The sequence below is a fragment of the Pseudorasbora parva genome, chromosome 2 (genome assembly GCF_024679245.1).
Source record: "Pseudorasbora parva isolate DD20220531a chromosome 2, ASM2467924v1, whole genome shotgun sequence".
Taxonomy (NCBI): domain Eukaryota; kingdom Metazoa; phylum Chordata; class Actinopteri; order Cypriniformes; family Gobionidae; genus Pseudorasbora; species Pseudorasbora parva.
The window spans coordinates 11,705,013-11,827,512 of NC_090173.1; the positions used below are offsets into that span (position 1 = coordinate 11,705,013).

The following is a 122,500-nucleotide window of genomic DNA, read 5'->3' on the forward strand; positions in this document are numbered from 1 at the left end:
CGAGTTCACGTCAATAACTTTGCGGATAAAGTCATTATTTAGATTTTTTTTGCGCACAACAACTATTTTTTCGTCGCATTGTAACATTATTGTACAGCCGCTGTAGTGAGATGGACTTTGTATCGATGTGTTTAGTGCCTTTGTGGGTCTTGTAAGGAGGCCTTTCTGAAGCCTTTCTCAGCTTTCAACTAAAATATCTTCATTTGTGTTCTGAAGATGAACGAAGGTCTTACGGGTGTCCAACGACACAAGACTGATTAATTAATTAAATTATTTTACTTTTTGGGTGAACTAACCCTTTAAAAAGCACAACACAAAAATGGAAAAACAGGGAATTTAAAAAAAACATTGTTTTATTAATCTGAAAAGCATAATTAATAAAATATTATTTACAAAATGAATTAAATAAACATACGCAACAAATGCTATAGAAAAAAAAGCATGTCTGTTTTAACTTTTGATTCAAAATAGAATTTTGTGACAATTTGCCCCGGTCTCCTCTGTTATGATTTTTATTCTATAGGACACAATGGGACGTCTGGTGCTTTTAGTGAGTTTGAAGCTTATATGATTACCTTATCGTTATATTAGCCCATATATTTCCATGTACAGTATGTTCAATGGCATATTTGCCTTGGGCATTGTTTGTTGTGCCTAAAATAAAAATCAATCAAACTCAACCATAGCATTACATCATAAATATGAAGTAGCCTACGTCCATTATGAGATATGTGTATAAGTTATAGCTATAGGTTATACTGTCAATCAGAAGCTAAAGCAGTTTTGATTGTGCGCACGGCGCTTGCGCACTGTCACTTACTTCTCATCATATATTCACCTTGTTATAAAGTCTGTATATTTTGACGTTCATGGTCTCGGTGAAGAACTCCCATCCGCCGTCCAGCTGCGGCTCGTCCAGTTCGGTCCACGCCAGCTGGAACTCCTCATCACTGAACAGCAAAGCCATGATGTTCCGGTTTCTTTCCACCGCGCGAGTCAGAAGTCATGTGAACGCGATCGCTGACGTCAGAGCGCTGCTGATCACGCGCCACGTGCTCATGCATCTCGGTTTTACCATAGACAGTAGGGTTTTACAGTCTATGATCTCGGTACACGGGCAGGTTAGAGCTCACAGTGAGTCAATGTATTGAGTCGTTTTTGTGAGAAAATGATATATATTTTGTGTGTGTGTGTGTCTGTATATGAAGTACACTGATTATCTCTTCCTCGCAGCATCTGTTGTGGGTGGGATATATTAGGCAGCAAGTGAACATTTTGTCCTCAAAGTTGATGTGTTAGAAGCAGGAAAAAGGGCAAGCGTAAGGATTTGAGCAAGTTTGATAAGGGCCAAATTGTGATGGCCAGACGACTGGGTCAGAGCATCTCCAAAACTGCAGCTCTTGTGGGCTGTTCCCGGTCTGCAGTGGTCAGTATCTATCAAAAGTGCTCCAAGGAAGGAACAGTGGAGAACCGATCAAACAGACAAGCTACTGAAAGGTGTCAGAATACACAGAGCATCTCAGTTTGTTGTGTATGGGGCGGCATAGACCAGTCAGGGTGCCCATGCTGACCCCTGACCCCGCCGAAAGCACCAACAGCGGCACGTGAGCATCAGAACTGGACCACGGAGCAACGGAAGAAGGTGGCCTGGTCTGAGGAATCACGTTTTCTTTTACATCATGTGGATGTGTGTGTGTGTGTGTGTCTTACCTGGGGAACACATGGCCCCAGGATGCACTATGGGAAGAAGGCGAGCCGGCGGAGGCAGTGTGATGCTTTGGTCAATGTTCAGCTGGGAAACCTTGGGTCCTCCATCCATGTGGATGTTACTTTGACACACACACAGACACACACACACACACACACACACACACACACACACCTATGTATGTATATATATATATATTGTTTTTTTAAATATCCAGCCAGCTGTCCATTATCTCAAAATAAACCCTGGCTGGTCAGGTGGACAGGAGACAGTTGTCTGAGAGAGTAATAGTGTCTGAGCCTCAGCTGGAAACCCAATGCTGTAACTTTTGTTACCAGATGATACTCTAAACCTACAGCCTGTTACAAGACCGGCTCAAATATTTATAATCCACCCGATTCATAATAGGCCAATTGTGAGCCATAATAGCTGTGAAAGTGTAATAAAAAAAGGTTTAGATCTAATCTGATTAGAAGAAACTTCTAATCAAACATAAAAAAAAACGTTGTCAACACAAGAATACTATTAAAATAAAAAAAAAGCTGTTACAGCTAAAGAACCATTGAAGAAGAATCTTTATGTTTAAGAGTGTTTGTATGAAATCTGTTAATCAAAGAATAGTTTGATGAGAATTGTATAGCATTTCTTTCAATCACTTTATGTTGCACAACTGGAGCCGGATGACCAAACTCTCAGTGCTCTTAAGTGGCTGTCAGTCAGAGAGATCCGAGCGACGTCCGTCAACACGTGCTGCGTTTGAGGAAAGATTTCCTCCGGGAAGGAAGACTGTAGACAACACCCTGTATCACATTACAAGAAAAAAGACGCAGAAAAACACACTGGATGCTTGAGGCACAGATGCATGAGTTTAAAAGCAGAGCTCATTCAAATCACAAATGCATTCAAATTCGCATTCACTCAAAGGTATGTCCACAAATTAGGGCTGTTTCGAAAGCCATTTTTTGAGCTTCGAAGCTTAGGTGGCAATCAATATCGAATATTCAAAGCTTCGGTGGGTGGGGCTAAATATATAATAATAGTGTCGGTTTGCATTTGTATCATCCTTCATGACTTCACGTTTCACTCTTCGGCATCGTAAATGTGTTGCGGCAGACCCAGTGGAGTGCAGTGTTGCATTTGGTGCAATATGATCAGGTGGCACACATTCTTTAAATATTAATAAACATTTAATAATCTTTTAAATAGAACAGTTTCCGGTACGCATTACACGGGCAGGTTTATGCTCCGAAAACGGACAGTGCACAAGTGATACAAAACACAAGTCTGTTGAGAGCAAGAACTTTAATAAGGTATTAATAACGAACCTTTCTTTAAAACAAATGAATCCCAAAACAGAAATTAAATTAGTAACACACAGTGATTTCAACGAACTGTAATAAATAAAGAACACTGTAGCATGCTTATAAACAGTTGAATAAGAATAAATTAATTGTTTTTAAAATGACACAATGTAATATCTATTACAATTAGTTTTATTCTATATAAGGGATTTATTTTTTCTTATTCAGACTTTTTGTTAATTTAAATCTTTAAAATGCGTGATGCTTTTATTGAAAGCATGTTGCGGTGTTTTTTTAAATTTATCATTATTATTATTTCAAGCATGAGTGATAATGAGTCCGCGACGGAAGTCGAGCGTTGAAGAAAAATAAAAAAAAGAATATTCGAATCTCAAAACTGAAAATCGAATGCCACCTCACCGAACGAATATTTGATTATTCTAGTACAGCCCTACCACAAATACACACTCACAGAGGTTGTGTGTTTGACTGGCAACTGAAATACCTGTTTACATGTGCAGGTAAATGCTATTCATTTTCATTTTTTTAAATAAAAAATGTATACCTTAAATGCACTGAAAGTTGCATGGCTAAAAGTGTCCTAAAAGTGAGACATATAAATGTAAATGCTATTAGCATTCATATCTAAACCATAAAAATGTTGGTTATAAGGCCACTTATTGTAAAATGCGTGTTGTAAGATGCTGCAATAACTATAACCAGAACTAGACACACACAGTGGTGTTAAAGGTACTTTTAAAAGTAATGCATTACAATATTGAGTTACTCCCTAAAAAAAGTTACTTGTTACTTTTTGTAACTTGTGTTACGTTACTTCTGTGTTACTTTTTCTCATCTGGGCTGGGCTTTTTGCTTGTTTTTTTATAATAAAAATATGTATCTCAGAAGAAAGTTCGGTGATAAAAATAAATAAATAAATAAACAAATGTGATATTTCCCAAGTCATTTTAGCTTAGTATATTTAAATTGGACCATTGAAGGTCAGAAACAAAGACATTGGTTAATTAATGTCATAATTAAATGCATAACGTATATTTGTGCAATTTAAATGTGCACTATGTAGAATTTTTGGAGTAAAATATCCAAAAACCACTAGGCCAGTGTTATATATTTTGTTCAGTTGAGTACCTACAATATCCCAAATGTTTCCAACTATTTGTAAATTGTGAGAAAATTGCTATTTTAACCGAGGACCGGGACGTGTCAGCATAGCGTTTGAGGGAGTCGCCTGTCAATCACGTCATATCTGCGTTACCCTCGGTTTCGGGTTTTATTCTGCAGGAGCGCTTTACTCTCAGCAGTGTGAACATGTCACAGCAGTGCCGAGCGAACGCGCCGAGGAACGCCATAACATCATTTTAAACACACTTAAATGTATCTAATATGATAAACAGAGCTGCTTTACCTTATAATCATAACCAGAAGAGCGGATCAGTGCAGGCGCCCGACGACTGTGTCCCGTCCCGTCATAATAAAAGTCCCGGTGCTCGCGAGCCGTGTGTTTGTGTATCGCTAAAGCGGCCGTGCTCAGCTCCACAACACTCGCTCGTGCCAAGGGGGTAATCTAGCACTCGGAAAGCGTTCCACCCCTAGGGGCTGCCATTGCTAACCAAGCCATCACCTGCTGTTAGCATCCCATTGACTCCCATTCATTTTTGAGTCACTTTGACAGTGAATAACTTTACATCTGAGGCGTTTAAAGACTCCATTTGTCCATTGTTTATTTCTAAAGAAACACGACAATGCATAAAAGGCTCCGTTACCTTGTATCTTACACTATCGCCCCGCAGAAGCTGTTTTTGTAAAAATAGGCTAACGATTGCGTCATAACCAACGCGACTCTGTCGCACAGTAGAGAAATTACCGTATAGACAGGAGGAGACGCTCAGAAGCAATCTTTTACTGTCTATGAGACAGTCGGGGGGACGTGGAGACATAAAGTCTGATAAAGTCAAGGGAGAAGAATGGGGAGAAGCCCATAGTGAGCCAAAAGCAACGGGAGAAAATATTTAAACAACGTGATTCAGTTTTCACTTTCCACATCTACTAGAAGACCTACAGCTGTCCGACAGGAGGCTCACGTCACATCTACGTCCTCAAGCTCAGTCTGAGCCTGCGCAGTTCGCTCAGCCATCAGGAAGTGAGTGCTCCTATACTGACATCACTTAACGCCGTAGAAGGCAATGGGATAGCTCCGTCCATTTCTTTTACTGTCTATGGCTCGTGCTCAGCTTCACACCACAGAAATTTCATTTTTGGGTGAACTAACCCTTTAACAGGGCTTGACATTAAGCATGTTTATGTGCTAAATCGTTCATTCACTTGTCCGAGTAAAAAATGTGCTACGCCACGGATCAAACAGAAAATGCGCGGTGCGTTAATCGCACGTTAATAACGTTAATTAGTGCCGTAAAAATGAATTTGCGTTAACGAATTTGGACCGCCCTTGTTGAACTCGTAAAAGAATATAGACAGTGTTCATGATGTCACCCGTAGGTTTCTGAAGAGCATTTTTGAAGCCTAAATTGGGCGGAGCCAGCCATGTTGGCAGCACATCACTCCTGGATAACTGAAAATGGGCAAAGAGGCGGGACGTGGTTTGAGCTCAGGTGATTGGTTGCTGAAACCACGCCCATTAGCTCGACCACCTGTCACTCAAATTGGCCACACCCTTAATTTTGCATAACTTTAAGGCTTTATATAATTTAAACAGATTAGTTATAATAAAATTCACCCACCCTACAGTTGTCATGAAGGGCAAAAATAGCGGTGTAGAGTAGACCAAAACCACTTTTTGTACCAGACTTTCAGCTGTAAAATTGGCCATTTTAAGTCTCTTCCGTTTTGGCTTCAGGAGAGACTGCGGGAGGTTGCCGATAGTTGAAATTTGCCAATGGTTATAAGGTAATGGTAATCGTTATAAGGGGCAAAACATTTCCGGAACACGTCGAAGTGGTTGGCCAATCACAGCACACTCAGCCAGCCGACGAATCAGAGCGCACTGCGCTTTTCAGGAGGAGGGGCTTCATAGAGGCACGAACTAAACGGCGCGTTACTGACAGACTGGGAATAGATGAGCTGCAACAATGGAGAATATGTAAAAAAAAATATGTGTTGCATGAAAATTGTTTCCAAAATCAAAACTTTGTAAAAAGGCATAATTTGTTTGCCCTTTAATGTTGCCATGTTTTACTATGCCATGATCATTACCTTTGTTTGATATTTACACATTTTTAAAGCTTTAACCAGAACTTATTACACAGCCAAAGTGATATAGTTCCTCTCAATGACCGTGACCATCACTGCAAACCCTCAGCACATATCATTCAGTCAGATGACATGCTGTACAAAGTTTACAGCTTACGCCCCTCCCCGTGTGTTCAGACTGAAGCAGCGTTAGTTCACATGGAGGAGGAGGAACTCAGACGCACATCTAGTGAATGAGACCTGCACACACACACACACACACACAGTCAGTCTCACACACGCTTCAGGAGGAAGAGATCTTCAGAAGCAGCCTGTGTTTGGAGTATTACGGGACTTTAACGCCTTCGCTTTACTGAACAGGATCTTCGGAGGGCAGGATGGAAAACACGTGTGAGGTGAATGACTTGACCCGGTCTGTCTCAGATTACCTTCATGCATGCACCAAAAACATTATTTCACATTCATGATTCAAGTGTGTAACAGTAAAATATAATCTGTGGGAGTGTTGCATGTGACATTAGTACATGTTTCTGCTGCCTTCATGCATGCATTTTCTGATGAATAGCTAGTAAAAATACGGTCTGTTTCTCAAAAACACAACAAAAATAGTTTGAATGGAATTGAAATATAAAGATGATCTGTTATTGTAAGTGGCCAAAACAAAAGTTTTATCATATAAATAATACCATTTTAATTCACTATGAATATAATGCAACACATATTCTGTATATGCCATATTTAGAGCACAAATTCACTTATTTAAACCCCCTCAAAAACATACAATATTTTATGACCATATCTATTTTTATTACAACTTCTAAACAAGATTTCAGAACGAGATCTCTCACAGATCTGTATGAAAATAATATTACCTTGGTTTTGTACGGGCTATAAAATTATATGCAAATGCAGTTTTCAGTTTTTAGGGTCTGCCACTTTAATGTATTGTGTTTTTGCTATATTATTTGATTGTACTCACTTTTTAGCTTGTTTTAAACTAGGTACATAATGGCTGTTTCTGGGTATGTGTTATGTTTGACACATTTCAGGGCTTTGGGTTCTGCGTTGTTAAACCTTAAATAAACCATAAAGAAACAACATTACCATCCTCGATAACAGACACTTTTCTGACAAAAAAAGCGCATGCTTAGTTTAAGGTAAAGCTAAAGACTAAGAGCGCAACAATATCCGTCAGTTTATAGTGATTGTAAAGATACTGCAAACGGAGAACTGTTGAGGTGAATCGGAACAGCACATGAGGGTTAAAATCCAGGCTAAACGTTGCAGCTGTAATGTGTAACGTTCAGAGAGAAGTGTCACGGGCGTTTGGCAGTTCTGCTGACCCTCCTAAGAAAAAGCCCCTTGAGGAATGACTGTTAATTTATACGGCGCTCGTGTTTCATGGGCCGGTTTGTAATGTCATATGGTGAGCTCTCCAGGGAATGTGGCAGCTCTCTTTGCGTCATTCAGACGGCGGTCAGCCTGGGTCTGCGGTCAGAAAGTGGATCTGGAGGGCTCTTCCCGCTTGAAAACCAAAACAACTCTTAACAGACCTGCCCTGCGCTCGTATGTGTGTTTACTCGCTCTGCCATCACTATTGCGGCTTTGTTTAGATCATTAAGTATTGCACTTAAGTGCGTAACTCGTTCTGATCATATAAACAAACACACCATTAGCAACCAAACAACAAAAACACCCTACAACACCACAGCGATGGCAAAGCAATGCAAACCACCCAGAACACTTTAGAAACCACACATAGAGGTGTAACGGTACATATATTCATTGCATACAGTGAGACGAAGACTACAGTCACCCTGCCTCCCAATTCACATACTATCCCCAATTCACATACTATCCCCAATTCACATACTATCCCCAATTCACATACTATCCCCAATTCACATACTATCCCCAATTCACATACTATCCCCAATTCAAATACTATCCCCAATTCACATACTATCCCCAATTCAAATACTATCCCCAATTCACATACTATCCCCAATTCACATACTATCCCCAATTCACATACTATCCCCAATTCAAATACTATCCCCAATTCACATACTATCCCCAATTCAAATACTATCCCCAATTCACATACTATCCCCAATTCACATACTATCCCCAATTCACATACTATCCCCAATTCAAATACTATCCCCAATTCACATACTATCCCCAATTCACATACTATCCCCAATTCACATACTATCCCCAATTCAAATACTATCCCCAATTCACATACTATCCCCAATTCACATACTATCCCCAATTCACATACTATCCCCAATTCACATACTATCCCCAATTCAAATACTATCCCCAATTCACATACTATCCATACTAAATCTAACTCGAATTAGTATGGCCCAAATCTAGTGATAGGGAGCCGACTCCAAAAGATTAGATCGACTCTGAATAGCCCCAGAGTTGGGGTCGACTCCAGTACAGGAATCGACTCTCGGTGTCGACTCTGTTGCTGTGTCCGAAATGGCTCGTTTACTGATTGTTTACTGAATTTGTCATCTAAAGTGCATGGCAGATGAATTAAATGAAGCGAGCCGCGAGGTAATACACTGACATAATACACCGCGTCAGAGAGCTGGTCGCAGAAACTTTGTCACACACGTTTATTTGAGTGCTTACTTTAGAAATAGAAAACAATCACAGCGACTTTAGTTTGTAATTATAGGCTTCCTCCATGCTAGCTTTATTTTAATTGATGGTATATATTATTACAATGAATATAGATTCGGTTTCCCATGCTTAACGTCATTAAACTAACCATAAATCATACAAATTCTGACATCAAGAAGAAACGCATAATTATTTTATGTATAGCATCTTTAACTCACCTTTTAAGGCAATGATCATGTGCGTTTAGCGCCATCACTCGACAATCACATCTTTTTTTGTGACTTTTCCTATGTAAAATTATGTTTTGGCAATAGATACAGAAACATTGATAGCCACTAAAGTCATCGCTAAATTGGACAAATTTGGAAGGCCACGCTAAAAGTGTGCGGTTTTAAGATGAGGATTTTAGGACCTTGTGTCAGGTGGAAATAATTTAAATATGTAAAAACAGCCTTTTTTCTGATTTATAACCCTGTTTTGATGTAAAGTTAATGGAGTCGAGGAGTCGGATGGTCTAATATCCGGATGGTCTAATATTTCCGGATCGACACTCACTCTAACGGCTGATATTGCCCACAACCCATTGCGAGTTGGACGAGGATTTGATTAGAACTACAAACGCGGATAAAAAGCGTTAAAAAACTACAAACAAGACGGATGTGCGAGTCCAACGGTTAAGTAGAGAGGTTTAGATAAAGGTTTGAATGATCAATTATCAGTATTTATCCTAGGGCTGGGCGATAAAACGATAACGATAATTATCACGATATAATTTTCCTCGATAAAACGATAACAACAGTTCGATAAATTCTCGATATAAGGCTTTCGCGCTACGCGTAATGCTGCGCATGCGCATTACAGACCGGGCTTCTGGGTGCTGCACGCGCTGTTGTTTACATTCAGTGACTGACAGGCTTGGAGGATCGGAGTGAAGTGGAGCAATAAAAATGAGAGATAGTGAAGAAAACTCAGAGCCCACGACCAGCTCGGAGGACACAGATATCATTGACAAGTTAGTTCGCTCAACTTCAGTGGTTTGGAGATATTTTGGCAATGTAACGTTACGTGGACTGCATGCTTATCATAGGTTCACGTTCACCACACGGAATTTAATTATTAAATTATCGTGCTTCTTCTAAGTTCTTCCATATAACATTAAGCCCAACACAGAGGTAAATCTACATTAACTACATTCACACACAGGCTTATTACCTTGTTAGTTGCGGTGGGTGACTTACAACAAGCTAACGCTACCAAACTATAATCACTAAAACATCGGACTTGTACATGATCGCTATCATAATTGTTTGTCTTTGGTGATGTATTAATGACTCAGCATTGCATGTATCAAAAGAGAAATAATTTCATCCGATGTATAAAATGAATAAAATAGACTAGACAGCCCTTACTGGAGATCCGAAATACTGAACTTTGCTCTCTCCCTCCTCTCGCGACCAGCCCACTGTCGGCGCGCGCGTGTGCCTGTTTGTGTGTGTGTGTGTGTGTGTGTGTGTGTCGGTGAGAGAGAGAGAGAGAGAGAGAGAGAGAGAGAGAGAGAGAGAGAGATGCACAGTGGACCTTTTTTTTTTTTGCCCGTTTGTGTTTTTAGTGTTTTACTTACACAATAAGGAATGATATTATACAGTGTAGAGTAAAAAAAAATGCTGACCACAATTAAGATTTTAATAAATAAATTTACCTCAGTTTGAATAAATTGTTCACCTGTTTGGGAAGTGTTTGTCATGTTTTGACAATAAAGGATAGTTTAAAACCACAGTTAACTATCTGTTTTCTACATATTTCACTCAGGAGCGAAAATATGCCTTTAAATTTTGAAGAAATAAAGATTTGACATTTATCGTGATATTTATAGATATCAACTGATATGGAAAATTATATCGTGATATTTTTTTTGGGCCATATCGCCCAGCCCTAATTTATCCTGACGAAAATATATTTATTCAGAGTTGTCCACATTATATTTCACCTGCTGCAGCATTGAGGACTTTTGTAAGTTTGGCCGTTAACTTTTAAAAGCATCATTATATTTAAACTGCAAACACATGAGGAGAGTCTCTGCATTAAAGACCCACACATGGCAGATCAACGAGCGGCTACATTTCTCTCCCATACGGTAGAAGATTAAAAGCAATGTGGACTCAAAGCCGACACGCACCTTGAAACAGAGCATTCAAGCCAGAGGGCTAATATCAGGATAGAACAAATGCCTTTTATTTCTAAATTACATTTTTTGATGTAAAAACCATACTAACAATATAAGGACACCCCAGGAAACATTATAAAATAATAAAACAATCAATGCCATGGGAGCTTTAAAACCCATTTTCTCATGACTGTTTATGTAAACAATGTAAATGAACTTGCCTTGCTTTGCTTTTCCCACAGGTGTGGAAACGGTGAGGAGACGGAGTAAATTGAGTGTAGCGACGGCTCAGACTGCGGCTGATGCCTCAAAACACGCTGACCCTTGACCCTGCGATGCCCACCGAGCTCCTGAAAGACGGCATGACTATCCCTGGAGCTCCGGAGAGAATCCTGGCAGAGAAAACCAACAACAACGAGCCGGCGGCGGCCGTCACCATTCCTCTGGTCAACGAGGTGCAGCTAACGGCGGCCACGGGCGGAGCCGAGCTGTCCTGCTACCGTTGCACCGTCCCGTTCGGCGTGGTGGTTCTGATCGCCGGGATCGTGGTGACCGCCGTCGCTTACAGCTTCAACTCTCACGGCTCCACTATATCCTATTTCGGGCTGGTGCTGCTCTCGGCCGGGCTGGTGCTGCTCGCGCTCAGCGCCGTCTGCTGGAAGGTGCGGATGGAGAGAAAGAAAGAAAGAAGAAGAGAGAGTCAGACAGCCCTGATGGCCCATCAGAGGAGCATCTTCGCCTGATTCAAACGCAAACACAGACTCCAGAACCACTCCAGACAAAGCATCTCACATTTTGGGATTGGGAACAACGTCCAGATGTTTTGCCCCAGTTCAGACCAACTCTCGGAGAAAAGCGAATGACGGGATTTTCACAAATGAGTCTCAGAATGAGCGTTCAGAGAATTTAAATCGAGACAGACTTGCAGCTGCATGCGTCCAGATGTCGAGACACAGCTGCACTGTGGGAAAAAAACAGATTTTTGTCTTGTTTTCCATTCCTTAGATCAAGGTGGATTTACTTGAGAAGCAAAATGACTTGATATATTAAAGGGTTAGTTCACCCAAAAATGTAAATTCTGTCATTAATTCCTCCCCCTCATGTGGTTGGACACCCGTCAGACCTCCGTTCATCTTCAGACACAGATGAAGATATTAGTGTTGAAATCCGACGGCTCAGAAAGGCCTTCATTGACACCAATGTCATTTCCTCTCTCAAGACCCATAAAGGCACTAAAGACGGCCCATCTCACTACAGCGGCTCTACAATCATTGATGAAGACACGAGGATAGTTTTGTTAACTAACCCTTTAAAAGATACAATTCTGTCATCATCCTTTGCTGGAGACAAAGGAAGCTATTTAGAAGAATATGGGTAATCAAACAGATCTTTCCCATCTATTGACTACCGTAGTATTTTGTTTTCTACTCTGGAAGTCAATGGGGGGCAAGATCTGCTTGGTTACAAACATTCTTCCAAACAGGGCCATAACCATCATAGACATTGAGGGGGACAAGTCAACCAACATAATTAGAAATTATTCTAATTATATAATATAATTATATATTATATATCTAATTAGCTTGATATATATCTAATTTGATTATACTCCAGGGTTTCTACTGATACAAACCAATATGCTAATCGCTGAAGTAACCCTTTAATGAAAAGAAAAAAAAGAGAGAGAGAAAGCGGTTTAGAAACCGGAACCTTTGACACAGTTTACGAAAGTTCTACCACCAGAACACTGAGGATTTCAAACATCAACAGCCGATCTATTTATTTATTCACTAATGCGAAGAATCTCGGGACTAATAATATATGAGACACAAATTAATGCAAATATTGTTTACAAATAGTCCCAAAAGGATTATTTCCCAACTAGAATTAGACCTAGAATTGTGTTCACTGTTCTGTTTCTTTATGCCTTATAAAAATGAAAAAAAAAAAAAAAATTCCCCCAAATGTTCAAGCGATGGTTATGGCCTTGCTCCAAATATGACAGAATTTTCATTTTTGGGTGAACTATGTTGCTTAAGTCTTGCTTTTTGAAAAATGTATCAAAATGTGAGTGAGTGTAGGCTTAAAACAAGAAAAAAAAGTCAGTGGGTCAGGTTTACTAACAGCTTGCACTAACCCTCTTTTAACCCTCAGAACTTTCCACTCCCATCTGCACTTTTTATGGGATTGCGCTCTCACGCCAATTTGCCCTGTTTAGTAATTCAGGCCCTTTAATATCTTAAAGAGGGCCTATTATGTTTTTAACTTACATTAGTGTGTAATGTTACCGTTTGCTAATGAAAAAGGTCTGCAAATTTAAAAGGCACAAAGTCACTCCAAAGAGAGTTATTCTCTATATCAATGCGCTCGGTTTCTGAACTCCCTGAAACGGCTTAATTGTAGTCTTGAGTAACGAACACGTCACATTATAATTTAAATAATTCATATACATGCAAAGTAAAGGAGCGGGCCTGGTTGAGTTAGTTTGCATTGTGTTGAAACCATACACTATAAAAAAAAATATGACGTGGCAGGACGTGGGCGGAGCTTAGGTGACACAATGACTAACAGACAGCAGACATACTGCAATCCACCTGTCAATCAAAGTGGCCACACCCTTAATTATGCAGAACTTTAAGGCTTTATATAATTTAAACAAATGAGTTAGAAAAACATTCACTCCCCTCACAGTTGTCATGAAGGGCAAAATTAGCCGTATAGACCAAAACCACAATTTGTCCCAGACTGTAAACATGTTTTTTTCTGCTGTAAAGTTGGGCATTTTAACATGAGGCTCAATGAGATTCTGCTCCTTCTGGAGTCTGTCTCTAGTGGCCAGTCGATGAACTACAGTTTAAATTACTTTCGTATTGGCTTCAACAGAAATTGGGGGAGGATGCGGCTTGGTTTAGACCTCCGGTTACGGAAAGGGGCTGGACATTTCCCAAACGTGCTCGAAGTCGTTGACCAATCACAACACACTGGTCCAGCCGACCAATCAGAGCACAATGTGCTTTTCAGAAGGAGGGGCTTCATAAAGACAGGAAATAAAGCGTAGCTAGTTGCGTTTCCATTACGCTTTTAATTGAACAAATTGAAACTGAGTTTTGCAAAAACTCCCATATTGAAAAACAAACAAAAACAATGCACGTTTACATGAGGTCTTTTTTCAGGCAATTCGAAATATATTATTTCTCAAAACTGCAATGCAGGTCACCTGGCGTAGACTGTGCTGTATGTTTGGACAGAAAACGAGACAGTCCTTCATTAAACTCATAAAAGACAAAATGATTATGGGAATACTGGATTCTGCACAACAAAGAAATGCCACAATTTATCAAGACTTTGAAGCAGATATGAGGGAGAAACACCCAGAAACGTGGCCGCTCCCAAGTATAAGGGGCTTTTATTGCCATTAATGCTTGGATAACACGCCTACGTCTCTTAAGATTAAAATAATGGCTAGTGCGGAGGCTGAGATTATTTGTAAACCTACCAATATTTAGTGCCATGATTTTTCGAGCAAATTATCGCATTGCGTTTTAGTTGCATAACATCGGTTAATGGAAAATGTAATTTTACAATGGCTTTTAATCGACATTTAGAAAATATCGCTTAAGTTTTTCACAAATCTGCAATGGAAACCAGGGAAGAAAGGAGATCAATGTCAAACAATGAGGAAAATCAAGCATAACCTGTTTTAGCAGAGCCCAAAAGGGGGGATAATAGGCCATTTTGCTTTTCAAGTAAACATATTTTGATTTAAGAACTGTTTAGATATTTGTACTGGAAAACAAAACAAAAATACAAATTAAAAAATATATATTTTTTGCAGTGTGGGACACGGGTCACACTCGTTTTAACGACCTCACAGCTTCCGATGGACCGCAGCGCTAGCCAACCCTTAAAGTGGTTCACAAGCGCTTTCTTTCTTTTTGTTTTCTCCTCTGTCTCTTTTGCCTGTCAGGCACGACTGTTCGGTTATCTGGGACGCGAGCCAAGGCGAAAGCATCAAAATTAAGACCAGTAACCGCTGTGCAAACCCAGAGACGGGAAGTGCCGTATTAATCCACGGCTGCTTTTTGTCCGGTCGGATTAATGGAAAGACGCACTTTGAGACAAAAAGGAAAGGGAGGAAAACGAGGAAATGAAGCTTCATTGAGAGCTTCTTTCTGACACCCAGCTACTTTATATGGGTACGGTACTTATTTCACTAGTATTATGATATATATATATATACACACAACAATGGGCTGGAAAACCAGATGCTATTATTTTCTTTTATTGAATTTATTTTGTTTATATTCTTATACTTCAGACTATGAGGACAGACAAATGACATGCTCTGACTTGAGCTGTATGTGAAGTAACTTAAAAAGACATAACCGCATTTAAGATGACAGTATTATGTGAATTTTTTGTGTGTATTTGAGCACTTTTGATCATTTTAATGAAATGCAAATTGTGATTTATTGATTTCAGGTGCTTATGTTTGGTGGGAGAATGAAAAGAATGTGTCTTAATAACAATTCAGTTTCAGATTATTTTATGATTGTCCACTGTGTCTTTGGAAATGTTATATCTCTAAGCTGTTAACAGAACTATTTTTAATAAACTTCTGTGAAAACAGAATATTTTATCTTGAGCTATCATTTTAAAAAAATCACCTAAATATACAATTCTGCCATCTAATACAGTTCATTCATTTCCAAACTGTAAACCTCATAGCATCTGTTGCAATAAAGTTGAATGTGTCATGGTTGTATGTTTAACAGACCATGACACTATCCATTTTAAAAGCTGAATTATAAAACAAACGGTTATGACTTTAAACTCTGGCTGAGTCGTCTCATGTCTGCGGCTCTTTTAGAGCAGACTGGCTTTAATTATTTCCCCAGTCACTCATGCTGTTTGTTTGAAGTCTCAGTTAAAGTGCGCTTTGGGTCAGGTCTTTCTCGTGTGACTAAAACTTTCAATAATGAATGGAAGGAAATGTTTCTTTCTTTTACAATGTGTTCTGTGGAGCTCCATGACTGCACTGCGTATTGTGTGCTTGTGGATGACGTGTGGATGATCCAGACGTCACTACACATGTAGGCAGATTGATTTATTTTTAATGACCCAAGATTGAGTTAGATTGTCTGGTTCAAATCACTTTTGAAACAATAAATCAACACTCTTGACAACTACCCTGAACATCCCAGCAACTGCTTAGCAACACATTCTTAAAACCACTCAAATCACTTTAGAAACAGTACAGCAACACCCTAGCAACAGACCTTAACCCCATAGCAACCCCATAACAACACTCTTACAACCACTCAAATCACTTTAAAAACAGTGAACATAGCAATGCCATGGCAACTACCCTGAACACCCTAGCAACCCCATAATAACACTCTCACAACCACTCAAATCACTTAAGAAACAATAAACCAACGCCCTGGCAACTACGCTGAAACCCCTAGTAACCCCATAACAACACTCTTACAACCACTCAAATCACTTTAGAAACAGTGAACATAGCAATGCCCTGGCAACTACCCTGAAACCTCTAGCAATCCCATAGCAACACTTAAAAACACTCAAATTGCTTTAGAAACAATAAAGCAAAACCCTGGCAACTACCCTGAAACCCCTAGCAACCCCATAACAACACTCTTACAACCACTCAAATCACTTTAGAAACAAGGAACATAGCAACACCCTGGCAACTACCCTGAAACCCATAGCAACCCCATAACAACACTCTTACAACCACTCAAATCACTTTAGAAACAGTGAGCATAGCAACACCATGGCAACTACCCTGAAACCCCTAGTAACCACATAACAACACTCTTACAACCACTCAAATCACTTTAGAAACAAGGAACATAGCAACACCCTGGCTACTACCCTGAAACCCATAGCAACCCCATAACAACACTCTTACAACCACTCAAATCACTTTAGAAACAGTGAGCATAGCAACACCATGGCAACTACCCTGAAACCTCTAGCAGCCACATAGAAAAACTCAAACCACTCAAATCACTTTAGAAACAGTGAATATAGCAATGCCCTGGCAACTACCCTAAACACCCTAGCAACCCCATAAAAACACTCTCACAACCACTCAAATCACTTAAGAAACAGTGAACATAGCAACGCCCTAGCAACTACCCTGAAACCCCTAGTAACCACATAACAACACTCTTACAACCACTCAAATCACTTAAGAAACAGTGAACATAGCAACGCCCTAGCAACTACCCTGAAACCCCTAGTAACCACATAACAACACTCTTACAACCACTCAAATCACTTTAGAAACAAGGAACATAGCAACACCCTGGCAACTACCCTGAAACCCATAGCAACCCCATAACAACACTCTTACAACCACTCAAATCACTTTAGAAACAGTGAGCATAGCAACACCATGGCAACTACCCTGAAACCTCTAGCAGCCACATAGAAAAACTCAAACCACTCAATACACTTTAGAAACAGTGAATATAGCAATGCCCTGGCAACTACCCTAAACACCCTAGCAACCTGTCACGGTTCATGGATTCCCTGTCTCACTCTTGGGTGCGTGTTGAATGTAGGTGAGGGCGGAGCCTGGGATTGGCTCATCACGCACCTGTGGCTGATCACCTGCACCAGCTGCAACTCATCACCTTCACCCTATTTAGTCTCTCTGTTTCTCTCTTGTCTTTGTCAGAGCGTTGTTGGATGTTTCCCCTTGTGTCTCCGTGTTGGTTGTCGTTTCCCCCTTCCGTGAAACGCTGGATCCCTTCCCGGATTACCTCTACCGATCTCCCGAGTCACAGCTGCTCACAGCCTGCCCGTGTCGCCAACAGAGCCTCTCTCACTGCTCTGTCTTACCCGGACTTCTTCAGTGTTCTGAGTTTTGACTTCGGTGACACTATCTGTCAGATTAAACTGAGTTACTTGCAATTGAATCCTGCCTCTGTGAATCCGTTACAGAACGCTCTGACCCACTATGGATTCAGCGAGTATCAACGCCCTACTGACCAGCAGCAACGAGAGACTGGACCAGCAGGAGGCGAACTTAACTGCCACAGGACAGGCAGTACACACCTTGGTGGCACGGGTGGCCAAGCTGACCCAACAGATGCAACAACTCGTCGGTCCCACTGTGCCCGACCCACCGCCGATCCCCCACACACCATCCGCATCGCGGCAACCGGAACCACGTCTGCCTACCCCTGAGAGTTATGCCGGTGAGAGCAATTATTGCAGAGCCTTCCTTACCAAGTGTTCCTTGTTTTTCGCTCTTCAACCGCAGACTTTCAACACGGAAAGATCTAAGGTGGCATTCGTCCTCACCCTGCTCTCCGGACGAGCCGCACTTTGGGGAACGGCGGTGTGGGAAAATCAACATCCTTGCAGCTCCTCGTTCCAGACGCTGGCGGCGGAGATGAGAAGGGTGTTTGACCGAGCGGTAACCGGAAGAGAAGCGGCACGTCAACTCGCAGAGCTCCGCCAAGGTAACCGCTCGGTCTCGGATTATTCCATCGAGTTCCGCACCCTGGCCGCCGAGTGCAAGTGGAACGAGGAGGCACAGTGGGACATGTTCCTGCATGGGCTGGCTGACCGCATCCAGAAAGAGATTTTCATGATCGACCTTCCGGAGAAGATTGACGGACTGATCGAACTTGCGTTGAGGGTGGACGCTCGTCTGAGTCGGCTGAGATCCAGGATGGAGTTTCAGCACAAGAGTGTCGAATGCCCTCAGGCCAACGCTGCGGATGCGGTCAGCTACACCTTCGACCCGGAGCCCATGCAGGTGGGTCAAGCTCGGCTCTCCCGGGAGGAGAGAGCGAGACGGAGATCCCGTGGTCTTTGCCTCTACTGCAGCGGGACCGGACACCTGCTAGACTCCTGCCCGGTAAGAGGACCACGCCCGGCGATAAGGAGAAGGCTACTATCGGGCGGGATCTCCGTGGAAAAGACCTCATCCTCCACTCTCCTTCCGGTGAGATTGCTGTGGGCAGCCCAGGAATTTTCCAGCCCAGCACTCCTCGACTCGGGAGCGGAGGGTAACTTTCTTGACTCTGCCCTTGCACACAAACTCAAAATACCCACCATTGCACTTAAGAACACCATCTCTGTCAACGCACTCAACGGACAAGTTCTCCCTGACATTTCATTCACCACTGAACCACTTACACTGATCACATCTGGCAACCACACTGAACTCATTTCATTTTTTATCCTGGACTCCCCTTTGGCTCCCATTGTCCTCGGTCACCCTTGGCTGGAGTTACATAACCCAAGGGTTGACTGGGGACAAAACTCTGTGTCTGCCTGGAGTGATAAGTGTTATGAGTCTTGTTTGGTGTCTGCTTGTTCGTCTGTGTCTCGTTCTGTTTTTCAGAGTGAGACGGTGAATCTGTCTAACGTGCCTCCGGAGTACCTCGACCTGAAGGAAGTGTTCAGTAAGTCCCGAGCTGCTTCTCTTCCTCCGCATCGTCCCTATGACTGTGCTATAGATTTACTCCCAGGTAAGTCTCCGCCTAAGGGCAAACTATACTCTCTTTCTATTCCAGAGAGGGAGGCCATGGAGAAATATATTTCTGATTCTCTAGCCTCCAAATTCATCCGCCCTTCCTCTTCTCCAGCGGGGGCGGGGTTCTTCTTCGTGGGGAAGAAGGATGGTTCTCTGCGACCTTGCATTGATTACCGAGGGCTGAATAACATCACGGTAAAGAATACCTATCCTTTGCCGTTGATGTCTTCAGCTTTCGAGAGGTTACAGGGAGCATCCGTCTTCACGAAGTTGGACTTACGTAACGCTTATCATTTGGTTCGCATCAGGGAGGGGGATGAATGGAAAACCGCATTTAACACCCCCAGGGGGCATTTTGAATATTTGGTCATGCCTTTCGGCCTTTCCAACTCCCCAGCGGTTTTCCAGGCACTCGTCAATGATGTGTTGAGAGACATGGTCGACCAATTCATATATGTCTACCTGGATGACATTTTGATTTTTTCTTCGTCTCTCCAGGAACATGTTCGACACGTCAGACGAGTGCTTCAGAGGTTGCTAGAGAATGGGCTTTTTGTCAAGGCGGAGAAATGCGCTTTTCATGCACAGTCTGTTCCTTTTTTAGGGTACATCGTGTCATCGGAGGGAATGCGCATGGATCCCGACAAGGTTAAGGCTGTGATGGATTGGCCAAGTCCAGATTCCCGTAAGGCCCTACAGAGGTTTCTGGGGTTCGCCAATTTCTATCGGCGTTTTATTCGCAATTTCAGCCAACTAGCCGCACCTCTGACTGCCTTGACCTCTCCCCGAACGACGTTCAGGTGGTCCGATACAGCCGAGGCTGTATTCGCCAAACTCAAAGGCCGCTTTGTTTCGGCTCCCATCTTAGTCGCCCCTGATTCCACACGTCAGTTCGTGGTAGAGGTCGACGCGTCAGAGGTGGGGGTAGGAGCGGTTCTTTCACAGCGCTCTCCCTCAGATGACAAGATGCACCCGTGCGCGTTTTTCTCCCATCGTCTTTCTCCTGCCGAACGCAATTATGACATTGGTAACAGAGAGTTGTTGGCCGTCAAGTTAGCGTTGGAGGAGTGGCGTCATTGGCTTGAAGGGTCGGGGGTACCTTTTATTGTATGGACTGATCATAAGAACCTTGAATATATTAGATCTGCTAAAAGACTCAACTCCAGGCAGGCTCGGTGGGCACTTTTTTTTCGGACGTTTTGACTTTGTTCTCTCGTACCGCCCCGGGTCTAAAAACATCAAACCCGACTCTTTATCTCGTATTTTTGATGCTTCCGAACGCCCGGTTACTCCCGAGTGTATTTTGCCAGAGAAGATAGTTATCTCTACACTCACATGGGAGATCGAATCGAAGGTCAAAGTGGCCTTAGAAGGGGTAACGCCCCCGCCCGGCGGCCCACCGAGTTGTTTGTTCGTTCCGGAGGGGTTAAGATCCGAGGTCCTAAAATGGGGTCACTGCTCCAACATTGCTTGTCATCCAGGGGTAAACCGCACTTGCAGTTTAATAAAGCAACGATTTTGGTGGCCACTTATGGCTCGCGACATTCGCAGTTTTGTTTTGGCTTGCTCGGTCTGTGCGGTTGGTAAGACATCTAACCAACCTCCCCATGGGTTACTTCAGCCGTGGTCTGTTCCTTCGAGACCCTGGTCCCACATCGCTCTAGATTTTGTTACCGCCCTCCCGCCCTCCCAGGGCAAGACGGTCGTTTTGACCGTCGTGGACCGATTCTCGAAGGCAGCACATTTCATTCCCTTGCCCAAATTACCCTCAGCCAAGGAGACAGCGGTATCTGTAGTAGACCACGTCTTTCGGTTACATGGCCTCCCGATGGACGTGGTCTCCGACAGAGGTTCCCAATTTGTGTCCAAATTTTGGCAGGAGTTTTGTAAATTACTAGGAGCCACAGTTAGTCTGTCTTCGGGTTATCACCCCCAAAGCAACGGTCAGACCGAGAGAGCCAATCAGGATCTGGAAAGAGTGTTGCGATGTTTGGTATCCAAGAATCCTTCATCCTGGAGCCAGCAACTCTCTATGGTTGAGTACGCTCATAACTCGTTGCCAGTGTCATCTACGGGCCTTTCACCATTTGAGTGTAGTGTAGGTTACCAGCCACCCATTTTTCCTAGTCTGGATTCCGAGGTCGCGGTCCCCTCTGTTCACGCCTTTATCCAGAGGTGTCATCGCACATGGACCAGAGCCCGTGAGACTCTGCTCCAGGTGGGAGCGCGCACCAAGGCTAAAGCCGATCGCCACCGGTCTAAGCCTCCCGTTTACGTCGTCGGTCAAAAAGTGTGGCTTTCTACCAAGAACATTCCTCTCCGCTCCGTATCTAATAAACTTGCTCCCAAATTTATCGGCCCGTTCACTGTCACCAAGATCATTAGTCCGGTGACAGTCCGCCTCAAACTCCCTCCGGCGTACAGGAGGATTCATCCCGCCTTCCATGTATCCAAAATCAAACCTGTTTTTCACTCCCACCTTAATCCGCCAGTCCCGGTTCCCCCACCGCCGCGACTCGCAGATGGGGAACCAACTTATTCGGTTAATCGCATTCTGGATTCTAGACGGAGGGGACGCGGTTTCCAGTACTTGGTGGACTGGGAAGGTTACGGTCCGGAGGAGAGAAGTTGGGTTCCTGCTAGGGACATTCTGGATCACTCCCTTATTGATGATTACAATCAACAGGTAAGGTCGGCTGGGAGCGTCAGGGGACGCTCCTAGGGGGAGGGGTACTGTCACGGTTCATGGATTCCCTGTCTCACTCTTGGGTGCGTGTTGAATGTAGGTGAGGGCGGAGCCTGGGATTGGCTCATCACGCACCTGTGGCTGATCACCTGCACCAGCTGCAACTCATCACCTTCACCCTATTTAGTCTCTCTGTTTCTCTCTTGTCTTTGTCAGAGCGTTGTTGGATGTTTCCCCTTGTGTCTCCGTGTTGGTTGTCGTTTCCCCCTTCCGTGAAACGCTGGATCCCTTCCCGGATTACCTCTACCGATCTCCCGAGTCACAGCTGCTCACAGCCTGCCCGTGTCGCCAACAGAGCCTCTCTCACTGCTCTGTCTTACCCGGACTTCTTCAGTGTTCTGAGTTTTGACTTCGGTGACACTATCTGTCAGATTAAACTGAGTTACTTGCAATTGAATCCTGCCTCTGTGAATCCGTTACACAACCCCATAACAACACTCTCACAACCACTCAAATCACTTTAGAAACAGTGAACATAGCAACGCCCTGGCAACTACCCTGAAACCCCTAGTAACCACATAACAACACTCTTACAACCACTCAAATCACTTTAGAAACAAGGAACATAGCAACACCCTGGCAACTACCCTGAAATCTCTAGCAACCCCATAACAACACTCTTACAACCACTCAAATCACTTTAGAAACAGTGAACATAGCAACGCCCTGGCAACTACCCTGAAACCTCTAGCAGCCACATAGAAAAACTCAAACCACTCAAATCGCTTTAGAAACAGTGAACATAGCAACACCCTGGCAACTACCCTGAACACCCTAGCAACCCCATATTAACACTCACAACCACTCAAATCACTTTAGAAACAATAAAGCAATACCCTGGCAACTACCCTGAACACCCTAACAACCACATAGCAATACCCTAGCAACGGCACACAATGATTTAGCAGATTTAGCAAAATGCAAAATTAAAAACAAATACAGGTCCTTCTAAAAAAATTAGCATATTGTGATAAAGTTCATTATTTTCCATAATGTAATGATAGAAATTAAACTTTCATATATTTTAGATTCATTGCACACCAACTGAAATATTTCAGGTCTTTTATTGTTTTAATACTGATGATTTTGGCATACAGCTCATGAAAACCCTCAAAAAATTCTAAAAAAATCTAAAAATCTAAAAAAAATTGCATATATCATCCGACCAATAAAAGAAAAGTGTTTTTAATACAAAAAAAGTCAACCTTCAAATAATTATGTTCAGTTATCCACTCAATACTTGGTGGGGAATCCTTTTGCAGAAATGACTGCTTCAGTGCGGCGTGGCATGGAGGCGATCAGCCTGTGGCACTGCTGAGGTGTTATGGAGGCCCAGGATGCTTCGATAGCGGCCTTAAGCTCATCCAGAGTGTTGGGTCTTGCGTCTCTCAACTTTCTCTTCACAATATCCCACAGATTCTCTCTGGGGTTCAGGTCAGGAGAGTTGGCAGGCCAATTGAGCACAGTAATACCATGGTCAGTAAACCAGTTACCAGTGGTTTTGGCACTGTGAGCAGGTGCCAGGTCGTGCTGAAAAACCAAATCTTCATCTCCATAAAGCTTTTCAGCAGATGGACGCATGAAGTGCTCCAAAATCTCCTGATAGCGAGCTGCATTGACCCTGCCCTTGATAAAACACAGTGGACCAACACCAGCAGCTGACATGGCACCCCAGACCATCACTGACTGTGGGTACTTGACACTGGACTTCAGGCATTTTGGCATTTCCTTCTCCTCAGTCTCCAGACTCTGGCACCTTGATTTCTGAATGACATGCAAAATTTGCTTTCATCCGAAAAAAGTACTTTGGACCACTGAGCAACAGTCCAGTGCTGCTTCTCTGTAGTCCAAAAGTGTCTTGACCTGGGGAATGCGGCACCTGTAGCCCATTTCCTGCACACGCCTGTGCACGGTGGCTCTGGATGTTTCTACTCCAGACTCAGTCCACTGCTTCCGCAGGTCCCCCAAGGTCTGGAATCGGTCCTTCTCCACAATCTTCCTCAGGGTCCGGTCACCTCTTCTGGTTTGTGCAGCCACACTTTTTCCTTCCCACAGACTTCCCACTGAGGTGTCTTGATACAGTACTCTGGGAACAGCCTATTCGTTCAGAAATGTCTTTCTGTGTCTTACCCTCTCGCTTGAGGGTGTCAGTGATGGCCTTCTGGACAGCAGTCGGGTCAGCAGTCTTACCCATGATTGCGGTTTTGAGTAATGAACCAGGCTGGGAGTTTTTAAAAGCCTCAGGAATCTTTTGCAGGTGTTTAGAGTTAATTAGTTGATTCAGATGATTAGGTTAATAGCTCGTTTAGAGAACCTTTTCATTATATGCTAATTTTTTGAGATAGGAATTTGGGGTTTTCATGCGCTGTATGCCAAAATCATCAGTATTAAAACAATAAAAGACCTGAAATATTTCAGTTGGAGTGCAATGAATCAAAAATATATGAAAGTTTAATTTTTATCATTACATTATGGAAAATAATGACCTTTATCACAATATGCTAATTTGTTGAGAAGGACCTGTACTTGCACTTGTAGTTCACTAAATATAAAACACAGATTTTGTATTTCTGTTTTTAACTGAAAACAGCAATGTTCTATTTGTTTAAAAGCACAAAACAACAATCCATTAAAGAAGTACAGCTGTAGTCCCCTGGCTCGACCAGCGCTGTATTAATCCTCTATAGGTGATGGCCTTGAACTGCTCGCTTCGACATGGCGGTTTATATAAATAGCAAGACTTAGAGATGTATTTTTAGGCAGCATTTGCGTTGCTATGCGTTTCCCTGACACCAGACACTACAACTCAATGGTTTGCTTGCGTCAGAGCAGCATCCACGGCACACTTCGTCAGATTCGATAGCCAGCGTCCCTCGCGACCGGGTGAACACACAGCGCAGAGACGGACAGAAGAGATGAGCTGACACCTGACACATACAGTAGATCAGATGTTTGACGCCGAGGACGAGGTCCTCTTCTCTTCACGACTTTACTGCAGTGCAGGAAGCCATGGAAAATCCTTTTGATAAATAAAAATAGACACAAAGGACCAGCGTTATTATTATATTATTGATTCAAATTTTGAAGTAGCTTTTATTTGAAAAAATTAAGTTTTTATTCTAACTTAGGTTTTAGTAATTAGTAGTTAAAGCTTTTGTTATCTGTATTAGTTTTTTAAATTTAAATTTAACTATACATGTTTTATTTTTTGTGCATTTAGTATTTTGCATTTAGTACTCAACTACTACTTTTAGTCATTTAAGTTTTCTATCTAACACTCAAAAAATAATTCACTACCCTCAATTTAATTAAAGAAATTTTACACAATTTAATTTAGGTTATTTAATAATTTTCCAGTTTATTTGGGTCAACACGATTTAGTTGGTTTGGGTCAAATTCGTATGTTTAACTAAACATTATTACATTTGTAAATACCTAGCCCTACTCACAACTACTTACCCACCACCCAGAACACCCTAGCAACCACTTGACCAGCCAGAACACCCTACCAACGACTTAACAACACAGAACAACTGCTAAACAACCACCCAGAACACCATAGCAACCACTTAACCACCATGTACACCCTAGCAACTGCTTAACAACCACCTAACCACGCAAAACACTTAAGCCACCACAGCAACCACTTAACAATCAGCCAGAAAACCCGTAGCCTCCACTTAACCACCCGAACACCCTAGCAACCATTTAACCACCCAAGCAAACACTTAATCACGCAGAACACCCTATCAACCACTTAACCACACTAGCAACCACTTGGCAACAACCCAGAAAACCCTAGCAACTACTTAACCACAGCAACCGCTTAACCACCCTAAACACCCTAGCAACCACTTAACCACTCAGAAAAGACTAGCAACCACTTAACAACTAGCAAGAACATTCTAACAACTGCTTAACAACCACCCAGAACACCATAGCAACCACTTAACCACCCCAAACATCCTAGCAACCACTTAACCAACCCAAACCCCCTAGCAACCACTTAACCACCCCAAACATCCTAGCAACCACTTAACCAACCCAAACCCCCTAGCAACCACTTAACCACCCCAAACATCCTAGCAACCACTTAACTACCCCAAACTTCCTGGCAAACACTTAACCAACCCAAACACCCTAGCAACCACTTAAACAACCCAAACATCCTAGCAACCACTTAACCAACCCAAACACCCTAGCAACCACTTAACCAACCCAAACACTCTAGCAACCACTTAACCACCCCAAACAACCTAGCAACCACTTAACCACCCCAAACACCCTAGCAATCACTTAACCAACCCAAACACCCTAGCAACTACTTAACCACCCCAAACATCCTAGCAATCACTTAACCAACCCAAACACCCTAGCAACCACTTAACCAACCCAAACACCCTAGCAACTACTTAACCACCCCAAACATCCTAGCAATCACTTAACCAACCCAAACACCCTAGCAAAACTTAACCAACCCAAACCCCCTAGCAACCACTTAACCACCCCAAACATCCTAGCAACCACTTAACCACCCAAACATCCTAGCGACATCTTAACCAACCCAAACACCCTAGCAACCACTTAACCACCCCAAACATCCTAGCAACCACTTAGCAACCAGCCAGAACACTCTAGCAACTGCTTAACCACCATGCACACCCTAGCAACTGCTTAACAACCACCTAACCACCCAAAACACCCTAGCAACTACTAAACCACCAACCAGAACATTATAGCAACCACTTAATTACCCGAACACACTAGCAACTGCTTGACAACCCCCTAGAACAATATATCAACAACTTAACAAAAAGCCATAAATCTCTAGCAACTGCTTAACAACCACCCAGAACACCCTAGCAACCACTGAACAACAAAAAAAAAAAAATGCTCAAAACTGGCGACCGTGTCCGACTGAACTATTCAAGCTGATTATTTGTGCATTAAAGAATATTATTTTTGTGAAGATTTATTTAAGTGTCATTCAGCACATTGTGTAGCCAAACCCTCAAGGCATTTAATAAACAAGAGGCTGAGAGAAACATGTGGTTCAACTCTAGCATCTCTCTATCTTTGTGTTTCATTTGATTAAACAGACTCTCATAACTCAGAGGAGCACCAGGGGGTTCCTGAACACAAGCCAAGATCTCAGTCTGTTGAAATCTCACCGCTGTGGCCCCGGGGACAGGGAAACAGCTGAGGTCTCACAGTGAGGGGTGGCTCAGCTCTCTCTGCACAACATCACTTCCTCCACACTGTAAAACAATTATTAAAAAAAAAAGTTACCTGGTTGCCTAAAAATTTTGAGTTCATTGAAATAAAAATTTTGAGTTACTACAATCAACATTTTTGGAGATTTGACAACCTTTATTAAAATATTATTAAAAGATTTTGTAAGCATATTGGGAATTTTTTTTTGTTGTGATGACGCAGCCAAATTGTGCTATTTTCATGATTTTTCCAATTTTTTATGTGGTTCAGATACAATAATATTTTGAGTTTCTATTTATTAAACAAATTTCCTTCATTGTATCAACTCAAATTTTTAATTTCAATAAACTAAACATATTAAGGCAACCAGGCTACTTACTTTTTTAAGTTAAAACAAGATTTATTTTTTGCAGCGCTGTTTCTTCACCTTACTGTTAGAAACCAGAAGATCGAACATGCTCAGCAAAACGATAAACAGCAGCAATTTACTAGGGAACAAAATAACCCAGGACAACATTAACAAAGGGTTAAATGGCCATTACTGTGCCAACAATTATCATTTAATTAACTTTAGGAGCAACGTCTGAGACATAACCGGTATAATTCTTAAAGGGTTACTTCCACGATTAGCATTTAGCTTTGTATCAGAACCCGGGACTATATCCGAATGACATATCATCATTTTGCATCATCGGAGGATTTTTTGGCAAGAGGCTAAAGACTACAGCCAGTAGAGGAGCTATTTCTGCATGTTATTAAAGGACAACTCCGGTGAGAAATGAACCTAGGGGTAATTAACAGATGGTTACAGAGTAGATCGTTCTCTGGGATGCGTTTTCATGAAAATCGAATGTAAAGAGTTTTGTCTCTAAAAACAGATTAGCTTATAATGCTTGTCTATGGGGCACAGAGTAGTGAAATTAAATCGCTAGTTAATACCACTAACAAGGCTCAAAATAGCCTCACACTAACACGGCAGCATAATGAGGGTCTCTACATGCAAACCGAAGCATTGAGAACTTTGTAAGTGTACAAACGGTTTAATAAGAAGATACTTTATAAACACAGCGCATTACGCATTCACGGACAGGCGCCATCTTGGAAAACAGTCTCGACGAGTCGAGTGAAGAGAGCTCTGCTAAGTGATGAACTGTGACTTGGAATCTCATATGGTCCGTTGTTTCCGGAAGAAAACACTGAACGCAACAGAGAAAATAAATAAATAAAAATAAAAATGTCCATGTTATTACATTTCACAAACTTAATTCCTATCGACCAGCTCTTTTAGAAAAGTGCTCGTGGATCGATTCGTTGAGACTGTTTTCCAAGATGGTGCCTGTCCGTGAACGCGTAATGCACTATGTTTATAAAGTAGCTTCTTATTAAACTTTTTGTACACTTACAAAGTTCTCAATGCTGCGGTTTGCATGTAGGGACCCTCAATATGCTTTCGGGTTAGTGTGAGGCTATTTTGAGCCTTGTTAGTGGTGTTAACTAGCGATTTAATTTTACCACCCTGTGTCTACCCTGTGCCCAATAGACAAGCGTTATAAGATAATCTGTTTTTTAAGATAAAACTCTTTACATTCGATTTTCATGAAAACGCATCCCAGAGAACGATCAACTCGGTAACCATCTGTTAATTACCTCTAGGTTCATTTCTCACCGGAGTTGTCCTTTAACCGGTCCATGTGGTGTGGGATCGCACTCACAGCTCAGCTCAGCTCGTAGCACAGGCATTCATGTAAACAGTGCGGCGCAAAGTGAGTGTTTCAACTTCTCAAATGAATTCCTTTGAAAGTTAAGCTTCCAAAGGCATGAAGTAAAAACACGCTGTGAACAACGGCCGCGCCCGCGCTTACCTCAGCTCTCCTGATGAATGTAATCTGACTCCTGCTGCGCTTGTGCCGTGACTCTGGCTCGGCTCACTCACATTATATTGACCAGACACGTTCAGTTTTTAATTGTAGTGTCTGTTCTCTAACTCAACTGATTTTATGAAAATGAACGCGGTGGGAAAGTGAACCAGTAGAGGTGGCTTTGGGAGTGGCCTCGTAGGGCAGCGAAGCAAGTGCATTCTGGGAGTTGTTGTTTTTCTTCGATATGGGCCCAAAAAAAAAAAGTATTTTCTCAGTCTAGAAGGCACCAAATTCAAAAATAATTTCACATTTCTACGCAACGGTGGCGCCATCCGTTAACAGGGGATCGGACATTTAGTAGTCTCAAGGGAGCGACTTACCCCTTTTACCTGTGCGAAGATGTGAAGTGGACGTCTAACTGATCCACGGACGGGGGGGGGGTCATCTATTAGCCCTTGGTCGCCCCCTATCTGCGTCCATACGGGCGCTATCCGGGGGAATCAAAGGAGCGGTCAGCAGGAGCTGGGTAAGAACGGAAAGGTCAGATGGTGAAGTAAATAACAGAGAAAAGTGATCCGCTTCTGCCCTACAGTCCCTTCGGGTAATTATTCGCCCTTTGGACAATTAAACGCATGGGTTTTTTTCCACGAACCCACTATATGTACTTCCTCAAATGACCCAGTTTAAATATAGACCCATCTTCCCAGCGCTGAAGTACCCCTTTAAGTAGATGAATGTGTGGTCACCTTTTATGACCACAATTACCACAACAGTGCAAATAACCCCTTATTTTCCTCCTCTGAGCACCATCAGCTTTTATTTGTCTCTGCTTTGGGCTCTTTTCTGACCTTTGACATCCTCTAAAACAAGAACAGAGTGAACTAGAGGAAATTGTTTCTGTGTTAATGCAGTGGGAAAGACCTTTAGAAAGAGTGTTTCTATCCGTGAATGAAATGAACCTCCTGCAGCGGCTCCCAGGAGCTGGGAATTCTTTTGCTTCGCCCATAAAAGTTGGCGAAACTATTATATGTCATCCTGCAGTATTGTGTTTCTAAAAGAGCAAAGCATCGCTCCTGCTGTTCTGAGCTTCAATTTAACACACGGCAACCAAGAAAAACAGCCTAAAGAATTGAGACTGAAACGGGAGGTGTTTTAGAAAGCTATAGATCTGCTTAAGTGTCTCGGAGAGAGACAGCACGGCCAATTAACGCTCTGCAAACTCTGTCATGGCTGCGGGGATGGAAGATCTCAGCGTGGGATCACTGCACTTCCCGTGCCAGACGGTTCCTGGCAGTGACATGACTTTGAACCGGCATGCATTCAGGATGAAGAACACAAGAACACATCTGATCTCAGTCAAACCTAAAGTTACTGTCATCCATTTCACTTTATTCACGTTGACAGGGTGACTCCCTAGGTCTCTTCCTTTCTTTGATTGTGAATAAAAGCCAAAGAACAGGAAGGAAGGAATAAGAGAATGTGAGGTTTTCATTATAGCCTTCAAAATAAACTCAAGGCCTTTGACTTTGCACCGTTCTGAACTCTATGAAACGAAATTACGGTGTTGCAACAGCGATCTTCATTTCAAAAGAAAGAGCTGGCAGACCTTCTTGTCTCTGGTTAAAAGTTGAGAAATCGACTAGAAACGCAAGGGGAAAGAGATGGGACCAAAAGATCTCAATTGTATTGCCATCAGGCTACATGCATACTGCTTCTCAGATGCTTCTCCTGGGAAAATGTCCCCAAACTCAGATGCATCCTGTCCAAACAGATCTCAAACTGCTCAGATTTCCCAAGAAACCAAAAGAAAAAGATTTCAATATGAAGTTGATCTGCTCTATGCATACATTTTATACACTATCGCTACTCTTACTGCAACAACACTGAAACTTAAATTAAATGTATCTGGGAAGAACATAGAAAGGAGGTGTGTTTGCGCTAAACTTTAGATTTGCATGATCAAAAGCTATTGCAATAAAGAGACATTGGCGCAACCCTTCAGTGAATTTCATAATGCCATATTCCACAGGGAATACACAGTGATTTGTCAACTTGCACAGAATTAAAAGCACAGTTCAGCATTGCAATGTTTTGCTCAAATGTTCCTCTATGTCAGTAATTCTTAAAGTGGTCCGCCATGGACCCCTAGTGGTCCGCGAAAAGATGACCTAAACTAGGCAAGTGTTTATAAAATCGTCACTTATTTAAGGAGATTTTTAATGTACTTGCGAAACAGTTCTTGCCATTCTGTTTTAATAACGTAAAAATGGATCTAAAATCCACAGATCTATTAGTTTTGTAATGTACTAGTTTTTGTTTCATGTGTAAAATCCCAGTAATTTCTGTGATATTGGACATTAAACATAATTAATAGGGGAACATCCTTTTCAGCATTTTATTGTTACCATAGACTTCCTATACCCAGCACCTCAGTTTTAATCTAATGGCTCTTTGGAATGGCATTAAGTGGGACCTAGGCTGTTACAGTATGTTTAATTGCAGTTTTTTTTCTTCCACATGTGCAGTTTGTTGTTCATATTAAGCTGCAACTCATTTCACATTTACTTTTTCAAATTAAATAAAAATGTATATAATAATTTCTGATCATATCATTGCATTTGTGTTTGAAGAATTAGTATTTGACTTGAAACAGTTGCATATTAAACTTAAATTTAGCTTATCCTTCCTATTTTGTTGGTTTTTGGGGGCGTGTTAGAGTGGGATTCTGTAGGTGGTCCTCAGAAAAAAATTGGAAGATATAGTGGTCCTTGGGCTGAAAAAGTTTGAGAAACACTGCTCTATGTAAACTAGGCTCATCTTTATAGATGTGTTTAGTTTATAAAGACCATCGCTATTTGCCTGGTCAAACATACACTACCATTCCAAGTTTAGGATTGGTAAGATATTTTTGAAAAATAAATCTCTTATGGTCATCGAGGCTGCATTCATTTGATCAGAAAAGTACAGGAAAAGTACAGTTGTGAAACATCACAATTTTACAAAATTCTACTACCCCAGTCTTCAGTGTTACATGATCCTTCAAAAAACATTATCATTAACTTATTAACTCTTTCCCCACCAGCATATATTTTTGTTTTATGAATATCTGAGCATGCAATATATAAACATTTTATTTTAGCTTCATGCATTCTTTTTTAATCAACATTTGAATATGGGTACATTTCATTTAAAAAAAAAAAAACATTTTGCGCGAGAAATGCACGCCCATAACCACTCCGCTCCTTGCTCCACTTTATTCCTATAGGTGACATCAAGCGACTTCAACGCTTCAGCGGGAAATGACGGGAAGCTTCACAACATCGCTTCAGTCGCGTCGCAATAGTGGATCTCCACGGTCACTGCTGTCACAGGACTTCACCAAATCATACCAAAGAAGTGTGTTTTTGACGGAGCGGTCCCAGCGATAAAGGTTCGGTCCTGCTTTGGAAGCAGGCGGTGAGTAAAACTGCTTCAAATGTCTGTGCTGTTGGCTACCGTCGCGTAAGTAAACATCAGTAAACGACACGATCGCGTGCTTCGTCATTGAAATGCGCTAACCATTACTCCATTGCTGTTCTCTGTATAACGTTACACTAGTCTGACGTGCAAAACCGTTTTGCTTGCTACTGCTAAGGTTTAGTCGCATACAATAGTCCATAAACCGAATCATGTCCTTTTAAACTGCGAGTAAACACACACAAATGACAGGCCACTAAATACAGTACATACCACAGAGACGGACGTCCTGCTGCTGCTGTTTCTCCTGTTCAATTTATTTCAGCCTCCGAATCTGATTCTGGATCATATCTGTATTAGCTGAGATCGATAGCCATGGGTCTCTCCACGCTTGAGGACGTCACCGCTTTGTGCGCACTCGTCATTCTTTAGCTCCGCCCACACGATACGCCTCCAGGCGCTCGTTTTTTTTCCCCGGAAAGACTCGGTACAGCCCATATTTCTTTTATAAATATAATAAAACTAAAGACTATATGAAGGATGCAATACTACTCTATAGGTACTCAAGATTGACATGAGATTGATTGAAACTGAGTGTTTCACCCCCCTGTTTCACTGAATTGATGGCTGGCTGAAAAATAAATTGCAGGCTTAGGTCAGACTTCAACCCCCCCTGACCCACTCAGCCATCCCAGGGAGGGTGCACTGTCCCAGGCACAAAGCAGTGGAGCAATTCATTCTCAGAAAAAGTGTCAAGTGCGGGCTTGGACCAAACTTTTCTGACCTACCCTGGGAGGGAGCCTCAGTCCAAGGCAAAGCACAGAGGACAACTGCGGCGGGAGGGAAGGCTGTCCTTGCGTAATTTATGTGAACGCAGAACGATCTGGGTCAGGCAGACCAAGGGAACGGTTTGCTATGGGTGGGGGCATGCGTCTCCTCGGGCTTGATCAATGGGTGCATTTACTCTTTATTGTAACTTTTGATCAATTTAATGCATCCGTGCTGAATAAAAGTATTAATTTCTTTGAAAAAAAAACCCTTACTGACTTGAAAGTTTAGAACTACTGAGCTTTCAATTAGGTCAATTATTTCACTCAACATAACTCAAATATCATTCTAAAACACAAATGGCACACATTCATACCTCAAACATGAATTTTGCTGTTTGAAATGTAAGTTGCTAATTAAGAAGCACGACTAAGTTACTTTTACCAATTGGACAACCATTGTAGTCTAAAAGCAACTTTCAGTATTACACATTTTCCTGATCTGCATAATTCTTTTAGTGAATTTAAAGGTGCACTATGTACCTTTGCCGTCCACTAGAGGGCGCCTATTCAAAGCAAAGGCGTAGTTTGATGACGGCAGGTTTGAGCGCAGCATCTTGGGGTATGTGGTCTTCACCTCACAGCCGGTGGGAAAGAATCGGGATAGGACTCAAGTAGAAATCATGTTGATGGGTGAGATTATTGACGTTACTGTAGTGAAGCAGAGCAGGAGTGAGTGTTGAGGAGCTGAGCACAGCCGCTGGAGCGATTGATAATGAGATGGACAACACGCGCCTCCAGAGCAGCAGAGGGACTTTTATTATGACACAGTCGCCGGCGCCATTTCTGCTTTTCCAGTAATGAGTATAAGGTAACGCAGCTCTGTTCATCAATATTAGACACATCTGAGTGTGTTGAAGATGATGTTATGACGTGACTCTGTGCGTTCGCTCAGCGGCTGCTGTGAATCTTGTTCACACTGTAGAGAACAAAGCGCTTCTGACGAATAAAACCGGAAACCCAGAGTAACGCAGATATGACGCCATTGACAGGCGACCCCCTCAGACGTCCCGGTTCATTGGTTAAAAAAAGAATTGTCACAATTTTACAAATAGTTGGAAATATTTGGGATATTTTAAGAACTTAACTAAAACAAAATATATAACACTGGCCTGGTGTTTTTTTGGATATTTTACTGCAAAAATCCTACATAGTGCACCTAAAAGTGCCTAAACATCACATAAAGCGTGCACAATTCATTCAGTAAATTCATTCCCTGTGTGTGTGTTTGTGTGTATATGGAGACGGACAAGCATTATAGAGTCATTCTGTGCTGGGCTGGGAGGTGGTAAAGCTTTTATGAAACAATGGCTTTTTGTTTTTGAATGATTTCCATCAATTCTGCCCCGGCACTGAGCAGCACAATTCCCGCGAGGCAAAACAACCGTCTGATCGGAGCAGCGCGTGAGTGATGATAAACCACAGACGCTTGTCCTCCGTGACGCAAAACTCTGACTTGTGCTGATCAATCGTTGTGTACTCTTTACCCCACTTGCTCTGTTGCTGCAATACTCCCGCCCTGTTCCTCACACACACACACACACACACACACACACAAACACACTTCCTAATTAAACCCAGGAGTGCAGTGCTCAGGCCGGTCAGCCTTTGTTCAACTTTCCCTCATCAAGAGCTCCTGCAGATATTATGCAGAGCTGCGTCGATCGGCCTCAGACAGACGTATCCCACAATGCCACGAAGAAGGAAAGACGTCAAGCCTCCTGCACGGGAAACCACAGAGCAATGTTTGATAGGAATCTGTATTATACTCATGAGTAATTCATTCACTTGTGGCTGTTTGAGTGAAAGTGAACACAATATAGCTACACTACCGTTCAAAGGTTTGAAATACGAACCCGATTCCAAAAAAGTTGGGACACTGTACATGTGAATAAAAACAGAATGCAATGATGTGGAAGTTTCAAATTTCATTATTTTATTCAGAATACAACATAGATGACATTTCAAATGTCTAAACTGAGAACATTTATAATTTTAAGGGAAAAATAAGTTGATTTAAACAACCCGTTCTCACTCCCAAGGCGTCAAAATCCGAAGCATAGTCAAGTGCCTTCCGCGTCACAATTAAGACGCTAAAGGTGCCCCTGGGCGTCATTTTGCGACGCGCTGGGTGCTCCATTCATTACAATGATAAACCTTTGGCGTCATAAACAGACGCATTTAATTATTTGCGTTTATAAAAGCAGACATGATTTTATTAATATTTAAAGGCTACTTTTATATTTTGGAGCAACTAACACAACTCCTACCCTAAACCTACCCACATCTAAACAATATAAAACACATAACAGGCAAATAAATGTACAGTCACAGGTATTTATTGCAAAAACTGACCAAAGCAGTATTAAAGTATTAACTCATGTTGCATTCCAAGTCTTCTGAAGTCATACGATGTCTTCATGTGAAGAACAGAGTTGATCTTGATGTTTTAATCGCTGAAATGATGATCCCGCTGCCCCGTGAACGAACTCATTCATATCTCATTCAAATAATTCAAAAGACTCCTGAGCATGACGCAATCGGTCACAAGACACACGAGAGCCAATGACATTTTACAATCAATGCTGACGTAATGACGCAATTGGTCACAAGACATACGAGAGCCAATGCAATTTCACTATGAAATCTCACGTAACGGGCGGCAATATTTGAAATTTGATCAAGAGCGTGTCATGATGAGATGCTGATCGCTTTTGGGGATTTTCTTCATTCAAATCAATCGTTTGGCCTCGGAAAACTTGGATTATTTAACTTTTTTGAATAACTCGTGGATGCAGTCGTATGTTATATCCTGTGTTTTATATCATGTTCACACAAATGCGTAGTGTAATAAGTTCGTGAATGTGAGGAAGGAAGAGGACACGGGGGTCGGCTGGACGGTTGATGCTACTTTTATTTAGTATCTCAATACTCAAAACACACTCAGTAGTGTGGTTTCTCTCAAACTCAATATACATCGATCACTTCCGGGTCGGCACTTCCGGCTTCCGGTTTCTCAGTCTCTGGGGTTCGGGCATCAACCGTCCGACTCTCTCTCTTTCTGGTCTCTGGTTCCACTGGCGTTTTATCCCCTCTCCACGCCCATTACTGGAACAAGATACAGGTGTTATTAATCTGCGTCCAACCCACTCACTTACCGCTCGTCCCGCGGCTCTTTCTCCCTTGCCACAGGTAGGTTTAGGGATGGGATGGGGTTGGGTTACATGTTAAGCATGTCTAAATAGCGTAAATAAAATAAATGTAAATAAAATGATGCTTGCTGATTAAATTGAAAAACACACTCCAACATGTCATAATGGCAAAATTATAAGCTAATACAATTTCACCATGACGATAACATTACTAATACCCAGTTCGTCTGTGTATGACGCCAAAGGTTTCTCACTGAAATGAATGGAACACCCAGCGCGTCGAAACATGACGCCTTGGGGCACCTTTAGCGTCTTTATTGCGACACAGAAGGCACTTGACCATGCTTCGGTTTTTGACGCCTTGGGAGTGAGAATAAGTTGATTTAAAATTTCATGGCATCAAGACATCTCAAAAAAGTTGGGACAAGGTCATGTTTACCACTGCGTGTCATTCCCTCTTCTTTTTATAAAAGACTGCAAACGTCTGGGGACTGAGGAGACAAGTTGCTCAAGTTTAGGAATAGGAATGTTGTCCCATTCTTGTCTAATTCAGGCATCTAGTTGCTCAACTGTCTTAGGTCTTCTTTGTCGCATCTTCCTCTTTATGATGCGCCAAATGTTTTCTATGGGTGAAAGATCTGGACTGCAGGCTGGCCATTTCAGTGCCCGGATCCTTCTTCTACGCAGCCATTATGTTGTAACTGATGCAGTATGTGGTCTGACATTGTAATGTTGGAAAATGTCTGACCACAGAAAAGTTTTCCACTTTGCCACAGTCCATTTTAAATGAGCCTTGGCCCAGAGAAAACGCCTGTGCTTCTGGATCATGTTAAGATATGGCTTCTTTTTTGACTTATAGAGTTTTAGCCGGCAATGGCGAATGGCACGGTGGATTGTGTTCACAGACAATGTTTTCTGGAAGTATTCCTGAGCCCATGTTGTGATTTCCATTACAGTAGCATTCCTGTATGTGATGCAGTGCCGTCTAAGGGCCTGAAGATCACGGGCATCCAGTGTGGTTTACTGGCCTTCCCCTTAGGCACAGAGATTGTTCCAGATTCTCTGAATCTTTGGATGATATTATGCACTGTAGATGATGATAACTGCAAACTCTTTTTGAAGTTAATTTTAATGAAGTTAAGTCAATTTTTCTCTGAGAAACTATCAGAGAGCTATCAAACTGATCCTCTGCCCATCTTGACTTGTGAGAGACACCGCCACTCTGAGAGGCTCTTTTTATACCCAATCATGTTGCCAATTGACCTAACAAGTTGCAAATTGGTCCTCCAGCTGGTATTTAGCTAATATTTGGCATGACATTTCAAAATGTCTCACTTTCAACATTTGATACGTTATCTATATTCTATTGTGAATAAAATATACGTCTATGAGATTTGTAAATGATTGCATTCTTTTTGATTCACAGTTTGTACAGTGTCCCAACTTTTTTGGCTCGTTTGTACATGAATACTTTTGCTCAGCAAGACTGCATTAAATCTATCAAAAGTGACAGTAGATATTTATAATGTAACAAAATATTTCCATTTCAAATAGATGCTGTCCTTTATTTTATCAAGGAATCCTGGAATAAAATGTATCAGTTTCCACAAAAAACATGAATCAGCACAACTGTTTTTAAATAATTAGAAATGTTTCTTGAGCATAATATCAGAATGATTTTCTGAAGGACCATGTCATTTTTCATGGCTATTTCCACCTTTACTATTAAACAGATGGTTTTACAGTACAAATAATTGTTCTATACAGTATGTAAATGAACTGAGTTCTGTTACTGCCTCAGTATTCATTTGAAAACTTGCGCTTATTTACACAAACAAAAATATCAAATATTAGCATTTTAGAAGAAAGCTTTGTGAAAACAGTTTGATGAAATCTCAAAGGAAGTGGCCCAGTGTCACTGTCAATTGGGTTGTGTTTGTTTCTTGACGTGTGAGATCGGTTGACCTTTAAACAACCTCTTTAGACAATGATCTCAGAGCTGGGATTCAGGAAAACACTATGACATCAGCATTGGTATCAACGAGCCTCAGGGCACACACACACACACACGCACAATCACATACACCTAATCCGCTCATATAAATTTTAATGGGAAAACAAAGAACAATCCAAGTTTGTCATAGTTAAAGCACTTGCGCTGCTGCAATGTGAATATGTGGAGTTCACATAAGCACTTTCTACCACAAGGGCCAATGTCTAAAGAACACGTAGTTCTAGGCAAGCAATATTATAGCCCTCGAGGGAAAACATTTAAGTCAACAGCAATTGTTGCAAAATGTTGATTATCACAAAAGAAAAAAAAAACAAGAATCTCAGCTCACGTTTTAACTAAGAAAAATCAAATGTAATATATTTTTGTTCAATAATCTTTTTTGTTTTGAAGGAATTTAATGGTAATATTTAATATTTATGTAATAATTATGACCCATTTTTTCCCCCATTGAAAATGATAGAACATTTTGTGAGTTCATATACCAAGTACCATAAAAGTCACACAGTTTTGTACCATTACGATAAAGCTACGATTTATAATGTAAAACTTTTCGGTCTAAAGTGACCGAAGAACCCCCAGAGGGTTTTAGAGTCGGCATGAAATGCATCTCATTTTCTAAATGCATGTTATTGATCTTGTTGTGAATGATTTCTTCATGCTAGTCATCTAAATTTTGATGTGAAAATGGGACAAGGACGATTTAATGTTAGTTATTTATCCCAGTTATTTATTTCATGTCTCAGAATGTGTATTTCTTCTTTGTAATTTCCCCACTGTGACACCATACTATATTACTGAAGTCGGAACCACCTCTGCTCTGCCCGATCACGCCAAAATTGCCAAAATACCAATTATTCGGAAAACTGTGCTAAGCCGAGTCTGAAGTTTATAGAAGGGGAGGGGGAGGCAAATATGTAGCCGGAGCCACAGAAAAAAAAACTCACCCAAATCACCATTGAGTATTTCGCTTTCAGTGGTTAGGGTGTTTGAAATTGTAGAGACGTAAACTACATGAGGTTAGTTTTAACTGATGGATGGATTTTTGCTTCAATGGATATGCTACGTGAGAGAAATGATATTGATATTATCTTGCTGTATGTGTCATTTTCTTTAAATTTTGTGTCTAAAAAAATTACCAAAAAAGGTCAAACCAGTCAAGCAAAAAAAAAAAAAAAAAAAAAGCCTGGTTAAAAGCTTGAAATAAGGTCTGTGGTGAACACAATTTTCACATTTTATTCTACAACATAAGTAATACTTCAGGGTATTCTCACAAAAATGCGTATAAATAGTACGAGTGTGCAATGTCGTGGAATGTATACGCCAAAACTCATTTTGGCGTGTCTATGGCACGCTGTTTTTCGCGTGCATATGATACGCATTTTATGGCGTATTATACATACAAACCCCCCACCCCACCACCCTAAACCTACCCAAGAGCGTGTCATATATACGCCCCACCACCCTAAACCTACCCAAGCGTGTGTCATATATACGCCCCACCACCCTAAACCTACCCAAGAGCGTGTCATATATACGCCCCACCACCCTAAACCTACCCAAGCGTGTGTCATATATACGCCCCACCACCCTAAACCTACCCAAGAGCGTGTCATATATACGCCCCACCACCCTAAACCTACCCAAGAGCGTGTCATATATACGCCCCACCACCCTAAACCTACCCAAAAGCGTGTCATATATACGCCCCACCACCCTAAACCTACCCAAGAGCGTGTCATATATACGCCCCACCACCCTAAACCTACCCAAGAGCGTGTCATATATACGCCCCACCACCCTAAACCTACCCAAGAGCGTGTCATATATACGCCCCACCACCCTAAACCTACCCAAGAGCGTGTCATATATACGCCCCACCACCCTAAACCTACCCAAGAGCGTGTCATATATACGCCCCACCACCCTAAACCTACCCAAGAGCGTGTCATATATACGCACCACCACCCTAAACCTACCCAAGAGCGTGTCATATATACGCCCCACCACCCTAAACCCACCCAAGAGCGTGTCATATATACGCCCCACCACCCTAAACCTACCCAAGAGCGTGTCATATATACGCCCCACCACCCTAAACCTACCCAAGAGCGTGTCATATATACGCCCCACCACCCTAAACCTACCCAAGAGCGTGTCATATATACGCCCCACCACCCTAAACCTACCCAAAAGCGTGTCATATATACGCCCCACCACCCTAAACCTACCCAAGAGCGTGTCATATATACGCCCCACCACCCTAAACCTACCCAAGAGCGTGTCATATATACGCCCCACCACCCTAAACCTACCCAAGCGTGTGTCATATATACGCCCCACCACCCTAAACCTACCCAAGCGTGTGTCATATATACGCCCCACCACCCTAAACCTACCCAAGAGCGTGTCATATATACGCCCCACCACCCTAAACCTACCCAAGAGCGTGTCATATATACGCCCCACCACCCTAAACCTACCCAAGCGCGTGTCATATATACGCCCCACCACCCTAAACCTACCCAAGAGCGTGTCATATATACGCCCCACCACCCTAAACCTACCCAAGAGCGTGTCATATATACGCCCCACCACCCTAAACCTACCCAAGCGCGTGTCATATATACGCCCCACCACCCTAAACCTACCCAAGCGCGTCATATATACGCCCCACCACCCTAAACCTACCCAAGAGCGTGTCATATATACGCCCCACCACCCTAAACCTACCCAAGAGCGTGTCATATATACGCCCCACCACCCTAAACCTACCCAAGCGCGTGTCATATATACGCCCCACCACCCTAAACCTACCCAAGAGCGTGTCATATATACGCCCCACCACCCTAAACCTACCCAAGAGCGTGTCATATATACGCCCCACCACCCTAAACCTACCCAAGCGCGTGTCATATATACACCTCACCACCCTAAACCTACCCAAGCGCGTGTCATATATACGCCTCACCACCCTAAACCTACCCAAGCGCGTGTCATATATACGCCCCACCACCCTAAACCTACCCAAGCGCGTCATATATACGCCCCACCACCCTAAACCTACCCAAGAGCGTGTCATATATACGCCCCACCACCCTAAACCTACCCAAGAGCGTGTCATATATACGCCCCACCACCCTAAACCTACCCAAGAGCGTGTCATATATACGCCCCACCACCCTAAACCTACCCAAGCGCGTCATATATACGCCCCACCACCCTAAACCTACCCAAGAGCGTGTCATATATACGCCCCACCACCCTAAACCTACCCAAGAGCGTGTCATATATACGCCCCACCACCCTAAACCTACCCAAGAGCGTGTCATATATACGCCCCACCACCCTAAACCTACCCAAGAGCGTGTCATATATACGCCCCACCACCCTAAACCTACCCAAGAGCGTGTCATATATACGCCCCACCACCCTAAACCTACCCAAGAGCGTGTCATATATACGTCCCACCACCCTAAACCTACCCAAGAGCGTGTCATATATACGCCCCACCACCCTAAACCTACCCAAGAGCGTGTCATATATACGCCCCACCACCCTAAACCTACCCAAGAGCGTGTCATATATACGCCCCACCACCCTAAACCTACCCAAGAGCGTGTCATATATACGCCCCACCACCCTAAACCTACCCAAGAGCGTGTCATATATACGCCCCACCACCCTAAACCTACCCAAGCGCGTCATATATACGCCATAAAAGTGCGAATCATATGCACGCGAAAAACAGCGTATCATATGCACGCCAAAATGAGTTTTGGGGTATACATTCCACGACATTGCACACTCGTACTATTTAAACGCATTTATGTGTGATCGGGTTGAATACTTCCTTGTGTTTTTTTAAAACGTTTTTACTTGTCTTGACAAAGGCGGTTGTTAAAGGTTTAGTTCTTCCAATAAAAGAAAAATTAGCCCATGATTTACTCGCCCTCAAGTCATCCTGGGTGTATGTGACATTCTTCTTTCAGACGGATAAAATCAGAGTTATATTTAAAATATCCTGCCTCTTACGAGCTTTATAATGGCAACTGTTGTCTTGTGTGTGAAGTCCATAAAAGTGCATCCATCCATCATATAACTGCTCCACACAGCTCTGGAGGAGTTAACAATGGCCTTCTGAAGCGAAGCAACATGTTTGTGTAATAAAAATATCCACATTTAAAACCTAAAGTAAATGATCTAACTTCCACCAGATTGCCTTACGTATTCAACTTCCGGAAAAAGTGAAATGCCTCTCGCAGTTCAAATGCGTACGCTACACCTGACACCAGTTGGTTTTTTGGTTTTGTTTTGTTTTTTCGATCTGGCAGAAGCTTAATATTTTACTTCATAAAGTTTTATATTTTTCTAACACAAACGCGCCACTTCGCTTCAGAAGGCCTTTATTAACCCCCTGGAGCCGTGTGGAGCAGTTATATGATGGATAGATGCACTTTTATAGACTTCTGAGCAACAGTCGCTGACATTATAAAGCTTGGAAGAGCCAGGACATTTTTAATATAACTCTAGTTTTCTTCGTCTGAAAGAAGAAAGTCAGAATGACTTGAGGCTGAGTAAATCATTGGCTAATTTTCATTTTTGGCTGAACTATCGCTTTAAAAAGTGGCTGCATCTGACTACAGAGTTTGTCAAGAAACACATTAAATATTATTAGTTTGTTTATAGCCTACATTTAGCTTTTTACTTCTGAAAATTAAATTTATAGCCTTCAAAACCCCTGTTTGTGAAGATCATTATGATGAATAAAACGTGCAATAATCTGAAACATTTGTTGGTCTCAGAGCTTATTTTCAGCAACAATCCAAAAGCCAATGGAAAACCGCTGTTGTGCTTTATCGAGGGAACGAGAGTGATGTAAACTTACGAAAACACGTCATCACTGCAGAAGAAAAGATCTGTTGAGACTCAAGGGCTGATATGTTAAGCTCATATTTGTGTTAATACGTGCAACTTTAATTCTGAAGCACATTGTCGTACACTACATGGCAGCTGAAGACACAGCTTTTGTTTAGATTTTTCAGACTGGTTTTCATAATCAGATATTATGTTCTTCCCAACGTATGCCACCTCATAACTGTAAATCATCCAGCAAATAATGACTTTAAAATGTACCCTGCACCTCACACAAAGCTATCACTTTACTGCAGTGGACTACTTGAGTTAATCAGAATTTCTAAATGAAACATCCATTACAATCCACTCACAGTGAGTCCGTTTACATACATGTTCTTAAAGGACAACTCCGGTGAGAAATGCCCCTAGGGGTAATTAACAGATGTTTACCGAGTAGATCGTTCTCTGGGATGCGTTTTCATGAAAATTGAATGTAAAGAGTTTTATCTCTAAAAACAGATTATCTTATAACACTAGTCTATGGGGCACAGAGTAAGTAAACTTAAATCGCTAGTTAACACCACTAACAAGGCTCAAAATAGCCTCACACTAACACGGCAGCATAATGAGGGTCTCTACATGCAAACCGAAGCATTGAGAACTTTGTAAGTGTACAAACAGTTTAATAAGAAGATACTTTATAAACACAGTACATTACGCAGTTACGGTTAGGAGCCATCTTGGAAAACAGTCTCGACGAGTCGAGCGATGAACGCTGTGCTAAGTGAGCTGGTCGATAGGAATTAAGTTTGTGAAATCTAATTACACCAACATTTTTTTTTTTCTCTGTTGCGTTTAGTGCTTTCTTCCGGAAACAACGGACCATATGAGATTCCAAGTCACAGTTCATCACTTAACAGAGCGCTCATTGCTCGACTCATCGTGTTTTCCAAGATGGCTCCTGACCATAACTGCGTAATGTACTGTCTTCATAAGGCCATGTCCACACGAATACGTTTTCATTTGAAAACGTATACTTTTCTCTCCGTTTTGGCCTTCCGTACACACTGAGACAGCGTTTTAAGTCAATGAAAACGTATCGTTTTGAAAACGCTCTCCAGAGCGGATAAATTTGAAAACGCCGTCTTCGCGTCGTAGTGTGGACTGTGAAACGGGAGGCTTTTTAATACGATGACGCATTTTTAGCCATGTGATGCAGTCATATGACCAATTCAGCCAAGATGGTGAACGACATTGTACAGCAGCTGTTTTGTATGCTCTCTGTTTTGTCAGCCTTGTTAAATATTAATGTCAGTTTGTACATACTGTTAAAAAACTCAGTGCCTTTTCTAGACATTGCCGCAAAATGAGAATATATACGAGTAGTGGAAATGACGCAAGTCGAAGCGTCTTGGGTTTGCTCATGCATAGTACGGGGATGTAAGCGTTTTCAGACGTTTCAGTGTAACACTTTTTGGAAAACGATTGAAAATGATAGTGTGGACGCAGAGCGTTTTTAGATGAAAACTCAGTTTTTACATTTATCCAGATTAGTGTAGACGTAGCCTAAAGTATCTTCTTATTAAACTGTTTGTACACTTACAAAGTTCTCAATGCTTCGGTTTGCATGTAGAGACCCTCATTATGCTGCCGTGTTAGTGTGAGGCTATTTTGAGCCTTGTTAGTGGTATTAACTAGCCATTTAATTTCACTTATTCCATGCCCCATAGACAAGCATTATAAGCTAATCTGTTTTTAGAGATAAAACTCTTTATATTCGATTTTCATGAAAATGCATCCCAGAGAACGATCTACTCGGTAACCATCTGTTAATTACCCCTAGGGGCATTTCTCACAGGAGTTGCCCTTTAAGCCGATTATGCCTAAATAAGCCGACAATGATCACGGTCATGTAAACGCGGTAACCCGTTTTCTGTTATCGGAGTAAGCTCATAAACGGCGTAAGCATAAACCGGTCGGGACAGGTCGTTTTTTGGCCTCTTAGCCTGATTTCGCGCTGCATGTAAACGCATTAACCTGCTTTCTGTCGGCTTATTGAAGTGCGCATGTGTGATAGGGGACAAAAACACAAACTTACAGCAGATTTAAACACATCCAGACAGAGCGAGCGAGCGAGCGTTTTGCATGAAATAAGGACATATATCACAAACGCAGACTCTTTTAAGAGCCAGTAAATTGTAAAGATGTGTTCTCATCTCCTGCAGCAGAAGCAGAAGAGGTTCAGTCTAAACGCTGCATGAGGGGTAATATGAGCCGTAAATCTCCCGCTGACACGCTTTATTAACATCACAACTGACGAAACATTTGGAAAACTCGGAGTCAGATACGGCACATTATTATTATTGACGTCACTAGAAGGAAATAACCCGGTTTATTAATAAAGTAATGTAAACGCGGTTTACTGCCGTTGTCAGTTTACTGGTTTGCATGTAAATGGGGAAAACTGATTATTTCAATAAGCTGATATTTGGGAGTTATCATCTTACTGGTGTGCATGTAAACGCGCTCTCTCTTCGTGAGGTTGCATCAGTGTACACTCTGCTCTGGATCTGGGTTGGGACACTATTAAAACCAAATCAAAGGTCCTTTTATTAGGCTTTTGTGACTACGAAATAACAAGGGGGTTTTGTCGGCACCACACGGAAAGTCACGGCTGGCACCGAGGCGTTTTTTCCCAGGGTAAATGAAGTGAATTGTTGAGACGGTTAGTGCAGGAAGCATGAGGGGTGTGACTCTCACAGCAGCTGTGGAGGTCAGGAAGCTTTTGGCGGTGATGTCATGAGAGGGACGGTCTTCACCGCGCAAACTTTCCTTTTATCTCACCTCGGCCTGCTGTGAGAAAAGCTCACAGTTCATCCATCAACCTCCAGAGATGCATTAAAGCGCCGTGACATGACGGCTGCGGGTCTGTGGCGTGTTTAGTCACAGGATGACAGAGGAAAGCACAACTAACAGATCATTTTCTTCAGGTCGGGGTGTGCTTGAACAGCTTCATGATAAGCTCTTTTAAACCCCATGACTTCTCAGTTTGGGGACTTTTTCCATGCCAAGTGTTTTATTATAATAGTACCATCAAATTTAAAGATGTGATTATGTAACTGTCGACAACAGAGTTTATGAGAGCGCAGGGCGTTATTGGACGCCGTTATTATCTGTGAAGTGTGAACATTCCTGCCTCCTCTGTCGAGGGACAAGCGTGAAAAGGGTTTTTCGTGGAGCTTTTAAAGAGAGGCCGAAACCGGGGCAAAGTGTATGACCCACCATGGGGAAACTAAAATACACGGATGACGCCTTTAGAAAACTGCTGATTTATTTTACGCCATAAAAATATCTCTTGACTAAATGGAGAGCAATTTCTAGCTTTTTTTTGCTGAAGTCTCCAGTAATCACACATGTCTTCTCTAGAGATATCAACAACATCTACATAGCTTTATAGCTCTAGACTCTTACTGGATGACAACTAAATCATTTAAATTCATATTCTATTTTTAATTGTTTAGAACATAAACTGAGGTGATACACACTTCCTCTTCAAGAAAACCAGGACATTCCTGGTCTTCTGTGCCTTTTGACCATCATAAACTGTAGAAACTCATGATGGGGTGATGTAAAACATTTGAAAAAAAAAAAAATCTGGTTGAGCTCAGATAATGGATTGTAACCATTTGTGTATTAATATAAATTAAATGGAAGATCAAAAATGTCCACTGTGTTAGGAACAGGCACAAATGCATAAAAGGCATTTTTGTTTACTTTATAAAGTACTACATTTTTTTTGTTTTTGTTTTTGCTGTTTTTTATTATTGTAAAACAAACCAATTAACAAGGTGGAAAAACTGATAACAGGGTGGACAAAATAATAAAAGGGAGGACAAAATAACAGGGTGGACAAATTGATAACAGGGTGGACAAAATAATATCAGCGTGGACAAACTGATAACGGAGGACAAAATAATAACAGGGAGGACAAACTGATAACAGGGTGAACAAAATAACAGGGTGGAAAAACTGATAACAGGGTGGAAAAACTGATAACAGGGAGGACAAAATAATATCAGGGTGGACAAATGATAACAGGGTGGACAAAATTATAGCATGGTGGACAAAATTATAACGTGGTGGACAAAATGATAACAGGGAGGACAAAATAATAACAGGGAGGACAAACTGATAAAGAGGAACAAAATAATATCAGGGTTGACAAACTGACAACAGGGAGGACAAACTGATAACAGGGTGGACAAAGTAATCACAGGGAGGACAAACTGATAGCAGGGTGGATAAAATAATAACAGGGAGGACAAAATAATACGGTGAATAAAATAATATCAGGGTTGACAAACTGACAACAGGGAGGACAAACTGATAACAGGGTGGACAAAGTAATCACAGGGAGGACAAACTGATAGCAGGGTGGATAAAATAATAACAGGGAGGACAAAATAATACGGTGGACAAAATAATAACATGGTGGACAAACTGATAACAGGGAGGACAAAATAAAAGGGTGGACAAACTGATAACAGGGAGGACAAAATAATAACAGGGAGGACAAACTGATAACAGGGTGAACAAAATAATAACAGGGCGGCCAAACTGATAACAGGGTGAACAAAATAACAGGGTGGAAAAACTGATAACAGGGTGAACAAAATAACAGGGTGGAAAAACTGATAACAGGGTGAACAAAATAATAACAGGGCGGCCAAACTGATAACAGGGCGGCCAAACTGATAACAGGGTGGACAAACTGATAACAGGGTGGACAAACTGATAACAGGGTGAACAAAATAACAGGGTGGAAAAACTGATAACAGGGTGAACAAAATAATAACAGGGCGGCCAAACTGATAACAGGGTGGACAAACTGATAACAGGTTGGACAAACTGATAACAGGGTGGACAAACTGATAACAGGGTGGACAAACTGATAACAGGGAGGACAAAATAATATCAGGGTGGACAAATGACAACAGGGTGGACAAATGATAACAGGGTGGACAAAATTATTGCATGGTGGACAAAATTATAACGTGGTGGACAAAATGATAACAGGGAGGACAAAATAATAACAGGGAGGACAAACTGATAAAGAGGAACAAAATAATATCAGGGTTGACAAACTGACAACAGGGAGGACAAAATGATAACAGGGAGGACAAACTGATAACAGGGTGGACAAAGTAATCACAGGGAGGACAAACTGATAGCAGGGTGGATAAAATAATAACAGGGAGGACAAAATAATACGGTGGACAAAATAATAACATGGTGGACAAACTGATAACAGGGAGGACAAAATAAAAGGGTGGACAAACTGATAACAGGGAGGACAAAATGATAACAGGAGGACAAAATAATAACAGGGAGGACAAACTGATAACAGGGTGAACAAAATAACAGGGTGGAAAAACTGATAACAGGGTGAACAAAATAATAACAGGGCGGCCAAACTGATAACAGGGTGGACAAACTGATAACAGGGAGGACAAAATAATATCAGGGTGGACAAATGATAACAGGGTGGACAAATGATAACGTGGTGGACAAAATGATAACAGGGAGGACAAAATAATAACAGGGAGGACAAACTGATAAAGAGGAACAAAATAATATCAGGGTTGACAAACTGACAACAGGGAGGACAAAATGATAACAGGGAGGACAAACTGATAACAGCGTGGACAAAGTAATCACAGGGAGGACAAACTGATACCAGGGTGGATAAAATAATAACAGGGAGGACAAAATAATAACATGGTGGACAAACTGATAACAGGGAGGACAAAATAAAAGGGTGGACAAACTGATAACAGGGAGGACAAAATGATAACAGGAGGACAAAACAATAACAGGGAGGACAAACTGATAACAGGGTGAAAAAAATAACAGGGTGGAAAAACTGATAACAGGGTGAACAAAATAATAACAGGGAGGACAAACTGATAACAGGGCGGACAAACTGATAACAGGGCGGACAAACTGATAACAGGGTGGACAAAATTATAGCATGGTGGACAAAATTATAACGTGGTGGACAAAATGATAACAGGGAGGACAAAATAATAACAGGGAGGACAAACTGATAAAGAGGAACAAAATAATATCAGGGTTGACAAACTGACAACAGGGAGGACAAAATGATAACAGGGAGGACAAACTGATAACAGCGTGGACAAAGTAATCACAGGGAGGACAAACTGATAGCAGGGTGGATAAAATAATAACAGGGAGGACAAAATAATACGGTGGACAAAATAATAACATGGTGGACAAACTGATAACAGGGAGGACAAAATAAAAGGGTGGACAAACTGATAACAGGGAGGACAAAATGATAACAGGAGGACAAAATAAAAGGGTGGACACACTGATAAAAGGGAGGACAAAATGATAACAGGGAGGACAAAATAAAAGGGTGGACAAACTGATAACAGGGAGGACAAAATAATAGGGTGGACAAACTGATAACAGGTAGGACAAAATAATAGGGTGGACAAACTGATAACAGGTAGGACAAAATAACAGGGAGGACAAAATAATATCGGAAGACAAAATAATAACAGGGTAGACAAATTGATAACATGGTGGACAATATGTAAAACATTGGCAATGGACTTTTAATGCACTGCTTCTTGAACTTTAAACAAATTACTTTCACAATCACTACTCTGTTAGGTCTTCTGATATAACAGGGTGGATATTCTGACCCAAGCTAAGAAGAATAGATTTATCAAATAAAGGATGGATGGCCTTTAAAACTGTAATAATTTAAATATATGACTACGACAGGTTTAACATGGATATTACATATTAAGGCAGTGATCATGATCTTTACTGGGGACACAAAAAGGCACCGAATCCCAGGAATGACCCATGACTACTCAGAGGGATTAACGTTACCTACAAAGTCTTCTGTCTATATGAAGTATTATTTGTAAACATATGGTTATGTATTTCTTAATTAAACTTCTGTATGATGTGTAAAATGTGTTGTTCTTACACATGCGCGTTGAATGTAGCGGCTCAGATCGGTGTCTGGGCTTCGGCCACTCAGTCCTTGACTAGAGGAAATGTGGAGTCCAGGGAGGAGTCGGTTCCCACACCCAAAAGAAGGGCTCTCGGCTGGTCTAACACAAACACTCCAGCCCTCAGGAAGGAAAGGGTTCCCAGACACCTCACAGACGGACCCGTCCCGAGGAGCGATCGATGATCTGAATCACTCGCTCACTAACGCGGAAAAAACATAAGCTCATTAACAGCTCCGTGGAGTTTTGTCAAGTCAAATATATCACTATAACACATAATTAATATAAAAAAAGGTTAGCTTACCTGTCTCCCATTGTGTTTTGTCCACGATTCAGACCGCTGAATGATTCGGGAAATGATCTTGTGACGCGATTTAACGGCCAACAACATTATACAACCTCCTGCATAGGCTCTGTGAATTTATAACACTATACTTTATATTATATTACCTCAAATTAAAACACTTAAACTGCTAGCTGTGAGTGGATGGGGGGCGGCCGGACAACGTCGTCTGTCTCGCCTGCCGTTATCATTGCTCTATATTTTTCCCTCTTTTTGAAAGTTGTGAAAACCATTGTGGCGTCTTTCTTTTGCTATTTGGGGAATTAATGGGAACACAAAAACATATTTAATGAAATCTCACATTCACCGCTATTCATAGTTTTCAGTCACGTGAGTCACAAAACCGCGAACTCCATTGAACTGCAGCATGAGCATGTCAAATTTCCATCTCAACAAAAATATGTGAACAAGATGCACGCTTTGGCCACTTATGATCCATATACAGCTGCTGCAGTATTTCAATCACTAAAAAACATTGGGATGTTTTTAATCGCTGAGTTGAGCCAATACGGATTAAATTAAGCAACAGCTAGGATTTGTTCATGGGTTATTTTAAATCGAGTTGGTTGTTGCACGACTGACGGGTGCAACCCACCCTTAAAGTGCCTTAATGTACTAAAACAGTGATATTAAAAGACCAAATTCAGTTTACATCTTTTTGAAGATGCATAGGCTACTGTTTACAGGCGAGTAGATGAGCCCAGAATATAAACGCAATGCGTTTTCTTTATAATGGGCTTCGATGGGAACAATCGTGTTGCATTAATATTGTGTGTTCATCTGCTTTCCAATGGCCTGTTGCACAATGCTGGTTTCAGTTGAGGTAAGTTCAAGATTAGTTTGAGCAAACTCTGGTTTTTCAGGCTCAAGACGGTGGATTGGTTTTGTAGCGGTGTTCATCGCATGGTAACTCACATTACATTGCTCTGGAGCAGGTTTTATTCTGGGTTAGAGATCAAAAACCCAAACTGGACCAATCAGCTGCAAGTAAAGACGCAATAAAGCCACACCCCCTGTATCTCTCGTTCCAAATTTGCAGTTTAGAGGGGGAAAACTATGGAGCCAGAATGGTGACTTTAAAATTTGGCATCACAAATTAAAATTGTCATTGAAAACAAAAGCAGAACTGAAAAAGGAAACATTGGCATTGAAACATTTGCATTGAAAACAGTTGTATTGGCATTGAAACAAGTATTGGCACTGAAAAAATAAAATTATTAAAATATTACAATCTTATTCTTTTATTGAATTGGGATTTATTTGTATTTTTCAATGACAATCTTCAGATTTTTTCTTCATGTCACTCTTTTTCAGTGACAGTTTTTTTTTACAATGTCAGTTTTTTTTCAATGTCACTGATTTTCAGTTTCAACTTTCTGTCACTGTTTTGGCGTGGAGAGGGGCGGGGTCTGAGGGGAGGGGTAAGTAGAGCGTAGTTTGCATATCATTTGCATATAGGTATACTGAAGCCGTCACCAGCTCTGAAGCCGCATGACAGATGTCCAGTTTACCGAGAACTTCCAAGCCGCAAGTCTGTTTTTTTTATCTGCCATTTACATGTTTATTCACGTGCAACCTGGCCGGTTTGCTTAACTTTTAATGGCCGTTATGCGTTTTTTTTTTCCCCCGACGTCAACTGAAACATGTCAATTACTAACGCCGTGTTGGCTAACTTAACTGTGGTTAATGCAGGGTCAAATATAAACACCGGTCACCATATGCACAGAATAAGGCTAAAAGTCCGGTTTGGCAAAAAATAATTAACGTTAGGTGTCTGTCGAGTACATCACAACAGTGGCTAACAGTAACATAGCCTGTGACGTTAACACATGATAATCAGCAGGGCGCCGGCTGTGTAACACTACTGACAACCCCAACCACACACACACACACACACACACACACACACACACACACACACAGGAGAGCCGCTAGTTCGGCTTAAACGCAGCGTTACACAGTAACTCCTAGGGCCGCGAATGTGCTTCTATCTGTATTTAATGGTGCTCATGTGACGGCACTGGATTCTGCTGTGCTGGTGTGATACTGCTGAACGTTTTGCGTTAGCACGTTTATGAGGTCTTGTGCAGCAGCACAACTAAATTAAATACAGATAAAAGCACACTCGCGGCCCTAGGAGTAACGTCTGTCTCCGGTGTGTGTGTGTGTGTGGTTGGGGATGTCAGTAGTGTAACTTACACAGCCGCATTAACCACAGTTAAGTTAGCCAACACGGCTAATGTTAGTAGGCTAATTTACATGTTCCAGTCGACGTCGGAAAAAACAAAACAGCATAACGGCCGTTAAAAGTTAACCAAGCCGGCCAGGTTGCACGAGAAAACATATAAATGGCAGATAAAAAAAGACAAACTTGCGGCTTGGAAGTTCCCGGTAAACTGGACATTAGTCATGCGGCTTCAGAGCTGGTGACGGGTTCAGTATACCTATATACAAATGATATGCAAACTACGCTCTACTTACCCCTCCCCTCAGACCCCGCCCCTCTCCACGCCAAAACAGTGACAGAAAGTTGAAACTGAAAATCAGTGACATTGAAAAAAAACTGACATTGTAAAAAAAAACTGTCACTGAAAAAGAGTGACATGAAGAAAAAATCTGAAGATTGTCATTGAAAAATACAAATAAATCCCAATTCAATAAAAGAATACGATTGTAATATTTTAATTATTTTATTTTTTCAGTGCCAATACTTGTTTCAATGCCAATACAACTGTTTTCAATGCAAATGTTTCAAAGCCAATGTTTCCTTTTTCAGTTCTGCTTTTGTTTTCAATGACAATTTTAATTTGTGATGCCAAATTTTAAAGTCACCATTCTGGCTCCATAGAAAACCATTAGAGACAAAATTGCTATTCCTTTGGCACTAATTATTTATTATATTTATATTATTGATAATTATAATTCGTATAATATATATATAATAAATAATTAGCTTTAATTCATATAATATAAAACAACAAATAATTATATTAATATTAAATATAAAACATGCATTCATAATTATTTTAAAAAACATGTATTTGAGCTCTTTGTGAAATTATTAGGCATATTTCTTTAATTCACATCATGCATTGATATAGTCAGATATTCTTTAAGTTGCCTTCTCAAACAGTCGCTGCAGCAGCTGTGTTTATTGCTGCTTTGTAAATGCATTTAATTTCATGATAATTATCAAAATGATCTCTCAATCTTTAGAAGAGAAGTGCGCCCTCTCTCTTGTGGGAAGTGAATCAAACGGACGCTGTGATTGGCTGTTTGCCGCACGTGTCACACTTTCAGGTGCACACGCTTCAGAGTTAATCGCTAACTCTGGATTAAACCCGAGTTAACCGAGAAAGGTTATACCAAGAAACGGTTGAACTTGATTTAAACCAGGTTGGATTTATCATCTCTAAACCTACTCTGAAACTCAGAGTTTGTTCAGATAGCTTCATGCAACAGGCCTCTGTAGACCTACAAAATATGCATCATCAATAAGGTGTTGTACCACTACAAACCTGGTAAAAAATGACTGGGGGACAATGGAGGAAAGTCTTGTTTTGTCCTCCAGGTGGGGGTTCCTATAAGCGTGTGACGACACGTGAAAACTTTGAATATACATTTACCCAACTATGATGACTTCCACCTCTTTTTTAGGCCAAAAACACAGAAGGAAGTTAGCATTTTAGCACTTCCGGTTACATCGTCCCGAAGTCAATGGGTTCCCTTTCGATACTTCAGTCGTACTGCATCACTAGACGCCTATACTTTTAAAGAAAACTTTTCTGGTTCGTGCACAAGCCTATGGCGATGAAGCCCATCAGATCCCGCTGAAATGGGCGGGGCCATCTGGCTATATAAGCGGGCAATCTGCCATAGGATCTCAGATTCAGATTGTGTTTATCTGTGATAGTTACATAAAGTCTCATAAACTTTTGTTGATCACAGAGCTTATTATTTGCGATAATCCAAAAGCCTGTTGGGTTTTGGTCAGCTGCCGGTTGGCCTATACAAAGTATGTGAAAAGGGTCTTGACTGCGATTCGTGAATCGTTTCTTTCAGACCAATTTTTGAAGTTTTCTGAACTAATAATTGAAAAAAAATGACCAACTAAAATAACCGGTTCTTTTGCGAGTGGTGGCAAATTGCAAAAGAGTCGTTCATCCTAGCCATCCCCCCCATTAATCAGTCAAATCGGTGCGCAAACTGGTCTGAATGCGTTTTGTAAAATCACAAAAAGCTTTGCTATCCAATTTGGTCTCGTTGAAAAGATTTGACTAGAATGAAAGATTCTTTTGCGATAGGCAAAACCTTCTTACAAACCCCTTTTACTGATTCATTTATGAGTCAGAAATCAATATAAGTTAAATGCATCTGTGTAATATTTTTCGTTTTTTGGTCATAGGCAAGTAGCCAAATGAAACTATCTGGAGAAATATAGGCTGAGTAAATTATTTATCTGCAAAGTGTAGGCCTATAAAGTAAAAAATAGCATTTATTCTTGTAGAAATATAATTTTTGGTGAATTGTCCCTGTAAGTACAGGAAGACCCATTTAGATGGTAAATCTGAGAGATTTGGATATGAACTGTTTTGACTTATTGTACATTTCCCAACCTAACAACCACATAGCAATGTCCACTCACTCTCAAATTTATTTTACAATGTTCAATCCTAAACTCACACATACTGGCAGTGGTGTGGAGTTCAGTCTCCATATGTGTGTGTGTGTGTGTGTCACTCTGTCATAATCAAATTAGTTTTGCTGTCCATGTCTAATGGACCCGTCTCCGCGGTTCAGAATAAATAGGCTCAGCCTCAGAGCAGTTCACACACACACACACACACACACACACACACACACACACACACAGCGCAGGCAAACAAACTTTTTCAATACGAGACTTAATATGAGAGTCCACGCAGCATAAAGTTCATTTAGAAATCTCTGCCAGTTGACAAGTTTCTTCAAACTGAACAGAACTTAAGAAAGTAAAGATGCTTTTGTGCTGATTCTTCCAATAAAGCTTCCAAATGTAGTTTATTGGGTCTTTATTAGTGTGAAATTAATTAGACTACAGAATTTCAGTCTGGCAAACCCTTTTGCAGAATATCCTCCAGCATAAACCTCTGCAGTGCTTCCAAAAGGCATTGAGAAAGTCAGTCTTTGACCCGATGAACTTCAGCGGAATAAAATGATGCATAAAGCCCCTTTCACACTGCGATTCCGGCAAATACACGGATAATGCGACCCGGTATTGTTCCCGGGCCGCTAGATTTGGTCCATTCACACTGCCAGCGAAATACCGTAATATGTGCATTTTCACACACAGCGCTTAACGGTCCCGGGTCGAGTTGACACGTGACATCCGGATGTGACGTATAACGGCGAGCGATCTCAGCTTCAGCGCGGACAGTAAGGAGCTCCGTGGTCTCGACTTGTGTCCAGTTTGCACACATTTCTGCTTGTTTAATTTTAGTTTCTTTTGTATACGAACACTCTCTGCGTTTAAAACACAGACGAGCTCTTCTGGCACTGCAGGGTTGTGTTATTGAAGAAACAAGCTCTAGGAGTCGCACGATAACTACGTACACGTTGCGGCATTAGTTTCGGCTTTTGTTCACACAGCGCTCGTCCCGGGTCGAATCCCTCAATAGCCCCTTTCACACTGCACGTCGGACCCGCAATATTCCCAGAATTGTCCGGGTCGCCTTCTGTGTGAAAGCAACCACGTCCCGGCATTGATTACCGAATTCGACCCGGGTCGGGGACCTAGTAACATTGCGGGATTCGACCCGGGACGAGCGCTGTGTGAACAAAAGCTGAAACTAATGCCGCAACGTGTACGTAGTTATCGTGCGACTCCTAGAGCTTGTTTTTTCAATAACACAACCCTGCAGTGCCAGAAGAGCTCGTCGGTGTTTTAAACGCAGAGAGTGTTCGTTTACAAAAGAAACTAAAATTAAGCAAGCAGAAATGTGCGCAAACTGGACACAAGTCGAGACCACGGAGCTCCTTACTATCCGCGCTGAAGCTGAGATCGCTCGCCATTATACGTCACATCCGGATGTCACGTGTTAACGCGATCCGGGACCGTTACGGGTTGTGTGTGAAAGCGCACATATTACGGTATTTCGCTGGCAGTGTGAATGGACTAAATCTAGCGGCCCGGGAACAAATGCCGGGTCGCATTATCCGTGTATTTGCTGGAATCGCAGTGTGAAAGGGGCTAATGTTACTAGGTTCCCGACCCGGGTTCAATTCGGTAATCAATTCCGGGACGTGGTTGCTTTCACACAGAAGGCGACCCGGCAATGTTCCGGGAATATTGCGGGTCCGACGTGCAGTGTGAAAGCAACCACGTCCCGGAATTGATTACCGAATTGAACCCGGGAAGTGTCTCAAGACTCTTGTCAATGTTCACCACGCATTGAGCTCTAGGGAGAAAAAAAATACACCATAAAAAAGCATCAAGCTACAGCATTACCCGGCACCACATGCATGTCAAATCTTTGAATGCAAAGACCGATTTCATGTTGGACCATTTGCAGCTGGTCTTTCAGAGCACAGCCAATGATTACTGTTTTTTTGGATGAGAAATATCATCATCATATACATATTTTATGCAAATTAATCATTGTAAAGAGTCATCCAGACTGACTTGTGAACTGATCATCAAAAAGGAATCATTTTTTTGTGATTCACAAGACAATCATATACACCGCTTTGATAAACGATTTAACTTATTCATTTAACTAACTAAAAAGAACAATTATTTTAGGATTCACAAAGCAATCATTCAGATCTCTTTGTAAACTGGTTAAACTGGGTCATTAAATATAATTGACTAAAAAATTGACTGATTGAACTGATTTATTGGAAACTAACTAGAATGAACAACTATCTTGGGAGTCATAAATCAATCATTCAAACCATTTTGCAATCTGAATGGATTTATTAAAAAAATTGGCGCTTTTATGGCGACCCAATTTAACCGATTCATTGAAAACAATTGACTAAAATAAATTATTATTTTGGGATTCACAAATTAATCATTCAGACCGCTTTGCAAACTGATTCAGTGATAATTGACTAAAATGAATGATTCTTTTGGGATTCACACAATCATTCAGACCACTTTGCAAACTGATTAAACTGATAACAACTTACTAGAATGAACAATTCTCTTGGGAGTCATAAAGCAACCATTTTCCGATCCGAACCGAGTCAATGGGTGCGTTTACATACATGTTCTTAAGCCGATTATTCCTAATAAGCCGACAATGAGCATGGTCATGTAAACGCGGTAACCCGTTTTTAAAGATTTAAACGCATCCAGACAGAGCGAGCGAGCGTTTTGCATGAAATAAAAACATATATCACAAACTCAGACTCTTTTCTCACGAAAATGCGTATAAATAGTACGAGTATGCTATGTCGTGGAATGTATACAAAACTCATTTTGGCGTGCATATGCTATGCTGTTTTTCGTGTGATACGCACTATGGCGTATTATACGAACTCCCCATTGACAGCTCAATCCGGGGCTCGGGATAAACGGTTCTTCACATTCCCTCTGCACGCAATAGGATAGCGCTAAAACCAACCAGAGCAATGAAGAAGGTGAAGCGAAGCTCGTTGATAGATTCAAATTTTGCCGTATCCGTTTAACCGTACATCTTCCTTTTTAAAGAATGACTTCAGTGCCGTTCTTTGTTCTTTTCTCAAAGAAAAGCTCAACTCCAAGTCTTCCAGAGTCGCGGTCAAAGCTGATTCGAAACGCCGCTGTTTGCCATCTTTGTTTTTTGTTTTTTAAGTAACGTGGAACCGCTGCAACTTTGCCATCTTTATGTTAAGCCCCACCCACTGACTCTATACACGATGTGATTGGCCTGACCAGAGTTTGGTTTTTCCAGCTCGCAAGCCGTTGCTAGACTGCTCTCGCGGCAAATTACATTTTCTGTCTCTAAGGTGGGCGTACACTGTGCGAATTTGGACACTCGGAAGGTCGTGAGATACTGCAGACGCTACGAGTCATTTAATTTGATCATCGCATCAAATCAGCTGGTACACGGCACGACTGTTTGCACCGCGAGCCGGCCGCGATCACACGAGCAGACACCGGAGCTTTCAATGTTGCTGCTATAGCTTCAGATACTAAAAATAAAGAAAAAAAGTTTGCAAATGATTTGTTGAAAAGCAGAGAGCAGTAGCCATTCCTTTTAACCGAAACAACCAGAGGGAGAGAGAAGAGAGTGTGTGTGTGTGTGCGTGCTTGTGTGTGTGTGAACGCAGTATGTGGCAGCCACTGAGCTAATAATGGTCATAAAGATTGAGCGTATGTGACGTGCTTGTGCATGATTTGGCAATAGGGGACAGCCATATGCTGGTAAAAATCGGGCCGACTCCCCGAACTTTTTAAACATGTTTAAAAATTATCGTAAGGTCGGGAGGTGCTCTTAACGTGCTCGGCTCGTATCGTATTTCCTCTCACACGGTGCGAGCCGCGACCATACGAGCATCCACGATGTCCACGCGATTTCTCCCCGAGAAAAAGAAATCGTCTGCGAGTTCGTACGACAGCAAAAATCGCACCGTGTACGCCCGCCTTTAGGCTGCGTCTAGATTTCTAGACTACTTATTTGCAATTCACAAAACAATTTAGACCAATCTAATTTAACTGATTCATTGAATCAGAACTGAATAAACTATACTTTCACGATACACAAATTGCTTTGCAAAACTATCTACAATTGTGAAATGGCCCAATGGCCATACTATGCAAATAAGAAAATATTTAAAGGGTTAGTTCGCTCAAAATGAAATTTGGATCGCGTGTCAATCTGCTGAAATCACGTGACATTGGCGATCCGAATCATGAATCAATTCGCTGATTCATAACTGTTTGAATCTTTATTTGAGGTTTGAAAACAAACGCGGAAGAGAAGACAGTGCTGAATAAAGTCGTAGTTTTTGTTATTTTTGGACCTAAATGTATTTTCGATGCTTCAAGAGACTCTAATTAACCCACTGATGTCTCATATGGACGACTTTGATGATGTTTTTATTCCCTTTCTGGACATGGACAGTATAGTGTGCATACACTTGCATACGCTCTCAGACTAAATATAAAATATCTTAAACTGTGTGTGAAGATGAACGGAGGTCTTACGGGTGTGGAACGACTTTAGGGGGAATATTTTTGGGTGAACTAACCCTTTAATGGAAACAATTTAGGGAATGGTCAATTCAAAATGTATTTGCCTCCGGGGTAAATGCAACAGTGACGTGTGGATGCAGGAACGGGAATAAACATGATCCATTTTGTTTATGCATGTCAGTCAAACATGACGTGGGAATTCTGACGTTATCAAACATGATCCTGGAACAGGGAAGGAAAAAAATGTTTGCCGTCTCTCTTTCTGGACAGTTTGGCTCCACTTCTTCTGCATCCACGCAGACAGGACAGACTCCACCCGCACCTCTGAATACACAAACTGATAAAATACTTAATTCCTGCTTATTCATTATATAAAAGTCTGGCTAAAAAACAGCTTGCAATCTCAAAATTCATGCACAGATGTTGTGGTGCCGCTGTATCTCCGAGTTTTTCACTTATCAGTTTCATAATGTCAGCAGAATGAACGATGGCAACAATCTGTTCGAGAGAGAGAGAGAGAGAGAGAGAGAGAGAGAGAGAGAGAGAGAGAGAGAGAGAGAGAGAGAGAGAGAGACATTTTATTTTTTAATCACTATTAAATGTAATGAATATTTTTTTTAAACTGATTAAACCTCAACCACTAAGTATTAAAGTTCAGCATGTGTGTCGTCCAGCTGTGCTCTTACTTTACTAAGCAGTTGAAATGTCATGTGGGTTTTGCATCTAAAAATGTTCATTTCATAAATGCCGTTTTTTTTCTTCAATGCAGCATTATTCACGCTAAAAAATGCTGGGTTAAAAAGAACCCAAGTTGGGTTGAAAATGGACAAACCTAGTGAATGGATCTATTCAAACAACCCAATTTCTGGGTTTGTCCAACAGCATTTTTTAGAGTGTGTATAAGAGCATAATACTGTGTGTGTGTTCTTTTACTGTCTGTGGTCTGTTCACATGAGATTCAAAGTTCATTCTCTTTAAGACCGAGGCCTGTTTTCAATCCGGAGCACTTCTGCCCTCTGCTGCTCCAAACACTGCACTGGATATTATCTGAACAGACCTGCTGTCACAGGGAAAGAGGGAATGAGGGAATTATTCATGCCTTGCATACAAATGTACTGGGTACGTTCTGATAGATTTGGTGTTTTTTTATGAATCAGTTGAAGCAGTTTAGCTTAGGTTCAGTTTTTCTATTTCTGTTTTACTTTATTTTTATACTTTTTATTTAGGATAACATTGTCTCAGTGGTGTGTGTGTGTGTGTGTGAGCCTGTTTATGTGGTTTATGAGGACACACATTTGTATAACTACATGGGTATTACACTGCACTGGTACAATTCAAATGTCCTCATAAATCAAACAGCTTTAAAAACATAATAAATTATGAGGGCAGGGGCAGTGTAAGGGGATAGAAAATACGGTTTGTACGGTATAAAATCAATTACGGCTATGGAGATTCCCTGTAAACCACATAGACCAACATGTGTGTGTGTCTCTGTCTTACACAATGTGATATATTGTAGTGAACGCTGAGTGGTTCAAACAGATGGTTCAATCACTCCTTACAATCAAGATTAGGATTACACAGAAGCCCTGCGCTGTATTACACACACACACACACACACACACACACACACACACACGTTGGTCTATGTGGTTTACAGGGACTCTCCATAGGCGTAATGGTTTTTATACCGTACAAACCGTATTTTCTATCCCCTTACACTGCCCCTACCCATCACACACACACACACACACACACACACAGAGCCCCTAAACCTACCCATCACAGGAAACATTCTGCATTTTTACTTTCTCAAAAAAACATCATTTAGTATGTTTTTAAGGCCATTTGAATTATGAGGACATTTGATATGTCCTCATAAACCACATTTATAGTGTAATACCAGTGTAATACCCATGTAGTTATACAAATTTGTGTCCTCATAAACCACATAAACAGGCTCACACACACACACACACACACTGCCCCTGCCCCTAAACCTACCCTTCACAGGAAACATCCGGCATTTTTACTTTCTCAAAAAAAAAAAAAAAAAACGTATTCACAAAAAAATGCATTTACTTGTTTCTAGTCCAAATATCTAAAAACATTCTTACGTTAAGAAACATTTACTCGAGTTTTTGCTTAAAATAAGCAAAATAATCTGCCAGTGGGGTAAGTAATTATTTTATTTACCCAATTGGCAGATTATGTTGCTCATTTCAAGCAAAAACTCTTAATTTTGAGTTATTTTCCCTCCAAAACAAGACAATTTTTTTTACTTGTGTAGTAAATGTTTCTTAAATGTTAGAATTTTTAGATGTTTGGACTAGGAACAAGTAAGAAATGCATTTTTTTTTTTGCAGTGAAAGCACTCGTTTTGATCCAGCAATATTTTACTTAAATATATATATATATATATATATATATATATATATATATATATATATATATATATATACACACCCTTTACATCAGCACAACCGTTTTCAACACTGATAACAATAAGACATTTTCGGATTATCTTTGGTGCTCACGTTTCCTGATTTCTTACCTATAGCGTCTTTACCTAGAAGGAGACTGGATGAAGAAGTCTACTGTAGATTAGGCTATTTCTGGAAACAGACAGTGTTTTTATTATTTAACACCGTCCGCTTTATCTTTCTTTGTCTGTTAAACGCTGGATGTTCGTTGTGTTCTTGTGCACAATTTTTATTTTGCCCTTGGAATCTCATCTGCAAATGCTTTGGCAGCACAACTGTGTTTGGGATGCCAACAAAACGCATTAAAACGGAGCGACTGAAAGACAGAGACTAAGCTGCAAATGCTCTGGCGATACAGATGTACAATTATTAGTCATGCCAATAAAGCACATTAGACTGAAACAGAGATGGACAGTGTGTGTGTGTGTGGAGCATGTTTTTGTGACATGAGGACTCAAATGTGTATAATGCCATGGGTCTGACACAGGTATTACAGGAGAGGGTGAAATATGAGGACATTACCCATGGCCCCACTTTACAAAAGGCTTATAAATAAATAAGTAAAAATGCAAAATGTTTCCTGTGATGGGTGGGTTAAGGGGTAGGGGCTGTGTGTGTGTGTGTGTGTGTGTGATGGGTAAGTTTAGAGCGTGGGGGGATAGAAAATACGGTTTGTACAGTATAAAAACCATTACACCTAATGTCCCACATTTCACAAAAACAAACGTGTGTGTGTGTGTAATATCAGGACACAAATGTGTATAATGACATGGGGATGACACAGGTATTACAGGAGAGGGTGAAATAAAATTGAGAGAGCGTTTGCTTAAAATAAGCAAAATAATCAGCTTGAGTTATTTTTCCCCAAAACAAGACAATCATTTTTACTTGTCTAGTAAATGTTTCTTAAAGGGGGGGTGAAACACTCAGTTTCAGTCAGTGTCATGTCAATCTTGAGTACCTATAGAGTAGCATTGCATCCTGCATATCTCAGAAAAGTCTTTATTTTTTTTAATAATTATATAAGAAAGATGCGCTGTTCCGAGTCTTTCCGAAAAAAGCCGAGCGGGTGGGGGCGTGTCGTGTGAGCGGAGCTAAATAATGACGTGTGCAGCAGCGCGCTGTGAGTCGAGTGCGTCATCCCTAACAGCGGGAAAAAAACTTTATTCAAAATAAAAATATGGCTTTTAATCAGATACAGCCATACATCTATGATCCGGAATCAGACCCAGAGGCTGCAGTTGAACAGGAGCAGCAGCAAAAACGACTAGAGCAGGACGTCTCTATGTGGTACAAGTTACACTAACTATATAATATGCTTAGCGACTTGTGTTATTTACATATTTATACTTGAATTATATCGTCGTATTTTTGTCTTTGAAGGTGTACATGTGAGAAGTGCAGTTGTGCACGTGTGTTTGTGTGTTTACGCGTGGTTTGTGTAGACAGTAAGCGGACTAAAAAAAACACAGACATTTGAAGCAGTCTCACTCACCCTTCTAACGTTGGGACTGCTCCATCCTTCAGCATTAGGCGATCTGAAAATCCGGCGTCGAGCTGGGCCTTGTTTATGAAACAGTCGGCACCGAAATGCAGCGAACAGATATAAACATTCGCGCAACTCAGTTGCTGATCCGGAAAAGCAAATTACATCCACTGTTGCCTTAACGCGGGGTTTTGGAGAATCTGTGCAGGACTGTCTTGGTCTGGCAACCAAAAACGCACTTTTTTGGTGACATTGTTATGTGCACATCACCTGTCCAGCATCCTACAAACCAGCGCTTTGATGGGCGTAGCCTGTTGCTTTCGCTCTCTCCCTCTCTCTCTCTCTCTCTCACGCGCTTCCGGTAGTATTGTCCGTAAGGCCCATACAAGGAAATTCCGCCCCCGTTAACGTCAAAGGGGACGCATGATCGCAAAAAACTTGCAGAAACTTATGACTAACCGGAAGTAGTATTTTTGACAAAGAAATACTCCCATCAAACGTCCACCTTAACTTTTGAAACTTTGTCTATGTTTACTATGGGATTCCAAGTCTTTAACAGTGTAAAAAGATCAGTATGCATGAAACAGAATTTCACCCCCCCTTTAATGTAAGAATTTTTAGATATTTAGACTAGAAACAAGACACATACTAAGTAAGAAAAGCATTTTTTGCAGTGTACAGAATACGTTTTTTTGAGAAAGTAAAAATGCAGAATGTTTCCTGTGATGGGCAGGTTTAGGGGCAGGGGCTATGTGTGTGTGTGTGTGTGTATGTGTGTGTATGTGTGTGTATGTGTGTGTATGTGTGTATGTAGATTTAGGGGCAGTATAGGGGGATAGAGAAAATATGGTTTGTACTTTATAAAAACCATTACGCCTTTGAAATCTCCCCACATTTCACAAAAACAAACGCGCGCACGCTGTGTGTGTGTGTGTGTGCTCCTTGTTTGGCAATACTTGAAGGCACAAACGTCCTCACTTGTATAGTAAGACATGAAAACAACTCACTGAGGACAATTGACTGTTCCTCACTAGTTAAAAATACTTTTTTAATCTATTGTTTTGCTCATGTTTCTGGGATGGGTAGGTTTAGGGATAGAGGTTGGGTTAGGGGATAGAAAATATCATTAACCTGATATAAAATCAGTGGAAGTCAATGTAATGTCCTTAGTGAAACAAACGTGTGTGTGTGTGTGTGTGTGTGTGTGTGTGTGTGTTTGTGTGTGTGTGACAGGCAGAATGAGAGAGGGATTTGTGTGAACTAATCCCTCACAGGTCTGTGTGTTCTGTGATAGCGCTCTCAGTCCGTCTCAGTCCTTCAGGTTCCCGCCGCCGCCACCATGAGCTTCATCGCAGATGATGTCGAGATAGACCCGGTTACCCTCAACCTCATCATACTCATCGCCAGCTACGTCATCCTCCTCCTCGTCTTCCTCATCTCCTGCATCCTCTACGACTGCCAGGGCAAAGACCCCACCAAGGAGTACGCGCCCGACCCCCTGCCCAATGCCAACGCCGCGCCCATCAGGCTCGTGGTCATGCAGAGTTCGCCCGCCAATGCCAGATGGGACCAGAATAAGATGGTGACCAGCTACGAGCCGCCGACCGCCGAGAAAAAGAGTACTTTGGTCTGACAGGCTGGAAAGAGACAGACTGATAACGACTTAACACTTTTTTTTTAATCTACTGTACATAACTATGCAAGTACTGTATCTCTCGTTTGATATCTTGTTGAAAGCGTCTTTTTAAACCATTCATAACTTCTGTGCGAGACTGGATCAGATTGGATCAGTCCGGATTGGATTATCTAAAGAAACGGTGAGTACTAAAAAAAACAACAACAACAAAAAAAAACACACAAATGGCACTTTAATGGCTCACATCAGTCGTTTCTCAAGTGACATTTTTAGTGGATCTCTAGACAACTCGAAAAAATAATTTGTTGAATTTACTTAAAAAAGGTCCGTCAAGTGGTTTCACACTATATTGAGTATGTTTTACAAATAACAATTTAGTTATATGAACAAAAGAATGTCAAATAAAGCTGACCAAAGTAATACAAACCATTTCAATTTGTCACGGTTACATAATATTTATACACTAAATTTTGTTTTGTTTTTTGTTGCTAAAAAAAGTAAGAAGTTGAAATTGTAATGAATGCGCACATTTATAATGGCCTCTGTCAAAGGTTAGCTGAAGGTTTTATCTTGCATTTACACACTGTAAAAAAAAAAATTGTTGGTTTTTGTTTAATTTAAAAACTAAGTAACCTGGTTGCCTTAAAATTGAGTTTATTGAAATTAAAATTTGAGTTGATACAATGAAGGAAATGTGTTTAATAAATAGAAACTCAAAATATTATTGTATCTGAACCACATAAAAAATGTGATAAATCATGAAAATAGCACAATTTGGCTGCGTCATCACAAATAAAACACACACAATTACCCAATATGCTCACAAAATCTTTTAATAATATTTTAATAAAGGTTGTCGAATCTCAGAAAATGTTCATTGTATTAACTCAATTATTTAATTTCAATGAACTGAAAATTAAGGAAACCAGGTCACTTATTTTCTAAATAATTTTTAACAGTGTAGTTTACTTAATAATGTTACATTTATAAAAGTTTATTATGTGAGGTGAACACATGTATTGGTTGAATTTACCTTATTAAATTAACTAATTCTTCTACAAGTGAATGTTTAAAAACAAAATTCAAAAATAACTTAATTGAGGGCAGGACGTCCATCCAATGAAAGTGTTTAAATGAGCGCCCGCAGCCTAAACACAGGCACCGTTCCTCTGCATAATGGTAACCAAAATTACAGAAGCACCTCTGAATGTCCAACATAACTGAACATTAAACACTAACATACACTAAAAACAGATTTCTGAAAACTTTTCTTTACTGAAAAACACACACTTTAAATCGCTAAATCTGCACTGTAAAATTTAAAAAAAAAAAAAAATGACCTGGTTGAGTTCATTGAAATTAAAATTTTGAGTTAATACAATGAACATTTTTTGAGATTCGACAACCTTTATTAAAATATTATTAAAAGATTTTGTAAGCATATTGGGTAATTGTGATGACGCAGCCAAATTGTGCTATTTTCATGATTTATCACATTTTTTATGTGGTTCAGAGACAATAATATTTTGAGTTTCTATTTATTAAACAAATGTCCTTCATTGTATCAACTCAAATTTTTTATTTCAATAAACCAGGTTACTTACTTTTTTTAAAAAGTTAAACCAAATCAAATCAAACAAAGCATGTTGATGGCTAGACTAACCACAAGTAGGGTATAAATTAACCTCATGAAATCGTTTAAATGTGAAAGTAAGAATTAATTGCAAACCTGCTGAACAACGAGCATTTTAGCGCCTATAAAATAGTGTTGCGCGACTTCTCAAATTACACATCACTATGAATGATCTCGTCATAAATGATAGGGGACCCCGCACAGCAATGATCAACTTCTCTAACATTTTGCTTGGGAACTAATGTGGTCGGAACCAAAGTTTACAGGCCTGCGTTCTCTGGATTTCTCTCAAGCGGAGCATTTCTACATTCTGACTGGTTGCCGCCAAACCGCGCCATAGCTCATTACCATAAAGTTGAGCTGATTTCAACTCTCCTTGATGCCCAAATCGTCCAAGACGCGCCGCTCTCGCCAAAGCTCGTCGCCTGGCTCCCATTGAAAATGAATGACTTCCGGTCACCTTGCCGCTCTCGCCACCGGCGGTGTGAACGCACAGTTAAGTTGACCCAACAAACATTTATTAAGTAAAGCTGACAATACTAATTTTTAGTAAAAACAACTCCGCAAACTTAAGTTAATGTAGTTACATGAGTTTTTTTTTTAAAAGTAATGTGAACAAGTACGGTTTGAGTGCAACTAACAACCGTGCAAGTTCATTTTTTTTGAGTGTAAAAAAGGTTCCAAAAAGTGATGTCCTAGAAGAACCATTTTTGGTTCCCCAAAGAACCTTTCAGGTCAACGGTTCTTAAAAAGAACCTTTTTTTTTTATTAGTGTGAAGAACACTTTAAAATTCTAACAATTCTTTTTACACAATAAAGAGGCTTTTGTGTAATAGAAAGATTCTACGGATGTTAAAGGTTCTTTATGGATGCCCAAAAAAAAAAAGAAAGTACTTTGGTCTGACAGGCTGGAAAGAGACGGACTGATAACGACTCAACGCTGCACACTATCTTTTTTTATCTACTGTACATAACTATGCAAGTACTGTATCTCTCATTTGATATCTTGTGTAAAACGACTTTAAGCGCTTCATAACTTCTGTGCGAGACTGGATCATGTCCAGACTGGATTATCTAAAGAAACGGTGAGTAAAAAAACCTGCCACAAATGGCACTTTAATGGCTCACATCAGTCGTTTCTCCTGGATATAATTGAAATGGTGATTTTTGTGGATCTCTAGACCAGAGATGCCCAAATTAGGGCCCGCGGGCCAGGGGTAGGACCTTTGATTTGGCCCACCGTACCGTCCGAGGAGGGAGGGAGAGAGCGAGAGAGCGAGAGAGCGAGAGCATTTTATTTAGACCTTCGACACAGATTGTCATTTCTAATTTGCCATAATTTTGGTTTGTTTTATTATTAAACTACAACAGAGTTAACTGAAATTAAATGTTTAATTAAACATAAATATTGTAAATGCGCAAAAATATTGTAAATGCGCAATTCAAGGTGTTGATGTCAATAAACATCAACATATTAAATGCAATAATGGAGAAATCAAGGCAGTGGCACACAGACAAAAGACATTTTTAAAAAGCTTGGCAAGATGAGATTTTATTCCCCGAAGTCCAATAAAAAGGCAGTGCGTCTAGTTTGCTAACAGTCTGTTCCATTTTTAAAAGAGTACAATATCCGTCGTCATTATGAATCTGTATCGATGTGTATTTGGCGTTGAATTGTATTATAAACATTGAACACTTGGGGATTGTTGCCCATTTAATTGTTCAATAAAATGCAACACTTTACAAATAAAACTGCATTAGTTAATCAGATTAAAGTTGTTTTATATTTATTTTAAATATTAATATAAATAAATAAACCCATGGGCACCCCTGCTCTAGACAATCTTAAAGGTTCCAAAAGGGGGTTTTCACAATTTTCACAATTAAGAAGAACCATTTTTGTTCCCCAAAGAACCTTTCAGTCAACAGTTCTTAGAAGAACCTTTTTTATTAGTGTGAAGAATTTAAAATCCTAAAGAATCTTTTTACACAGTAAAGAACCTTTTGTGCAATAGAAAGATTCTATGGATGTTAAAAGTTCTTTATAAACACACAATTACCCAATATGCTTACAAAATCTTTTAAAAATATTTTAATAAAGGTTGTCGAATCTTAAAAAAATGTTCATTGTAACTCAATTTTTTCTTCTTCTTTGAACTCAAAATTAAGGCAACCAAGTAACTTTTCTAAATAATTTTTTACAGTGCAGTGAAATACGAAACACCATCATGGTAACACATACGATACTGAAATAATGAGGTAAACATCCATTAAACACCACAAGATGTGACAAAACCCAAATGTATGTAATTAAACAATCACGTTTCCTGTTTGTTGTGAAAGAAAATCAAAGGTATAAAGTCACAGGTAAATGTAGGAATACCATATTAGTTTTTGTTTTGTTTTTTTACTGTAAATTATAAGATGACGGTTCGTTTTTACTTATGAAGTCTGAACATTTAACAGTATTTTCCCATTAGATCTATTGCAGTTTTTTTACCGCAATTTTAACTGTAAAAATCTTAAGTTCGAAAAATCTATCTTTTTACACATTTCATTTAATTTTACAGTAAAATACTATTAAACGTACCATTTTTGGAAGTAAAAAAGTAACAAATTATCTTATAGTTTACTGTGGAAAGCCGTAAGAATTTCCTTGTGACTGTGTTTTAATAATTATGTTTCTTATTATTTTTTGGTTATCAGTTGTTACATTTTAAATTAGTATTTAAAATGTATTACACTATTTTTTTGTGCCAAGTGTTACCATGATGGTTTTTAGTATGGCTCAGTTGTTTCTCCTGGACATAATTCAAAATAGAATGAAAATGGTAAAATTGTAAATTTTTACTGTACATTTACAAGATTATTCAGACACCCACATCTTTTAATTCTCAAAACAAATTTGCGAATTGCTTTGAATAGAGTAAACTCAAATCAAATAAATTAGTTCAATCAGATTAACTTTGAGTATTTAGAACTTTATTTTTCTTTTGAGTTTACAAAACTGACACAATTTAAGTAATCTGAGATGCTTCATTGTTTCGAGTTGTATCAACTTTATTTTATTTAGATAAACTATTTTCCAGCATGATTTGCCATGGCACACGAGAGTAAATGCTAACATTAAAGGGGTGGTAAAACACATTCTTTCGAAGGCCTGATTGTGTTTGTGGGGTTTACTGTAACGTGTTCATGCTTCGTTTTTAAAAAATTGCATTATTTTCTTTCTTTTTTTTTTTTTTACTTTGCAGATGTGGTTTTTGCTCAAACAGCAACATTACACACTAGCTAAAGTTAGAAAAGTGAAATCGTGTTTTACCAGCACTTTAAGGTAAAAAAAACTGGCAGCTCTGGTTGCCAGAACTTTACAGTAAAAAAAATACGGCAGCAACATTTCAGGTTTTATAGATTTAAGTTAAATTTACAGTAAATAACTGTATTTCATTAACTGAAACAATGTTAAATGACCAACCTCCTGAAAAACTAATATTGGTTACTTTTTATATATAGACTGACAACCATCAATGCCAGTGGTCATGAGAGTCACATGATGAATCAAAGCTCATCACAAGTATTTTTTACAAGGACAAAATTAATATATGGACGGGTTGATTCACACAAACACTAAACACCATCATGGTAAATGTAAAAATGCAATAAACATTAATTCAATAAGTTAGATATAACAAAACCCTAATGTACATAACTAATTAGAAAAAAAAACTAAGAAGAAACCGTTATTTCAACCAAAATACATCAAATGTGAAGCGTCACGCAGGGCTTTTTTTTCCACTAAAAATTACACAACGACCTGTTCTTTTTCACTTCCAAAAACTGTCAATTTAACAATATTTTACTGTCAAATTACATTAAATGTAAGGTTAGATCTACAGTTATTCACCATATATAGTACGGAAACTATGTTAAAGGTGCACTATGCAGCTTTCCGTCCACTTGAGGGCGCAAAGGTGTAGTTTGATGACGCCATGTGTGAGCGCAGCATCTTGGGACGTGGTCTTCACCTCACAGCCGGTGGAAAATAGGACTCGGGCAGAAATCATGTTGATGGATGCGGTTATTAACGTTACTGTAGTGAAGCAGAGCAGGAGCGAGTGTTGTGGAGCTGAGCACAGCCGCTGAAGCGATTGTTACACAAACAAACGGCTCACGAGCACCGGGACTTTTATTATGACGGGACGGGACACAGTCGTCGGGCGCCTGCACTGATCCGCTCTTCCGGTTATGATTATAAGGTAAAGCAGCTCTGTTTATCCTATCAGACACATTTAAGTGTGTTTAAAATGATGTTATGACGTTCCTCTGTGTGTTCGCTCGGCGCTGCTTTGACATGTTCACACTGCTGAGAGAAAAGCGCTTCTCCAGAATAAAACCGAGGGTAGCGCAGATATGACGCGATTGACAGGCGACTCGCTCAAACCCAATGCTGACACGTCCCGGTCCTCGGTTAAAATAGCAATTTTCTCACATTTTACAAATAGTTGGAAACATTTGGGATATTGTAAGAACTCAACTGAACAAAAATATATAACACTGGCCTAGTGGTTTTTGGATATTTTACTGCAAAAATACTACATAGTGCACCTTTAACCAGTTTATTGATTTTAACCGTAACATTTTTACAGTCTTTTACCATTAAAATCACTACATTTAGAAGAGTTTCTGTGACGACAGGAGCATGAGCTTGGTTTGAGAACAGATTTATTGTAAATATGCCACTCATTTAGCAATTGCTATGCTTTTCTAATGCTATCAAAGTATTGTTACACCAATTAGCAAGTTAGCATATATTTAGTTAAAGCCAAACAAGTTTCCACTAGTAAAAACAAAACAAAAAAAAACATTAAAATTAAAATAACATGATAATTTAAGGTTAAATCTATCAATTAGCTTACTCAAATATTTTAAGTTCCGTTCTGTTTACTGAACTTTTCTTTTTTTATTTATTTGGACACTTATTCAGGTTTAAATTGTATTGACTGTTTTTGGAGAAACATCTGAGACATGCAGAGCTAATACATGTGACATAACAGGCAGCGTCATTAATTCTCCGGAGATTTTCCTTGGGAGTCTTTTTCTGAATCCTGATTGATCCACGAACCAGTCAAATGGAGGTCAGGAGCTTCTGGGAAGTTTCCGCCGTGCCGGTGATGGGTTTATAAACCATTGTCAATGACATCTATTCTGAGTTGACAGGTTACACACATTGATCTAATTGGCTTGTGAATTATATTACCCATATTACCCATAAGCTGATGTTGTTTAGAGGATGAACTGTGACTTTAAATGCATCAGTGTTTGTTTTTTTTGAAGGTTTGAATCGCTTGCATAGAGCTGTTTTGTCACAGAGGTCTTGACCCTATTAGCCGCTGAGCTCTACGTCATGCTACTGCTTACTTAGGCTATTTTTACATTTTAGTTTCTCAGAGCGAGATCGGTCTATTTTGGTGTAAACTTTGGCTTTCAATATTGCAGACTGTAGACAAACAGAGCCTTGTAAACTGTGGTCATCATAAAAATGATTGACAGCTCACTTCAGTGATATAATTTGACACAATCCTATCAGTGGAAGTTTATCGTTGACACACACGGCATCAGTTTCAAAGGTTGAGTGACTCGTAACACAGAGTAAATATTTAACGTAAAGATAACAGGAGATAGCGCGGTCACCGTAAAACAAGAGGACTTTTACCTATTCAAAAGTAGACGCGTATACTTTTGGTTTCAGTTCCATCATTAAAGGGATAGTTCACTCAAAAATGAGACAGTGATGTTGATCTGCTGACCCCCAGGGCGTCCCAGATGTAGGTGTGTTTGTTTCTTCAGGAGAGCACAAATGAAGATTTTTAACTCCTGCCATTGCTCGTATAATGCATGTCAATGGGGTGTATTTCTATGAGAGTAAAAAACACACAGACATACGAATCCATATTAAACCCTGCGGCTCATGGCGACACATTGATGTCTTAAGACACGAAACGATCGGTTTCTGCGAGAAACAACTTGTTTTTTTAGTTTTTTTTTAACCTCATATCAGAAGAATCTCATCTAGTATCCCCAGCACCATTACTTGCTTTTATTATCTTTTATTATCGCTTTTTATTATCCGTCCTTTGGATGAGACGTTAAACCGAGGTCCTGACTCTCTGTGGTCATTAAAAACCCCAGGGTGTCCTTCGATAAAGAGTAGGGGTGTAACCCCGGCATCCTGACTAAATTTGCCCAATGGCCTCTGTCCATCATGGCCTCCTAATAATCCCCCTCTCCTGATTGGCTTCATCACTCGGTCTCCTCTCCACCAATCAGCCGGTGTGTGGTGAGCGTTCTGGCGCAATATGGCTGCCGTCGCATCATCCAGGTGGTGCTGCACATTGGTGGTGGCTGAGGAGATTCCCCCCTTCAATGTAAAGCGCTTTGAGTACCCAGAAAAGCGCTATATAAATGTAACTAATTATTACTTCCACTTAATAAGGTCAAAATAATGCCGCAATCATATATTTTGAGATATATATATATATAAAATGCCTCATTCGACCAATCTGCGCAGGCACTAATGAGGCATTTATATAAACACATCTATGATCGTGCCGGTATTTTGACCTTATTCCGTGGAAGTAATGGTGCTGGGGATACTAGATGAGATTCTTCTGATATGAGATTAAAAAAATACCATAAATACTGTTGTGTTTCTCACAGAAACCGATCGTTTCGTGTCTTAAGACATCAATGTGTCGCCACGAGCCGCAGGGTTTAATATGGTTTCGTATGTCTGTGTGTTTTTTACTCTCATAGAAATACACCCCATTGACATGCATTATACGAGCAATGGCAGGAGTTAAAAATCTTCATTTGTGTTTTCCTGAAGAAACAAACACACCTACATCTGGGACGCCCTAGGGTCAGCAGATCAACATCACTGTCTCATTTTTGGAAGAACCATCCCTTTAAAACTACTCATCAAACGATTTTATGGTGTCCTTAATTGAGATTCTGGTTGGAAATAGAACAAAATGTTTTAGAACTAGCATTTTGCTTCGTGTTGTTGTTTAATGCAAGAGAAAAATAGACATCTTCACAAGTATAAATGCATCTGGGATAGATTTGCATAACATAATTGGCGCCAGGGGAGCACGTTTGAGTCGGGCCGGTCCTGAGAGATGATTCGACAAAGAGGATTCTGGGAGCTCAGCGCTGTGTTTGGTGCTCCAGGTCAGAGGTGTGCAGTTTCTGGGTCTGTCTCTCGGGGATATTATTTCAGCTTTCTCCTCTCCGGTGTCCCCTTTTGTTATGTCACCACGGTTCCTACTCTTACAGTCTATGAAAGAGAAATGAGAGGTCTTTCCTTAAGGGGAACACACTCTGCACAAGAACAGTCTGGGAGAAATTTAATTTAGAGTCCCTCCGGACCTTCAGGAGACAAGGTGAAAATATTGCTTGTTTGGTGACCTCCTGGATCTATTTATCTAGACTAGATATTTATTTTACCAAAACTGATTATATATTATATTATATATACGCGCGCGCACACACACACACACACAGGATTATTAGGAACACCTGTTCAATTTCTCATTAATGCAATTCTCTAATCAACCAATCGCATGGCAGCTGCTTCAATGCATTAGGGGCGTGGTCCTGGTCAAGACAATCTCCCGAACTCCAAAATGAATGTCAGAATGGGAAAGCGTGGCGTGGTTGTTGGTGCCAGACGGGCCGGTCTGAGTATTTCACAATCTGCTCAGTTACTGGGATTTTCACTCACAACCATTTCTAGGGTTTACAAAGAATGGTGTGAAAAGGGAAACACATCCAGTATGCGGCAGTCCTGTGGGAGAAAATGCCTTGTTGATGCTCGAGGTCAGAGGAGAATGGGCCGACTGATTCAAGCTGATAGAAGAGCAACTTTGACTGAAATAACCACTCGTTACAACCGAGGTATGCAGCAAAGCATTTGTGAAGCCACAACACGCACAACCTTGAGGCGGATGGGCTACAACAGCAGAAGACCCCACCGGGTACCACTCATCTCCACTAGATATTCAGATGGTAGAGTAAGAATTTGGCGTAAACAGAATGAGAACATGGATCCATCATGCCTTGTTACCCCTGTGCAGGCTGGTGGTGGTGGTGTAATGGTGTGGGGGATGTTTTCTTGGCACACTTTAGGCCCCTTAGTGCCAGTTGGGCATCGTTTAAATGCCACGGCCTACCTGAGCATTGTTTCTGACCATGTCCATCCCTTTATGACCACCATCTACCCATCCTCTGATGGCCACTTCCAGCAGGATAATGCACCATGTCACAAAGATCAAATCGTTTCAAATTGGTTTCTTGAACATGACAATGAGTTCACTGTACTAAAATTGCCCCCACGGTCACCAGATCTCAACCCAATAGAGCATCTTCCATTTACTATTTTTTTAAAACAGTAGTTTCCTTAAAAGAGGCAAGGGAGGCAGTGCCTTCTCAAAACAATTAAATGAGAAAATAGTCCATATTACAAAAATAAAACAACGCAAATATTACAAAATGTGACATTAAAAAGTGTATAAATCACCCGTTTTTCTAAAGTAACTCCAGCCCATTGACTTTTAAAGGGATAGTTCACTTTGAAATTAAATGTTGATATGTTTTAGCTTACCTCATGGGCATCCGAGATGTAGGAGTATTTGTTTCCCAAGTAGTTTCAATTTGGATCATTTTAGGTCAAACCGTTCTTGTCTGTGCCTCACATAATGCAGTCTATGGTCACCACCTCAAAGAGCATACACAGAGAAGTCCAAATTAAACAATCCCCCATCATAAGTACACACTGATGGCCTAAGACACCAAACGAGCGGTTTGTGAGAGAAAACGAACAGTATTTATATAGTTTTTACCTCTTGTACACCACTACGTCCGACTGATCCGAGGGCGCGCGTGCGTGTTTCCTGTGGTGTACAAGAGGTAAAAACGATTTTTTTTCCGGTTTTGTACCTTACACTCTAAAAAATTCTAGGTAAAAAAACAAACCAATGTTGGGTCAAATATGGACTAACCCAGCAATTGGGTTGTCTTAAGTAAATATTTAACCCAACCGCAGGATTAAAACAACCCAATTGCTGGGTTAGTCCATATTTGACCCAACATTTTTTAGAGCGTAGGGTACCGCCCCAGTGACAGCAATGTACCTTTTTTTTATGACAGTGCATTGCACTTTTTGTAAGGATCTAGGCGATCTTAAATCCTTCTGGACCAACGTCAGGACAAGCCAAGCCACCAAAAGATCCATTAGGCATTACAGGTCACTTGTCTAGAATGATTGTAAAAGGAGAAACACCTACATAAGGCGCCAAACACTAATCAAATTAGCTTGAATGTTGGTCTGCAGTCAAGCTGAATGGGTGAGGCGTAATAAGCTGACCTTAATGTTGATTTGCAGAAATATCCCGTTCCTGGCAGAATAACGCATCCAAAACTTGATAAAGATTGATAAAGCAGATCCTAGATTAACTAGCGTCGAATATCCACACTGTAAAAAAATTATTTAAAAAATAAGTGACCTGGTCGCCTTAAAATTTTCAGTTCATTGAAATTAAAATTTTGAGTTAATACAATGAACATTTTTGAGAATCGACAACCTTTATTAAAATATTATAAGATTTTGTAAGCATATTGGGTAATTGTGTGTGTTTTATTTGTGATGACGCAGCCATATTGTGCTATTTTCATGATTTATCACATTTTTAATGTGGTTCAGATACAATAATATTTTGAGTTTCTATTTATTAAACAAATTTCCTTCATTGTATCAACTCAATTTTTAATTTCAATAAACTCAACATTTTCAGGCAACCAGGCTACTTACTTTTTTAAGTTAAACCAACAATATTTTTTTCTGAGTTCCATACATTTGAAATTTGTTCCATCTGATAAATGTGATGCGTTTATTTTATTTTAAATGTGTTCTATAGAATGTTTTTTTTTAAATATTTCCATTTGCAGATCCAATCAGAGTTGTCTGTTTAGTGCCACAACACTGTGTCCGGCATACATTAATGTTCACTGATAGGCCAGGAACAGAAGATTTGATTGTGCAGATATACGTCATGAAAGATTATGAGGAGGAAGAGAAGGATCAGCCTTCCTGTTAGAGTCTTAGTGTAAATCCCCCGGTTTATTTAGCCCTCTCAACTTCCTCTACCAGATGAACCGGACTGTTTCTAAAGCATTAAGAGCCGGTTGCTGCCTGAGGAGGCAGGTTGAGTTGGTTTTGACTTCCACTTAAATGGTCGAAATGATTGAAATTGTAATGAATGCGCACGGTTATAATGGCCTCTGACAAAAGTTAGCTGAAGGTTTTATCTTGCATTTACACACTGTAAAAAAAAAAAAGTTGGTTTTTATTGGTTCAACTTAAAAAATTGTAAGTAACCTGGTTGCGTTAAAATTGAGTTTATTAAAATAAAAAATTTGAGTTGATACAATGAAGGTTATTGTATCAACTCAAATGTTTAATAAATAGAAACTCAAAATATTATTGTATTCGAACCACATAAAAAATGTGATAAATCATGAAAATAGCACAATTTGGCTGCGTCATCACAAATAAAACACACACTTACCCAATATGCTTACAAAATCTTTTAATAATATTTTAATAAAGGTTGTCGAATCTCAAAAAATGTTCATTGTATTAACTCTAAATTTTAATTTCAATGAACTCCAAATTTTAAGGTGACTTTAAGGCGAAAAAAAGTCACTTTTTTTCTAAAGACTTTTTTACAGTGTAGAGACTAAAAGCACACATTGTCCAACCACCATACAGAACTGCTTTCGCATTTTGTGGTTGGGTTGGTGCATTTTAAACTCCTTGCACTTCAAAATAAAAATCACAGGTCTTCGCATTTCAAGTTACTTTTTTTTTTAAAGTTGAAACAACCATTATTATTGTTGTTTGCTTTTTTAAAAGTGAGATTATACACTAGGGGTGTCAACAATAATCGATTCGGCGATGCATCGCGATGCGGGGCATGAACGATTCAGCATCGATGCGGCAAAGTGCCATAATCGATTATGTCACTGTTTATTTTCTGGCGGACGATAAAGTTGTGAAGTTTAAAATACTTCCGGTTCCGGGAGAATAACAACAACAACAACAAGGAAGATGGCTGAGGCGGAGGGAGATGACCGCGATAGACGGGTTATTAAAAACGCGCTAACGACCCGAGGTGTGTAGGATTGTTCGTATATATTTTTTTCACAATAATAAATTAATCTATAATGACGAAATACGGCGCAATTCACCTTTATTCCACAAGGTGGCAATGTCTGATACCCAATGATGAAGTGACGTTTCACTCATAGTTACCTCTGACAGAAAACGAAACAATAATTATAATCTGCAAAACTTGAAATGGCTTAGTGATTTCCTTCAGAGAGCAAGTACTAAACACAATCATATGTTAGTGTCACTGTCTCTTGATGATGGATGTGGTCAAGAAGCTGTCAGTGATCAAAATATTGATTTTGAAGACATTGAAAATGAGTTTGGAGAATATGCTGGAGATCGCGAATATTAGGCAGACGCTGAAAGTACTGGTAAACGAGCTCTGACGAGGACATATGATGATGGTATTAAACATCTGCTCAAACTGAATCCTTCCAAGCTCCAAAAGGTAACGAAATAGGTTTTATTTTATTCTTCTGTAGCTGTTACTCTAAAATCAGGAGTTTTATATATTATCACGACAGGTAGAGGTCTATCCATGTTAAATATAGATCTGGGTCGCTAACGACCTGAATATGTAAGAATGTTTGGTGAAACAGTCATGCATTTAAGGGTTAATTGCATTTTATTTTATTTAATAACTTTTATGTCAAAGATACAGGAGACATAGCAGCCAATACAATCTGTTGTTTAATGTCTGCTTGTATTGCCTCATGACTGATGAAAAATTTGCTTTGTGTGCAGTAGAATTTTGATGCATCACAATGCATCGTAGAATCGAATTGAATCGAATCGTTACCTGGTGAATCGTAATCGAATCGAATCGTGAGGGCAGTGCCAATGCACACCCCTATTATACACAGTTCCTAATTGGACGAGAGCAAGACTAAAAGTGTATTTCAGTGATGGTATTTAAATGATAATTTGATATTTCACGATAAATGCATCAACGTTCAAAATAATTAACTGGTTTGAGTAGAGCTAACTCAATAATTAGTTCAAATTAACTTTAATGAGTACTTAAAACTTTCGTTTTTTTCAGTGTTTATTTCTTCAAAGTGTGCCCTGTAAATCTGAATAAGTTGGCAAAACTCAAATTTTAAAGAAATTTTAAGTAAGCAGAACTTGCAGATTTTTATTTTGCACTCGTACCTTTTAATTGCTCTAAACTTGAAATATTTAAATAAGCTAATCCACACATTATCCTAAAAATGTCATGTAATGTCCCATTTTTAGTAGCGAAAACTTAACTAGCTTTAACTAGCTAATTGGTTACACGTAGCATTAGCATAGCACTTGCTGAATGAGGACACCAATATAATACAATCAACATATATCTGTTCTCAAATTAAGCTCATGCTCGTCACAGTGATGAAAAATCCCCCCCAAAAAATCTCAACATAACAGAAACTCTTCTAAACTAGCATAACACATTAAACACTACTAAATCTGGTGCTTAACATTAATATAACATTTAATTTTGGCATTTACGGCCCCTTTTGTGTGTCGTGGCAAAGCATGCTGGGAAATTGAAAACTCAGCCCAGTTTCGGTTAAATTTAAGTTTGTCTAAATTAAAAGAAAGAACTTCATAAAAACTTGATTACTTAAAATGTGTCAGTTTTGAGAACTCAAAAGAAATGTTTAATGTTAATTTGACTGAACCAATTAGTTTAATTTGAGTTGGCTCTATTCAAAACAGTTAATTATTTTTAGCGTTAGGCTTTACATAAATAATCAAATTACCATTTAAATACCATCACTGTTCCCCTTGTTTTGTAACATGCTAAAATCCGTGCAACTTTTAGTCTCACTCTCGCCCAATTAGGAGCTCTGTGTATAATCTCACTGTAAAAATAAATAAATAATGTTGTTTCAATTTAAAGTCACTTAAGTTGTTTCGTCAACTTGAAATGTGACGTTGTTCTAAGTGACATTTGAGTTGACTAAACTTAAAATTAAGGCAGCTCAACATTTTTTTAAGTTGAGTAAACAAACTATTTTAAATATTCAAAACCGTAATATTATAATATATTACTACAATTTAAAATAAGTTTTCTATCTGAATTGTGTTAAAGTGTAATTTATTCCTGTGATCAAAGCTGAATTTTGATGCAGCCTTCACTGTTAAAAAGTGATCGCAAAATACATTTTTACATTGCTTTAACACATCAAAATAAGTTAAGCAATTTGAAACTTTTTAAAAGTTATACAGGGTTTAACTTATTTTCTTAAAGTCAGTTTAAAGTAATTTAAGTTGAAATGACTTAAACATCCAAGTCGATTGTATTTAAATCCAAACTGCAACTTTTTTCCTTCTTTTTTTTTTAATACACTGTAAAAAAAAATGTTGGTTTTTGTTGGTTTAATTTTAAAAAGTAAGTAGCCTGGTTGCCTAAAAATGTTTAGTATATTGAAATTAAAAATTTGAGTTGATACAATGAAGGAAATTTGTTTAATAAATAGAAACTCAAAATATTTTTGTATCTGAACAACACAAAAAAATGTGATAAATCATGAAAATAGCACAATTTGGCTGCGTCATCACAAATAAAACACACATAATTACCCAATATGCTTACAAAATCTTTTAATAATATTTTAATAAAGGTTGTCAAATCTCAAAAAATGATCATTGTATTAACTCAAATATTTAATTTTAATGAACTCAATTTTAAGGCAGCCAGGCAACTTTTTTTCTAAATATTTTTTTACGGTGAGGTATATTTAGTTTTTCCTGGAAAACAAGGAAAGCATGACACTGACTTCTCAATTGAGTTAACAGCCTTACGTAAATGTTTCGGTGACATATAAAGCCGTTTTTGCTGGTTTATGTAATGTTGCTTCTAATCACAGACACAGTAAAAAAAAATATTAGAAAAAAAAAGTGACCTGGTCGCCTTAAAATGTTGAGTTCATTGAAATTAAAATTGATTTAATACAATGAACATTTTTTGAGATTCGACAACCTTTATTAAAATATTATTAAAAGATTTTGTAAGCATATTGGGTAATTGTGTGTTTTATTTGTGATGACGCAGCCAAATTGTGCTATTTTCATGATTTATCAAATTTTTTATGTGGTTCAGATACAATAATATTCTGAGTTTCTATTTATTAAACAAATTTCCTTCATTGTATCAACTCAAATTTTTTATTTCAATAAACTCAAAGTTTCAAGGCAACCAGGCTACTTAAAGTTAAACCAACAAAGTTTTTTTACAGTGCAGAATCTCTCTCTACACAAACAGGCTGTTTCACTTTGATATTGTGCAATTTTGCCTTCAGCATTAGTTGCAACATGCGGGTAGGAATGCATTTTATGCGTGCGTTTGTGTTTGTTCATGAACAGAATGGTTCAGATCCCTGAGGGGAAATTCTGCTACAAAACAGGAGCACAAGTGCACATTACACTACTTCACTCTTTAAAACAAAGGGTTTTTCACAGTGATGTCATAGAAGAGCTATTTTTGGTTCCAAGTTCTTAAAAGAACCTTTTTTTCTTCTTAGAAGAACATTTCAATAATCGAAAAAGAACCTTTTTTCTCCTATAAAGAACATTTAGTCGAATGGAAAGATTCCATGGATGTTAAAGGCTCTTCTTAAAACCACCAATGCCAATAAAGAAGCCTTTTTTAAATGAAATATCATCCTAGAGATTAGAGGCTTATGCTTTTTTTTTTTTAAAAAGGAAGTTGCATTACCGTGGTATCACATGGTAATAATACCACATACTTTGGAGCTGAAGCATTTCCATATCGGCTTCCATGATATTTACATGGTAAAGTAGGCCTATTACCTACTAAAATGGTCATTTTAACACTCAGTGATTACCTTGTGCATAGGCTATAGACTTACCGGTATTTATGTATGGTGGCGTATGCATGTACAAAACATTTGTATTGCATAATTATAATTCTAACCAAATAAATAAAGAGATAATACAGAACAAGAACATGAGGGGATCAGAAAGACAAAAACAATTTTTACAGAGATAAAAGTGATAAAAGCTGTTTTGCAGCTCACCGCATTATGTTTAAATTACAGTCAACCCTTAATAATTATGGTTTTGAATTACAATTGAGTGACAAAAGAAACCCGTCATTTGTATTCAATGTGACTTTTGAATACATGACATGATTCAAACCATTCAAACAGGTATGGCAAGCAACTCTCGCCATCATACGTCCCGCCCTCCATTGTTGCGTCAAACAAAGCGATATCACACGCGCCGATGATTGGTCGAACGCATCAACCGCCTCACGCTGAACGCGCTCCCATTGGATAAAATCCCCGTCAATCATGTCTGCCGAAAAAAAAAAAAAGCTTAAAATGTACAACTCCGTCTCCGGCTTTTGATAGTCACAGAAAGAGGGTCAAAGGTAGAGAAAGAGAGACGGATCCGACACAAGAGGGAATGATGTGACGAAACGGTCTCTTATGGATGATTTAGGGTGTGTTTGAGTCGTTATGGTGGCACGGACGCTTTTTGTTTCGGTCTTGGATTGTTTTTTGTGAATGGGGATTTTGCCGCAGGCTTCGGACATCTGATTTATTTTAATCATCCGATTCATTTCCTGATCTCAGCTCTGTTTTTATTTGTGTATTCGCGAGATGAAGAGGGTGAATAGTTTCCAGAGGTGAGTACAGAGGCTAACCAGCCAGTTAGCAAGCAGTAACGTTAACGTTACACTGCATTGTCTGATCTGTCTCTCATGGTTGTCTGTATGTTTAATGCTCATTAATTGTCTTTTTGTTCAGAAATTATATGCTGAATATATCGTGCATCTATTTCCAGATGTCAGACCATGCATCTCAGACTGTGCACTGACATACAGCCTCATCCTGATGCAATTATCATGCATATATATATATATATTATATATATATATATATATATATATATATATATATATATATATATATATATATATATATATATATATATATAGCAGAGCATGTGCTTTTATTGACTCCATACCATACATATCCTAATCCGAGATCAGACCTTTTATTTATTTAACGCAGAGATCAGATCATGCATATAATCTTGTTGTCATGCTTTATTTCAGTGCATCAAGCCAATAAGAGTTTTTATTGACTTTCTGTTTGGAGATAAGATCATGCATATACACTGTGCAGTTGTCATCAACAACTCCTCGCCATCGTTCCACACCCGTAAGACCTCCGTTCATCTTCAGACACAGTTTAAGATATTTTATATTTAGTCTGAGAGCGTATGCAAGTGTATGCACACTATACTGTCCATGTCCAGAAAGGGAATAAAAACATCATCAAAGTCGTCCATATGAGACATCAGTGGGTTAATTAGAGTCTCTTGAAGCATCGAAAATACATTTTGGTCCAAAAATAACAAACACTAGGACTTTATTCAGCATTGTCTTCTCTTCTGTGTTTGTGTTCAAAGTCTTCAAACCTCAAATAAAGATTCAAACGGTTGTGAATCAGTGAATCGATCAATGATTCGGATCGCCAGTGTCAGTTGATTTCAGCAGTTTGGCACGTGATCCGAATCATTGATCGATTCACTGATTCACAACCGTTTGAATCTTTGAGGTTTTAACACAAACAAGGAAGAGTTTGCTGAATAAAGTCGTAGTTTTTGTTATTTTTGGACCTAAATGCATTTCCGATGCTTCAAGAGACTCTAATTAACCCACTGATGTCTCATATGGACGACTTTGATGATGTTTTTATTCCCTTTCTGGACATGGACAGTATAGTGTGCATACGCTCTCAGACTAAATATAAAATATCTTAAACTGTGTGTGAAGATGAACGGAGGTCTTACGGGTGTGGAACGACATTAGTGCGAGGAGTTAATGACAGACATTTTATTTTTGGGTTAACTAACCCTTTAAGCATTTGCTAATTTAAATCAAAACTGCAACTTTTTTTGTTGGCCAGGTGGTGTATAACAGATCGAATGTTTTGTTGACTGTATAGTCTCTAATTAGTGGTCAGACCTTAATGCAAAGATCAGGCCAAGTCACCTTTATGTCCATAGTGCTTTACACGCTACAGATTGTTTTAAAGCAGCTTCACTGTGATAAACTGGAATATCACACTGCAATCTGATCATGCTTTTATTATTTCATAGCATGCTCTCTGATCTCTTTATAAAAGAGATTTGATGCATTATCTGTCACTCATGTAGATGCATGCGGTATTGACGGATCAGAAACTGATCCTGCCAGTCAAGATGTTTATTGACTATGCTCCCACTATTCAGAGATCAGATTTTGCATACATAGTGCATGCATACTAATGGCCTCTATATGAACACCCATTCCTGCGCTCTTCTGATGGTGGGTTTATCTCAGTTCGTGTCAGTCTGATATCTCTTCTCCGAACATTAGCAGTGTCAGGATTCGTCTGCATGGGTGTAGGGATGGAGGGAGGGACCGTGTGTGTGTGTGTGTGTGTAATGAGCACGCACCACTGCATCAGACGCCTCCTTGTTTGACTTCCCTGCCACATCCGTTGAGGAGTTTAGCATTCGAACAAACACACCTGACAGGACCGAAACATCTCTGAATCTTTGCAAAAACGGCTCTGAATGAGGAGTTATTCACTGCAAAAATGCTTTTCTTACTTAATATTTTTGTCTTGTTTTAGGTCTAAATATCTAAACATTCTCACATTTAAGCATTTACTACATAAGGAAACGCTTTTGTCTTGTTTTGGGGGAAAATAACTTGAAATTAAGTGAGTTTTTGGTGGGTTTAAAATAATCTGCCAATGGGGTAAGCACAATAATCTTAATTTAAACAGAAAACAAGATTATTTTTCTTACCCCATTAGCAGATTATTTCTTATTTTAAGCAAAAAATCTCTTATTTTTGAGTTAGTTTCACCCAAAACAAGACAAAAACCTTTGCTTGTCTAGTAAATGCTTCTTAATGTAAGAATTTTTTAGATATTTAGGACCTAAAACAGGATAATACTAAGTAAGAAAAGCATTTTTTTGCAGTGTAGGCTGGTGTCTGTGCATTACAGAAGTATAAAAGAGATTTTAAGAGCATTTACACAAACATGCTCCTCTTACTTTGTAATTTTGTCTTGTTTTAGGTCTAAATATCACAAAACAATTCTTACATTAAGCATTTACTACATAAGGAAAATGTTATCTTGTTTTGGGGGAAAATAACTTGAAATTAAGTGAGTTTTTGGTGGGTATAAAATAATCTGCCAATGGGGTAAGCAAAATAATCTTCATTTAAACAGAAAAGATTTTTCTTACCCCATTAGCAGATTATTTTTCTTATTTTAAGCAAACACTCACTTAATTTTGAGTTATTTTCAACCAAAACAAGACTAGTAAATGCTTCTTAATGTAAGAATATTTAGATTTTGAAAGATAATTTTTATCTTAAAACAGGATAATACCAAGTAAGAATAGCATTTTTTTTGCAGTGTAGGCTGGTGTCTAAGATAAGAGACATTTACACAAATATGCTCCTCTTACTTAGTAATTTTGTCTTGTTTCTAGTCTAAATATCCTACAATTCTTAAATCAAGATGCATTTACTATACAAGTAAAACAACATAAGATACTTTTTCTCGTTTTGTTGGAAAATAAAATCAAAATGAAGTGAGTTTTTGCTTAAAACAGGCAAAATGATCTGCCAATGGGGTGAGAAAAATAATCTCGTTTCTGATTGAAATCGGTTTTCCGTCTCAAACAGAAATAAGATTATGTATCTCACCCCATTGGCAGATAATTTTGCCTGTTTTAGGCAAAAACGTACTTTGATATTTTTCCCCAGAAAACAAGAAAAAAAAAAGTCATTTAAGATTTAAGAATATTTAGATATTTGGACTGAAAACAAGAAAAAATACTTAATAAGAAGAGCATTTTTTGCCGTGTAATTAGCTTTTTAATCACGTGGAAATGTTGTAGTGTGAAACATTTATGTTTGTCATGTATCTTAAACGGAAATATAAACGTGTTTATAGACGTTATAGCTCACGATAGTAAGCAGTGTTTGTTGTGTTTCAGGTTTATGAACACGCGGGCGGCTGCAAACTGCCGTTACCAGCCCACATGTTATGAGCACGCGGCCAACTGCTACACCCATGCGGTAACCAACATTCATTCTTTGACTGACACAAGCAGATCAATCCATCTAAAGGCTCATGTGGAGTCATGAAGATGTCATGCCAGGGCTCCAGACTAACATTTTTCTAGACTAACATGATTCGGATCAGAAGGTCGTACAGACTCGAGGGTGGGCTCTTTTGACTCGTCCTATCAAGTGCTGGTGGATTATTCTTAGAAATTGGTTGAATTTCACTCTCAAAAGGATGAGCCAACTCTGAAATTAATAATGTAAAAACATGTGGCCACAATACCAGCGCTCTCCAAAACCCACACTGTAAAAATGTTTTGTTGGTTTATCTTAAAAAAGTAAGTAGCCTGGTTGCCTTCATTTTGAGTTTATTGAAATTAAAAATGTGAGTTGATACAATGAAGGAAATTTGTTTAATAAATAGAAACTCAAAATATTATTGAATCCGAACCACATAATGTGAGAAATCATGAAAATAGCACAATTTGGCTGCGTCATCACAAATAAAGCACACAATACCCAAAATGCTTACACAATCTTTTAATAATATTTTAATAAAGGTTGTCGAATCTCAAAAATGTTCATTGTATCAACTCAAATTTTTAATTTCAATGAACTCAATTTTAAGGCCACCAGGTTACTTATCTTTCCAATATTTTTTTTTACAGTGCAGTGCACCAAGTCCAAGAAAGACCCGTCCAAACATTAACAGCAAAAATAATATTGTGTTGTTAATCAAGGTTAAGGACCATTTTTATCTCCTTAAAACCAAATAATGACAAGTCAATTTCCCAGGAAAACGGATTAAACACGGGCTAATAAATACATTAAATAAATAGTTCACTCAAAAATGAAACTTTTGGCACTTAAATTGCCTTATTCTTACTGTGGACATTGAAAACGGTGCCTGTGTTTTTCCGAGTCATTTTGATTTATTGCCGTTTTAACAGTTTCTACCTGGACATTGTTATATCTGCTTGATCTCTTTAAAGGAATAGTTCATCCCAACATGAAAATTGTCATAATTTTCTTTCTTCTGCTGAACACAAAAGATATTTTGAAGAATATCAGTAACCAAACACTTGATGGCCCCCTTTGACATCCATATCAGGGTCAAAAAAACTATGGAAGTCAATGAGGTCCATCAACTGTTTCTCATATCCATAGTCTTCAAAATATCTTAGTTTTTGGTCAACTTTCTTTTTTTTTCTGTTCTCGGTGGTCATATTTTAATATTCACATGTCTGTATAATGAGCATGTTGTAGGTCTGTGTTTTATTGGTTGTTGTCTCACCTATTCCACAGCTTTACACACCCATTTATAGAGTCTTTTTGCAAGTCTGAGGTGTGAACGACCAGGCTAAAACCGTAACACTTAAACTATCCCTTTGAAGAGAATTAGCAAATATGACAAATGTCCAGGTAGAAACTATGTTAAAACAGCAATAAATCAAGATGACTAACCCTCAGAAAAACACATGCATCGTTTTCAATGTCAAAAGTGTACGACATAAGTTATGTAAAAAAAATATATATTTTGGTCGTAATTAGCAGATGTTCAAGCACACCATGACAGCCAAAAATGTTGTAATTTACTTGTACGATACTCGGACATATACGGTCAACATATTTTGTAAAGTACTTGGAACGCAATGCAGAACTTTCCACAGTCAAAACGGATCACGTCCAGCTAGGGATGCGCGGTATACCGGTACTGGAAAAATACCAGTATATATATTTAATTTAAAACGGTACGATATCATGATCTTGAACATTTCGGTATATGCTGCTTTTCTGAAGTTCACCGCTAGATGGCATCGCGCTACACAAACTGACCCAAAACAACCGGCAAATGTGACAACAACAGATGAACAAAATGGATAACGCAATTGAATCTCACTCAAGATGCCCAAAACAAATTAATAAAGAGAGGAGTAGAAGTGAAATTTGTAATTACTTTGCTTATAAAACTGATGAAGAACCATCAAACCTAGCCAAGAAGCATCTGTCACTATCCTGACTTTAAAGCCGGGTACACACTGTCCAATTTTGGCCACGATTTGGCCGTCTGAGACAAATTTAGCAAATCCTAAATTATTTCTCAGATGCTAGGCTAAAATCTGACGTCTTTGGTCGTTAGTTTGACATGTTCACCGGCAGCCGATTAATGAGCGCTGCGATCAAATTTTACCTCATGGGTCCTGCACACTGTGTGATTTTTCAAAATCCTTTGCGAATGTCCCTTGTCAGACTGTACGAACATGATCGCCATGTCACACTGTAAGATCTCAGTTGACATTAATGTCAGACTGCACGATAGTGACGGCGCGCTAAAATCGGACGCGCGCAAGAAAACTCGTCCGGAGTTTTATATCATCAATGAATGACGCGTTCAGGGACGGTGAGCTGCATTACACGCGGGGCTGAAATGCTGGCTACAAAGAAATCTCAAGCACTCGTTTTGGTCATAGTTTGTCTTGAAAAACGGAGATTTTTGACTGTCGTCGTAGGAGAAGTCACACTGCAGGATTGTGTGCCAAATCTTCTGACACTGCCAGAATTTCGTCTGAGGTAAAATTTGATCGCAGCGCTCATTAAATCGGCTGCCGGTGAACATGTCAAACTAACGACCAAAGACGTCAGATTTTAGCCTAGGATCTGAGGAATATTTTAGGATTTGCTAAATTTGTCCCAGACGGCCAAATCGTGGCCAAAAATCGCACAGTTTGCACCCGGTTTAAGATGAAATTTTGGCAGTGTCAGAAGATTTGGCACACAATCCTGCACTTCTCCTACGACGACAGTCAAATATCTCCGTTTTTCAAGACAAACTATGACCAAAACGAGTGCTAGAGATTTCTTTGTAGCCAGCATTTCAGCCCCGCGTGTAATGCAGCTCACCATCACCGAACGCCTCATTCATTGATGATATAAAACTCCGGACGAGTTTTCTTGTGCGTGTCCGTTTTTAGCGCGCCGTCACTATCGTGCAGTCTGACAATGCCAACTGAGATCTTACAGTGTGACATGGCTTACATCGGGGATCATGTTCGTACAGTCTGACAAGGGACATTCGCAAAGGATTTTGAAAAATCGCACAGTGTGCAGGACCCATAAGACTTCTGAAGAGATCGACAGGTCAGTGAATCATTCAAACCATCTCATTTAGACATTTATTTTCTTTTTACACTGATCTACGCACATACACAGCCTAACATAAGATCGAATATCACAATCTCCAGCTTTCGTTTCAACCAATGACATTCAGATCTCATAATATTTGCACGCGTACTAGAGCACAATTTACATCCGCGTTAGACACAACCGACTGTGTTTATGTGAATACTCACTAAAGACGGACATTACAGGCGTGTGTGTGTGTGTGTGTTGTTGTTAGGAGCTCATATCTCCTGTAACTGTTATTACGAAATGCTATAAAATCGCTTGCATGTTCAAATGATTTCCGTTATCCATCCCGAGACGAGCGTGAAATGTTGAATCGGATTATGCAGAGTGCTTTAGTGTAGTGCGATGTCTTAAAACCAGAAGCAATTTGCTAATTTTGAGAGATTTTTGCTGAAATTATTTCTCAAAAGAAATTTTTCAAATGACTGATTTGATGTGATAAGCTTTGCTGATTAATTTACTAATAAACATTTGTGGTAATTTTCCACTTTATAAACTCAAAACTTGCATAATTGTACTCATTCTTGCGAAATATACCCGCGCTAATATCAGACCGCGTGGTATCGATTTAATATCGGTACTTCGTTATTAGGTTGTGGTACCGTACCGAAGCCAAAATGGTGGTATCGAGCCATCCCTAGGTCCAGCAGATATTAAGGCTGTGTACACTAGTCTGGATGGTTTAAAATATCCCCTGATGCGGGACGCCAGGACTGGTGTAGTATAGTCCCGTTGTAATTCACGTTTTGAGAGTTTCCCCACTCTTAAATCATGCAACGTCAGGCCGCTTTGGCATTGCGGTCACTTGAATATACAGCTACAGGTTCAAAATCTGGTCCTTTATTACTTATGTTGAGTCTCACCAACATTAAAGATGGCAAATTGATTAACTGGTCTTCCTTTCACCGGCCCTGATTGGTTAAACTTGATGTACACTACACATTTATCATTATTTGTGATACTTTCCTCATATACAAGTGTTTAAATGTATGACTAAACTGCCAGTTATTTAAAGGCAGGGCAGGTGATTTGCTTCAAACATTTTGTTATGCTGGTTGAAAGTCTCTTCACATCCTGATAGCAATCCCTAAGTTAAGTGGTCTATATGTATATCGTCTTATGAAGGCGTAGGGCCATAAAAAAATCATCCAATCAGTGCATTTGGTCCGAGGGATGATACAGTGCCGTACTTGCCTGTCAAAGGACGTTCCTTATATACCCTCATTACAAACTGCTATGCCAAAAAAAAAAAAAAAACAGAACCGCAAAGAGCTAAAAGCAGAATGTTGTTTGACCCTTTGGTCTGTCATGGGTTTCGTAGGAGGTGTGGCTTCGGAGAGCCTTTTGTTTCCCCCAGGGAGGGTGAGATCTAATGCCTTCAAAGCTAGCTTGCTATTGCTAGCCTTTGAAATCACCTTCCATACCTTTAACTCTTTCCATACCTTTGATGGAATGTTATGTAATTTATGACACAGCGCTTCCCGTCATTGACATGATTTTCAGGCAAGCCATGTTTCCACTGTTATATGGTGAGGAACCCTATTAAGCATCTTCTAAAATAGTACTTGCAACCATAAAACAGGGCTTAACATTAAAGTCACCTGTCTCCCGCGTTTGAGGGAGTCGCCTGTCAATTGCGTCATATCTGCGCTACCCTCGGTTTCGCTTGGCAGGAGCGCTTTACTCTTAGCAGTGTGAACAAGTGAACGCACGGAGTAACGACATATCATTTTAAACACACTTAAATGTATCTAATATGATAAACAGAGCTGCTTTACCTTATAATCATAACCAGAAGAGCGGATCAGTGCAGGCGCCCGGCGACTGTGTCCCGTCCCGTCATAATAAAAGTCCTGGTGTTTGCGAGGCAGGTATTTGTGTATCAATCGCTCCAGCGGCCGTGCTCAGCTCCACAACACTCGGTCCTGCTCTGCTTCACACTACAGTAGGGGCGGCAGTGGCTCGTGTAGGTTGTCTACAAACCGAAAGTTTGGTGGTTCAATCCCCGGTTCCACCTGACCAAGTGTCGACGTGTCCATGAGCAAGACACCTAACCCCAGCTGCTCCCGACGAGCTGGATGGCGCCTTACATCGCCGTCGGTGTATGAATGGGTGAATGTGAAGCAAAATGTAAAGCGCTTTGGATGGCCATAGAGTCTGTTAAAAAGTGCTATATAAATGCAGTCCATTTACCAATTACATTAACGTTAATAACCGCATTCATGAACATGATTTCTGCCTGAGTCCTATTTTCCATCGGCTGTGAGGTGAAGATCACAGGTCCCAAGATGCTGCGCTCACACTTTGCGTCATCAAACTACGCATTTGTTTTGAATAGGCGCCCTCTAGTGGACGGAAAGCTGCATAGTGCACCTTTAACACTTGTCCAGGACAAGTGGATTTCTTGAAGGGGCAAGTGAAAGAGAATTTTAATTGCCTGAGGGTAAAGCTGATTAAATAGCCAATAACAAAACAATAACTAGCAAATCACCAAAATGCAAGAATGATTCTGCATTAATTAAGTGGTGAGCATTAGTTCAGTGGTTCTCAAACTTTTTACACTAAGTACCACCTCATAAAATATGTTTCTGTCCAAGTACCACCATAATGACCAACATTTAAAAACAGTAGCGTAGTAGGCCTAACTATTTAAATAAAGTTAAAAAACGAGGCAGTTTATTCCAAATAAGTATATTTATTATTGTTAAACTGTAAATGCACAGTTTTAACATCAACCAGCCTTTTAAGACCATTCATAATGGTCTTGAAGAGGTCAAAAAAAGTCTTACATTTGACTTGGTGAAACCTGCAGATACCCTGATTCAAAGTCCACCTTCAGAAATATGATTAAAATCTTACAAGTAAACCACAGCAATAAGCAATTGCTTAATAGAAGTAAAAAGTTTTCAAGTAACTAAGTAATCAAGTAAACTGGTCAGTAATACTAATAAAATATATAGGGCCTACTTATTAACAAATGACAATAGGCTATTGTCAGAATAGGACAAATTAATAAAACATAAAGATACATATCTACAAACAGTGCTTGAAGTGTGCTATTTTCCCCGTTTGTGTTGTTATTAAGCTATATTAGTTTGCTTCCACTTTGAGAACTTACTAATGCCCAGATCCAGAACTTCCTCACACCTACCAAACTTTTTTACTCAAGTCAGATAGACATATGCATAATGTGTGTATTTGATCGTTCAAGAGTATGCTAATAAGCCCCCCCAAAAAAAACACGTCCAATACACTCGCGCGAGCGCTGACAGGCAGCAAACGCAGTCTGACATCGGAGTTCGTCATTTACATCACTGTTATTAACTCTTTTAGTGCAATCGGCTATATTATACTTTTATTTGGTCTTTATGCAAGATGGTGAGAGATTCGCCTTTGCTTTCACTATCGCGGAACTGCAAGAACGGTCAGCTAAAGAATAAAATCTGTTTTATGCGTCGGTGGGGTACGATCAGAAAGAGGCTCGTGCCAATAACACGAAAGCTGATTGGCTGCAATACAAGATGCATTCTGGTCTAATTTGTAGTTGTAATAGAACGAACAATAGTTGGACTAGCGAAAGAAAGAACTACAGCACAGCATTTCATAATTTATCCACCTCCACCTCTTCCCATCACAGCTAGATTTAATTCAGTGATTCCTCCGCGTACCACTAGTGGGAGTCTGCGTACCACTAGTGCTACGCGTACCACACTTTGAGAATCGATGCATTAGTGGATAATAATAATTATATAATAATGAACTAACGGTAACAAGGTCGTGCTGTTGATGCCGAAATCTAAACAAATGAGCGCCGCTCACATAGAGAAACTGCGGTAAACATTCAAAATTAAGTTTATATTTATAACACGATACAGTTAAACATCACAACCAAGTGTGCTGTTTTCCATCACGACTGAAAATGACACAGATTCATATGACCGTTCCATAAACAATTAATTAACATTTTGCCACTTACATTTTAGATGCAATATTGACCGTTTTTGTTCGGCAGCGAAAATAGCTCAAAACACCAGAACCGTAACGCCTCTCACAGCAACAGCGTGTTACTGAATGATTCAGTGTTTGAATGAATCAGTTGAATCAAATATTCAATAACCTGTTCGTAAGCGACTGCCTCATTCTTGAATGAATCAGCCGTTTGAATGAATGACTCAATGACTCACTCATTAAGACTCACCTGCTGCCATCTACTGATGGTTTAGTTTCATCCTTAAACATACTTTCCAACATGTCTTGTTTATTCAAAAATACAAATCTCTTAACATTTAATGCGGTTATTTAATTTGATTGGCAACAGCCCTATAGAGTCTTATTCTAGTTTAATTTATTGATCAAATTTAAAATTAGGGAAAACCTGAAGCATAGCATATATTTAATAATAAGATTAGGGGGAAATGCCCTTTATAAAAGGTAAAAATATCACATATGCAGATTTAAATATGCCAAAGCTAATTGAACACCGGTGAGAATATTGCTTCATAAACAAATTATATTTACAACACACACACAAAAAAAAAAAACTTTCCAGACAAGCAAAATTTTTACTCGGACAAGTGAATGACCGATTTACTTGTCCGAAGTAAACATAAATATGCTTGATGTCGAGCCCTGATTAAAAACAAATTAAAATGAAAAACGCCTACAGGGGGGAACGAGTTAAAATGTGTATTTTGTCCCCAAACAATGGTCTGTGTTTAATTCCCTCCAGCTCCTGATCGTGCCGGCGTTTGTGGGAATGGCCCTGTTACACCGGCTGTCAGATGACCGCTGGGAGCGAATCACGGCCTGGGTCTACGGCATGGGTCTGATCGCACTGTTTCTCGTCTCCACTGTCTTTCACATCATTTCCTGGAAAAAGAGCCACATGAGGTATGATTGCCGGTTCACATCGAGCTGACGCTCACCACACACTCACTGCAGAGTTACATGTCAAGGCAAGATTGAACGCCTTGAATGTCTTAAAGGTGCACTATGTAGTATTTTTGCAGTAAAATATCCAAAAACCAATAGGCCAGTGTTATATATTTTGTTCAGTTGAGTTCTTACAATATCCCAAATGTTTCCTACTATTTGTAAATTGTGAGAAAATTGCTATTTTAACCGAGGACCCCGGGACGCGTCAGCATAGCGTTTGAGGGAGTCGCCAGTCAATCGCGTCATTACCCTCAGTTTTATTCTGCAGAAGCGCTTTTCTCTTAGCAGTGTAAACATGTCACAAGCAACGTCGAGCGAACGCACAGAGTAAAGTCATAACATACTTTTAAACACACTTAAATGTATCTAATATGATAAACAGAGCTGCTTTACCTTATACTCCGGAAAAGCGGATCAGTGCAGGCGCCCGGCGACTGTGTCCCGTCCCGTCATAATAAAAGTCCCGGTGCTCGCGAGCCGTGTGTTTGTGTAACAATCGCTCCAGCGGCCGTGCTCAGCTCCTCAACACTCGCTCCTGGTCTGCTTCACTACACTACAGTGACGTTAATAACCGCATCCATCAACATGATTTCTGCCCTATTTCTCTCCGGCTATGAGGTGAGGACCACATGTCCCAAGATGCTGCGCTCACACTTGGCGTCATCTAACTACGCCTTTGCTTTGAATAGGCGCCCTCTAGTGGACGGAAAGCTGCATAGTGCACCTTTAACATTGTACAAGAGTCCCTTCTGAAATTGCATGAATAAGTTGTGCAACTCTGTTCTCATGACGTTGCATAAAGTTTGCACTCTTCTATATTTTGAGCTTTGCATAATTCATCAAATCAAAATCAAATCACTATTTGTCACGCAACCATATACACAATTGCTAAAGTGGTGAAATTCTTGGGTGCAGTTCTGTGCAACATTGTCCTGCATCTCGGCGTGACTATTACAGCAAACATCAGATACATATGAAGCGCAGGAACATTAAACAATAAATAATATACACAGTGTGACTCGCTATTATTTACACCGCAATACACACTATATTTAACCAAATATACACTAAATAATACTACACTAACAATAATAATATACAATGTAGTTACAATATATATAGAGATCCATATGTACACTAGATATGCATCATAAACACATATACATATGTATGTGTGTGTGTGTGTATATATATATATACAAAAATCTTTTTGTGTGAAGTGAACATATCCCTCGCACTCAATTTTTCATAACTCGCCTGTTTGTACTTAATAAACCAATAAAAACATTTGGCGTGAGGTCACAGCGTTTGGGTTTGCGCGCTCACAAGGTTTGCAAAAAGTAAACAGGCTTAAACACTCAAGGTTAGAGCCAGGGCCGACGACAGTATGAAGCCTGCATTTCGCTTAAGATGGGTTACATTTGGAAATATATTACATCTACATTTCAGTGGTAACACATAAGGTGTTGATCATCTTTCTTTATTATTGTTAGCACTACCTCGAACTAAAGCGGCGTCTCTTCAGAGCTGTCATTTTCTTAAATGAGCCGCGGCAATGTTTCAAATGAGCTTCTAACGCTAGACAAATGCCTTTATATTAAACGCGATCACCTTGTACCCAAACCATTTCGAAACTAAGGAGCCATTTGTCCTCCGATTACAAACAAGCTCCTCTGCGGCGCGTTTGCGGGACTCATGTTTCGGGCTGTGGGGGATTTTAAAAAAGTGACGTGAGTGGATGGAGGCGGCAGCGCTAGGACAGTGTGTGTGTGTGTGTGCGAGAGAGAGAGAGAGAGAGCGCGCGGCTCACGGCTGTTATTTCAAATAGCGCAGCATATTTTAAACTAATCGGTTAACCGGTTTCAACCGGCAAATGAGGCTCGGTGGTCGGTCAAGAAAATGTTTAGTTTTCGCCATCCCTAGATTGAACCGTTCGGTTTTGCATTTAATTAATTATTTCCATTTCTCTTAGTTTATTTCGGCTCTTTTTGAGTGTGCGTGTGAGTCTGCGCGCTGATATGAGCAAATATCCAATCATACGCACCAACGTTAGGCTGTGTTTAAAGCCGGTTAAACATTTCATTTGCGTACTTATGCACTGTTCTGAGGGCGCGCACTAAACGTCTGTCAAACACACGATTACTGGACAGTCTTACTGCGCTAACGCTGTCAAATACACACAAGGTTAAAGGAAGCATTTGTCTCGAGAACATTTTGCCATCATAAGTTCTCTCACTCGGGGGACAGATGGGCTTACCAGCACTCCTGAACGCAGTGATGGACTCGGTCCTCATTCGGCTGGCGTTTGGATGGATTCTCGTTTGTGGTGATTATTATGATAACTCTTGTTTCAGTAATTGATTTCCTCAAAAGTAACTTCATTTTGTAAGATCATTTTCATCGAAGTAATTGAGACAGATGATGACATTGTGATCAAATACACTAAACTTATTTACCCGCTCCACAGCGCCACCCAGTGCATTAAGTTATAACTGCGAGATTTAGAGGGATTTATCATGGATCCAGTGCATTACAGCCAGCAAATCAACGCAGTAAAATTCGAAAAGTATTTTTAGTTTTCGAATATTAATTACAGATCGAATATTCATGCACACCCCTACTAAAAGACGTGACGCTCCTGCGCGAGATGCTGCAAAAGACGCGAGATGTGAGCGCAACGGTTAAAGACGTCTGTCTAGTGTGTATTTACAATGGAAAAATGTAGCGTGTGTGTGAACTGCCCTCTTATTCCACCATATCTGCACGTTGCAAGTCTTTGGTGGACACAAACTCTAGAGCGACTACTTTAAATTGTGTCTCATATGGTTTCCTGTGCTTTTTGTCTTTCAGGAACATGGAGCACTGCTTCCACATGTGTGATCGAGTCGTCATTTACTTCTTTATTGCTGCTTCTTATACACCCTGGTACGGATTCTTTACACAGATTCACTGATTTCATATTTAAAATCACTGCTACTTTAAAACATGTCCAGGTTTGTTTATTTATATATGTATATTATATTATATATATATATATATATATATGTAATTTTTTTTTTTTTTTTTTTATCTGTCTGAAAGAAGTCTCTTATTCTCAGCGAGACTGCCTTTATTTGATCAAAAATACAATAATATTGTGAAATATTAATTTAAAATACGTGTTTTTTTTTAATGAATAAATGTTAAAATGTAATTCAGTGTCTTAAGCCCTGAAGTCCTTCAGAAATCATTCTAATTTGGTGCTCAAGAAACATTTGATTATTATCATTGTTGAAAACCCATCATATGTTTGAGGGGAAAAAGTCTTTTTGATGAATAGATTTAATTAAAATATTTTAAATCAAAAAAAGAAAAGGAAAAAAAAAAGTCTTTGCTGTGACTTCTGATCCACAGTCAATGCATTCTCTCATTTCTCAACAGTACCTCCCATCTAACATCTTGTACTTGCGGAAGTGACGTCAGTGTAAAAATACATTTTACACGCATTAATGGTCTCTTTTCGACGATGTTCTGTAATGTCAGTGATCTGGTAGCACAGCATTTTTGATCCAGCCGTCTGTTTTGACAGCGTTTGGACACTTTCCTCTGCGAGTGTGAATAATTCAGCGCTAAAGAGCACAGAAGTGAAGTGAGGTTTAACTCCTGTCACGGGGCATCTTTAATTAATGGGATGAAACCATGCGTAAATCATGCTACCATCTTCACGTTTAGCTTAACCGCATTATCAGTGATTTTAACATTTATCAAATGGACTCAAGTTCCGACTCTTAAAATATAACCTAATGAGCCAAGTTCAGCGCTGTACACACACACACACGAATGCTGTTTGTCTGTGTTACACATCTTACACGCACTTACTGTAGTAATAGGCCACTTGAGATCTGATGTGCATCTCACCATGCCGTTGAAAGATTTACCATACTCATTTACCACAATATTTACATGCTATAAGAATGGCACGTCTGACACTTCACGAAGATCAGTCATTTTTACATGCTACCCCTTATAAATAATCAAGCATTGCCGGTTTTGTCATGATGCTGGTTAAGGGATGGATCAGGGTGTGTGTGTGATGGTTACACACATTCCTCTGTGATGAGTGCAGCACTAATGTGTGTGTGTGTGTGTGTGTTCCTGCAGGCTCAATCTCCGGGAGCTCGGGCCGCTCGCTGCTCACATGCGCTGGTTTGTTTGGTTGATGGCGGCCGCCGGAACCATCTATGTGTTTAACTACCACGAAAAGTACGCTTGACTTCAACTTAACGTCTTATACTGTATCTGACGCCGCATCTTAACTATGGCCAAGAGTAATCATTGACATGCACTAGGTGTTCAATTATATTTGTTTAAATGTAGAACTGATAGCATCTTGAAGTGTGGATATAGATATATGATTTGTGTTTTTTAATTTGCCATCAAAATAGCCTTGGATGCTGACATGCACTAAATAAAACCTAAATATTATTATTATTTTATAAAATAAAATCTAAATATTATTCAAATAAATATATATGTGTATTAAGCATTGACAAAATAGATAATTTAGCATTCACAAACTAGACATTTTATTTTTTTTAATTTGTCTGATGATAAAGTCTGTGTTTTGTGTTTGTGCAGGTATAAATTAGTGGAGTTGGCATTTTACTTGACCATGGGCTTCTTTCCTGCACTAGTGGTGACATCAATGGTGAGTGTGAGTGAGTGTGTGTGTGTGTGTGTGTGTGCTCAGTTCTTGTTCAAGATTATGGCTGCATCCGAAATTGCATAGAAAGGTACAAGTAATTACTTCACGACTGCTTAAAAAATATATCACAGTCTATGTAGCATGAATGCTATCTGGACGTAGTACATTCGCCATGTTGTCATGTGACCCACCAGTGTCAGTTACGTCACTTCACCTCCATTCACAAATTGTTTGTTCCCATGGCCTAATATGATAGTTACTTACGGACAGCAGCTTTAATTAAAAAGTCTCCCTGAAAGTTTGATTTGGAATATTTTGCAAGAGTGTGATTATAAACATTAAAGGTGGGGGTAAGAGTTTTCCGGTAACCAAAACGAACATGCCCTTACCCCAAAAGGGCCTCGCCCTATTTTGATCGCTCTCTCCGGTTTTGTTTGAAGACCACAACTGCTGCTGGGATATCATTAAATTGCCCGTGCATTGTCTGATTTAATTATTAACATCATTAATGTGATTGGATGTAAAACTTGCTTCTTCAGATGCAATCAATAACTTGTAATTAGATTTGTGCCAGTTCAGAAATGAGGGATTGTGTCAAATAACCAGAATTAATACAAATTAAAGATATTTTAATTATTAAAGAAAATTAAAGATAAAAAAATTCAAGATATTGTTGCACAAACGTTGGATTTCTAATATTTTTTAACATGTGATATAATGAAGCTATAGCCTATCACAAGAGAGCTATTTTCACAAATGTGAGCATGACTGCAAACTTTATATTGCTTTTAAACAAACAAAATACATTTAAAAATGAAAACAGTCAACATTTATGCATTTTGCAATTTAGATGCTGCATCTGTACCACCACCAGTGCAAAGATGAATTGTGTTAATGATTTCATTGGATTGGTATAACAGCTCTCTATATTTTCTAATTGTTTATTGATTAAAAGGAAGTTATTTCTCAGGCAGTAATGTGGATCTTTATGAATTTAATGAGTGCTGGTCTGGTCTTGTTCTTGACTAAAACACTAACTTAGCGATTCCCAAAAACACACACACAGTTCTCATGAACAACTCGATTGCAAGAGCACGACAGTCCAACTATCCAACATATTACAATAATGACAAGATTAGAGAGTTATAGCGAACACGAAAAGAGGACCCAAAGCAAACAAACATATATTGGGAGTTTATCATCTTACTTTTCGGACACACGACGCTTGAAACAGACAGTGGCTCGACCGCAAGTGCCGAAGTCAACCACAATACAATAACAAGCGAGCAGGAGCATATTCAAGCAAACGCCAGAAATTAGTTCAGTGAAACGAAACAACCAATGTTACTCACCTATCGTCCTATTTCCGGCATTAATTCCCGTTCCTTGAGTTCTCTCCTCCGCTATTAAGCTGATTTTGCTCCATAGACATCTTCCACATGTTTATTATCTGCCATCTCCCGATGCTCGGCTAATGTCCGTCATGTGTCGTGTGTTTTGAATAACGAGCGATCTCTTCTCTCCATCATTAGTAGACACGCCCCTTACTGCTGATTAATGGGGCGTTCAAGTCATGTCGTGCAGATCGTATTTACGAGGTGAACCATACCTGTCAACATTTGAGTATCAAAATCCGGGAGATTTCTGGAGGGGGGTGGGGGGTGGGGGGGTGGTGGGGGGTAGATGCTTTAAAATCTAAAATGAATACATATTTTTTTATATATATTAATACGTTTTTTTGTTTTTTAATTAACTATATTGATTTTTTTTCTGTGATTCATCTTAATTAATTGCTATATATATATATATATATATATATATATATATATATATATTATATATATATATATATATATAAACTCAGCAAAAAAAGAAACGTCCCTTTTTCAGGACTGTGTATTTCAACAATAATGTGGTAAAAATCCAAATAACTTTACAGATTTTCATTGTAAAGGGTTTAAACAATGTTTTCCATGCATGTTCAATTAACCATAATCAATTAATTAACATGCACCTGTGGAATGGTCGTTAAGACCTTAACAGCTTACAGAGAGTAGGCATTTAGGGTCACAGTTCTAAAAACGCAGGACACTAAAGAGACTTGTCTACTGACTGTGAAAAACACCCAAAGAAAGATGCCCAGGGTCCCTGCTCATCTGCGTGAACGTGCATTAGGCATGCTGCAGGGAGGCATGAGGACTGCTGATGTGGCTAGGGCAATAAATTGCCATGTCCACACTGTGAGACGCCTAAGACAGCGCTACAGGGAGACCGGAAGGACAGCTGATCATCCTCGCAGTGGAAGACCACGTGTAACAACACCTGCACAGGATCGGTACATCCGAATATCACACCTGCGTGACAGGTACAGGATGGCCACAACAACTGCCCGAGTCACACCAGGAACACACAATCCCTCCATCAGTGCTCAGACTGTCCGTAATAGGCTGAGAGAGGCTGGACTGGGGGCTTGTAGGCCTGTTGTAAGGCAGGTCCTTACCAGACATCACCAGCAACAACGCTGCCTATGGGCACAAACCCACCTTCGCTGGACCAGACAGGAGTGGCAAAAAGTGCTCTTCACTGATGAGTCACGGTTTTGTCTCACCAGGGGTGATGGACGGGTTCGTGTTTATCGTCGAAGGAATGAGTGTTACACCGAGGCCTGTACTCTGGAGCGGGATCGATTTGGAGGTGGGGGGTCCGTCATGGTCTGGGGGTGGGGTGGTATATCACATCACCATCGGACTGAGCTTGTTATCATTGCAGGCAATCTCAATGCCTTGCGGACGGTACAGGGAAGACATCCTCCTCCCTCATGTGGTACCCTTTATGCATGCTCATCCGGACATGATCCTCCAGCAGGACAATGCCACCAGCCATACTGCTCATTCTGTGCATGAGTTTCTGCATGACAGCAATGTCAGTGTTCTGCCATGGCCAGCGAAGAGCCCGGATCTCAATCCCATTGAGCATGTTTGGGACCTGTTGGATCGCAGGGTGAGGGCTAGGGCCATTCCCCCCAGAAATGTCCAGGAACTTGCAAGTGCCTTGGTGGAAGAGTGGGGTAACATCTCACAACAAGAACTGACAAATCTGGTCCAGTCCATGAGGAGGAGATGCACTGCAGTACTTCAAGCAGCTGGTGGCCACACCAGATACTGACTGGTACTTTTGATTTTGAGCCTCCCTTCATTCAGGGGCACATTATTCTATTTCTGTTAGTCACATGTCTGTAAAACATTTTTAGTTTATGTCTTATGGTGTTGACTCTTTTAGTGTTCATACAAATATTTACACACATTAAGTTTACTGAAAGTAAAAACAGTTGAAAGTCAGAGGACGTTTCTTTTTTTGCTGAGTTTATATATGTATATATATATATATATATATATATATATATATAATAGATTTTATTTATAATGTCAACCTGTCAACATTTGAGTATCAAAATCCGGGAGATTTCTGGAGGGGGGTGGGGGGGGTAGATGCTTTAAAATCTAAAATTAATACATATTTTTTTATATATATATTAATACGTTTTTTTGTTTTTTAATTAACTATATAGATTTTTTTTTCTGTGATTTCATCTTAATTAATTGCCATATATATATATATAATAGATTTTATTTATAATGCACTTTTCATTCCGAAGAATCTCAAAGTGCAACAAATATATATATATTTTTTATAGCACTTTGAGATTTTGTTTAATATAAAGTGCATTATAAATAAAATTTATTATTATTAGTTCCAAATGAATGTAGAAACAACATAAAAATTTGTTTAAGGGAATCTTTTTATCTTTTTAGGCCAGTATCACTGATAGTAATACAGCTTCTGATGTCTCTATGAAATATTTAATTCACACTTAAATGAAATAACACATTAACATTTATTAAGCTTCAAAAAATATAACTTTTAATTTAAGTGAATTAAAAAACAAAAATCACTCACATAAACCCATAATACATTTCATTTGTACCAGTGCTCAAGAACTTAACAAGTAGGAAAAATACGTTATCAGTTTGCACTACATACATTATGAATTATATATAGATTAATCCTTATTAAAGGCACTGAAGTTATTTAGTCAAGAGCAGAGCATATTTAGTGAGCAATTACTTTTGTTCTTTACATTGTCATTATAAGTGGTTACTGTCACTTTAAAAGATCTTCCGCTGTCGCACATGATGCGTAGCCTTTCTCACACCTCTTTAAACTCATTTAAGATGTTAAATTAACTTTTTAAGGCTGCTCTTACAAAGCAACTTAACAAAACTGGTATATTGGCATAATTGTGTGTGTTATTGTTTGTTAAAGCGCGAAATAGAACTTGAATCTGGGCGTTGTGTGAGTTTTTCATACAGCACGTTCTCTTTGTCTTGTCGCTCTTAAATGGTTTAAAAGCATTTGCATGAATAAACACCTGATCATATAATGTAAGTCAGGGGATTACAGAAAATAAATATTTACCAGTGGAGTCTTCTCTCGTTTCTGCCATGGTTTCTACTAATGATGCTAGATTCAACTTCCCGCGCCCTGCGCAGATATCAACAGCGCAACTAGGTTGCCAGGTCGAGGCCACAAAGGGTTTGAAACTTGTGCAGTGTGTCGATTGTATGAGTCCCCGTTTCATACAAGATCTGGCAACTGAACAACCTTGGAATAACACATTTGTGATTATTCAAAGAACGAGGTTTGGGCCATACAAATTACGGGAGATTTCCGGGAGAAATTACAAAACGGGAGGGGGGCGGGAGATGGGTTTGAAATACGGGAGACTCCCGGCAAAAACGGGAGTGTTGACAGGTATGACAGTTGAACGCACATGAACGCCACCGCGAAGTCGTAAATACCAGTGGGAAATTGGGGATTTTCTTTAAGCCCCGATCTGTACGAGTTGGGGGCTTGTCCGTGAGAAACATGGCGGAATCAATGGATGAAAGCGACAATAAAAGATGCCTTCACGTGCTATCGGAATTACGAGTTTGCGAAGTAAAAATTGCACATGAACGCCCTCTGGTGTCGTGTTTACGACTGGGAAGTTCGGAAATAATTTTCATACCCAATTTCCCGAGATGGGCGTGGCATAACCGTCAAAAATGGCAGATGGGAGACAAATTTCTGCTGTGGCAGCAGGTGTTTTATTAGTTTTTTTCCACAACAATTTAATTGTCTTGTCTTGTCTTTAAAGTAGTACATATTTACATAAATTAATAATCATTTGAAGTATATTGTGTATTTTAAACACATCGAAAATCGCATCTAGTTGACCATAATTCCAGAATAGTGAGCAAGCTGACTATCTAGATAGTGTGGTAAAAGTAGCTATACAATAGGATCATGTGTGGCTGAAAACTATTCCCATTTTAGTCTTTAAGCAGCCGTTATTGTCTACATTATGCCTTTATTGTGAATGTGATGATAAACAATATGCTTTCATGTTGTGCTGCTAGTGTTTGCCGGTGATTCGCTGATTTTCTGGGACCGGGAAATGACTGAAATGGTTATAGTGTTAAAATAACATTTTCCAAAGACGCACAAAAGTATGAACCTGGCGTCCTCCATTCTTTCCGACAACAAAGCACCTGAACACAACAAGCTCGTAATCACGACTTCTGAAGTGGGAAGTAGGAAACTTCGATAGCACGTGAAGGCCACATAATAACGGGTATTTATGCTGCCTTCACATGCTTTCGAAGTTTCCTACTTCCCCCTTCAGAAGTCGTGGATACGAGCTTGTTGTGTTCAGGTGCTTTGTTGTCGGAAAGAATGGAGGACGCCAGGTTCATACTTTTGAACGCATCAGAGGGCGTTCATGTGCAATTTTTACCTAGGAAACTCGTATTTACGATAATTCCGATAGCACGTGAAGGCAGCATTACCAGTGACACTGTCCGGCTTGGAAAATATTCCAATTAAGGCATATTGAAGGTTAAAATACCTTTTTAATGATTTAATAAATGTAATAATTTAAAAGTTTGGTCATGAGGTATCGTATCGGTATCTGCCATTCTGTCCTTGAAATTATCAGTACCGTATCAAAAACAAAATAAGCGATATCGCTCATCGCTACCGCTGATTGGCTACAAGTTTGTTTTGGGACTCGGTCCGAGACACTTTTACTAGAACATTTTTGAAATAACACTTATACCACCTTTAACTTTTTTGCTCAGCAGCCACTGGGGCTAGTGGTTTTCCCGGTTCTTGGTGTCCGTTCCCCGACTGGAGCTATCGCCGGAAATGTCCGCATTTTACTGCTTGTTCAAAACAACCTACAGATATTTATATTTTTTAAAAAGCACCCAACCAACTTACAGCAGATGCAGGTTAAAGGAGCAATCTTGTAGTGCTTATTTTCACCAGCAGATGGCGCTATGTGATACGCTTACTCTACTTGGTAACCGAGAGCAGAGCGCCATTATCATGAAATATGAAAAGAAACACGTGCTGCGTCCCAATTCGCCTACTTATACGATGTCCTAAAACTATGTACTCTTTTTGTGAAGAAAAAGTATATACTTTTGAGTGTGTAGCAGAAAAGTATGCAAGCTTCGGGACTACTTCGCCATCTTTAACGGACTCTGTCGCTTAGTTACGTGCATCCCGTCACCGTTTAACTGCCCTGTCAATCATCGTCAGTTCAAATCCTCCACATTGAGTTTAACATCCTACCATATCGGAGAGAAATGTAGCCGCTCGTTGATCTGCCATGTGTGGGTCTTTAATGCAGAGACTCTCCTCGTGTGTTTGCAGTTTAAATATAATAATGCATTTAAAAGTCATTACAAAAGTCCTCAATGCTGCTGCAGGTGAAATATAATGTGCACAACGCTGAATAAATATATTTTCGTCAGGTTAAATACTTATAGTTGATCACTCAAACCCTTTATCCAAACTTCTCTACTTAACCGTTGGACTCGCACATCCGTCATGTTTGTAGTTTTTTAACGCTTTTTATCCGCGTTTGTAGTTCTAATCGAATTCTCGTCCAACTCGCAGTGGGTTGTGGGCAATATCAGCCGTTAGAGTGCCCATCGGTCCATACTTCGAATTCAGACCGGAAATCTTAAACCATCCGCGTATCTGTGGGATACTCTTTTCAACATACTACGATTTGGGACATACTAATTCTACTTTCGCATACTATATAGTATGGATAGTGTGCGAATTGGGACGCAGGGATAGTTATAGATTTCAATTTAGTAACATACATACTGTTCATGTTAAATTACAGATGCGGGATTGTTTTGTCCCCAAAAGTTTAGCAGTCACATTACAGTGATTACCACACAGTGCCTATTGCACAAAACTAGGATAAGGGATTAAACCGGGATGTCTTGGTGATCCTAGCTCTATTTATCCGCTAATATAAAGTTATCGTTCTTGGTGTGAGTGTGTGTTCCAGGTATATGTTTACACAGCAGCGGTGTACAAAATTTTGCATACAGATGACAGGATCACCAAGATATCCCAGCTTAATCCCTTATCCTAGTTTTGTGCAAAAGGCCCCTGAACTATAAAAACACACTTGCATCAAATGCATGTGCAGAATATTACTTCCTCCTCAAAATAAGCCTAAAATCCACAATAAAAGACCAATTAAGGATAGTAAGTTATTTTCAAGCACAAACATAACAAAGACATTTATAGTATATATAATAATAATAATAATAATAATACATTTTATTTATAATGCACTTTATATTAAACAAAATCTCAAAGTGCTACAGAATTTAAAAAAAACAAAACAAAACAATCAACAAAAATAAATAAATAAAACCGAAAAATAAAATAAATAAATTAAAATAAATTAAAATAAATATATATATATAGCTAGTAGAAGTTGCTGTGCGAGTAAACCTCACTCCCCTGACCTCAAGAGACGCTCTAGCGACTGACGCTAGAGGTTGCAGCCTTGAGCCTCCAAATAGGAAATGATTTCAGAAACTGGTTAGCCACTGTCGATTTTCACTAGCCTCACTTTTGACATCAATACCATGGGGAAAAAACTGCCTTATAGATATTTTTAATATTATCTTATAATTTGACAGCAGGAATATTAGGCTGCTGTCACTTTAAGACCTGACGCACTGATCCATTACACTGTTACACGTGCGTTTTCTTTCTCAACTGTTTACTTTCACTCACAACAGAAATGTGTTTTCACGAATACTCGCAAAAGACCGGCATTTAGACATTATTCTGTGTGTGTTTGTCTGTTTCAGCCCTGGTTGTAGAATAAAACGTGAAAATATCTTGATCTGGTGTTAACCACACGCCTTATTTCAGGCATTTAACCAAAAACCCATTGAAGTGCTAACCGTTTAATTACAGTTTAAATACATTTCACCATCTGTGTTGGACTACGGCTTGTATTTTTGTCGCCTAGACAATAAAATGTGTAAAAACAAAGCTTGATGTTCATGTCCGTACCTGTGTTTGGTTGTTGTTTTGGAGCAGAGTAACACCGACGGGCTGTTGGAGCTGGCGTTCGGAGGCGTGGTCTACTGCCTGGGCGTGGTCTTCTTCAAATCTGACGGCGTGATTCCCTTCGCTCACGCCATCTGGCACGTGTTCGTGGCGCTTGCAGCCGCCATCCACTACTACGCCATCTGGAAGTACCTGTACCGCAGCCCCGCGCTGGAGGACATTAGGGACGCCTGAGCTTTTTCTCCCTCGGCTTTATCACCACAACACCACAATCGTCTCATCCGGATGCTCCAAACACCATCGCTCACCAGAACGACCATGCAATGTTTACCGTTTTCTAACCATTTGGGATTAGTGACGTGTGTGTGTGTGTGTGTGTGTGCGCGTGTTTTTGTGAAATATCAGGACACAAATGTGTATAATGAGATGGGTGTGACACGGGTATTACAGGTGAGGGTGAAATATGAGGACATTACCCATGTCTAAAATCCTTATAACTCACACAGGATGAGTTTTTTGGAGAAAATAAAAATGCAGAATGTTTAGGTGCAGGGGCTGTGTGTGTGTGTGTGTGTGTGTGTGTGTGTGTGTGTGTGTGTGTGTGTGTGTGTGTGTGTCGCAGTATTGAATGCTCGTTTGCTGCAACACCACGGCAATGCCATGTTCGTCAGTATTATGTATTCCACTGAAAGCAGATGAATTGTGACTAATGATTTTTCACTCACTCGCGCACACACTCGGTAGTCGTTTCACATCATCTGTAGTGAACTAGTTTGCTTTATTCTTGCGACTTTCTGTATCAGATCTATTTTTGCATCTCAACTTACTTCAGACGTACAGCTAGATGTTTTCTACAAAGTGCTGGTGGTTTTCTACGCTCTTGCCGTGTCTCTGCTCTTTCAGCAGGATTTGAAAGTGTTGCACGGAGCTTTTCTTTCTATGCGGCACTTTTCTAACAGGAAGAACCACTTGTGTTTGATATTCCGCCACACCTGAGATATTGTTGTTGGGATTCTGATGGGATGTGATTAGAAACGCTGCACAACCAGGGGTCAGGTGTCTCTTTCACCGCCCAAACCTCCAATATAAAGACGCGCTGAGTGTTGTGTGGAGTCGAATTGACTTGATGATAGAATAACATCCACTGTCTGTTATGAATCTGACAAAAACAGGTCATATTTCACCTCAAATTCATAAGAAAACAAAACTGCAAAAGGAAACTGAAGTATTTTTGCATTGTGACATTGTCAAGACATTTTTTTCTTAAAGAAAGGCTAAAAGATGCATATATATATATATATATATATATATATATATATATATATTAAGGCTGTAACGATATGCGATATGAAATCGAAATCGCAATACGCAGGTCCACGAACCTGTATCGCGATGTGAGGAGGCAGAATCGCGACACACCCCTTCCAACTCCCAAAATTATCCTTCCTGTCCAGGTCCAACTTTTAAGTCAGCAGTATGGCAACATTTCAGCTACCCGGTGGAGAACAAGGATGGCAATCGTGTAGTTGACAAGACCCACACAATTTGCCGTAAGTGTTTCAAGAAGCTTCCCCAACCGGCTGGCAACGTGGTGTGAGTGGCGTTTCTGTTGCGTGTCATCCACGGGGCGGCTGCGTGGCGTTTTCTCTTTCTTTGCACACCAGAAGCGTGTCTGACGCGGCGCTTCTGTTGGTATTGATTTACAGGAGGCCCTATACTTCATGTTAAATATATATTGCCTATTGGTACCGCAAAGAAAACGTCGGCAGTAGCCTATTGACCATACAGATATATGGTATTGACGGCAAAATAGGCTACAGAATACTGTACAGAATAAAACTGTTTTGTCCCCCCCATATCGAGGTTTGTATCGTACCGTGGGTCAAAAATCGTGATACGAACCGAATCGTGGGTTTGGTGTATCGTTACAGCCCTAATATATATATATATATATATATATATATATATATAAAAAGAAATACACATATCATTAACATACATTAACACATTACATCCGTATTATTAAACTTTTCGTTGTCTGCTTTTATTATTGTTTTTTTTTCTTTCTCTGTAATACAGTTTTAATCTCTCTATTTTTCATAAATGCATGCTTAAAATAAAAAAGAATTACTGGGGGAAAATAATGACAAATATTAATTAAAATATATAAAAATAATAATAAATCCAATTAATAATTTGTTTAATGTTTAAATGTGTGAATATATATATATATATATATATATATATATATATTAGTCATTATTTTCCCCTGCCATTATTTTTTAATGCATGCGATAAGATATATACATGACAGTTTTATATATATATATATATATATATATATATATATATATATATATATATATATATATATATATATATCATACATACATACATACAGACATCATTTTTTTGCTTTAAAGTGAAATATGGCTTTTTTTGTCATTTTAAAAAATAATTTTTGAACGATTTGTTAGGATCACCTGTTAACCGTATGACAGACTGAGATATGGACAGATGATCCATCATGCACATCATCGCTACCTGTGTTCAGCGACTCGAGTGTGTTGCAGAGGATCATGGGGGATTGTGTTCTTCACAGGCGTGACACTGAACGCGTTCGGTTCGGCTGATCTGTTGGCATTCAGGAATCGCTGCGATCCGCTGGGTGGAAACTCAGATGTTTGTTTAAGTGCTAAACCTGGATCGCAGCTATCTCGCATATTTAAGTGTTTTGCTCAACAGCTAAAGCTTTTGTTTTGTAATATTCTCACTGTGGTCGATTAAACGCATGCTTATAGACGTGTGTTCACGTCATGTTGGAATATCCATAGGTAATAGTTTCAGACTTGTACAAACCATTTATTTTTTCTTTCTTTTTTAATCTATAATTACAGGATGGAAGTTTTCTACACTTTCCCCCCACCCCTTCTCAATAGCACATAGAGGTGATTAATGCCCTGGTTGTAGTATTTTGACTTTTGTAATTCTGACATGACTTGAACGCTTTCCATTGTATGATTTTGGGTGTTTGGTGAGATGTGTTCAACTGCAGAGTCATTTTGACCAGCTCTTGTACTCTGGGACAGACTTTTGTAAAAAAAGAAAAAAAATATATAAATATATATTTCTACATCCCGTTTTGGCACATAATTCTGTACTGGCTTTTTCAAATCCAGCTACGAATCCTCTTCTAATGCTTCAGATGTTCTCATCATACATCATTCTCATGTTTTGGTGCTGATGTTACTATAAAGACTAAATGTGTCCAATACTGAAGAAATTTCTAAAGTGTTAATAAATGAAAGCAGTAATATAACTCTCTCTCGAATGTGTGTGTGTGTGTGTGTGTTTGTTTCATCATACTTTAAAGCTGCACTGTGTAACTTGTTTAGTTTATTCTTAGCTAAAAACACTTAGTTCTTTCAAAAATATATGTGCTCATTAATGTATATTTACTTCTTTCAAGTAATAAAGTATTCTCGTAAGTTTATAACATGCCATTGAAAATACATACGGGTGAGGGGTTCAGATGGCGGTCGCCATGTTGCTCCTCCATCTTGAAAGTACATTAGCCAAAGAGGGACATACCCGTAAATTAAAGCTTCGCCGTTCGTGTTTTAACACGCAATGGCACTGTGTCGAAGGTGAAGAGGGGGGTTGCAATGTTAATCTTGGACTAAATCAGCCACCGTAGGAGTTCAAACGAAATCGGAAGTGAGAGGAACAGAAACTAATATTCACTGGATTGTCATATACCTTAAAGACTGCTGTTGTGAAATTGCTTAATGTGCTTTAAGACAAACCAAGTACAAATTCATAGTCAACACCATCGCGGAGTATTTTCTCCTTACAGGGGTACATGCTTCGCTGCCCTGTGAGGCCATTCCCAAAGCCACCACTACTGGATAACTGTGACTGAGTTGGAGCAGACACGACAATTAAAAACTGAATGTGTGTGTTCAATATAACGATGGAGTCGCCGCGTGAGTCTCACAGCACTAACTGCAGGAGTCAGATTACATTTAACGTCATAAATGAGCTGATGAGCTCTCGTGATGAGAGCTGAGGTAATCGCGGCATACATTCACAACGCGAGTTTAGTCTGGCGCGTTTCAGTTCATGCCTTTGCAAGCTTAACTTTCATAGAAATTAATTTAAGAAGTTAAAACACTTACATTGCTCACCATAGCTCCGTTTAAATGAGTGCCTGTAGCTGAGGTTAGCTGTGAGTGTGATCTCCATCCCTCATGCGCGGGTTCAAAACATGTGGAAATGGCTCCCTCTGCTGGCTGTAGTCTTTAGCCTCTGGCCAAACATTCCTCCGATGATGCAAATATCGTCAATTTGCTTCACGGGAGGAATTTTTCCAGAAATAAAATGCATAAATCTCTTGTCTCAGGGGGATATGAGGGGGAAGCACAATCATTTGATTATACTCCAGGGTTTTTACTAATTACAAAGCCATATGCTAATCGCTGAAGTGTCAGCATAGCGTCTGAGCGAGTCGCCTGTCATATCTGCGTTACCCTCGGTTTCAGGTTTTATTTGGCAGGAGCGCTTTACTCTTAGCAGTGTGAACAAGCGAACGCACAGAGGAACGTCATAACATAATTTTAAACACACTTAAATGTATCTGATATGATAAAAAGAGCTGCTTTACCTTATAATCATAACCGGAAGAGCGGATCAGTGCAGGCGCCCGGCGACTGTGTCCCGTCCTGTCATAATAAAAGTCCCGGTGCTCGCGAGCCGTGTGTTTGCGTAACAATCGCTCCAGCGGCCGTGCTCAGCTCCTCAACACTCGCTCCTGCTCTGCTTCACTACAGTAACGTTAATAACCGCATCCATCAACACGATTTCTGCCCGAGTCCTATTTTCCTCCGGCTGTGAGGTGAAGACCACATGTCCCAAGATGCTGCGCTCACACTTGGCATCATCAAACTACACCTTTGCTTTGAATAGGCGCCCTCCAGTGGACGGAAAGCTGCATAGTGCACCTTTAAACAGATTCTGAGCAATGTAAGTGTTTTAACTTCTCAAATTAATTTCTATGAAAGTTAAGCTTCTAAAGGCATGAACTGAAAACGTGCCAGACTAGAGACACGCTGTGAATGACTGCCGCGAGTGTGTTTACCTCAGCTCTCTTTACGAGAGCTCATCAGCTCATTTATCTCACTCCTGCAGCGTTAGTGCTGTGAGACTCACGCAGCGACTCCATCGTTATATTGAACACACACATTCAGTTTTTTATTGTCGTGTCTTCTCCAACTCAGTCACAGTAATCCAGTAGCGGTGGCTTTGGGAATGGCCTCACAGGGCAGCGAAGCATTCTGGGAATTGTAGTCTTTCATCCACATGAGACAAAAATAAATTTTCTGTCTTTTCTCAGTCTAAAAGGCACCAAATTCAAAAATAATTTCACATTTCTAATACATTAATGACCCAGTTTAAATACAGATTCATCTTCCCAGCGCTAAAGTACCCCTTAAATGTTTTCATGTAGTCCTTTGCATTTTATTAAAGGATGGAAGAGCTTCAATGCCTCCCATTCAGACAAACTAAGAGGTACATTCTTAACTCACTCATTCTTCTAAGAGTGTATATATATATATATATATATATATATATATATATATATATATATATATATATATATATATATATATATATATATATATATATATATATATAGGGAGTGCAGAATTATTAGGCAAATGAGTATTTTGACCACATCATCCTCGTTATGCATGTTGTCTTACTCCAAGCTGTATAGGCTGGAAAGCCTACTACCAATTAAGCATATTAGGTGATGTGCATCTCTGTAATGAGAAGGGGTGTGGTCTAATGACATCAACACCCTATATCAGGTGTGCATAATTATTAGGCAACTTCCTTTCCTTTGGCAAAATGGGTCAAAAGAAGGACTTGACAGGCTCAGAAAAGTCAAAAATAGTGAGATATATTGCAGAGGGATGCAGCAGTCTTAAAATAGCCAAGCTTCTGAAGCGTGATCATCGAACAATCAAGCGTTTCATTCAAAATAGTCAACAGGGTCGCAAGAAGCGTGTGGAAAAACCAAGGCGCAAAATAACTGCCCGTGAACTGAGAAAAGTCAAGCGTGCAGCTGCCAAGATGCCACTTGCCACCAGTTTGGCCATATTTCAGAGCTGCAACATCACTGGAGTGCCCAAAAGCACAAGGTGTGCAATACTCAGAGACATGGCCAAGGTAAGAAAGGCAGAAAGTCGACCACCACTGAACAAGACACAAGCTGAAACGTCAAGACTGGGCCAAGAAATATCTCAAGACTGATTTTTCTAAGGTTTTATGGACTGATGAAATGAGAGTGAGTCTTGATGGGCCAGATGGATGGGCCCGTGGCTGGATTGGTAAAGGGCAGAGAGCTCCAGTCCGACTCAGCAAGGTGGAGGTGGAGTACTGGTTTGGGCTGGTATCAACAAAGATGAGCTTCTGGGGCCTTTTCGGGTTGAGGATGGAGTCAAGCTCAACTCCCAGTCCTACTGCCAGTTTCTGGAAGACACCTTCTTCAAGCAGTGGTACAGGAAGAAGTCTGCATCCTTCAAGAAAAACATGATTTTCATGCAGGACAATGCTCCATCACACGCGTCCAAGTACTCCACAGCGTGGCTGGCAAGAAAGGGTATACAAGAAGAAAATCTAATGATATGGCCTCCTTGTTCACCTGATCTGAACCCCATTGAGGACCTGTGGTCCATCATCAAATGTGCGATTTACAAGGAGGGAAAACAGTACACCTCTCTGAACAGTGTCTGGGAGGCTGTGGTTGCTGCTGCACGCAATGTTGATGGTGAACAGATCAAAACACTGACAGAATCCATGGATGGCAGGCTTTTGAGTGTCCTTGCAAAGAAAGGTGGCTATATTGGTCACTGATTTGTTTTTGTTTGGTTTTTGAATGTCAGAAATGTATATTTGTGAATGTTGAGATGTTATATTGGTTTCACTGGTAAAAATAAATAATTGAAATGGGTATAAATTAGTTTTTTGTTAAGTTGCCTAATAATTATGCACAGTAATAGTCACCTGCACACACAGATATCCCCCTAAAATAGCTAAAACTAAAACTTCCAAAAATATTCAGCTTTGATATTAATGAGTTTGTGTTCATTGAGAACATGGTTGTTGTTCAATAATAAAATTAATCCTCAAAAATACAACTTGCCTAATAATTCTGCACTCCCTGTATATGTATATATATATATATATATATATATATATATATATATATATATATATATATATATATATATATATATATATATATATATATTTAAAAAAGACAGAAAAGCACAGATCTAGAGAGAAAACTTTATTGGACACTAAATGTACAGAGAGATAAGGGGTCAAAAGGTGGCAGCAGAGAGAAAAGGTTCGGGTTTCTGCTTCCATCGCATGACACACAAAATCAAACATCTCCAGCTGTGACGTCTCTCTCATAAGACTGCCTGCAGGTGTTGCCTTCAATACGGCGGTTCCTTGGGCCTTCCCGTCGTGGGTCTTTTGAGACCAACCAGCGCTCTACTAGCATCTGGATTTTGTGTTTGACAATAAAATAAGTGCTTGGGGTTTTCGGGGCTGTTTAGAGCAGCGTGGGGAGCCCTTTTTCTTGCAGGCCGGATCCGGTCCAAGTCAATTTAAGCTTAAGAATGAATGTGGAATCATCTGTGGTATATTCAAGGCACTGCTAAACTGGACTAAACGCTGGAAAATATGGTTCTAGGTTCCTTTCAGGACTGAGGTAGTGAATTTCACCAAAGGGAGACGCCACCCGGTTTCCAGCAGTCTCACTGCTGTGTCCTTCCCTGGCGTTGAGAGACTTTAGATGCGGCATCTAAAGGTAAATGTATATGAACACAAGATTATCGGCTCATGCCGTCTATCGCAGTCTAGACTGAGTTGGCCAAGTGTTTGCATGCATTTCTTTTCTCATTTCTGCCTTCACATGCTATCGGAACTTTTAAAAATGAAGGTTCTTTATTGGTGGTTCCATTAAGAACCTTGAGCATTCATATAATCTTTTCATTCACTCTAAAAAATTCTGAGTAAAAAACAACCCAATGTTGGGTCAAGTATGGACTAACCCAGCAGTTGGATTGTTTTAACCCAGCGATTGGGTTGTCTTAAGCAAATATTTAACCCAACCACAAGATTAAAACAACCCAACTGCTGGGTTAAAACAACCCAATTGCTGCTTTAGTCCATATTTGACCCAACATTGGGTTAAAACAACCCAGCATTTTTTAGAGTGTATGCTGCGTTCCAGGCAGGTTTCTGAGCCCGTTAGTCACGACTTCAAACCACGACTCAAAAACGTCGGAGCGCAAGGAATTGCGGTAGCTTAGATGTAAACAAATCATGGATAGCAGATTTTTTTCACCAAATTTCACACGACTTGAGAGTTTATTCATGTCTAATTTCCGACTACACTCTAAAAAAAATGCTGGGCTGTTTTAACCCAATGTTGGGTCAAATATGGACTAACCCGGCAAATGGGCAATCCATATTTGACCGGTTGTTTTTTACCCAGAATTTTTAAGAGTGTAGGACAGTCGTATTTATGGCAAGACTGATAGCACATCAAGGCAGGATCAACTGGATTTTCAAAGTGGTCTAGGAATAAAAAGAGACATTTAACCGATACTTTTCTTTTAAAAAAAGGAGAGGAACACATTGGTGAAATGCTGAAAACTCGGCTGGGCCTTCCTCTTGCCCTCAGAGAGGTATTTTCACGGGGCATTATTCACGAGAAGCGGTTTGGCTTAATCCTGGATTTATTTAAGTTTTGTACATTAGGAAACAGTCTACACAGGGCTTTATACACATGTCTCACCTCTGCATTTATACCACACACACACACACACACACACACACACACACACACACACACACACACACACACACACACACGTTTGTTTTTGTGACATATGGGGACATTCAATAGGCGTAATGGTTTTTATACTGAACAAACCGTATTTTCTATTCCCTTACACTGCCCTACCCCTAAACCTACTCGACACACACACACACACACACACACACACACACACACACACACACACACACACACACACACACACACACACACACACACATACACACACACACACACACACACACACACACACACACACACACACACACACACAGGAAACATTCTGCATTTTTACTTTCTCATATAAACTCCTCCTGTGTGATTTATAAGCCTTTTGTAAAGTGGGGCCATGGGTAATGTCCTCATATTTCACCCTCTCCTGTAATACCTGTGTCAGACCCATGGCATTATACACATTTGAGTCCTCATATGTCACAAAAACATGCCCACACACACACACACACACACACACACACACACACACACACAAAACACACACACAGACATGAAAATAAAGGGAAATTAAAAGAAAGTGCCATTTCTGCCCCCCATTCGATCCTAAACAATACAAATCTGTGCACATCTAAATTTTTGGCCTAACCTTGGGCAGACGGGGACTTTTACTGTCGACAATGAAGTCACCAGCAGGAACAGCAATCAAAGATCAGTCGCCTCGACTTTATACCCTGCATCATCTATTAGAACAGACAGAGAAAACTGATCTCAGAGCAGAAAGCCTAACAAAGACCTGGTTAACTTTTTATAGTTGCACATACTGTCCACACACATACTACAGGAGTAGCAGTAGTATACTAGTACCAGTGACTCCATTGACAACAACGAGACTTTTATGACATTCGACCAAGAGCTGCCGCACTAAACATTCACGATCAACGCTCTGCTTTGAAAAAGTCTCAATTGTATAGACTAGAAAAATCATAGCCTTTAGATTTCCATTCAAAGAACCAATAGCGATACTGCGGATGCCGTGTGTAATGAAAGCCCATTACAAAGCATCAAGACGAGTGTGAGTTACTGTATACGGAGGAACTGCAGCTCCTTCCTACAAGAAAAAAAACACTGATGTACCTTCTGTACAATATATATATATATAACATATATATTTAATCTTTATGTTGCTGCGAGTTCTGGTGTGTGAGGTCCGAATGCTAGCGTTCCCTGAGACAGAATACTAAAGGCTATTCGAAAACGAGAAGGTTTTTAATGCCCAGAATTGAAGACATAATTGCGGGTTTCGCTGTTTTATACTATATATCAAAACACTATGTTACTAATCTCTGAATAATAGCTTTATATATATATATTCTATATCATAAATGTCTGGATTTGCTGTGCCTTGAAAATATTTAAACAGTATTATATAGGAAAAATACTGTACAAAAAAAGTAACTTATAATAGGTTATATATGTATATATATATAAACATTAAAACTCTGTTTTATCAATACATCTGTGTGCTGTATCTTTTGGTCTGCAGTAAACAAACTGATTGGGTTTTAACCACAGTATTTGAGACAACACCGTCCTGCTTAACGAACGTCTCATGTCCTCTTCAAACACATTCATTACAGTCATACAGCCGACGCACGCACGCACACACGCACGCACGCACGCACGCACGCACACACACACACACACACACACACACACACAAAGCTACCAAAAGAAAGAAAAAAAATGATCACTACAAATATATGTTTGTATTGACTTAAAAACAAACTAAAATTCTAAAACATGCTCTGGGTAAAAAAAACAAAAACAAAACAAAACAAATTACAATAAAAAAGGACAGAATAATTGTCCGTTCTAAACAAACAAACAAAAAAAGACCAATTTACAGTTAGCTTGAGGCCGCGACTCTAAAACAATAGTCATGCTGAAATATCCAATAAAACAGGAAAAATTACTATACAGCAATAACAATAAGAACAGCTATAACAATAGTAGTAATTAACAGCTGAATATTTTTGAAAAAAAATTTCTTCAAGAAAAAAAAAAAATTCTTCAAAAAAAAAAAAAAAAAGTCCATAAATATATCAGGCAGATTATAGTGTAGGTAGAAACATTGCACCAGATCAGATTGTGAAACACGCATTAGTGCAGGGAGTTAGAGCGAGAGAGAGAGAGAGAGAGAGAGAGAGAGAGAGAGAGAGAGAGAGAGAGAGAGAGAGAGAGAGAGAGAGAGAGAGAGAGAGAGAGAGAGAGAGAGAGAGAGAGAGAGACATATAATGGATTCAGCATTTTTGGGGGGAAAGTTTTGGAGGGAAAGTTTTGGAGGGAAAGTTTTGGAGGGAAAGTTTCTGCACTACAGCTGTGATGGCTGAAACAGGCTTTGCAGAAACCTTAGAGTAGAAGATTCTAGCTTACATGTCGTGTGTTTTGCCTTCTGAAGAGATTCAGGCTTATTGCTCCATGGACAATGCAGGAAAGACGAAAAGAAAAAAAAACGCTGGTGTTGGTTTTAAAAGTAATGATGAAAAGAAAACAGACGAAACACAAAGAACAGACATCATGTTCTGACTCTAGCTAGTGTTATACACACACGTTACAGAACGAAAGGTGTCGGTGCGTTACAGCTATTCAACTAAAACACAATCATATACACAAAAAAAAAAAGCTTGAGCGACGGGAAGAGGGCGGAGCCTCTGGGAAGAGGGGGATGGGCCGAGCAGATGATTGACAGAGAGGAGGGCGAGAAGCGAGGAAAATATTCATCAGTCCGTGTTTAAAAACATTCCAGAGAAAACCGTGTAGAATCATTTCCGAAATAAACGATCCATCGTTGGGAAAGGAATAAACGGACAAACCATCAGATAAAAGGAAAGAGAGAGAGAGAAGTGAAACTAGATAAGAGAAAGACAGACACAAATTAACTCAAATATCGAGAGAGAAAAGAGAGAGAAACGTGAAAAGTGAGAGGAGAATTTGGTGCCTCTTAACGGGGCACGCAGAAGTTCCTGGGGGGGCGGGGCATCTGTGGATGTGGGCGGGGCTTGTGTGCAGATGGGCGGGGCTCACAGAGGGCCGTGTCGCGCCTCGTATTTGGCCAGAACGTTCTTACAGCGGCCGAGTTCCTTCCGCAGGTCGGCCACTTCCTGTCGGAGCGCCGCGTTCTCCTTCTCCAGGAATCCCGCGCGGATGGCGATCTGGTTCTCTTTCAGCCGCCGAGCGTCCCGGGAACGTTTGGCCGCGACATTGTTCTTTCTGCGCCGAGCCCAGTATTTGTCATCCTGCTCGGGGACGGAGAGACAGACAAATCAGAAAAAGAATAATTATTCTCACAATTCCGTTTGGAATTTTCGCTGGTGACACAAAAAATTATGCCTTTATCTTTACAAAAAAATAAGGAAAAAGAAGGATAAATCAAAAGTAAATTTCAACCATAAATTGTAAAGGAGTTTTCTAGGACTTTTATTTTTATATATATATATTTTTTTGTATTTTTATCAAGCCTGCATTATCCCTCTCAGAAACTGAAGCTTTCGCGCCTCGATCGCCCCCCGGTGGCCGGTCCCAGTATAGCCGCACCACTGTGTTTTCTAACGGACGCGAGGCAAACTAAACAATCAAATTACACCACAAATATTTTCCCCCCAAAGTTAGTTTATGTCATTGAAGGCAGTTATCATCACGATGATTTCATTTCAAGTGTCCGTTTTTAAAATAAGTTTAGTTTTAGTTAGTTATCTGATGCTATAAAAACGGGGTGTGTGACGTCATGATTGACAGCTGAGATCGACGTCTTCTCTGAGTGAAGTTGTCACTGAGGCACTTACTGACTTTTTTCGGGATTTTTGGGAGCAGATTGGAGCTTTAGCTTTAATTTCTACATTTCCATAACTGATTATTTCACCAACATAATTAATTGTTCTGCATCTGTGAGAGTGTGGGCGGGCTTTTAATATCACGGCTCCACTTTCTGCTCTACTTCCTGCTCTACTTCCTGCTCTCTACTGCGCAAACTCTGTCCCAAGATGTGAGTGTCAGGCCGCCTGAAAGCTTCAACTCTGGCAAGCGGAAACGGATGATGTCGAGTCGTCCATATTTTTTTACGGTCTATGGTTTTTACCAAGCGGCAACCTCCCGCGATCTTTCTTGAAGCCGATACGGAAGTGATTTAAACTGTAGTTCATCGACTGGCCACTAGAGACAGACTCCAGAAGGAGCAGAATCTCATTGAGCCTCATGTTAAAATGCCCAACTTTACAGCAGAATAAAATATGTTTACAGTCTGGGACAAACTGTGGTTTTGGTCTATACGGCTAATTTTGACCTTCATGACAACTGTGAGGGGGTGAATGTTTTTATAACTCATTCGTTTAAATTATAAAAAGCCTTAAAGTTATGCATAATTAAGGGCGTGGCCACTTTGAGTGACAGGTGGATTGCCGTATAGAGACGGAGCGTATTTAGGCCACGCCCACCCTCCTTGTCATTTTGGACTTATTACAAAAAGCAGAACCATTTTCTAAAAGCTGATATGTGACGAGGTGTGCAGCAAACAAGCTAAAAAAAACATAACTAACATTTTTATAAGCTGCCGACCCCCAAAAAACGAGCGTTTAAGGAGACTAAAGTGGACACAGGCAATAAGACGTGACGCTTCAGCTGGAAGAATGGGTCAGTTTTGGGATCCTGACACTCAGTATGTCTCAGTATGTCTACGTGTGCAGTAAACATGTTGTCCAATATCAAATGTCAGTTTTATATGTTATATTTCCTGTCTCTGATGACTTTCCCCTCCAGTGGGCGTAGTTCTCACTGTAATATAGCATGTCTCGCTCTGACTCAAGTATCCACTTTAATGTCTTTAAACGCTCATTTTTTGGGTCAGCAGCTTATCAACACTTCTGGGTTTTTGGTTCTGGGTTCTTTAGCTTGTTTTCTGTACACCTCGTCACATATCAGCTTTTAGACATTGTTCGTTTTTTTGTAATAAGTCAGAAATGACAAGGAGGCCGCTTCCCGCAATAGAAAGCAAATGGAGACGGTTGTCAACTGGACTTCTTTTTCTCACTTTGAGATATTTATTTATAATAACATTTGACCACACAGAGTCACATGACTCGTACAGGACTTTCTGATTGGCTACGTTCATGTTTCCGCTCCTGACGGCTAGATTTGATTCAGCATTTCTAAAAACCAATCAGTCAATAAATAAAGCGTTCAAAAAGGCTTTTCACCTTTTAAAGCAGGCTATTATGATTATTGTATTGCCACAGCATTTACTAAAAGTAAAGCAAGTACTTTTAATAAAGAAGTATAGAAATTAAATATATTTTTAAATATGTAAATATACTGTATGATATACATAATACAAGACACAATGATGTTTATGATGTAAAACAAATTAAAAAAATTAAGTAAATCAAAAATAGGACAATAAAAGAATGGGACATGGGATAATAATAATAATAATAATAATAATAATAATAATAATAATAATAATAATAATAGAAATAAATAAAAACAGAATAGTAAAAAAATGGGTTTATCAGATCATAATAATGATAATAATAATA

At 39.8% G+C, this 122,500-nt stretch overlaps 5 protein-coding genes, 1 long non-coding RNA gene and 1 pseudogene across 10 annotated transcripts in view; 4 read left to right on the forward strand and 3 right to left on the reverse strand.

The window, feature by feature from the left end:
• The window catches only part of pctp (phosphatidylcholine transfer protein), a 17,323-nt gene extending 16,279 nt beyond the window's left edge, over positions 1–1,044 (reverse strand). Inside the window, exon 1 of the mRNA XM_067428752.1 lies at positions 839–1,044. Within this exon, the coding sequence (XP_067284853.1) occupies positions 839–967 (129 nt within the window). The 5' untranslated portion in view covers positions 968–1,044. The remainder of the gene's footprint in view (positions 1–838) is intronic.
• Positions 1,045–6,440: 5,396 nt separating this feature from the next.
• tmem100a (transmembrane protein 100a) lies at positions 6,441–11,839 on the forward strand. 2 transcript variants are annotated; one of them, XM_067456320.1, is made up of 2 exons: positions 6,441–6,649; positions 11,287–11,839. In XM_067456320.1, exon 2 carries the CDS (start codon positions 11,347–11,349, stop codon positions 11,785–11,787), a length of 441 nt encoding a protein of 146 aa, XP_067312421.1. In that variant the 5' UTR covers positions 6,441–6,649; positions 11,287–11,346; the 3' UTR covers positions 11,788–11,839. The 2 variants fall into 2 exon arrangements, with proteins under 2 accessions (XP_067312421.1, XP_067312420.1); XM_067456319.1 differs by having other exon boundaries at positions 6,456–6,632.
• A 15,642-nt stretch (positions 11,840–27,481) lies between these two features.
• On the reverse strand, positions 27,482–51,457 carry LOC137091771 (uncharacterized). Its single transcript, XR_010908143.1, has 4 exons — positions 51,041–51,457; positions 50,712–50,938; positions 29,765–29,906; positions 27,482–27,569 (listed from the first exon to the last, which is right to left on the reverse strand). It is a non-coding gene; the product is annotated as an uncharacterized lncRNA (long non-coding RNA).
• A 14,082-nt stretch (positions 51,458–65,539) lies between these two features.
• Positions 65,540–65,939, forward strand: LOC137050295 (small integral membrane protein 36-like). Its single transcript, XM_067428753.1, has one exon. The coding sequence runs from the start codon at positions 65,548–65,550 to the stop codon at positions 65,839–65,841; it is 294 nt and encodes a 97-aa protein (XP_067284854.1). The 5' UTR covers positions 65,540–65,547; the 3' UTR covers positions 65,842–65,939.
• A 17,085-nt stretch (positions 65,940–83,024) lies between these two features.
• On the forward strand, positions 83,025–109,342 carry mmd (monocyte to macrophage differentiation-associated). 3 transcript variants are annotated; one of them, XM_067456316.1, is made up of 7 exons: positions 83,025–83,346; positions 86,730–86,811; positions 94,715–94,875; positions 97,771–97,845; positions 99,061–99,162; positions 99,538–99,607; positions 108,068–109,342. In XM_067456316.1, exons 1-7 carry the CDS (start codon positions 83,321–83,323, stop codon positions 108,272–108,274), a joined length of 723 nt encoding a protein of 240 aa, XP_067312417.1. In that variant the 5' UTR covers positions 83,025–83,320; the 3' UTR covers positions 108,275–109,342. The 3 variants fall into 3 exon arrangements, with proteins under 3 accessions (XP_067312417.1, XP_067312418.1, XP_067312419.1); XM_067456317.1 differs by having other exon boundaries at positions 108,071–109,342; XM_067456318.1 differs by lacking the exon at positions 86,730–86,811.
• Positions 101,500–102,458, forward strand: LOC137089408 (uncharacterized; annotated as a pseudogene).
• Positions 109,343–115,379: 6,037 nt separating the features above from the next.
• hlfa (HLF transcription factor, PAR bZIP family member a) overlaps positions 115,380–122,500 on the reverse strand; it is a 27,321-nt gene continuing 20,200 nt past the window's right edge. Inside the window, exon 4 of one of the 2 annotated variants that reach the window (XM_067456321.1) lies at positions 115,380–120,211. In XM_067456321.1, coding sequence (XP_067312422.1) covers positions 119,993–120,211 — 219 coding nt within the window. In that variant the 3' untranslated portion in view covers positions 115,380–119,992. The remainder of the gene's footprint in view (positions 120,212–122,500) is intronic. The other variant, XM_067456322.1, reaches the window with a different exon arrangement.

Excerpts from the sequence above, each read along its gene's own strand:
- tmem100a (XM_067456320.1), top strand. The coding sequence starts at position 11,347 with ATGCCTCAAAACACGCTGACCCTTGACCCTGCGATGCCCACCGAGCTC.
- LOC137050295 (XM_067428753.1), top strand. The coding sequence starts at position 65,548 with ATGAGCTTCATCGCAGATGATGTCGAGATAGACCCGGTTACCCTCAAC.
- mmd (XM_067456316.1), top strand. The coding sequence starts at position 83,321 with ATGAAGAGGGTGAATAGTTTCCAGAG. Across the intron at positions 97,846-99,060 it reads GCTGCTTCTTATACACCCTG|GCTCAATCTCCGGGAGCTCG; the intron begins GTACGGATTCTT and ends GTGTTCCTGCAG. Across the intron at positions 99,608-108,067 it reads CACTAGTGGTGACATCAATG|CAGAGTAACACCGACGGGCT; the intron begins GTGAGTGTGAGT and ends GTTGTTTTGGAG.